Here is a 144,179-nt window from a genome sequence, read left to right as displayed (position 1 = left end):
CGTTCCTGACGCTGCGGCTCCCAGGCACTTTAGATTCTTATCACACAACATGTATTTTCCTGCAACTGGTATGTTTATCAATTTAGGAAACGAAGCTAAACAGATTTTGTATACAAAGTTGTTGTGGAACATAGTGTGGTGCAGCAGATTTTAGCTTGTTTACATCCTCTCGACTGTTACAGATGTGGCCGTTTTTGAAGAAGCGGCGAAAAATCTAAGGGGGGAAATTATTCTGGGGCTGTTTGAGCACAAGGAGGCAGAGAAATGGTATGGACTACAGTATAGTGTATATACACACTGAAGGCGAGGTGTGAGCGCTGAATATAAGATGTGAGAATGCTGAATGTGAGAGTGCTGAATATAAGATGTGAGAATGCTGAATGTGAGAGTGCTGAAGATGAGATGTGAAAGTGCTGAATGTGAGAGTGCTGAAGATGAGATGTGAAAGTGCTGAATGTGAGAGTGCTGAAGATGAGATGTGAGTGCTGCATGTGAGAGGGCTGAAGATGACATGTGAAAGTGCTGAAGATGAGCTGTGAGAATGCTGCATGTGAAAGTGCTGAAGATGAGATGTGAGGGTGCCAGATGTGCAAGAGTGATGTGTGTGAGAAGTGAGAGCGCTGGATGTTTGAGAGTGCTGAATGTGAAATGCGAGTGTTATTGTGGCTGTGTTGTGTTTTATTTTCCCAGGGCTCAGGAGCAGTCTGTGATGCTGCCTGCTCTCCTGGTGTCTCATGGCCCCGGAGTTCAGAGAAGAGCTAGTCCCATTCTTTTCTCCACATTACAGGAGATGATCTCGCACGTCAGGAGAGCGGCACTCGCTACATTTGTAAGAACCAGTTTATGTGAGAGTCCCATCATTGTTCTGAACCATTTTGACCTTTTGAATAAGAAGCTGCTTTGCTGATGTATGAGCGTTTGCTGCTCTTTAATCTGTTCAACATTTTATCATTTATTAGGAAAGCCAGTAGGCTTGAACTGCTTTTTTCGGATTTCTTCGTAAATCCTTATTTTATTGTGGCGTTTAATGAAAAGAGTCTGCTTTGAAGAATGCAATCTCCGCTCAACCGTTAGAAATGGGGGGAAAAGACGTAAATGGAAAAGACATGCTACTGATGACGTAAATGGAAGCAAAGATTGACATTATTACTGTCATTTGGATCTAATCTGTATTTTCCTTCTGATTAGTTTATACAGTGGATATAAAAAGTCAACACACCCCCGTTACAATTACGGGCTTTTAAACTCGAGATAAGTCACGTCCGATCTTTTTCCACCTTCAACGTGAAATCGCAACCAACAAATAGAAACGTTTTCGGGAAGAGGACAAGAAGAAGCTTCCAACAGCCCGGTTGCACAAGCATGCACACCTCTTGACAAACTTCCGTAAAAGCACGTTACGCTCGTAATACAGCACTCGGGTCTTTTTGGGGAACAGACTAAGAAACTTCACACATCTCGATTTGGCGGGTTTATTCCACTCTTCCTTGCAAAAAAAAAAACAAAAACGCTCCAGATCTATCAAATTACAAAGGGATCTCCTGTGCACATCCTGTGCAAAGTCATTCCACAGGTCTTCGATAGGATTTACATCTGGGCTCTGATTGGGTCTTTCCAAACCTTTTGATCTTCTTCTGAAACCATTCATTTGTTGACTTTGTTGTGGAGGGGATTTTTTTTTTCTTTAACTTCAGCTGTGTAAAAGAGGCCTGCAGTTTTTATGCCATAATAGATTGGTTTTTGGAAGTATGCATGATTCCCTCTATCTTGACTACCTCTATCCCCAGTCCCGGCTGAAGAGCAGAAGCAGACCCATAGCACGATGCTGCCACCACCGTGCTTCGCTGTGGGTCTGGGGTTCTCTGGTTTTGTTTTTGCACCAAACATATTTTAGAATTATGCCCAAAAGGTCTCATTAAACCATCACACATTTTTCCACATGTTTAGGGTGACGGGCAAACTCAGATTTGGGGCGCGGTTCCCCATGAGAAATGCCCACCCTACACCATAGCCCATAGATCTTTATTTAAGACTAATCCGAATCACTTCATCGATGACAGGTGTAGTATCATTACTTTTAAACATGAGCTTGAATGTGATTGGTTCATTCTGAACACAGTCCCATGTTCTGTTATAAAAGGGTGCGCAGACTTTTGAAGCCACGTTATTATAAGTTTTTTTGTTTTTTTTATTTGATTTAATTTGAAATGTGTTGGGTGACATAATAAAGGTGGAAGAAGATCTGTCATGATTTAACTTGATTTCGTTTTTGTATATCAGTAAACAGCCTGTTTATCTCCTGTTTGGTGCAAAACCCACATGCATAAGTGATTTCCTTTCTCTATTCCTCTACTCTCTCACCTCAATCAGCCTGAACTGACAGTAGAGAACCTGCCATGGTACTTGGAGCTCAGAAAGCCTTTGCTGATCCTGTTTGTTGGGGGAGAGGAAAGTGCGGAGACTTTGCAATGTCTTGAGGAGATGAGGAAAGCCGAGAGGACGGGACGGCCGGAGTCATCACTGCCATGCTGGATCCATCTGTGAGGGCTTTATCTTTCTGAGGGTCGAAAATAACAAATGTGATATGGAAAAAAATTATGTAAAGTAAAACAAAAATCATGAGCCACATGTAATATTTCTCACCATGTCCTGTCCTTTTATGGAGGGTTTTGTTGTTCTTTTCATACCATAAAATTGCAGTTAATCGAGTTCCTTGGTTTGTGTTTTGTCGCAGGGGTCGCACGCCTGCTGGAAGGGCCGTCTTAGAGACCTATCTTAGCTATGTTCCTCCGCTCCCTGCTTTGGTGCTGTCACAGCTGAGCTCGGGTGGGAAGGTGTATCACTTCCCTACAGAGCGCCCTCTGCTGTCGGAAAACATTGTTCAGTGGCTACAGCGGATAGAGAACAACCAGGAGCAGGCTGCAGGTGAGCAGCATCTCTGTTGCCAGGCTGATGTTGGTGATAAACAAACAAACGAATTTCCAAGGAGTATATAAAAATAAGACTAAACTGTATTGTGTATTTTGAGGTTTTGGTCACGGTTCAGTAAATCACTACGAATACGATGATACAAATCGGAAGAGATGCTGAAATCCCATTCTTTTTGACCTGTGACAAATGCAGGCTAGATTACTAGCAATTAACTAGCCTATTAGCTAAGGTTTTTCATGTTCAAATAGGATATTCGTGCTTAGAGTCTGGTATTTGCGTCAAATATATTACATGGTGGGGGGCACGGGGATTAGTGCTTGGCCTCGCACCTCTGGGGTTGGGGGTTCCCCTGCCCCGTAGTGTGTGAATGTATGTGTGATCGTACCGTGCGATGGGATGGCACTCTGTCCAGGGTGTCCCCTGCCGTGTGCCCTGAGTTCCCTGGGATAGGCTCCAGACTCCCCGTGACACTGAGCAGGATAAGCGCTATGGAAAATGGATGGATGGATGGATACGATGCGGTTTGTCATTTTTACGGTTTGAAAGTACATCTGCAGGTGGTCTCTTGGTTCTCGAAAAGCGATGCAATGAAAACGTTTCTGTGTGCGCTGCCCCACAGGTATTCTGCTCATGAGAAAGTGTGTGAACCACACTCGGGCATTCGCACATCTCTTAGTCCCTCTATTCATTCCGATCCCTTGTGCATTCGCTAATACAATAGCCATTGTGCCAAAAGCCATGCTAACATTCTGCTGATCCAAACAGCAGTTTTCTTCTGTCATCCCCGAAGAAATGGCTGTTAAATGCCAAGTTGACCTCCTGTACCATCCCATCTGTTTCCTATGAGGTTGGAGTAGCTACATCCCTTAATTGTGTCTGATCATTTCCAGCCATTTTCCTGAAATCCTCCAGCTCCTGTGGGCCGTCTCCTTTTTGGTTTTGCCGTGCCAACTCTGTAATTTAAGAGCATACTTTCATTCATCGGTCATTTTAAATGGGGGTTTTACCACCCGACTCGAGTCAGTCTGTCTACAGTCTCTGCTCTTACCTGCTGCTGAAATACAAACAGCTGTCGACACCGCGTGCTGTACTTTGTCCCAGATGTTTTCCGCTAATGGCAGCTGACATTTTCTTGAGCGCCGTTTCAAAAACACAAACAGCTCGCCACCCGGTCATGACTCTTAAGTGAGAGTGTGCATCCTGGCACAGTGGGACGAGGCGAATCGTACACCCTGGCGTCACTTACTTGCCTGAGCAGTGTCATATTAGGATGTTTAAGAGTACAAGGAAGCTCACAGTGATCAGTAAGCTTTTACCAACCGACCCAGAACAAGTGCGAGATATTTGTAGAAAGAACCGAGAGGGTTTGAGTAAGTCATGCTTAAGGTTTAAGGAGGCATATGGGTCAGATGAACCGATAAGCTTTGCACATTTAGATCCTGATATCTTTGCCCATTATTGTTGCCAGAATATCTCGAGCTCTGTCGGATTGAACGGAGACGTATCAGTTGAACAGTACTCATCAAGTCCTGGTACAAATTCTCGAACACGTTCAGGTTCTCGGTTTTGAAGCACTCTACTGTAGCTTTGACATTACGCTTAGTGTCATGTTGGAAGAAGAACCTCCTACCCAGTATCGAGTCTCTTGCAGGCTGGGACGGGCCTTCTAGAATTATCCGATATTTCGCTACCTTGCCCTCAACGTTACCATTTTTGACATGTTTTAATGTGAATCTACCGCCACCGTGCTTCACTGTGGAGAAGGTGTCGAGCAATGTTGTGTTTGCAATTGAGCCGTATTCTTTGGTCTGGACGTGTTCTAGCTCTGAGGACTCGGTGTGTTCTATCCCCGTAACAGGTGTATTTATATTGAGATCACATGACACTTTAATTGCACACTAATTACGTGACTTCTGATGGCAACCGGCTTCATACCGACGGTTTGAATACTTACGCAGTCGAATTTGATATGTCCTACAATATATGACGTGACATATAATCCAAATAAAGTCCGTTTCAGTTCCAGGTTGTAATAATATAAATTCTGGAAAGGTTACGTATGCAAGGCACTGTGTTTATTCATTTTGTCAGACTCTTCTATTCTCAGAGCCAGAATCCAATATAAGCACAGAGCTCTTAAAGGAACTGGCAATGACGCTATTGCTGCAAGACCACTGAGTGACCAGAAATGAGCGCAAGATAAGCCACAACACACACACACACACACACACACACACGCACACAGAGTTGGGTTTATAGCACAGATCCATGACATTTCAAAATGACCTTAATGCCAGGTAAACCCAACCCTGACCAGACCTGCTGTCTTTCATTGACCTTCTCTCCTTTTGTTGAACGTAATTCACTCAGTCCTGGTGCCATCTGTCACACATATTCCAGAAGATTAACCCACAGTCCCTCTTGCTCCTGCTTGAACATATCAGAAGCAGCATTGACACTCATGGAAACGTTTTAATTTCCTATCTCCTTAAATCTCGTGACACTTTTATTGCAGTAGCCCTTTCTGGTCCACTGGCTTTTATGCATTCCTTGCTTATTTACGTGTTTGATGGGCCATTTGAATGCAGATATTAGATCTGCATCTCTCTGAACATTTTCCAGCAGTCCGCCGGAGCACGTTGACCTTACTGGCATATTCTTACTCCTGCCGCTTGCAGTTACTTCCCAGCAATGAGGCGTCTGGCATCATGCGCTTGACCGGAATTGAGATCACTATACTTTTAGGTGATTTCTTTACCAGGATGACTGGAACTTTTGCTCAAGACGTGTTTTCCGAACAATGCAGTAGGAAAGACGATATTAACCTTGCACTTGGTGTGTATTAAAGGAGCAGAATTGGACCCAAATCAAATGTACACCATTTCCTCTGCTCTTTTGGCAGTGGTGGCTTAGCGGTTAAGGCTCTGGGTTAGTGATCAGAAGGGCGGGGGTTCAGGCCCCAGCGCTGCCAAGCTGCCACTGTTGGGCCCTTGAGCAAGGCCCTTAACCCTCTCTGCTCCAGGGGGCGCTGTATCATGGCTGACCCTGCACTCTGACCCCAGCTTCCTAACATGCTGGGGTATGCGAAGAAAAGAATTTCACTCTGCTCTACTGTACATGTGACCAATAAAGACTCGTTATCATTATCATTTTCTTCAAATGTAGGCAGTCGGTCTGGACTTTGTTTGGTGTGCAAAGTTTGCTTATTTAGTTTTGCTGAATCAGCGAGACTCAGATAAGACACATGGCCCAAAGTTGTTGATGATGATGATGATGATATAGTTTCAATTTTATTTCTATTTTAAATTAATAGATGCCAATCAGCTGTAAATGACTAAGCATGTTCAGGTCCAGCTGATTGACGTTTCGTTCCATAAAAAAGGCCAAATGACGGCAACTAACCGGTGAAAGAGTGCCTCCTCATTGTGCAGCATACTCGAAATGTTCCAGTAATGCAGCTCAGCCACCGCAGCTCCACACATCAGCTACACACACTAACTCCTTTTACTTTCGTCTTAATTGAACGGCTCGTCTTAATTCGTGAAGAGAATTGGATTCAGACGATCGATCGAGATTCATGTTAACGAGTCTCCTTGTACTAAAATTCACTAGGTTTTTTCCACAGAGTTAGTCTGTACAGTATTGTTTCCCAGTCTGTCTTGTGTGTATCGTGTTGTGCTGTACTTGTGTAACAGTACGTGTCCTTCACCGGACGAGGTCTAGTTGCATGTACAGTAATTTTGTGGATGTGTTGCACCATGAGTCAATATTTCATCAGGCTCCGTTCTAGACTAGTGCTTGTTCTGTATCTCTAGGGTTGTTTAGTTGTTGTTTTTTTTTGCAAGAGTTAGTGTTTTCTGACTCCCCCCCCCCCCCCCCCCCCACCTCTATTTTCTTTAGGTGTGGTTCCCGATAAAGCGTGGCGTCCCCCTGTGCCTTTTTATGACTTTCTGGCCATTATGGATGAAGAGGCGCCAGGTTACGCGGCTCAGCAGCGCCCCAAAGCAAAGCGTGTGGGCAGAAAGGAGGAGGACGATGAGGAGACACGAAGCGCTGGAAGAGAAACAGCTTTCAAACCTCAAACATCATCTCATCATACCGAACTGTAGACGTGTACACTTCTATACACGTACCTCGTCATAGAGGACAAAAAGAGTCCTGTTAATATTTATATTAATATGAATGACCGTCTACTTCATTCTGCTCACATGATTTCTCTCGCTTAGGTTTCATTATCGCTGCTCTTTTCAGATTAACCATACAGCAGTATATTGCGCTCAGACCGCAGCTATTCCTATTATGCGTTTGTATTATTTATATATTTATCTCTTTTCTTTTTTTTACTAATCTGGCAGCGTTTACCAGGAGAACATATTATACTTGTTATTTCTCATTCCTTTCTTGTCTGGTTTATAGCAGAATCTCGGTATAAAGCAGTGGATACCAGGTACGCAGATACAGTACCGATGAATTCTTGTAATTAGGGATGTTTATGATTGATGAGAAGCTGCGGTTTCACCGATTGAGTCACGACTGTTTTCCCATCATCCTTTCTCCGTGCTGTTCTGCTTCTGCCATCGAAAGTAACATAACAAACCTGTGTTTCATTTCCTACGTTGTAAATGAGAGACGGGGGGAAAAAATGGCAGCAGCAGAGAAAAAGGAAAAGCTTTTATACACGTCTTACAAATGGGAAGCCGTTAGATCTTCTAGAACGTTCACATGCTTTTTCCGTTACTGATCCAAGTGTGTGACGATGTTCGAAAAGAAAAGGGTGGGTTTTTTTAATTTTTTCTTATTTTGGGTTAAATCGTTTACTTTGTACTCTCTAATGCTTGAGAATACTAAAGCGTGGACACTGTAAAGCATAAAGCATAGTTTTGGCCGGCTAGTCTTACTCGAGGTGTAATCTAGTGAGATAATACGTATTCGAGACAGTACACGACAACAAAGGAATTTTTACAGATATGTTTATAGATGAAGTCGTGTCGAGTATAAGTGTAGAAAGCCTCATGTAGGTGATCTAACTGTGAGAAAATCTGTATTTTGATTAAGGTTCATTTGAAGAAGTAAAGATTTTCCAGAGCTCTCATATGAAAAAAAAAAAAAAAATTGCTCAACAGTTATTACAACAGTCTTGTATTTTAAATTAAATAAAATTTTGCTTGTGCAATTTTAATGTTGCCATCAAACTGAGATAGTCCTCCAGGGGGTGAAGCTGGACCTGAGCAGACTCCTCCTATAAGCCTAACCTTTTGTTACCTGGAGGATCCGCGAGTGTGTTTGTGTGTTGTGAGAGTCGATCATGAGTCACTTGTTTGTCCTGAGCAGTTAAACCACCCACTGTTCTTCAAAAAAATCCTCCAGGTCCTGCACATAGTTTACTTTTCCGGCATCTTCGAGGACGACTGAGGGACTCGTACACGACTGTTACAAAAGGTGCAAACGTTCACTGATGCTCAAGAAGGTGACACGATACGTGCGGGGGGGGTAAACTTTTGAACAGGACGATTGGTGTAAATTGCTGTTATTTTGTTTAAAGATCTTATTTATTTATTATTGATTTCTGGACAGAATAATGCAATATTCATGACGGACAAAATGGACACAGTTTAGGACCGTTGCATGATGCAACAGTGTAAAATAAAACCGTTTATAAAAGTGGTGTGTTTTTTTTTAAATGAGCAGAGAAGCATTTTTTAATTAATGTTTTCATTTTTTACATTTTTGTGTAGAAAGTTAGTAAAGACGCGCACGGTGGCTTAGCGGTTAGCACGTTCGTCTCACACCTCCAGGGTCGGGGGTTCGATTCCCACCACGGCCCTGTGTGTGTGGAGTTTGCATGTTCTCCCCGTGCTGCGGGGGTTTCCTCCGGGTACTCCGGTTTCCTCCCCCAGTCCAAACACATGCATGGTAGGCTGATTGGTGTGTCTAAAGTGTCCGTAGTGTATGAATGGGTGTGTGAGTGTGTATGTGATTGTGCCCTGCGATGGATTGGCACCCTGTCCAGGGTGTACCCCGCCTTGTGCCCGACGCTCCCTGGGATAGACTCCAAGTTCCCCGTGACCCTGAAAAGGATAAAGCGGTATAGAAGATGGATGGAAGTTAGTAAAGATATACTAGAGCCTTGCTGCACTAAGAATAATAAATATAGCCTAGCAAGCACCAGAAATTACTATAATGATATGTACGTTAAATCACATTAATGGTCTCAAGCGATTTGGAGGTGATTTACATCTTATATTTTCCTAAATTTTAAAAAAGGGGCGCTTTTATATTCTCTAAATTCGCTAGAAACACTTACAGTTAAATACGCTCTCGCAGGGAAGCTTGTTGCGGCAGAGGGATGTCTATCCGCAAAACCGAAATGCTCAGACCACCCTTGAGTTTATCGAAAAACAGCAGTTCTCTCCTCTGGGAGGTGGAGGGTGAGAAACACCAACATTGTGAACCAGATGGTGATAAAACCACAGAGGAGCAGCTGTAAAGGATAGAATTACTCTATGTCATCCAAATACCATCCAAACTGAGCTAAATACGGGCATGATTATTAGTCAACAGCAATAGGGGGGAAAAAAGAGTTTGAACTAAACAAACAGCATGCTGTAAATAATGTCCTGCCAGATAATATTACCAAACATTTGTATTTGTCTTTGCATGATGAGTCAGCATCTCCGTCCAGGTCCAGTCACGCTACACTCTGTCCACAAACAAACTACCCGGTGGTGGGAAACAGTATTTCCATACCTTCGCCATCAGTTATTATGGCAGCCCTGAAGGGCAAAGTAAAATGTAAGGGTGCTTTAGTTTTTCAGGGTTTTGTAGCATAACAGCTGAACAAAAATATCAACATTTTTACTCAACCAAAAGTTCCCTACGGTGCACAAGAAGTGAAATGTCATGTAGACACAAATTCACCATATAGGAGGGCTGGTGAAATTGTGTCTACATGACTCTGTTTAGCTTCCTTTATCTTAAGCATCTTTCAGTGGTGTAGTGCAATATATATATATCTAGGTTTTCTTATGTACACACGGCCTAAATATGGCATCGCACTACACCACTGAAAGATGCTTAAGATAAAGGAAGCAAAACAGAGCCGTATCTCCCTGCAGTCCTCGCCTGGTTTCCCACGGAAGCTTAGCAGGGTCGAGTTTGGTCAGGACCTGGATGGGAGACCTCCTGGGGAAAACTAAGGTTGCTGCTGGAAGGGGTATTAGTGAGGCCAGCAGGGGGCGCTCACCCTGTGGTCTGTGTGGGATCTAATACTGCAGTATAGTGACGGGGACACTATACTCTAAAAACAGCCTTTCAGATGAGACGTTAAACCGAGGTCCTGACTCTCTCTGGTCGTTAAAAATCCCAGGACACTTCTCGGAAAGATTAGGGGTATAACCCCGGTGTCCTGCCCAAATTCCCCCATTGGCCCTTCTCTATCATGGTCCCCTAATTATCCCTATCCCTTCAACCTCTCCTCTTCACTAATAGCTGGTGTTTGGTGGTGCACAATGGCTGCCGTCGCATCATCCAGGTGGATATTGATGGTTGAGGCGATCCCCCATACTATGTAAAGTGCTTTGAGTATCTAGAAAAGTGCTATATAAATAAAACTTTAACTACAAACTACTGGAAGCACCAGCCTGACCTCTTTCTGCATATTTTCTAAGAAAACAGTATGTGTTACAATACGAGGAGCACCAGAACGGCGTTATTGTTGTGTTTTTGTCACAATTTGTCCGTAAAAAAAGAGATGGTTAATTTGCATACAGTGAGGGAGTTCATTAATTTGCATACAGTCGATTTAAAAGAATAATTGCATAATGATGTGCAAATTCCAGAGTGGCAATAACATTAGCTTTAGGTCTTTGTGTGTGTACTAATTGCTGTTGATAGCTGCAGTGAGCGTACTGTAAGAGCTAAAACTTGCGACACAAATGAGTAATTACGTGTGAAGGATAAGGCTAATTAAATGCAGTGGAAAATAAAAGACGTCAGTGTGCGCTCGGTTCATAAAGTATATGTAAAAAGTGTTTCTCACTGACGGTCCATTGCTGATGTTGGAGTTAGACTGTGAAAAGACACGGGGCTCACAAAAAAAAAAATTTCTGTTCGGACTTTTGGCCTTTCTGAAAAATTCTTAATTGAAATGCTTCATTCATTAAATAATAAAGACGAGTTTTAGATACAGCAGTAAGCACAATGTTTCTTGCATTCTGTCACCACTCCAGTATAAACATTTAGTGGATTAGTCCACTGAGGATCTGGAAAAATAGCCATTAGAAAGAACTCCTGCATTAACCCTGAAGAACCTGGTGAAGATACATGGGTCAGTACATACAGGAGTGGTCAGTCTCTACGTAATGCCTTTGCAGAATGGCATATTGTGTTAGATGCGAGATAGTTGATCTGATGGTTACATTTCCATCATTTGGTCTAGTACCATGAGATGCATACCCAGGAACGCTTAGCAAGTTCCCCAACGTGGTGTTTCTGACTTTGTGCAGAAACACAGGGTCCAAGCACAACATCACTGCAGAGCCATTGGGCCACCAACACATGTGCAAGGCAAGCTTATTGCCAAGGCAAGGTTTCTGGTGATGTGATCACGTGCAAAAGGGCAGTCTTTTATAGTCCCTCTAAGAGATGCCTTAAGGGAATCCAATAAAAGGGTTAGATTCCACTCTGGGCTCTTGGCAGGTGTGTAACAGACAAAAGTGCCTTGCTTCCTTCAGAAAGGCTGTGGACAGGTTTACGAGCCCAAAGTGAGATATGACCACTGATCACCACATGCGTCGTTAGCACGGACAGGGGTTTGCTGCTGTCTAGCTGTCCCTGTAGGAAGGCTAGTTCTTTAGGAATATAGCAGTGCACTGGATCTAAATGATGGAGTTCTCACCATTCACAGCTGAGAGCATGCAAAGACTTTATACTAGAATTCTTGCATTCAGGACTGTCTTTTTTGGACTGTTGGGTTGCAGTCCTCCACCTCATCTTCACTCCAAGGGGCCAAATCCAGTAAACACTGGTAACCTCACAAAAGGAGCCAAATCATTCCTTCCATCTGGGAAAACATATCTCGTCAGCAATCCATCTACTACTGAGAGCAGAAGTGGAAACCAGGGCCTTGCAGGGGCCACAAGCAGGACTCTGTAGTCTGATTGACGAATTCTGTGCAATATGGGTACATTTAGCACTAGATCCATACAGTAGACAGTGAGTGAGTGAGTGCATTCTTACCTAGTGGACTGTTCAGCCGTGGCAGGAAGAGCCCCATATGACAGCATCGATTAGCACCGCCAAACCTTCCCCAGTTCTGGGACACCTCCCCATGTGGATGCAGATGCCACTCTCCAAGGCTTGTGTGCTTTCTTGAACGAGCATCTGCTGCACCGGTGTGCCATCCCAGCAAGTACGTTTCAAGGCTAACCATGTGTGGGCACACCTGAGGAGTTATTATGCAAGTTGGCGAGTGCTGCTCTTGTGGTCGATGTGTCTCACCATCACAATATTGTCCAAACAGACCAGTGGAACTCAAGGGCAGCCTTTCTTTCCAGCTGGCTGATGTGTTCTACTCATAACTGGGGCTTCACACACCTCCTGTGCCTCTGTGATACCACACTGACCCCCTTGTCAGTGCAGGAGGTGCACATGGTGACTCTCTCTCCAACGCGGCACAGCTCCCAAGCAGAGCTCTTTCATGAGAAAAGCCTTGTTCCTCCCTGTGTTCCATAAAAATGAGCAAGTCAAGCAACAGCTTCAAAGAGAAATCCAAGGTCATATCAAATTGCACAGCAATCCATGCCCCAGGTCTCTGATGTTCCTGTGGCAATTTGGCAAATGGGGAATGAGGTGTGTGTTTGGAGGGGGTTAGCACCTCAGGTGTCGGTACTGGTGGGGTTTCATTTCACTTTTGTCTCTTTCCTGTTTTCCCAGTGCTGAGTTGAATCCTGGCATTCTGTCGTTCAGTTACTAAGTCCATTTTTATGAAGATCTTATTGTACAATAATGTTAATGCCCAAACTTTTTAATTTTCTTTATAAGCAGCTTTTGTTGGAGCACTGCCACTACAACAATGCTAATTCCCAATAACGTGCCTATGGGGTTTTTAATATTATGTTAGCCCCAAGCTAATGGCAGTGTGCCTTCCCTGTTTATTACAATCATGCGAATGTGAAAGCCGATCAGTTGCTGTTTACGTGAGAGCACCTGCTAAAGGCCGAATAAAACACTAATGTAATCTGAAAAATATGCTCAATTTAAATAGCGTAAAAAAATGGATTTTAAGCCTTGAGGGTAACAAAGGCTCTCTCTCTCTCTCTCTCTCTCTCTCTCTCTCTCTCTCTCTCTCTCTGTGAGCGAACACACAACAGCCCCTAATGGATGGAGGTTAAGCAGTAAAAGCGTAAATGGAAAAGTAGAAAGCATGACACTGTGCAAGCGCTGTGGTTATATCTTGCACTTTGCAGTAACTCTCTTTTCATGTGGCTTCATCAGCTGGTCTGTTATGCTATGTGCAGAAGTCACAAGAAATATTTTCGTGAACGCAGACGTTTCTCTTTGGTGCGGAGCGTGTATGAGGTGATCCTGAAAGCACATGGGTGAGGGATTGTAGGATATAAAAGCTTATCTGTTATGCATGACTTACTGTATTTCAAACCCACGCTCATTTTCCCACACTATTGGAACCTTGATGACGTGCGTTACTGGAAACGGGGTGATTAAATATTATTTTTAGTATCGGGGCTCCTTTCATATCATATACAGTTATGAGGAAAGGAAACTACATTAAAGATTCTAAAATAAAGTCTATAGTTCAATGCTGTAACATCTCAAGAGACCGCCTGGCTCGAAAGGATTCGTTACTCCAGTCACAGAGGTGTGTGCCGAGGCAGTGTACCGCTTATATAAAGCCTGCTTCTCATTTCTATTTTCCCGGTTGCTAAGCGAGTTGAGTGTGTTAATGGCCGAAATCCTAAAAGTGTAGCTACCGTATTGACATGATTGTGATTGCCACTTAGCTGAATCCACAACCCTGCTTAATGATCAAGTAAGAAGCCTTCGATATGAAGTAGGTTATAACGGGTACTTGCAGGTAAATTATATCGGTCTTTGGAGATATCCACGATTCCCTCTACCTTGACTAGAGCCCCAGTCCCAGCTAAAGAGTGGAAGCAGTCCCATAGCACGATGCTGCCACCACCACGTTTCACCATGGGTATGGTGTTCTTTGCATGATAAGCTGTCTTCTTCTTCTTCTTCTTCTTCTTCTTCTTCTTTTTGTCCCAAGTGTAACTTTTGGAATTATGCCAAAAAAAAAGTTCTACCATTTTTTTGCTTTTTTCATGAGAAATTGCTTCCATCTAGCCCCCCTACCGCACAGCCCAGACACCTGAAGAACACAAGAGATTCTTGTCAGACGGGAGTGACCAGTACTTGCTGGATATTCCTGAACCTCCTTTAATGTTGCTGTAGGTCTCTCGGCTGATGTGTGATATGTTTATCCAGTTCTTTTCTCCGTTTTGGAGGGGCGTCCTGTTCTTTGTAATGTCGCCGAGGCGCCACGTTTTCTATACTCGTTGACGATGGACTTCACAGTGTTCCGTCTAGCGTCATTTGTACGCCTCTCCTGATCGATACCTTTCAACGATGACATCCCGTACATGCTGCGTAAGATCTCAGCAAGTCAGCTGTCCTTCAGAGCTGGCAATCGACTCCTGTAGTTTATTTCTCGGAGCTTGAATTGGGTTCCCTTGATTGCTACCTCGCTAGTCCTGCTGTCCACAGGTTAGCTATAAACTGTTGTTATTCAGTATTTCACTCTCCAATCAGTCCCTCATTGGGTACATCTTTCTTCAGAGGTCTGAATTTTTTCACCCCGCTTACTGTGTGCAGACCTGCCGGCCTGTGAACTAGCGTAGTTAAGTGGTGCTGTCCTGTCACACTATTCTCTCTCCACCACTGAGCTTGCAAAATCGGCTGGATTCTGCTAACACACATACAGCAGCTGGAGTGGGGCCTCCCTCTGTGCTGCTCATGAAAGACTTGAAAGATGTATAATAGTGGATCGTATGGTATTTATTTAAAGTGTAGCCTCCAAAGGCGACAAGGAGGAACGCGTAAGAGGTCTCGGAGGATTTACAGCATTTGATCGGTTCAAGGCTGTGTTTCCACCGTGTCCTGTGTATCCATTTCAGAGTACACCGACGCTAGCTACGTATTTCATGTGGTACCATCAGATAACATCAGACACTGCCAGGGTTCCGTGTTATTTATAACCAGCATTTAACTGTAACAGCAAGTTAGTCGGGAGTATATAAAATACTACATCATACAGTCATTTTATGACTTTCTCGAAAGCCTGGGCACATGGCATCCACGTACAAGAGAGCATCCACGTGGCTCTCACCGGCCGTGGTGATTATTGCATAAAAAGGAAAAAATTGTCAGTCAACATCACATACGTTCATGGTATGGATCGGATATCAAAATGCATGACATCAGATGAAAATACATCCAGTCTGATCTCACGATTGTATCAGGTGTCCGGAGTTTTTTATTAGTCGTTATGATTGTCCCTTTTTTCACGATATCCATTAAATGGTGCTATCGACTGTACTGTATTGCTGTATTTAATATACACTGACGTTCAGCTGAAAAAAGTTCATTCACCCTTCGATAGAAGAGGTACTGTACAGTTAGATTTTTATTTCCCAGGATAAATGTAAACGTGCCCTTCGATTACGAACCTAAGCTGAGATTTAAAGGTAAACTGAATTCACAGTTCAAAGTAAAAGACTAAAGAAGACTCGATGTAGAAAAGGCCGTGAGGTACGACTCGAGTTACTAGGTCTTTTTTTTCTTCTTCTTCTTCTTCTTCTAAACATTATAACATTTAATGCAAAATGAATGGATTGTTTGTTCTGCTGTAGCTGTTGATGTGTGTTAGGACATGTTTCGGTTCAGTTTAGTGATTTAACTCGACTGTGATGGCCAGCAATCGGTGGCCAAGATGGGTGGTAGTCTTATTATAGTAGTTATTTATTTACGACAAATTTCCTGTCTACTCCACATGACTAAATTCCACTCATTTATCACTGTGTGACCAGACAACCAGCTAAACACAGAAGGTGTAGACAAACAACAAGCAGATCGCGAGTACTAAGTGTGGAAAGATGATTTCCTTCGTTTTCCCCCAAGGGATTATGGTATTCCACTAATGGATGTGGGCTGTATATGTCCTCCTATTCGATAAAGCCTTTTGACTAGCAGTGATGAAGCAGAATTCTTTGGATTTTATATTTTAGAAGATCTGTTATGGCTTTAGTACTCCCGTAGTACTCCTTTATTATTATTATCATTATAGTATTCTAGTAAAACTAAAAGTTTTAAATATACTGTACAATTCCATGTTTATAGAGGTCTGAATAATCAACTAACCCGGCTGAATGGTGACGACAGTTTTTTAGATTTAACCCTAACCACTTTTGACTTGCGCCACTGACTGAACAGATGAGACCCATCGGGTTGGACGTACAGAGAATTAACACACATTTCTCTGTCTGTCTTTAAACAAGCCACGTTGTCAGTTCGTTCATCAGACCAGAGAATGTAAATACAATGAGAAGTCGGTGAAAACTCTCCTCTTTCTGATCTGTCTCTAGCCGTGTAGCATTTCATGGCTCAGCTTTATCAGATGTGCTCCAGTATTTTTCATGTACCAGACCAGACCTTGGGCCACCACCAGAGAACCCTTTATCTAATACCTAGTTCAGTAGGCCTAGTTACCTAGTGTCACTATTAATATACTGTCTGTTAATAAATGAAGGTCTTATTAAATAAAGACTCGTGTCAAAAGGAAGGAATAACCAGCATGATGGGCATCAATACTGTTGATAAACCACCTGATAAGGAATTGGTTTGAATGAAAAGATGGCTGTGTACTGAATAAGCCTTTTCATGTGTGGGCAATTAAGCTGTAAATGAAAATGTAACACTTCGATAACATCTGGGGAATCCCGTTTCTTTGACCGGATATGAAGAGAACTGATGTTTTCCTGACACATGTGCCACGACCAGGACTCGAAAATGATCTTGTCTTATTACACATTTCGTCATAAATAATAATAATATCTAGGATAATACGTACAACAAGAATACTGGCAGTTTTAGAGTAGGCCGATCGTGTGAAACCACACACCAGGCAATAAAGCTGTGAGTAACATGGCACTCATTTACACTTGGTCTTGAGAGGCGGATAAAATAACACGTAAAACCTCCCACTGCTTGTGAAGTGGACGAAGTACAGAGAAATTGTGCTTAGGTAAAAATATGAGGACTGTGTCAAAACGGTACTCAATTAAAAGCCAAATACCTACTTGAGTGAAGATCTACATTTACGATTAATTACTCAAGTATTCAAAATGTAAATATTTTTAAAAGAGCAGACCATATGTTCACTTCGTGCACTCCTGTATGACTAGCTACAAGGTGTCCCGAAAGTCTCCATACGTACGGGACTATGTTTTCCAACACCACGTCGGTGGTGCCTTCGTCCGCTGATGTTCGTGGACGTCTATTTTTCGGTTTTGTCCGTAACACCTCCAGTCTTTTTGAATTTGTGAATAAATTTGGCAACAGCGTCGGGTGTGATGTGTTCGCCATGTTTCCTGTTAAAGTCCATCGCAACCTTCTGACAGCTTCTGATCCAGCCATGAGAACGAGTTCAATACGTTCTTCTTTTGTCAAAGGCGTTCTTACAAGCTAACTGAAAAAATCTATATCATATGAACTAAGTAGGAAACATTTTGGAGGACATTTTGCTAAAGACCTTGTGAAAATCATCAATTATTTATGAATAAAAAGCTGGTGTATGACGTCACAGGCTTATAGAGCATGAGTGTTCGTGCATGTAAATGTCAGCGGACATTATTCGGTGTTTATTTGCTAATTAGTGTTATCGTGCGTAACATGCAGCATGTGACGAAATACCAAACAGGAGTGAGTCCTCAGATAATGAAACATATCTGGAGCTCTGCTCTGCCTCACTCTAAAATGACAGAGCTAAACAGGAGACATGTTCCCTCAATGAGGAGACTGGAATCGATGCTATAATTCCACTGAGACCTTTTACAGAGATTACTCGTTCCTCCATATCGGCTTAGGAGGTTACATTTTCCAGCTGTTCTAAAGCTTCTGTGTGCCCTGTGTGAGAATTTGGCTGGAAATATGTTTGCAAGACTGTAAGTGCAGGACGTTTTGTTTGGGACTCTGATACTGTAGGCTAGGCACACACACAAAAAAGGCATCTGTAAATAATTATTTTAAAATAAGTTCTTAAGTACAGTCTCTAAAAATGTACTTTAAATCAAAAAAAGTTTTTAAAGGGTCAATTAACCCTAACCCTAACCCTAAGTCAACTCTAAAAAAAAAAAAAAAAAGAAAAGAAAGAAAGAAAGAAAAAAAAGTCAATTTTAAATATAAACAATCAACATTAAACAAGAGTCAACTGTTAAAAAAAAAAAAAAAGTCAACTAGAAATAAAATGTCAACTTAAAAGTCAACTTTAAATAAAGTTAGACAACTTAAAAAAAAAAGTCACCTTTAAGTAGTCAGCTTTTAAAAAGTCCACTTTAAATAAAGTGAGAACTTAAAAAAAAAACTTTTAAAAAAAGAAGTCAACTTCATATGAAAAGAGTCAACATTAAATAAAAAACAGTCAACTATAGAAGTCTATTTTAAATATAAACAATCAACTTTAAATAAAAAGTCAATTTTTTAAAAAAGAATTATGTACTGTAAAAGAGGTCAACTTTTTTTTAAAAAATAGAATCTACTTTATAAAGTCAACTTTTAAAAAAAGTGTCAACTTTAAAAAATCAACTTTAAATTGTCACGTGTCAGAGAAGGAACACTGAACTACAGTTCCCAGCAGCCACTGCACCGCGCTCTATCACAGTCACATGACCACCTGCACCTGAATCACTTCTTGTTGAGCACTCCCCTGTATATAACCACCGTTTGCACTGCAGGCTTTGTCTTATGTTTGTTGTGCGTTCTTTGTGTTTGGTGCTGTGTTTAGGGCTTTGGTTCATGGTTAGTCGTGTTTAAAATGAAGTCAGCTTTAAGTATAGTCATCAAAAAAAACAGTCGACTTTAAATAAAATAAGATAACTTAAAAGAAGTCAAATTAAATAAAACAAAGTCAACTTTTTAAAAAAAATCAACTTTATTAAAAAAGTCAACTTTAAAAAAATTTCAACTTTAAGTAGTAAACTTTAAAAAATAATAATAATAATAAAAAAGTGAACTTTAAATAAAAACAGTCAACTTCTAAAAGGTAACTTTTAGAAAAAGCCAACTTAAAAAAAAGATGTCAGAGTTCAATGATTTCTTTTTTCTTTTTCTTTTCTTTTTATTCCCCCGGAACCTTCAGGGCCACCAGGACTCTGAGCTCACTAGACCTAACTTTTTTAATATATTACAGTTTATAAAGCTGTAATCGAGGAGGATATGGCATGAGTCAAACGACATTAAGCAATATCCATGAAATCAGGTTTAAATGAGGAAAAACAAGCCTGCGGTTCTTGAAATACCAAACTATTCCAAATATAATACTTTAGTTGAATTCTCCACTGATATCACTGACTGCTTTTCACATTACGACATTAGGAGAAATTTGCTATGCATCATGTTGCATCTCTTAACCTTTCTGATATTCTTAAGGCTTTAAAAACCACCATATTTATCCTGATTCATCGATTCGAGAGTAATGATGGCACCAAATCAAATGACTGGAGGACATGAATATGGACAAGTTACAAAACTAAGTAGGAAAATGTCATTTTAATTCCTAAAATTGTTTGCATTTGCCACTGAAATGGCATACAGAAGACACTGAAACTATGATATATAGACAGATCCTGTACTTAAATATTGTACACTGTCAATGTTATTATAGCTATGTCCGATGGGGTTTGTGTCTCTCCTGATTATTATGTTCAAAAATTGCACGAGTGATCCACAGTAGCTGCGGTATATTCACGTCAGGGAAAAAATGAGAGACACAGGAAACCGGTTTTAATCCACTTAGAGCCGCAGTACGTTCTGACAAACAAGACGGTCAAACAGGAAGCCTGAGAAGTGGCTGTGGTTTTCTATCTGATCATGAGACAGTACAATGAGACCATTTTAAGTGTATTCTAAACATGGTTTTCCTATTCATTCTCATTGCATCTGTGTGCTCAAGCTAAAATGTTGTGTTTCTAAACTGGTAAATTAATTGAGGTATCATAGTCGAGAGCTCAGATCTTGGTTCAGACTGATTGCATCTCCAGCCACCCTAACAGAAAAAGGTCACCTCCCACTGACGGGGGGGGGGTTTCTACAGTGGGGACTCCCCTTACGCGGTGGACATCTGTTGAGATGGCAGGGATTTATGATGTAAAAATGCAACCAAGATAAATCATGTTAGATTGTTTTTGTTACCTTTAATGTGACCATTCAAGAGAAAAACAAATTGACATTTTAGGGGAAAGAAAGAAAGAAAAAAAAAACGTTCAATAACCTGGTTGCATAAGTATGTACACCCCTTAACTAATACTTTGTTAAAACAACTTTTTAGGTAAGAGTCTACCAATTTCCCAACATCTTGATCAGGCAGTTTTATTCCACTCTTCCTATGCTGACTTGGAATTGTGCTTTGGAATTGGAATTGTGTTCCTACATCTTCATCTGTCTAACAGATGCCTGCAGGTTTTGTGCCAGAAATTACTGGTATTTGGAGAAGCAGCTCCGATGCATGATGCTGGGACACCAGGGAGTGACCAGTAGGCTACTTGCCAGATATTCCTGCAGCTCCTTTAATGTTGCTGTACAGAGCACTTCTGCAGGTCTTGCATGGTCTAACCTTGCCTACTTATCTGTCTTCCTTCTTGTATACTCTTTGATCTTCATTACACTCATTTATATTTCTATCTCATAATAGATGTCGCTATTATTCAGAATCTTCCTCTCTCTCTCCATTGCTTACACGTTACTTTCCAATTTTACAATCCCTATTTATAATGTAAAACCTTTTGCACCAGACCAATGACTCAGTCAGCATGTGCATCGTGTTTTCTTCTATTTTTCATTTTCGCAGATTGATGTTCAACAGACCTTGCAAAACAAAACCTTCCCGTTTTAAATTGTATGACATGTTTTCAGTGCCAAGGAATTTTTCTCTGCCTTTAAAAGAAGGCGAATTCGTATCATTTCACACGCCGAGTCACGTAGCTTACAGCCCAGTTCAGTCACGGAATGAATTTTCTTTCAAAAGACATTTTAACCACACAAATATGTGCTTTTGATCACTCAGATACACCAAAATGTTAAATACTATTTAATCTTTAGGTGTGTATATAAGTATGTATACCATGAACACCCTCAGCTCACTCTCCCTGATCTGGACCAGGTACTCTGAGTCCATGTTGTTACCTTGATCAGTGTCCATGTTCCCTGGTGTTCCATGTCCCCCCCCCCCCCCCCCCCAAACCATGTTCAGTTGTCTCTCTCAGTTCTTCCATCAGATATCTTACATCTATTTCTGGTGAGTTGGCGGAATTATACTGTATTTCTGAGACTCAATTTCAGCTCAGTTGTGAGTTGCTTTTGATTGACATACATTGTTTACTGTTTTCAGACACTAAAGATGAGACTGGTGATGAGTTTCAGAAACAAACACGTCTGTGGGTTTACTGGCTTGTCGTGCTGAATGTACGTGTCAAACGGCATGTACTGTAATTTCGCCTTGTACAAAATAGCAACAGGAAATAACAACTACCGTCTACAGTTTCGTTTTTTGGGGTTTAATGTATATCTGTGAAGGATGGGCAGAGAACGTCTTCTGATTCAGTGTGGGAATGAGATATCTTCTATTCCAGAGAAGAAAAAAAAGACACTTTAATGCCAAGAACGCATGTGAGCTTAACTCTCACTTGTCGTTTTATTATGTCAGTCTTCTTGGAAGTTCCAGCATGACACATCATTTCCTGCTTTCCCTCATCAACGTCTTTAAGCCTGTGAATGTGGTCTTATGAGTGTAGAAAGTGACGACAGCATGGCACACATATAGGCCTTCCTATTTCTCGTGAGGGGAAAGTTCTGAACAGAAGCTGTGGTTTGTTAGGCAAACAAGTCTTGTGGTTCACCTCTTGTTTTGAAATTGTATTCTGGCCAGGTCTGGCTTGTTCTATGTTGCACAACACGCTGATAAATCATTGCTCATTTTCTTGTTTTTTTCCCTATTCGTACGAGTGAATGACAGCTCCGAAACGGACCGACAGTTTCTCTGGTTGTCTCCCCGTGACAGCGAGGATGTTGGGAGGAAATCTGAGAACTCTGGTGTAACCCTTGCAGAAACCACACAGTCAGCTCAAGCATGTCTCGGATAGGATTCTTAACGTCCTAAAAAGAGGTTAAGAAACGCCCAGTATTTATTTATTTATTTATTTTTAAAGGTGTACCTCCGCAGGCTAAATAGCTGTTTTTCCAAACTACACGGTGTGTTTTGAGGGACTGTCTAAGTAGCTCACCTAACATAACAGTAGCTAGCTATTATATTAACAAATAAACAGTTTTGCTTAATTTTTTTTTTAAAACTTGATCGAAGAACCAGACTATGCTTCTCCAGTGACTGGTGAAAAGGAGGTTGTTTCAGAAATTTTGATGGGCGAACATGTCTGAACGGATTCTCTCTCTAAAAAAGCAGAGCAACAGTTTTCAAGATAAAACATGCCTTTAAAATGAAGAAACACAAGAACATCCAGATGAGCTACTACTGCAACATGCAACCGAATTTATGTCTAATTGTTGTAACTGTGTGTGTGTGTGTGTGTGTGTATATATATATATATATATATATATATATATATATATATATATATATATATATATATATATATGTATGTGTGTGTGTGTGTGTGTGTATATATATATATATATATATATATATATATACACATATATATGTGCACATATATATACATACACATATATATACACACATATATACACATATATATATATATACATATACACACACACACACACACACACACACACACACATATATATATATATATATATATATGTATCTACTGAAAGACTACAAAAAGAATGTCATCTTTCATTCTGACATGACCAAATACAGGAAGTAAGAATGAAACTCCTTTAACACTGATACTTCTGTGGAATTATTGCAGTGTGTTACCAGTCAAACATGCTGATGTGTGGGAAACAGCCCTCTTATCAGCTAATGCAGTTTCCTTGTAATCATTTAATAAGACTGTTTTGACCTAAAAGTAAATGTGTACATGGTTTTTAGTGCCGTGCGCACAACTTCATTTTTGTTCACTACTACAGCTGAAATGTATAATTAGGCACAGATAGAAGCGTCTTTATTCCGAGTTACAGTAAAACTATGTCAATAAACCCAATAAACCTCAATACATTTTAGTAGAAGGCTGTGTATGTGTGTGTGTGTGTGTGTGTGTGTGTGTGTGTGTGTGGATTTATGTGATTGCGAGTAATTGCAGCATGAACACACGTACAGCAGCATGGAGATTAAGATTATAGATCGAGTCAACACAGAGTTAAGTGGCAGGTATATGACACAATAATATAATAGACACTGGTGCACTATTGTCTTGTTCTGCGTTATAGATACCAAATTTAGAGAGTGTCGGTAAACGGCTATGAAAGTATAAAAGTGGACTATCAATCAGTAAGGTCCTTGGCGTTCTCCACGTATAAAAGCGGTATGTTTTCCTCCACATTCCTTGCATTACAGAATTGACCGGAGGCACGTTTACTGATGTGCTCCTTGTAGGAACGTGTTTATACATGGCATAATTGTTTTTATTTTATTTTTTTAAAATGATCCATCTGCATGTCAATTGACTTGAATTTGTATCTGTCTGTGTACTACAAAACTATACTCACTATTGCGTCATACCTCGTGACCTTATGTGTTTATGTCCTTGCAGCTAGAAAAGTGGACCAGCAGACAAATATTTCATTCATTCATCCATTCATCTTCAGTACGTGCTTTATAGTTTAGAGTGGATCCGGAGTCTATAACAGGAATACTGGACGTAAGGCAGGAAAATAAACCCTAGATTGGTGTACCGGTCCATCGCAGAGTGCCAAATTTGGGAGGTGGGAGGAAAATTAGCACATTCCATTCAAACCCTGGCTTCCAGTGTCGTTCATCATTTTTAGTTGTTTTATAAATAAGATTAAAAATCCATCCTCACGTTGTGTTGCTTGGAAGGTTTTTAAAGGCATTCTATCGGGAGGGTGTTGGTTGTCAAGTGTGGCTTGAAGATTTGTTTACGCTTGCACTTTATAATGCAGCTATAAAATGCATCTTAGATAAACACACTGAAGTGAGTCATCGATTGATGAACTCCATCTTTTACACTTACATTTTTATGGGCATTGTCCCTGTCTGGATAGAATCCTGGTTTTCAAGGCACAAGAAGTGTCAGTGGTGCTCTAGTTTGTCTCAGTAGTCTTGTATCTGGATTGTGTCATGATGAGATTTAATTCGTATGCAGTTGCAGTCCGGTGCATCATCTGTTAGCTGGAATGAAATTGCTATAATGCAAATAATACACAAATCAGCACATAAAACTAGGAACCAATTCCCTGTAGCCTGACCAGTGTTTGTCCTCATGTTCTGCTTTGTTCAGCATTACTACCACCCAGAAAATGATGACAGGAAATGATTATGAAAGTTTACTATGACCTTGGCCTCAGTGTGAGAAATCAGTGTATTTTATCTTGAGAAAAAAGGAAAAAAACACCACATTTATACTGCATCTGGCGTCTTTTTTTTTTTTTTTCAATCTACATGTAAATTGACATGAATTTGTAAAAAACTCTGACCTACACGCATTAACGGTACAAAAGTGACACGCATTATGGTATCTCACCTCTATATGACCTTCCGCAGCTATGTTTACAAGGCAGACAGCTTAATTTTACAAGTTTTAATGGCATTGTCTGAAAGTTTATTCAGAAGGTGTTGATTTCATCTTCATCTTCAGCAATTTAGCATAGCCAGTCCAGTTTTTTTTTAAAGGTTGGTGGAAACGTGAGAACCCACTGAAGGAAATGTGTGCATGATGGGTAGAACGTGGGTAGAGACATTAACCCAAACTCCGAATCAAACCCGGGACCCTGGATTTATTTGACCCTGCTAACCCATTTAATCAGTGCTGGTACCAACATCGGTAACGTTCAACACAACTACAGCGATCCGATTTGATCCGTTCGTATGTTGTGTCTGACCAGGAATTTTAAACAAGCCCTTTTTTTAAAAAAAAAAATGTTAGTGTGAGCTTTGATGATGGATCCAAGTAAAAACACTTCCCGTTTAATGTTCGAAACAGATGTACATCTGGGTTCATTACCGCTGAGTCAATTATAAAACTTGCTCAACAATGATACAAGGTTCTGTTTTTAATAAGGATTAAACAAAGGATGTACACAAGCCAGCATATTGATTTAGCAGGATGGTGTGATCATTACATATTGAATCAACATGGAGATGCGTAATGGATAAAAACCGGAATGCCCGACTCAAGTCATGGAGAGTCCAGCACAGTTTAATGATTTCCTCGCTCAAAGACACTGGATTCAAATGAACATATTTATTAGGTGTCTTTAGCAAAGGAAATCATTAAACTATACTGGACTCTTGCCTTCCAGGCATCTCTGCATTCAACAATAAATAGGATAAGGATAATGAACACAAACTGCATTTAGGCTCAACTTGTTTTTTAATTGAATTGAATCGGATTATCTGTTCTTTATCCGCTTAATCGCATTAAGATATACGGTAAATCTTTTTTCTTTCTTCTGCCAGTAGAAACCTGGCAGCAATACGCCACCAATACAACACAACAGAACATAATGCAGATGCAATGTAAAAAAAATCATCAAAAACACTTGAAAGGAAATTATTTACAAAAATGTACAATTAACTATAATTGAAAAGTGAACAAAAAGTGAACCAGAGCAACATAAGGCACAGGTCCAACACTGAGGAATCAACCGATAACGGAACACGATAAGGCTCTACAGTTGGATTACGGATGAAAACCAAAAGCAAATGGGGCTATGGGAACCACATGGCATTCTCAGAGAGGGTGAGATTGTGACAAAACATAAACATGAAATCAGTCTTGCTAATCTTAGTCTGAACTCTGAGCTCTGAGAGAGGAGGCCATACAGTAAGTGCAGTGTTTATGACGTATAAAAAGAGATTTATCAAAGAGTACAATGATATTTTAAATGAAAACATACTAAACATCTAAGCTGACAGAGTGGATCGATTCAGCCTGGCGTCTGAAACACAACGATGAGGAATAAATCCACCGTTTGTCCTGTTGGAACGTTCTTCCATGATGCACAGTATCCAACATAGCAACACTGAAGCATTCACTTTCAGCGAGTTGGCAGCCCATTTTTGCGACTCACTGGACGTTTTATTGGATAAATCTACTATATATTGTACGCCACAGATGCATACTTTATTTCATCCATCTTCAGTAAGCACTTTATCCTGGTCAGGGTCATAGAGGATCTGGAGCCTGTCTCAGGAACGCTGGACATGAGACAGGAATACACCCTGGATAGTGGATGACGGGGCATCATGCAAAGACGTTCGCAGATTAATTTGCACCTAGCGTCATGGTACGGGGCAGCTTCTCAGGGTCAGGGAGGAGGAGACTGGTTAGAATGGAGGAAAAACAGAATACAGTCAAATGCAGAGATGTTCTTGAAGAAAACTCCAGGTTGAACATGAGCTCAAATTGTGATTTTGTTCTTAACGGTGCATTCTTTTTAAACACATTCATTCTTTCATCGTCAGTCAAGCGCTTTATCCTAGTCAGAATCCAGGAGCATGACTTGAGGTAGGGCGGGGTGCCAGTCCAGTGCATGGCACACACACGTTTACACACTCATTCACACCTTGCGGGGAAATTTCTGCATAGCCAATTCAACTACCAGCATGTTTTTGGACAGTGGAAGGAAACCAGAGAACCTGATTCAGGTCCAGAAACATGCTGGTAGTTGGATCCAAGCGTTCGTCATCAGAGATAACATCTAGACGCAGTCTTATAGTGGATTTATTTATTGATATAACAAATGTTACACTAAGTGGATTGGCTCTGCGGACATAGAACGAGTGTGTGAATGAAGGAAACCCGCATGGATACAGTGAAAAGGTGAATTTCCACAAACATGACACTTCTGAAAAGTCTGAACCTGAATGAATTATACCCAGTGGTTTGTATAATACAGTACAACGTCACGCATAGACGTATCTCAGATGCGTAATTAGGAATAATAACATATGCTGATGCAAACGTGGGATGATTTGTTCCGAGATAAATAACACCCACATGTTTACCCTTAGAAGGACTTCTTTGATGTTTCTGATAAATTTGTTATATCAATAAATAAATCCACCATAGACTGTGCCTAGATGTTATCTCTGATGATGTACGCTAGGATTTTAGTGAAGACAAGCCTGGGTTCCCACATTTGCCGGGTCACATGGTCAGAGAATGCGCATTAATCTCTAGGCAGGCCATGGAGGGTCTGACTACTTGAAATTTCCAGAGCTAGACAGTGTACTCCTTTGTGCCTGGACTTATAAATACACTAGAACTGTTTTACCTTTCTGTATTATATTTGCAGTAATAATGCATATTCAGTGAAAACCAACATATTTATCGCTCTCATGTTTCATATTTCAACTCTCATGTTGGCCCTAAATCTCTTAAGTCATTAATCACAACTCTCTGGTTAGGAGAAATTATATTATATTAACTACATTATAGATACAGATCAATCAATTATCTATAAACAGAAATATTTAACCGTTTACATTATTCGACTTGTTTTTATTTTCATTACAGACTTGCTGTTAAAAGCATGCTTGAACCGGGACAGACTTCAATTATCTCATCTATTAATACTGAGATCTGTGTACAGTGTGGGGGTTCTGGAGAAGAGGACATAAAAAAAAAAATTTTTAAATCCCAAGAGCACTCTGTAAAGAGTGGTGCTTCACTTCTACGACACTGTCCTCGTTTCTTACTTTTAATAACCCTTCAGTATGTGAATTGCAGGATGCCCTTTGTGTTCACGGTCATTGTCCAGTGCTAATTGCTGCACTGACACACACGGTCATTAACCACCACCCCCCACCCCCCCGTGTAGTGTATCTGGTCGAACAAAAAGTGTGTTAAATGTGTTGTTTCAGTTTGTACAGTGTTGTGTGTTAGGTTAGGGGTTAGGGTTAGGCTTATAGGCGGAGTTGGATCAGCTCCACTCCCTGGACTTTTGGTTCTGCAGTAAGGACTATCTAAAAAAAATAGATTAGAATTGGGTGTGTTGGAGAAAAAACACTGGAGAAGGGTCTCAAATTTGACTTAGCCTATAATGTTTCCCAACAGACTTTTCATAATGTATATAATCGTTATTAATCCCGCGTAAGACACGATATTAAGCGTTAAGAAGATTTTAATATTTAACTATTAGCACTGCTAATTGCTTTTAATAATGTATGTGACTCATATATGACTCATACATCATTATTTCCTGATGTGTTAAGGATTAGTATATGTATTACATCATTGTTATGAAAGCGTTAGCTAAGAATTAAAATATTGCTTATATGTGGCCTTATATGTAAAGTGTTATCAAATTTACAATCTTTCAAATTTCACATACATACAAATGTGCACAGACCATGTATAGATGGAGTGAATGGCAACCTTTGTCTTTGTCACTTAGAACAAAACAAAAAAAACCCCACAATGTGTGCCGCAGGTTTTAGGTGAAAGATCATCAGTCTGACAAACACATATCCAGCCCAAACACCAACGTGAGAAAAACTGGGTGAAGAGTGAGGTTTTTTTTCTTCCTCTTTTGAAAAGGGAGCTCAGGAACTATTCTGAAAACAGGATCGATTCCTTTGAATTCACAGATACGACCTCGACTGCAGCCATTTTCTCTGTGAGCAGCACACTCATTTGTTTGCTTCTCGTTGGGCACAGAATAAAGTCCCTTGAGGTTCATGTACTCTGAAAAAGAATTTAAAGAGCCGTGACCTAATGAATATCATTTTCTGAGTTAACTAGCACTGTCTATTAAACATGCAAGCAGGATACTTATTTACAAATGTTATTAATATAGTTGTCGACTTTTGGTTACTTTTTAAGTCCCCTTTGTCATCATTGATTGAAAATTGAAAACTTCTTTCCCTTCTGCTGTTAGAGAATTCAACTCTTCTCATTGTAGAGGTTGCTGAAAAGTCCCTGCTTCTCTCAGTGTGTACTGTACTGGCATAGGCTGCTTCCTCCCCAAGCAGATCTACTGTCCCAAATACATGGTGAGATTTGGTACCCTTAGACAATTCACCACTTTCTGTGGGTCTGTCAACTGATGACTGACCTAGCAATCCAGAAATTACTCCTGAATCGTGGGCCCTTCTGGGCTCTCATAGGCTTTTAAGTGTGTTTCTTAAAGGGGCAGGGTGCCTCCATCCACTATGATTCTCTAGGAGCTAGCTACGGGGCCTTCCTCATGGACGGGAGGCTCCGCTTTACAAGCTTTTGTAGGATGCTGAATTGAAATGCGTGTAACTGAAAACTGATTTTTGCTAGCAATCACTTAAACTAGCCTTGCATGCATTGGAGGCAAGATGACCCTGGGTGACCTTGTGGATGAATTTGTGGATCAGTCTTCAGACTTTCAAGGAGGTTGAGTCTGTAGAATGTTCTTTGCTATTTATCTGGGATGAGAGCCATCAGATCCTCAGACCAGCTGTTTATATTCTTTGGGGATAAGACACAGGGGGTTCCCTTGTCTAAACAGTGGTAAGCCCACCATGGACCATAGGCAGGCAGGACGCTTAACTATCCTCCCAGTGGTGTAAGTGCAGCGATGAACTCTGAGCATCTTACAGGCTATTCTTAAGGTAAGTTCTGTTCTTAATGACATTGTCCGCAAGCATTATCCCGGGGATTCTCACTCTCAGTCCTTGGCGTTAAGGAGGAGTGAAAAAGCCGGATTTCTGTAAAGCTGCTTTGTGACAATGTCTATTGTTAAAATTGCTATACAAATAAAACTGAATTGGATTGAATTTAAATAGAATACTAGTTACATACAGAACTGTGTTTCGATAAACTCCAGAGAACTGCCATTGTTTCTTCTCATTCAGAACCGGAACTGGCTCGGCTTGAGCGTTCCAAGGAAAAATGGCTGTATGACCGTGGTATTTGTTGCAAAAAAAAAAAGTGTGTCATAGGCCACTGTGTGACTTTGGTGGAAGGACTTACGTGCCCAAGGGGGTATCCAAGTAATTCTCACCATCGCTGGCCGCTATCTGGGGCTCACAGACCCACAGTTACGTTCATAGCTACGAATTTCCCTGAGAAAGTGCTTAAATATTTGAATATTTTACATATTCCGAACAATTATTTTATCTAAACACCAACAAGCAGCAGTGTCCATCCTGATAAATTTAATAATAAAGTTAATGAATAAAGGAGAAGGTGTTTGACTTTAGTATCAAGAGAACAAGATCAAAGTTCTGCCTTGTCACATTTTAAATAATCATTCACCTAATTTTTTGTTGTTGTTATTATTGTTGTTGTTGTTTGTTCTCCCCCCCCCCCCCCCCCCCCCCCCCAAGATTCACATGCAGGCTGCTGGCCATGTGTGTGCAGAGATCAAGCTGCTGCAATGACTGTCAACTGTCTGGTATTCGAATCCACACTGGCTGCTGTTTCTGACCATCTTCGTGAGGCTATAACTGGATAAAAGGTAAATTAACAATGAAGAAGGCCTTTAGCCTTATTACGTACATCCTCACAAAGATGATCGTAAACAGCATCCAGGATATGAATTTCAGACGATTGCCTTTTGACAGTCATTCAGTAGGTACATTGCCATGACCTATAACAAAATTCATATCCTACATGAATGAGGTTATTATCAAAGTGTTGATAGGTGAGATTGAATCAGAGCCATAATTTAGCTTTATAATAGCGTGTTGCACAGACAGATGACCTCGGTTGACCATCAAAGGGCACAAATAGCCCTGTCAGGTCACTTTATTACTGTCTTCAGTATAAATCCTGTCAAAACAAGAAGTCTGGTTGTTCCACTAAAAACAAAGATGATGAACAGCCCAAATACCAGGATTGATACCGTGGAGATTATCTAGAAATACAGTACATATTAAAATATTAAACTTTAAACTATATATTCATTCATTCATTTATTCATTCATTCGTTCATCCTCTCAACTTTTTCCGGAGCGTCAGCTCTCCTCCGAGGTTTTCCTGGATTACTATATATTTAGATCTGAACCACTTACTCTTTGTATCTCAGTGGGAATAAAGGCATGTACTTAAATTGTAGTCCAATCAAGAGATTTCTGTGACTCAAAAACTCCTTAACCAATCCGTGCACGTGCTTCTGAACCTTCCGGTAGTCGATCTGTTAACTGTATATCTAGAAAGCGCACCACCATCATACGGTAGGTTTATCTGATGAAATGATCAATGATAAATGAGCCTGTGGCTGTATCTTCATGTATTTTCAATTCCTGTGTAATCCAGTTTGGTTAAAGTGTCATGCGAGCGTAGAATAAAGTCAAAGCATGTTTTCTCCATTTTGATTATTTGCCGAAATGAAGTGCAGTTTTGGGGGATTTCTACTTAAAATTGCAAAATACTCTGTCTTGTCTATTAAGGGTGTGCCTCCTGACTTGTTTTTATATTCGAATATGCGTAAGAGTTATGAATGGATATTAGATTAGCCACTATAGGGGAAAAAGACTTTAATGTGGTGTAATCAAGTATCAATTTTCCACCGTTATTAAAATCATATATTATGTTATCCACATATTAAGCCAGTGAATGAAAACACAGAAATGGATGTTCCACGTGCGAGCAGCACCCAGTGTAAATTGAAAAGTGTCACTGACCGGTTGGGATGTGACATTTTAATGAATGTTACTTGAAATCAGCAAGATTTTGACCGCCTGCCCCCACCCATGAGAGTGTCCGCTCCTGAGACCTTTTCAGTCCCGATGGTCAAAATGACCATGATGCTCCGTGCACAAAAAAATATTCGTATTTTCTCACTGACTTCATATGGATGTAGAGCATAACAGATACCCGGATAGTGATTTCAGTATTTGAATACGTGTGCAGACCCATAGTGCCTATGCAAATACGTTACACCTGCGATGTGATTTACCTAAAGGTCTCGACTGTGAACAGAGATGTGCAAATTCATACGACTGAAGGGCAGGTATTAAATGCGTGCAAGCATTGAAAGCATCTCGAAATTAGGACTTAATATCACAGCAGTAAAGTTGGTTTCCTGTGAGATATTTGCTGTACATGGGCACCGTTTTTCTACTGCATTCAACTTGTGAACAGAACACACTCTCAATTTGTTATCAACCCCTCTTTAACCAGCATCACACTTCACACATATTTGAACATGTGAGTGGCGGGTTATATACCTACTCCTTCAGGAGTCTCGACTTCCTTCTACTTCGCACATTTACGCATATTATTCTGCTCCAATCACACACGACTCTCCCACTAACTGCTCACACAGTTTACGAGCTTGCACACTGCAGGTTAGCACTCTTTATTAGGGATGTTAGTAAATCAAAGCCTGAGTATGTTAACCCTACCTGTTAGTGCATTGAACTCCGTCCCTGGATTATGACCACATAATGTGGACCTCAGAATAGCTCCTGCAAACATATCAGCTAAAATGGATCCAGTCATTGTCTTGGCTCCAGTACTTTGCTAGCAATCCGTTTCAGATCCTTTTTCTGGTTGTGTTTCAACATCTGTCAAATCTCTGAAATCCCAGATTCCATATTTTTCTTGGGAAGAGAATTCCACTTTTCTTCCTTGGGAACACAACTGACAACTGATCAGTACTTCCCTTTTAAGACAGAAAAATCCCAAAACTAAATCCAAACATAGTTTCCTCTGTGACACATAGCTGGTCTTCTAATCCCTGTGGATTGAGGTTTTAGCTCAGTGATTCAAAGTTGGACATGTTACACAATATGATACCACATAGTATGCCAGCTATGCAAGAAAAAGTTCCAGGAACAATACAAGGAAAACACAAACAACAAGCCACTACAGAAGACCACTTCAAAACTGCAAATTGGCTCACTGAATATGTGTCTTATACATACCTATTATATTACCAGCAATAACTTGAGTGAAAAGTTTAGTCTTAAAAATATTTACATGAATTTCAGAACTTCTTAGCATTTACTACGCACCATTTTGCTTTAATGTCAGTGGAAGGGATAAGACGTGAGGAAAATCTGGCCTTTTGTACAAAGGAGGTACCATGGTCAAAATCACAAAATTTTATTTAAAATAATGACCTAGAAAGTGCATATTCAAGATATCGAACAATTCTTTTCTTTGTCCTAAATTGTGTGATTCATCCCTTTAAATTGTCAGCTTCTCGTGTAACTGGGAGTTCTCAAGGACGGGCCTGAGCTGTTCTCTCTTGAGGTTTGATCTCATTGGGCTTTCATTATTTACGCAAACATTTGAATTATTTTGGGGTTGGGACCTCCTTTCCTGTTTTTTTTGCTGTCGTGCTGCAAGATACAAAAGCCATTTGCTAATGTCAACAGTAGAACCTGTAATATTAGATCATAAATCATCTAAATGACTCAACTCAGGAATCCCTGAAGTACGACTGTGTCGTTTTCGTTCGAGACCCACGTTGTGTTATGTTTCTGATAATTGGAGACAGTGGTAGGTCCTGTCCTAGATTAGTCAAGTCCTGGTGGTCCTATGAGTCTGGTTTGTGTTTCCTTTAAAGGAGCAGTCATTATAAAGTGAAACCTGAGACCTTACTGGCGTGACTGCCACCTAAATGAGCTTTCCCAGATTTTCATTTTTATTTTTATTTTTCATTCTGCAGTTCATGGGTTTAATTTAAATAAAGACACTGATTTCCCAGTAGACCCCAGAGATAAATCAAAGACGTGCTCTTAGGACATTGTGTATTGATGACTAACTCAGCTATGTCTCACGACCCATCGATATCCATTCAACCAAAACGGTGCCATAAACTGATATTATGAAAAAAAAATTCCTGAAGTAAAACCGTGTCCAGCCTTACAAAGCCAACCATGGAATTCTAGACATGGCATCATCTAGGGATAGTGTTTTTTGGTTTGTTTGTTGTTGTTTTTTTTGGGATAATAATAAAAGTTGTTTTATTCAGTTTTACATAATTAAACTAACTTGGTCCAAAGAAATTTCGCTAGTTGTGAAAGCTAGACAGCTTGTGAATTCTTTACACTTTTAATAATGATCTATTGGGTCATTTTTAAATAACTATCTTCGTCATCCTTTTTTTCTTGCTATCTTTTTGAGGTCTTAAATATCAGTTAGCTGGGATTTCTGAAGCTCCTGAAATAGTTTCGGTCCATTTCTCAGACTGTGTATCCAAAGCGTCTACATATATATATTCCATTTGTGGATGGATGGATGGATAGATAGTAGATTATGCTGCTGCTACATGATTGGCTGATCGGACTGCACAAATGATTAAGCACATACATGTTCCTATTGACGTGATCGGTGAGATATACATATATCGTAACAGCGTTTGAAATATGGACATTGTTTGTATTTGTAGAAGAACCTGGGGATGGTGGTGTACAGTACAGAGACATGCAAGGCAGCCTGTGAACAGTTGTTATCTCGAGGAAACAACTTGTCTGGACTTCCACAGTTGCCCTTATGCAGAGTAGCTGAATTACTGCAAATATGTCTCTCTAGAGAGTGTGAAAAGACCGCCTGGAAAAGAAGGACAGACTTCTAGCCTTGGGCTTTCGAGCTAGTTCCGGGAAACTTATGCTCTGGAAATCTATCACTAAATCAGCTATGACTGCAGATCACTGTGTAAACATACATCACTTAATTACTGGACAGTGTGGGAATTAAGTAAAGAAGTAAGTGTGTGTGTGTGTGTGTGTGTGTGTGTGTGTGATTGGCTCTAATAAGCTACCACTCACCCTCGTGGCATCATCTCCTGAATGGTGACTGTTTCCTGTTCTGTTTGGCATGATGTTCACCGCCATAAACACCCATATCCTCCCTCTAGGTTAATTATACAGCAGTAAAACTGATGAACTGTTCAAACACGGGCAGTGCTGATGAACATGATTTGATTTCACCACTTTGTGGACGTCAACAGGGCTTTTTAATGCTCACAAACAAATCTGGGCTTCAGTGATAATTCTGGATTACTGGTGATTACTGTTATTTTTGATTTGTAATTAATTCTCACGATCAGTGTAGTATGTGTGGAAATGTACGAATGTCAAATTGTTTCATACGAATTCTTTAGTAACTTATATTAATTAAAGAAAGTGATCCAGAGAAAGTGTGTGCACACAGTATATTTAGACAAATAACATTAGCTATTTTAATTAGGACAAAATAAATGGCACCCTACAAAAGGAGGGAGAGTTCGTGTGTGTGTGTGTGTGTGTGTGGTAGCTGAACTGCTGCGCTGGCTGAGCTGTATTACTGGAAGATTTGTGGGCTTTACTGAACGTAAATCAGCTGTGCTGTATACAAGCTTGGTACTTTGCTCTTTTTTTTGGTATTTATAAACTCACAAATATGAGGAAAATTCAGTTCAATTTTATTTTATTTGTATAGCGCTTTTAACAATGGACGTTCTCTCAAAGCAGCTTAATCTGTGTTATCAGCACAAGTATTTTGTTTGGTTTGGCCTACGCAAACATTTAGAGACATCTCTAACAATAAATTCATGAATGATGTCAAATACAACCCCAGTTCCAAAAAAGTTGGGACGCTGAGTACAATGTAAATATAAACAGAATGCAATGATTTGTAAATCTCATAAACCCGTATGTTATTCACAGCAGAACACAGAAAACACATCACACGTTTAAACTGATGAAATCAATGCTGAAAGGTGTATACAGGTTTTAGAGCAATATACACTTCCATCCAGATTCCATCCCATCTTTACTTATGAGAGACTCTGCCTCTCTAAGATCTTCTTTTTATACCCAATCATCTTACTGACCGGTTCCCAATTAACCTAATTAGTTGCAAAATGTTCTTCCAGCTGTTTCTTTTTACTAACACTTACTTTTCCAGCCATTTGTTGCCCCCGTCCCAACTTTTGTTACCATATTTTTTTCTTAAATGGTACATTTCCTCGGTTTGAGATGTTTTGTCTGTTCCACTGTGAAGAACATACGGGTTTATGAGATTTGCAAATCATTACATTCTGTTTTTATTTACATTTTACACAGCGTCCCAACTTTTTTGGAACTGGGGTTGAACGTGCAAACGCTAAAGGATTTTCTGCCCTGACATTCAGTGCACACACAAGTACACACAAGCACATACACACACATAATGGAAAAATGAAAATACGTCAGACCTAATTATATACGTTCCACTAATGGGCCTTGTCATTAAATGCAGATGGTGTAACACACACATGATGGTAGTGGAATGCTACATCTCAGGGTCAACAATTCTCTCTGCGTCACATTAAAGCGCCAAACCCAAGGCTTGATGTAACTCGCCTTCGGGCTTGTCTTAAGACCGAGAAAATGAAAAGACTGATGATGATGAGAGAGAAAGAGAAGTAGGATGAACTGATGAAAGAGTGTTGGCTGTTCTCCTGCTCATGGTGGGGGAAAACAAAACAAAACAAAAAAAACACCGGATTTAGACAAGCCTGAAACCTGCATGCATTTGAAACACACATGATCAGTGGTGATAGCTATGACTTTAACTTTAATATAATCGACATATTTCAGAACCACAAACAATGCAGTGGAAAGTGAGCTTCGCAGAAGTTCTGGATTCTTCCTGCTTCAGCCTGTTTTTCAGGGGGGTTTTCCCCCAAAAACTCTCAATGAACTTTTAATGAAAATGGAAATCTGTATCAAGGTCAGAATCGCTATACAGTCCATTAACAAGTACGGTTTAAATGTCATACGTTATTAAAGGCTAGTTACTCATATCCTTCTTATTAACATCAGGGCCACAGGAAGCAGGATTGAAATTTTAGTGAGATTGTTAATACACCACAATGCTAAATGTTTACCAACTGCTAATTTCAAATCTTTCACTGTTCACTAAACTGCTCTGACTCAAGTTAAATATCATCCTCCTTTTCTCTCTCATTAATCACTGAAACGTACATAAAAAATACCACGTATGACACAGATAACGAGGGGATACATCAACTAACATTTGACGTTTTAGCAACTAGCTAGCCGGTTTTAGCTAGCAACCTTACAACTGGTTTGCATTTACATACAAACTGCCAATTGCTCTCATAAACACATCATACGTTTTAAAACCATTTCAAACATTCATATCATAGCTATCTTTAATATGCCTTGCGTACCTCTCAGGAAGAAGTTAGGGTCCACAAAAAAGGCTACGTTCCGCCATATTATAAGGATATCGCTATTTTCATACTGAATTTGACAACTGGAGATACAGGATTCAGAAATTACCGATGTTACTGAAGCTGACCTTTAAACTATTACCTTACCACTTTGGTGTTCACTGGGATATAAATAAAACCCCACTCTCAACCTTTCTGATCTACTCACATGCCATTTGTGATGGCCCTGTTCAATATTAGCAACTCAACATCTTGTAGTGTGGGGAACATTTAGACTTCATGCATGAAAGACCAAGAAGCAATAGACAGCAGACATAAACTGCGCCATGTTTGTTTACATCTGATGTTTGTCACGACTGAAATCCGCTGAGATCCCAGTGAAACCTGCCAGCGTGTGGTCTTTTATTATGGTCAGGGATGAAAAAAAGGACAAAATGTCTGTTAAGCATCTGTTAAATCTGCCGTTATATCTGGGATCTTTCACATTTTCAACATCAGTTAGGATTGTATAAATCTTGGTGAATAAATCTTGTGGTGTGGCCCAGATATAACCAATAATGCGCTGTTTTTGTTGTTTGTAAAATCTGTCAAATCAGGCCAGAGACAATTTTCCATTTTAGACATCTTTTCAGCAAGTAGGTTTATTTAATATGGCAGTGGATCCTTTTTCCCCAAACAGGGATAAGTTCACTGCTTGCACTCCATTGGTCCATCTTGTCCCATGCCTTGTGTCCCTGGGAAAGTCTTCAAGCTCGCCCCGACCCTGTGTAGGATAAGCGGTTTGGAAAATGGATGTATGGATGGAGGGATTTAGTCTAGGTCCAAATCCCTCCACTAGTTTACTCTGTCCTATAATACAATAGCTACCAATCCAGGACATGTGAAGCCAGCCATCCACATTTTTTTGAGCTGTTGCTCATGTTGCATCACGGGGTGACATAACACATCCATGAGCTCACAGACGCCCCCCCCCCCCCCCCCCCCCCAAGAGCATGGCCAGTTTTGGACTCCTCACCATGGATGGCTGTGGCATCGTAGTAACCAGACTTTAAAATGCCCTAACTTCACTTCTGGTGTGGATAAATGAGGAACATATTCCATGTCAGGAATGTCTGAAACTTTTACCATGTGAAAGGTTTTCCCAACACCAGCACACGCATTTAAATTCAAAGATTTTCAACAGCGGTAATATTTGCAAACTAAAACCAATATGGACACGATTATGAAACTTCTCTGTCCCTACAGCTCCTGTTCGAGAACACAACGTGTTAGTGATTAGCGATGGAATCTTCTCCGAGAATGACGAAACAATAAGTTCTTTGCGGCGGACTTGTCTGTACATGACACTTTCCTGTATGAATTCTTTCATCGCTCTGCTTCACGACTCTCTCACACACACGTCCCTAATTCCTACGTGCACTATCACGATGATCAGTGCCAACTCAACTGTTGCTTGAACGTATCCTTTTTCCAGGTATACAAATGACAAAAGCTCTAATCGCATCCATCTGCCTTTTTGAACAACGAGCACCCGTCATTTGTTTCTGTTTGTGAAACACGAGCTTAATCTCAGAATCGTGTGCTAACGATCTACGGAAAGTACGCGAACGAAACTTCACCTGAAACGCTGGATCTGAATTGGATTTCACACGTTTTTATCTACGCTAGGAATGCTTTTTGATTAATTCTTTTCCCAGATTTCGACCCGCTTTTACGGTAACCGAAAAGGATAATCAGTACTGGGCATCAGCCTATGTGTGTATTTTTATCTGACGTCACTCTGCGTACTGTTTAAATCATGTAAATCACTGCAATTTTGAAGACCGATTAGAAGGCTGATTGCATTACTGTCATCGAGCCCATGAAGCCTCATGAAGTTTCATCTACTGAAGGCCAAGAGCTTCAGTTACTGTTCACGTCAAACATCAGAATGGTGATCTCAGTGACTATGACTGTGTCATGGCTGTTGGTGCCAGGCAGGCTGGTTTGATTATATTAGAACAGGAATCTGAGGCTACACTGGGCACAGAAATCACCGAAAGAGTCTACAAGACTGTTCTGTGTGATTCTGGTGTGTAAAAATCCCATATCAGTTTCTGAAATATTCAAACTAACCCGTCTGGCTCCAACAACCATGCCGCGGTCCAGGTCACTGAGATTCTGACGTTTGACGTCAGAAGCTGAAGCTACTTGAAGCTCTTGAAGCTTCTTGAAGACCTGAAGCTCTTGCAGTAGATCCTCCGTCATGCTGCCTCGTGTGTGTATATATATATATATATATATATATATATATATATATATATATATATATATATATATATACACACACATATACATACACACACGAGGCAGCATGACAGAGGATCTACTGCACTACTGCAAGAGCTTATATATATATATATATATATATATATATATATATATATATAATATATATATATATCTATATATATATATAATGTTATATATATATATATATATATGTTAGCTAGCTAGCTACATTATAGATCAACTGGGAAGTTTATCTCGGTAGTAAGTATCGCTAACGTTAGCAAAAGTTAGTTAGTTAGCCGACTTACCCTGCTTACTGTATAATCTCCTCCTGAGGAAACAACCGGGGATCCGTTACCCACCTGGACATGTGCTCTTAAACGCTTTAAGCATTCTCCAGAATGGGTGATTTGGTGAGTTTTATGGTAATCTACATGGAATCAGCAGTTGGGATAAAGTACATACTTTAAAGAGATCACGGTCTCTTTAATCAGCTTTATCGAAGTACTGTTTATTTTCTTCTGTTGGAAAGTGATGCAATCTCTGGTTATATTCGTGCTTTGCAGGGAAGCCAGAAATTTGGTTCCAAAGACACTCATAAAAACAGTAAAATCACACGCCTGAAATCTGGGAACTGTCCTGATAACAATATTACACTTTCCTTCTGTGTTCTTTAGAAGCATGACTCATGGATGTGATTTTGCTGTTTCTGGTAAAAATCTCAAAACCCAGTCAACATCAAAAGATATTTGGTTTCTGTCCAGTTGACTTCTGGAGGTGGAACCAACTTGAAATGCCACCAAAAAACAAATCCTTTTGCAGTACAAAACAAACAACCCCAGAGTAATTCAGTATTACACAATATTACACCTCTGGTGATAAATCAAAGGGGTTTATTTTTCTGCCTTGGACTTATTAATGCTGCTGACAGAAGTCAAACGAACCTGACGCACAGTTTCACAACAATGCTTCATACATTGTATTCATCACACAGTCACAAACACAAGCTTGACATTTTTCACAGCTCAGTGCAAATGCAATCTCAGTACTCAGAAATGAGGTACATTTTGAACCCATAGATCGGCTTCCTGAATTACACATGGGTTTATACGACACATTCGACACACAACATTAAAACACGAACACGTCGACGCACAAACGGATTACGGAAATTACTAACTCCCGTTTAAATTAATAACAGATTCACGATTCGGCACGACAGCTTAAGGGTAGATGACCGTGTGACGTAGTGTCACTGCAATTAAATCTCCATAAACGCTTTATATCCTGACGACGTAAGAATGAGTCGTAGACTCGCATGACTTGCTTTCCACCGATTCCCCATTAAGCACCATAAAACAGCCAACACGGGGTGATGCGCATACACATGTTGCCTTTGTGGAACGAACTTTGTCCATTTGTCCATCGTAGATGTTTTTTTTTTATTTATTTTTTTAGCAGTAACAGAGCATCTCATATTCCACTCTTCCATATGCAACGTATGGCGCGTCTCCTGATGGTCATGTAGCATGACATGCCTTAAAGATGCATCTAGAACATACTTCATACTGTCAGTCATGTTGGTGTTTTGTTTTTTTAAGAGCTGAGCAAATTCAGTCTTTACTTTAAAAAAAAAAAAAACAACATTTCCTTTAGTGGTTTCAATGAACACAACAACATCAACAACAACAGCAACAACCTCTCCCAGCCTCCGTCACCATGGAGATCGTATCTCTCTGCCAATCAGAACGGCTGACCCTTGGGGACTCTAAATGAGCCTTGAAAAAACCCCAATCTCACCAAACCCCTCTGCATCGGAGAATCCCATGTGCTTTCTCAGGGTTTGGGAAGTACATTCTTCTTTTTAAATTTTTTTATGAGTTTCATGTAAAATCCTTCGTCATATCATCTGAGCGGATTTGCTCATGTGCGTGATCTCAGTGGTGATGTTTTGGCACAGATCGATCGGCCCTTCAGAGTTTTTGGCCAGCGAGGTTCTGTAGATCGAGTTCCTGTTTCCGGCCTTGCACAGCGCCCCCAGAAGGAAACGCAGTCTCGAGGGGCTGAGGATGATGAACACCCACGGGTCGATGATGGAGTTGACGGAGATGAATCGCAGCGCGATAAGGTCAGTCTTGCTGTCGTAGCGCTCCTGTATAGTTAATGAGTTAATGTACACTCGGATCTAAAGAGACAGGAAGACAAGATGGCGTTAATCATAAGGAACATACAACATGTACAAGGCAATATCAAGACTATCACAAGTTTAAGCACATCATCGCATCTGCTTACGACGTCCCATGTCCGAGAAACTTTAAACGCCATACAATAACGCAGCAGTGATGTGAGGGGTCAGAAAGTGTGTCACTGAGAACACTTGAAGGGGAAAATCATGCTTTAACAACAAGGAGAGTGCAGCTATACGTCACAGTTCATGGAGGTATTACTATGAACGTTTTCAAGCTGATCTGTCTGCGCGGAGTGTACGGATGAGGAGGTGAGAAAGCCGGACTGGTTAATGGACTAAAGTGCCGCTGCGTCGCTCGCTTCAGGCAGAAATAAGCAAGGGTTCAATCCCACTGGCACCACTACGAGGAGGTATTTGAACAGCATTGTGGGTAATGTAGGAAAGCGATAACTAAAGTGATGCTAGACCAACGTGTCGATGAAAGACGTTTAATCTAAAACTCAGAATTTCATTATAACTAAATCTGGGATTCCACTGAAAAATCACATGGTAATTATAAAGACTGGACATGAGATGAAACGCGGCGCATCAAAGCATAGCTCAACTCTCTCTATCGCTGAGCTCACGTCCTGTTTATTTCTTTCACAAGTGTTAATTGTCAGCATGCTCTACACAGGGTGCGTCAACAAACAAAAATGGCCAGAAGTCAGATCAACCTGAATTTTTGAAAAATATATATATATTTTTTATTTATTTATGAGCCTTTAAAAAAATAATAATAAATAAATAAATAAATAAAAAGCCAAGTCTTGTCAGGTGCTTTTAATAACCTGTCGTCACAGAACATTTTAAGAGGATCTCCGTTAGCTTTCAGCAGTTCAGCAGAAACTATTTCAGTTCAGTTTCAGTAAGTCAGCGGTTGACTGATCACAAGGTGCACTTTCCAGTTGGTGTTTTCTTCACCCAGTTATCTGCACTTTGCACCGTGTTGTTATTATTAGAAACCACGTGCATTTCACGTATCATAAATAAATATACACACACACACACATATATTTGTACAGTAAAAGTTTATTGCAGTGTACATAGTTGTAATTTGTGATTTATTGCTGTAGAGTATTGTTTAATTTCATTTATTTTTCAGTTTTGTTAACTAAGACAAGTAACCATAATGGGTTCTGGGTTGTTGTTTTTTTTGCCGGGAACTACACAGTGGAGCAGTTACAAATGGAGGGTCTGAAACCACTGTGTGGTTAATCGAACCACTCGAGCTTGTTCCTTTTGCAGGTTTTGTTTGAGACAGCCAAGCGAATCTACTTCATGGTTAGAATTGACTTTTCTGTTAAATCCAATGACTTATAACTTTATGTTCAATTGCATTATGTTGTGGTCAAGTGGTGTTTGAAAAGGCCTGGTATTTTGAAAATGCACACTGTATGCGTTAAGACTGTTGTTAAAGCTTGCTTCTGTTAGGTGATATTAACGCAGGACGCTCATGGCTGCTGTTCCAGTATTTTCACGAAAGCTTTTCACTAATGCATCGATGTCTTAATAGCGCAGTGGGTGTAAATACCGTTTGTGTCGACGTGCAGGATTATTGCTGCATACGCTCGCATGCTTCTTTTCTGCTTTGTTATGACAGAGTTGGATGTTGATGTTAAGCGTGCTCCAGGAATTGACTTAAGAGCTGTTGGGATTTAATGTTATTTAATGTTTCCCAGCTTCATGGTTCAATGCTGCTCTGCTCCAACAGGGTTATAATAGGGAAATAATAATAATTTTTAAAAGAAAGAATTATGAGGGGGGGGAAAAAAAAGACCCCACATGGGACAGGACTCGGACTCTCTCAGACCGTGGATTGGAATCTGATGTATACCATCGTACCGCGCCAAAGGCAAACATCCTGCTACCCTTCCTGGTTGTCTCAATCAAACAATAAGGAGATGTGTAGAGTTAGTACAGATTAACAGAGACAGGTGAATATTAAGACAGCTCCTATGTCAACTCCTGAAGCACGCTTGCTTTGCACGTCTGAGTGTTTTCTTTGCTCTAACACTCCCATGTCTGGTGTCAAGGAGTTTTTTTTTAGCTGATTAGTTGAATCAATATCATGCAGAATTTTTTTTTTTTTTTAAAGCTGACATGGGATTCAGAAATGAAGCTTTTCCTGAGCCCTGGAGAATTTTAGCATTTCTATTTCAATACGTTTGCTATCAAACAACCAGCAAAACAGTCTTGCTTTTTTTTTTTTTTTTGAAATGATCAAAAGTTGCATTTAATAATCTTTTATTTAATGTCCTGCATAAATTATTAACACTGTTTTTTTTTAAACACACTACATTATTAAAGATTAAAAATTTTAATATCTAATCAGCTGCTTCTTATCAGAGTTGGTAAATGTTATAAAATTACAGATACTACTTTAGAAAAATGGTAGGATATAATATAATATAATATAATATAATATATCACCATATTGGTATAGTATTGTCATATTGCCAATATGAAAAGCTCTTTTCTGTATTTCGTATAAGCAGAGCTGCTTTAATTAGCGTCTACTCGGTCATGTGGATGCATTACGGAGACATTTAAGCTTTACCGTCATCAGTAAGCTGATTAGGATCAATTCATTTAATTTACTGCAAGTCACGAGGCAACAGATGATCGCACGACCACGATCACAACAAGCCGAGGGTTTACAGGAAGTTTTGCACACTCGGAAAGATCGTCACGCTCATTCTAAGCCATGAAGCAAGGATGTAGTCTATATTGAGATACCACTTCTATCAAGAGCCAAGTTCATGACCTTGACTTAGGATCTTGTAGCCATGTTGTAGCCGTCTCTTAACTTATAGAGGCTGATAAAAGTGCTAAGAGGTGGATTAATTTTTTTTTTTGTACTTTCTCTAGAAACAAACCAAAAAAAAGAAAAGAAAAAGGTATCCTTTAACGGGATGCGAGTCCTCTGCGGCCTCGGACGTCTCCGTATCTCTGTGATCTCTGGCAGTTCGCCACTAAAGCAAACATCACCCGAGTCAGATATAGTAGTAGTTCTGCCCGAGTTATTCAAGGCCACCAAGACGATTCGATTCAATTAATCCAGCCGTGAGTTACGTGCTGTTTGTATGTCCCCCCACAGGACTCTGGGGTCAGGGACATTACGTCATCTTCGGAGTGACTATTCATTACTCAGTTCCACAAGCATAAGCGGTGTGGTTACCAGTTATGACCTTATTTTACTGTAAAAAATAAAAGTCATCAGGAGTCATTTCAAGCAATATCATGATTCATTCAGAGTTCATTTGGCCTTTAAAATGTGTAAATACCAGGAGTAACTACACTCACAGAACTACACAATGTTAATATGTGTTTCTTAATAATTCTTCAAAAACAACAACAACAACAACAACAAAAAGGGATCAAAATTTTTATACAGTAAAAATGAGGATAAATTATCCTCCAAATCTCGGTAGCTCCTCTACGTGTACCGTATCTGATTATATTTATAAATAAATTATTACATATATAAATATATACCGCAACTGTATTAAAATAATTTGACATAATACTACATCTTGAATGTTGGAAGTGCAAAAGCATACAACAAAATAACTAAATACAGTAAACAATTTTCCCAACAGAGGTGTTCGCAGGTTTAAAGACAAAAAAAAAAAAAAAAAAAGCAGAATACTTGAAGACATTTATGATTGATGGATCATGATAGATAGATTTGCTAATAAACTGCCCAAAGCGTTGCATTTTAAAAATAACAATAATAATACATAATAATAAAAACTGTCTACAATGTTAACAGGAATTAATAATTTTAAACTACAAAGCATAAAAAAGAGAAAGTCTAACAATACATAAAATGACAATACATTTGATCGTTTTAAAGGTTTAGTACAAACTTTTAATTTAAAATCAACGAAACATTTGTAATATAAAATATAAATTAAATTATTTTTAAAAAGCTGGAAAAATCTCTCAATACCTGTGATATCGTAAAAGAGCGAATTGTGATATGATTTATCATGATATGGATATTAATTTGTCGTTTTGCCCAGCCTTACTATAAACACAAGCGAGTAATGAAATGCTGAGCTCTGAAATATTTTAAAACTGAATTTTAGCAGCACCACTGATCGTTAACAACAAAAATGTTTGGCTATCTCCACACGATTAAACATAATCAGCGGTGATGCTGGTGAGCTGAAGGTAAATGAAATGTATTGAGTAACGATATTAGTTTTTACGCCACAGCAACTCTCGAATCTGATTGGTGTTGGACATTAAGCGCGTTTATGCTAATGACTTCATTTGAATACGTTATCGTTTCTTTAGCAAGTGATTTCGACAATCTAAGTCTAATAACACACAGACTGAAAAGTTCTGTAAGGAGACGTTTATTGAACAAGCCATGGAAGGAGTCTCCAGTGCAACTGCGATTAAACTTTGCAGTTAAAAGTGTTAAAGTGACTTAAAAGCTGAACATTTATGAGAAAGAAAATGATTTTTTTTTTGTTTTTTTTTCAAAATAATCAAATGATAAATGTGCAATAAAACTAAGCTGCATTATTGATTTTAATTCTGAGCAGAATCATTTCCTCCTCCTCTCAGAAAATTCCAGCCTTCTTTATTTACCGTTTTCCTCCAAATGATGGTAAAATCCTTGCAGATAAACATCTCTGATTTAGATTTTTTATTCCCCCCTCCACCCCCTTTTTTAGTGCACTGGAAAACAATATTTTTTTCACTGCTATTTACGCCTAGTCCTTCTTGCCTGAAAACTAAAAAAATATTCTCAGTAATCCTGTAATGATGGATGCATTGACCATCCTTATAAAAACACACGAATGAGTACTGTTTTCACTCGGAGCTCATTAGAAGATGAAATGAAATAAAAAGGTGCAATCCTGCAGCCTGATGAAATCGGCCATCGTAATGAGAGCTGCTACATCAGATATAAATGCCTCGCAATGTTTTCTTGGATGTAACTGTATTATTACAAAGATGTGCAGATATTTTTATTACTGATGTAATTCTTTAAAAAATATATAATAATAATAATAATAATAATAATAATCCTGAACGGCGATTAAGCCCACTTCAGAATTCCCAGAAGTCCGTATTAAACAGTTTAAATCACATAGTGTTTTTATTGCTCTTTTTCAACAAAATTTCTCTACGTGATGTGATTTAAACGTACTGAGATGAACGCTTAATGGAAAAATCCTGACTCCTTTTAATTCCCCTGGTTCAACTAATTTGGACATCCTTCTTATTACAAAGTTAAACCGTGCGAGCGCAGCTCGAAGGAGGCAAACTAATCGTTTTTCCAAAACCTCCAGAGTAAACACGAGATACCTGATTTAACAGGGTACGAGAAAACCAGATGGTATTGTCCTAAAGGATTATTAGTGCCATTAACACTGACGTTAATCTTAACAGCAAGCTAAAGCAGTGGTAGCATTTCCACGATCGTTTGGTCCGCGTCAGTAATTCACATTCACTGGTTTATTTAACAAGCTGCAAAGTTTAAACCTAATGAGACAAAGCTTTACTCGTTCAGCGGTGTGTTGGAAACGTAGGAGCGTTGTTAAGAAAACAATGTGTGTGAGTGAGCAACGATTTTCCTCCAACTCGGCAGCTGGGACTTCGGTCAGGGAGAAGTTTGCTCCATTTAGAAATGTTTCCCGGATGACCGAGCAGACAGATTGTTATTTGTTATTTCCTCCCATGACAGGTTCATTAGCTACTTTGCTCCATGATCGTTTATTATTATTATTATTTAGGAGTATTATTAGGTTATAAGAGTAATAGTGATCAGAAATTAAATTTAAAGGTTTCCCAGATGTAGATAATCAGTCAGGACTTGCTTGCTGCCTAAAAAAATAGTTTCTTTAGTTTCGCACTAGCGTCAAAAAACACCACTGTTGGGTTTGTTTGTTTCTTTGGTCACAGTTTAAAGTCATGACCAATCTGGCCACAGGCCGTTTCTGCAAATTGTGTAAATGACATTTTGGTTAAACTTAACCACGACTATTTTCTTCTCAAACCCACTGTATTGTGTTTTCCTTGTTGTCCTAACCTCCTCCAACGAGGTCGTAGCTCGACGGTGTCCCTGACCGACCGATGAACTAGCGCAAGTTTTTCCTCGACACCTTGAAGCACTTTTCTGGAACTTTGACGTCTTCTAAATGATGTTAAAAAAATGTATGAAGTGTGTTTTTTGTCTTTTAGAGTGCATTTCTATTTTATAGTCTGCTCCATGCGTGGAACTGTTCTGCAATCCCACAGCCCACGTTCTCCTGAGATTATTCCCGTTTCCACCCACCATCATTTCTAAAAAAAAAAAAATCTCTGCTGGTCCGAGTCCCTCAAAATAAACGCAAATACATTATTTCGGTACTATTATGAAAAACAAGAAAGAGATGAACAGCAACAGCACACCAGCGTGTGAGGTGACGGCACTACCAGCCGCACCACCCGAACATTTAAATATGTTAATAACAATATTCAGTATTAAGAAATCTTCAACCAGCTATTTATGGTCAAACGAGTTGAGCAGTGGGGGCAGTGCGGGCTTGGCGGTTAAGGCTCAGGATCGGAAGGTCATGGGTTCTGCCACTGTTGGGCCCTTGAGCAAGGCCCTTAACCCTCTCTGCTCCAGGGGGCGCTGTATCATGTCTGACCCTGCACGCTGACCCCAGCTTCCTGACATGCGAAGAGAAGAATTTCACTCTGCTGTAACGTATACGTGATTAATAAAGACTCATTATCATTGTTTTCAGAATTTTTGCAACACTTAGGAATTCATATTAACATTAAGGTCTAAGATATTGATTCACATCGTGACGCATAATATGCGACGCAATTAAACAAGTAACGAGTCGATTCACTTCAACTCCCTTCTGATCCGATATGATCCGTTTCAGAAACGTTAAGAATCACTGATTTTGGATCTTGGCTTGTAAATCGATGTGGTCATATTGTTAGACTGATTCTGTTTTACAGCCCTATCGCACCCCACTGTGTACAATTTGTGGTGTAGTTTATGATGATCTGAGCAATTGAAGTGCAATTACATGCTGAAATGCCTTTCTTGCTGCTGGTATGAGTCAGCTAATGAATGTGTGTGTGTGTGTGTGTGTGTGTGTGTGTGTGTGTGTGTGTGTGTGTGTGTCAGATAGGAAGCTTGGTCAAAGCCCAGACTTCCGCAATTACTCGTTATTATTAAAAAAAAATCACCAATAATTGTACAGCGCCGTGCAAAAGTATTCACCCCTCTTGACATTTATCCCATTCTGTGCCGTACAATCTGGAATTAAAATGGATTTTAGGGGGGGTTTTGCATCATTTGATTTACACAACATGCCTACCACTTTGAAGATGCTAAATATTATTTATTGTGAAACAAACAACAAATAATATGGGGAAAATAACAGAAAACTTGAGCGTTAATAACTATTCACCCCCCAAAGTCAATACTTTGTAGAGCCACCTTTTACAGCAATTACAGCTGCAAGTCTCTCGGTGCAAGTGCCATCCATCATTCCTTCAATTCTGACCAGTTTCCCAGTCCCTGCGGATGAAAAACATCCCCAATGGGTGTCACTGCCATGCGTCACTGTGTGGTGTGATGGCGTTCTCGGGGTGATGAAAGGTGTTGCGTTTTCTGTGATTGCCAGAAAGCTCAATTTTAATCTCGTCTGCCCAGAGTAACTTCTTCCATATGTTTGGAGAGTCTCCCACATGCCTTTTGGCAAACATCACATGTTTTTGCTTCTTTTTTTCTTTAAGCAATGGCTTTTTTCTGGCTATTCTTCTGCAAAGCCCAGCTCTGTGGAGTGTACAGCTTAAAGTGGGCCTATGAACAGATTCTCCAATCTCCACTGTGGGGCTTTGCAGCTTTGCAGCTATAGACTGAAGACGTAAGACTCGTGCGCATGACGTCATCGATTTCACAAATTCTCGTTTTTGTACGTTTACACAGAGACGATAACGGCATCGTTTTCAAAAATTTGCACTTTGAAACCCGTTTTCAAAAGTTTGCATATTCATGCCCCGAAACGCCGTCGTCGTGGAAACGAACACCAAAACCACATAAAAAGTTTTCCGTTTTTAGTTTGAATACTTTGATGTGTAAACGGTCCCTAAATCATGAAGTAGGCCAGGTGTGCTGGGAGCGTGAAAACATGAAACTGCAAAATCCCCCTCCCACACACACGAGGATTACTCACTGTGTGCCCCAGGCTGTGTCAGTGTGTGTGTGTGTGTGTGTGTGTGTGTGTGTGCGTGCGCCACAGGTGATCCCAATGGAAACTGCCACTCACTTTTGATACTGTGATAAAGTTCCCGTAGAGTTTAGTTCAAAGGTCATAACTGTCAAGGCGTGCACTTTTTATGGCACTTGGTGGTCTGTACTAGAGCTGCAACAACTAATCGATAAAATCGATAATAATCGATTATGGAAATCGTTGTCAACGAATCTCATCATCGATTAGGCGGTCTGTGAGCGGCACGGGGCACGTTTACTCGTTGCGTTACTTCTGTTCCGAAAACACGCATCGGAAAGTAAATACTAAAGCTGTGCCCCAAATGACGTACTATACACTTACACTATGCACTATATACTCTACCGTCTAGTGTGTGAATTTTAGAAGGACGATATCGTCTCACACTAGCATTTTTTTTAACTAACCAGAAGTATAAGCCGTTTCCCAGTCGATGGCGCGTGACGTCAAACAGAGACGGAGGAGTAATCATCAAGTGGCAGTGGAAAAAAAGTGTGAGTCCTCTAAGTCGGGGGAGCATTTTATATTAAATGCCGCGAAGAAGATTGTAACGTGCAAACTTTACCAAGCCGAGCTTGTGTAGCGCAGAAGCACGACAGTGCTGCACGAGCACAAACTTATGTCTATATCCAAAATGCTCCACAGTTCAAGGGGCAGGGGAAACTGGTGCGAGGTGCTTAAAAAGGTTTCGTTTCATTTCAGTTTATTGTCATTATATGGTGTATTTGCGCGCTTGCAGTGTAACTTCTGTCGCTCATTATAACGGAAGTGATGTGTTAGTAACGAGGCCGCGTTGCTCCTCACGCGCGGTGTAGACGCGCTGATACACAGCGTAGCATGAGTAAGATCACACTATGATCAAAGTAAACACAATTAAAACACTATGATCAAAGTAAACACATGTAAAACGATATGCCTAGAGGCAGTGAGGAACAGATACCACAAGGTGTAGTGAAATGAGATGTTGTTATTAATTTAGGACTGTAGTTTAATTATCAGTGGTTTTTTTGTGCATCCATAAAAATAATGCGTAAATACTTACACACACACACACACACGCAATCAAAATTATTCACCCCCATTGCAAATCAGGTTCATTGTCAAAATTTCAGATTTTCAGCTGTTTGCAATGAACAACTCAAACCAAAGCGGCTGCAATAGTTCGACAACGAACGCTTCAAGTGTTCTCCCCAGATTCAACTGAAAATGCAACTTAGAATGATTTCTCCGTGCACAAAATTATTCACCCCCTTCATGGCAAGAATCTTTAGTACTTTAGTATTTAGCATAAAAATTCAACAAAAAGTTGTGTTAATGTAAAGGTTTTTTTTTATTTGTACGTTTTTCCGACTAATCGAAAAAATAATCAGCCGATAAATCGATTATGAAAATAGCCTGTACCTTTGAAGTGGAGCGGGATACGACGTGATACTATCTGATGTAAGCCTAGTGTGTGAGGTTGTGCTAAAGTACAGACAAAACTGGTTTGGAAGCATTTCACGATTAACAACTGCAATCCCATACATCGAGCACAAATATCAAGCACCTTCCTAAAATAATAAATCTGATGAAAGATCTTAAACATAAAACAGCACAAGGACTTCATCGCTAGCGGGAACCCACACCGCAGCGAATGCTAACTAGGTGAGAAACACATCTGCGGTGAACGAAAAGAACAGCTCTGACCCAGTATACTGTTCTTGACGTATTTCCCTTGCAGCTAGCTGTAAGTAACGTAGCTAGCTAACGCACTTCGTTTTAAAATCAACTAGCTAGCATCACAAAGATCGAGCCTAGTAGCACAAATGCATGAATATGAATACGTGCACTGTTCATGGCCAGTGTTTAAACGTAAACAGCGCTGAGTAAATGTCCCATCGTGCCATTCTCGCGTCTGGTTTGCTCATTTGGGATCCGGATTTCTGTAAAACTTCTTCGTGACAACGTCTGTTGTTAAACGTCCTGGATCACAGAGCTGATCGGTCGAGCTGAAAGTAGTCCGTCCTTCTAAAATGAGACTAGTTTTAATCCGTATTTTCCCGTAATATTGCCATACAGATTCCTGTTCCCCTCAAAGTCATTCCAAAGGTTATCTAAAGGTTATCAGTGTCATGAGAATGGTGCGTTTGTGTGTTTGTGTTTGTAAGGAGGCCAGGAACCATTCCATTACATACTCTACTGGGAGGTAGCATTTTGCACGACATTTCAGCATGACCCAGTAACGAGCTGAACATTTATGCACTCACGTGTACAGGTCTGACGAACGTTTTACCCCATCACACGTACTATACATACAGACGATCAACTCATTAATGAGTCATCCTTAATCATATTACAGTGCACCAGGTTTCTCTGGCGAGGAAACATTTCCTTCAGAGCTACCTTCTGGAAATCAGACTCAACAAGTCTTCTTGTCTGGTCTAGTCATGGATGGCTCTCATTCTGCACATTCCCTGCGTGACATAATCAGAAAAAGATCTGCAGTGCTTCACTCTAGCCCTCGGCAATGAAGAAGAATGGGGAAAAGCTGGGGGGAAGAGCAGTACGTGCTGTTCGGCATTCGCAGCAAACCTAAGTTTATGCAACAGACTCGCAGCTGTTTGTTGTGGAATCGAATTAAGTTTAGAATCTGGTGACGTGAATTCAGATTTATCCGTCAACCTTCTAAACCGAGGGGATTCGACTCAAATTAGTGAACGTACCCCTACGTGAAATCTGAAGGTTCAGAGAAGCAACTATCGTGACTGAAAGGTGACAGCGGCGACCTTTTCGTGCGTAACCATCGATTAGTTTATGCTAAATATGACATGGCGCTTCACATCAACACTTTTGATTAGTGTCACGGATTCGGCGTCCGTGGGGTGGATCCGGAGAGAGGTACGAGCTTGCAGAATGTATGTGAATCATAAGCGGCTAAATAATTTACATATATACATCCCCCGCTCTAGACGTTAAAATAAAGTATATTAAAGCATAACACCTACACGACAACATGGGTGTGAAAGAAGAATTCATGCAAAAAAAAAAAAAACATCCCAGAGTTCAGCCATGATACGGCACCCCTGGAGCAGAGAGGGTTAAAGACCTTCCTCAAGGGCCCAACAGTGCCGGGGCTTGAACCCCTGACCTTCTGATAATCATTCAGCCACCACGGCACTGAAGCTGACCTAATCAATGCAGCACAGCTAACAAGGAAGGAAAGATTACGGCTACCAGAGTTTAAGAATTTTTCAAATCACAGATGTTTCTGGTCATCACTCCTTTACGGTAAAGCTGTTCGATGCTTTCAACTCTAAAAGTAGACAAGTGCCTTCGTACGAGCGAGTACGATTGCACCATTTGCCCCGATATTGCTTTAAATCAGATTTTGATAGGCTGCAATATTCGAAATCACTTCCCACACACATAATGCAACGTAATCGGAGCTGCGATTTTCCCCATCATTAGTGTCACGGATCGTTTTGGGTCGTGTGCGTGCAGCTTTTAAGTGCCAATTAGAAATATTTCAAAAATCAATAAGCTGCATCAAACTGTGCTGAAGGCCGAGAAGGCAAGGAGGGATAGGTCTGGGCGATGTGATGATATAATATTCGTAATCTGATATATTTTATATATATATATATATTTCCATTAAATAAAAATATAATCTAACTGTTGCTGTTACTACTGTTTAGCTGGCAGTTTGTTAGCAAACCTGTACGTGCAACATATTGTGTATCATAATCCAGAATCTAATCTCTGTCTGCGGCGTCTGTGTATGAGCGCTTATCCTATGACACACTTTAACAACTTTCCCTGTGCTGAGATAAGAAACGAGACATAAAACACCACACGTTCTTAAACCTCACTGATGATGAACGTATGAGAACGGTTCTGCGTGCAAAATAAGTAACCACATTATATATTTTTTTGGTCTAATGACAAATATCTTAGGGTTAACGCATCTCACACAGGAATCTCATTTCCTTCCTGAAACGACATTTTGGTCGAGAATTCTGAAAGATTCCTATAATCCTAGGCCAAAATCTGTAATCTTTGATGGCTAGTTTGACGTGTTCCCCTACAGCCGATTAACGGCCATTTTTCCTCTGATGAAATTCGGGCAGCGTCAGGCGATTCGAGGCACAGTCCTGCAGTGTGGCTTCTCCTCCTACTCCGTACGAGTCTTCTTGTGTGCGTCGGTTTTTCACGTCCTGAATGTCTGACATTAAAGACAACTGAGATCCTACAGTGTGACACGGCTTACAGCGGGGACGATGTGCGTACAGTCTGACGAGCAACAGTCGCAAAAGACTATTAAAAAAACGCACAGTGTGCTTCACTTGCTTCGACGCTATTTAAGGACATTGCAATGATGTCATTACATTTAAATGTTTTAATTAATAATTTACCTTTGATCCACGCATTTGGTGACAATTTGCTTGTACTTTCAAAGCGTCCTCATCAGCCAAGATCACTGAAAAGCTGTACCTATAATTTACAACCTGGGTTAGTGATCAGAAGATCGGGGGTTCAAGCTGCCACGGTTGGGCCCTTGAGCAACACCCGTAACCCTCTCTGCTCCAGGTGCGCTGTGTCAGAGAAGTAGGATCAGGGTGTCCCTGCATATAGGGGCCGAGTGACCCTGCACTCTGACCCCAACTTCCTCACAAGCTGGGATATGTGAAAAAAGGAGTTTCACTGTGCTGTAATATATTCGTTACCAGTGAAAGCTTCTTCTTCTATTAATTATTCATGCTCACTGGCTGCAATGAAGGTAAAATGTGGAATCACCCATATACAGTATATATATGTGTGTGTGTGTGTGTATATATTTATATATTATAACTTACTACAGTTATATATTATATAATACTTACTATAGACAGTAAGTTTGGGTTAATTATCCCTTTTCCTTAAGCATTAATTCTTTAATTCTTCCCTCAAAACGCACTATTTACATCAGCATTACTTTTAGATTCCCCCCCCCTATCTGCTCTGCACAACAAATGGGCCGGGTTAAGGTTAACTAAACATCTGTGCGTGACTGAGTGTGTGTGTGTGTGTGTGTGTGTGTGTGTGTGTGTGTGTGTGTGTGAGTGTGTTCATGGATGCTCTAGGCACACACAAAGTGTGTGTTTTGCCAAACTGTCTGAAAGAAAGCTTTATGCAGTTCTGCTTACTTCTCATTATATGTCCCCTGAGGTCAGGGTGCAGCATAGGATAAATACCACTGGGGCAGATGAGTTTTAAGGGGCTTTTCTCAAAGGAACTGCAGAGCATCACTAGCAGTTTTTTGGATTTGGACTCCTAACCGTCGAGTCATTACGATACATCGTTGTGATCAGTGATGATAATATCTGGAGCGCGCTATTCACAATAAAGTGTATTATTTACATACGTTTCATGCATCGTTTCTAAAAAAACATAGATTGTGTCCCTTCAAACGTGGGGTCCGTTAATATATATAAAAATTTTTTTTAAATAAAAACAAAAACAACGGTCAAGGGACCTGCGATTTTAATTTTCGTACAGTGCTGGAAATCACAAACCTCCCTTATATTTATCATGACGTTATTTATTGTATATATATATATTTTTTTTAATTAAATTGTAGTATATTATCCGATTTGAGCAGTCACGGACGGTTTTAACCCAAACCTCAAACACAAGTCGGCCTATAAATAACGTCGACTTGGACCTACTGTGTTCTGTTCAGGAAGTAAAACGCTCCCCAGCTCCAATAAACAGGCAAAAGGCTTCCAGTCACGATTATCAAAACGGCCGTGCACAACGTAGTAAAGAGGGAGCGGTGTAAAATATCAGGTGCACTAATGAAATCCCATAATGCACTGCGATAGGTGCGTGTCCACGGAAAACAGACACAGAACACCGGTAATGCATTTGTTTTTGTTTTTATTGTTTTTTACAGAATAGTGTGTTGAGCACCATTTCAGACCCAAATGTAGCTTAAAATATCTACTCCTGAAATCCCACAATGCACTTCAGTAAATCCAAAATGATGCAGCCTGGGGGATGCAGAACACACAAAATTCAGTTTGTGGGAAACAGGGAACGAGATTTAATCTTAGACTGAGACTTTTCCCCACGCTACGGCAGATATTCTCAAACTTTTTTTTGTTGCAGCCAGAGACGTTTGGCCGAAAGCTAAACTCCACAGATCTGCTCAGTACAAATTTATTTCATCAAAGTCTAACGATTTACATAGAAGCCTCATTAGTTAAGTGGCTATTCCTGAAATTCCTGAAGAGATCGGGCCCAGGTTTACTTTTTATAGACCTACTTGTTATTGAGATTTGGATTAAACCCATTAAATTGAAAAGACCAGACAAATGTTTGTTTGTTTTTTTTGTTTTTTGTTTTTTTAAAAAAACCCTTCATAATAAATATAACAGCACTGATAAAGGGGGGTTGGTGGGTTGTTTGTTTGGCTATGCTTCAGGAACCCCACTTTGGAGAAGCACAGATCTACAGCATGCAAAGTCCACATAATGCACTTGTAGGAAACAGGGAACAGGAAGAACTTTTTGGGGGGGTTCATTTAGTATATGATTGATACTTACCATTAAGGGCAGGCTGCATATGACAAATATAACCGTCATGATGACTAATAGGATAAGATACTCCACTTCCTGTGAGAGAGAAAAGGGTCTGCGCGTGACCGAGCTTCCTCGGTTCACCGTGCGCCTTCGGTACATCAGCACCAGGTGATAAGCCACGAAGCAGTTGCACGCGGCTATCGCGAGCACCATGAGCAGCATGACGGTGGCGTAGACGTTGGCGAACACCCGGTCCGCGCTGTGTTGCGGGTTCATGTCGATGAAGCACCAGGTGCCGGGGCAGTACTGCACATATCTGCCGAACCCCGCGAAGGGCATGCTGCAGAAGAGCGCGCACAGCGCGTACATGCACGGGATGGCGACGTAGCCGCAGCGCGTGCTCACGCGCCGCCCGTACAGGTACGGGAAGCCGATGGAAAGGTAGCGCTCGAGCGCCATGGCGAGCAGCAGCGAGAGCGTGGCCAGGCTGAAGAAGGTCATGGCGAAGCCGAAGTAGTGGCACGCGCCCTTGTTGTCGCTCATGGCAATCAGCGTGGTGTTGAGCGCGTGCGCGGCTTGCACGAGAGGGCTGACCAGGCACGTGCCCGCCAAGTCGGTTACCACAAGCGCGGTCACAAGCACGTGGAACAAGGTGCGCCTCTGATGCTCGAGCTGCTTGCGGCTGCGCTCTTTCCGTCTGCGCACTTCGATCAGCAGGAGCGCCGCCGCGTTTCCCAGCACACCCGCCGCGAACATGAGCGCGCTGATCACCGGGCTCGCGTTATTCTCCACGTTCTGCGTCGTATAACAGCTCTCGTTCCCCGCGACCATAACGTCCATTCACAACCGGGAAATCTTCTGGATTTCAGTTTTTATCGGGTTTTTTTGTTTGTTTTTTTACACGCTATTCAAAGCGTGAAACTCCAACAGGTCGCCTACATGGAACCGGTAGAACTTTGGGCTCCTAAAGACACCGTGGCGCGGAGATTCGGATCAAATGAGAAGTTATTCAACCAGAAACTTCATAAAACATGAACGTTAATAACACATCAGCAGTAAAAACGCTCGGAATCCGTACAGGTGATCAAAAAACATCAATTCACGCGTTGTTTTATCCATGATCGCGTCAAAAACGTGTCATTCCAGCGGTGCTGATGTTCCCGGGTGCGCGCGCGCTCCTGGTGAGTGAGCTCCGTGCCGACTTTCACTGACAGAAATGATTGACCGGGTTGCCGGATTGTAGCGAGTTTTAGGTTTGCGTTGTTTTCCCCCTCCCAATCACATTGTAACTCCTCCCCTTTCTCTCTAACTCCGCCCCGATGTCGGATATTCAGGCAATACACTGCAGGTGAAATTAAAACAACAACAGTAAATAACAATCTACAAACTAGTCAGATTTCCCAACAAGTAAAGTTAAATAAATAGTAAATTTAAATAGTAAATTAAACATGACTACACTGTACCATCTTCAGTGTGTTAGTTTTTTTTTGTTTTTTAGTGTTGAATTAAATTTGAATTCATTTTAAACCAAAATTAAAAGTGAAATTGAAACGTTTTGTGCAGAAATGGTTTCAAAACATATCCGGATTCTTTAGGTTTGTTTAGGTTTGGCTCGGTAACACTATTTGTCAAAGGAAGTTCATATTTTAAATGTGCGCTCCAGGAAAAAGGGGTTCTTCATGGGTTAAAGGCAACCGTGAAAAGTCAGACGAGTCATTTGAGAGCTTCAGTTTGTCTTTTCAGTTCAGAAATCGGATCTGCCTGCACTCTGGATGATGGACGCATGACTCCTTATTGACGTCATTCCAAAGTCATAATCACCCACCCATCTATTGACCGTGCAACATTCCAAGACCCGCTGAGAGTACATCCTCCATGGTACTATTTGGACCACATGGTGGCGATTCGATCATCAGACCAACTGTTCACCTTCCCTGTCTAAACAGAGACTGTCTCACAGGGTGGTGGACGTCATTATCTTGGTCTTGATGGGCTGGAAGCCCCACCCATACTGTGATATGCCATTCTATGAGTCTTGGTGTCACCGTGTACCTTCTCGATGTTTTGCAAGGTTAATAACCACCACTCTCAGTGGCGTCAGTGCAGCGGTCATCCTTCAACACCTTTAAGATGATCTGGTCTGTTCTTCATGACATTGTGGCATAGGTTATTCAGGTGAATCTCCTTACCACCACCCCTGGTAGATAGAACGGCATAACTAGGATTTTCCTGTCATTCAGGATCCCAGTGGTAGAAGGTTGGCTGGATGACAACAGTATCAAAGTAGAACGTCATACTGTCCGTACGTGACTTGAAGATTTCTAGTTATCCAGTGTTACACACATAACTATAAATCGTTGTGGAATCATTAAAGGGTATGTATGGAACCTGTTGTACTGTATATTGTTATTTACAGAATCATTTAAAGAGTCGTTTCAAACGATTCTGTTTGGTTCGGCACTTGTTACAAGACAACGAATTTCCCTCCATCCCACGGTATCAAAACCTTTTTTGCTAAACGTGTACAAACCAATTTGGAGCTCTGTTACCATTCACGTGACTTCCAACATACACATCTGCTTTCGATCCGTGAAAATCCAAAACATCCCGTGATACCAAACTATGGGCTGTAAACTCGGAGGAGTTAAGCTCAAGGAAGCACTTTGATCCTCGTTTCCTATCAAACTAAGCCATCTTTTATTGTCCCATCCATCTCAAGGTACACAGTGGGATGAAATCTTGTGTCTCTAGAGAGCTGTGTGTGTACTTTTCATGCAGGAAAAAAAAAATCCAGGTACATCTAGGTACGAGTTAATAAAGTACGTGATTTGAGATTTGCAACGTGAGAACTGTGGAGAAAACGACAAACACGTCACACGTGAGATGTGCAGCCTGCGTAACCATGCACAGCAATATACACTTTAATAGGATCTGAAATTTCAGCGATTTAACGCTCCTGAACGTCACCTTGCAAGATGGTTGGCAAGATGTGTTTGGTCAGAACCATTTGCTTTCCTGCGACGCCACCTGGAGCTGGATCACAGCAACTGCAGTCTGTGATCGCGGACCTCGAAAGCCGAGTTATAATTATGAAGCCTTGAACATTAAAGGAGTTTATTGTGAGATGGATGGGTTTACGGGGCGTGTTAGAGCAGGGACGTTGTGCTGGAGCTGATTTTGCCTGATGTAAAATGCCATGACCTTTAAAAAAGAGAGAAAAATTGAAACCCTGACGCTCCAGGCAAATCAGTTGCAAATTGATCGATGGAAATCTCTGTAATAAAATCCTGGAATGCTGCGATGGATTGGCACCCTGTCCAGGGTGTACCCCGCCTTGTGCCCGATGCTCCCTGGGATAGACTCCAGGTTTCCCCGTGACCCTGAAGGAAGGATAAGCGGTATAGAAGATGGATGGATGAATGGATGGAAAATCCTGGAATGTTCTTTTTTAACCGTTGGGACGTTGTACGCCTAGTTTATTGTCTGTAATGTAAGTTTAACATTTTTTAATTTATACAGTGTTTTCATGTGCCAAGTTATTTTCAAGAATGTGCTTTTGTTTGTTTGTTTTTAATCCACTGGGACTGACTTTGGCCAAAAGTTTGTGGACACCTGACCCAAACACCTATATGTGCTTGTTGAGCATCCCATTCCAGATTTATTCTGTCTTTGCTGTTATAATAAGCTCCACTCTTCTGGGAAGGATTTCCACCAGGTTTTGGAGCGTGACTGTGGGGATTTGTGATCATTCAGCTACAAGAGCGTTAGTGAGGTCAGGCGCTGATGTTGGGTGAGGAGGTCTGGGGTGCAGTCAGCGTTCCAGTTCATCCCAAAGGTGTTCAATGGGGTTGAGGTCAGGGTTCTGTGCAGGACACTCGAGTTCTTCTACTCCAACATTGTCAAACCGGGCCTTCACAGAGCTCGCTTTGTGCACAGGAGCGTTGCCATGCTGGAACAGGTTTGAGCCTCTTAGTTCCACTGAAGGGAAATTGTAATAATACAGCATACAAAGATTTCTATACAATTGTGTGGCAACAGTTTGGAGAAGAACCGCGTATGGGTGTAATAGGCAGGTGTCCACAAACTTCTGACCATTTTTAGCATTTATAATTCCCCTGATTTATGTATCTTTGTTGTTTTGATTTTTGTCCGTGTATAATCTGTATTTGTTTGCACCGTTGAAATAAAAAGAAGTCCTACATTATCTGTAACTAGTATAAATGTCACACCGAATAAGCCACATGATGGCAGCACAAGCTAATTGTTTAACGCCAAAGTGGCGCTTCCTCACTGATTTACAATAATCCAATAATGAAAAATGATGTGTTTACGTACAAATGGCATCATTTTAAAGTCCTTTTTTCACATTTCACATAATAATCATTTCACATTAATTAATCGGTGAAAATGTAACATATCTTCATCCGACAGTGACTGACCTTTTCCAAATTATATTGGATTACACTAACACCGTTATTAGGATCAGTAATATTAGTACTACGCTAAATATATTCATATTTATAATGGTTACTTAGTAATGATTGATAATATGTATTCGTATTAGAAATTAACTCATAGTTGGCTCATATGTGAGATTTCGTAACGGGAAAGTAAGAATAATGTAGGAAATCCTTTCCAAAACGAGGTTTTCCAAGAAGCAAATGAAAAACTCTGCTGAAGTTTGAAAACTTTTTTAATCCAAATGCTAATAACATCCAGATGGAGTCAGCATTATCCCTGGGGCTTGTGGTTATTCTGTTTTTTTTTAGGTTTTTTTCAATAATTAATTTTATGTATTTATTAATAATTTATTATAATTTCATATGTACTTTTTTTAATGCTGCTAATCATAGCTACTCATAGAACAGTGATTATAATCAATACAGGAAAGTCTATTTAACATTAAATTCCCTTGTTCAGTCCGAGTGTGGGCGGGCTCTCTTATCTCAGGCCACGCCCCCGAGAGGAACGTCATTTGCGAGCCGTTAACGCCGACGGAAGTTACATGCCATTAAGTTTTTATTCATTTTAAAAGCCATTAAAGCACGTTTTCTGTTTACTGATATTTTTGTGTGTAATAATACAGTAAAACGTCAAGTTTTTGAAAGTTTTAGAAACTTCTGAGAGCTCGAAGTTGCTAAGTATAGGAAGTTAAAGGAAGCACGACCAATCGCCGCGTGGGATGTTTGGGTAACTCCGCCCAGGTCCCTCGGGGTTGCCAGATTGGATAAAGTTCTAACAAGTACACCAAAAATCTGTGATTGATATTTTAAATAATAATATTTAGAAAGATCACTTTAACACAGCTACATTCCATAAAGCGCTTAACACTTGATATGCACTTACTGACATTTTAAATTATTTTTTAGCTTCAATTGTGTAGGATGCATTTTATTAACTGATACTGTATTTTCTGCTATTTTTACAAGCAACCGCGCTAGCAACAAGCTAGTCAGCTAGCGTTAGTTAACCATTCTGAAAAGAACAAACAGACAATAGAAAATAAAGAATAGAAATTCCACTACAAATGCCACTACAAACTCTCAGCTAACCATTAAAACCATTATCATTATTCATTCTTAATGGTATCCACTAGGCATGCCACCAATAGTAGGCAACAAGTCACCAGTAGAGGCCCACAGGGACCAGTAGACTTTCCATTAAAACCAATACAATTCCCATTATAACCATTAAAACACTGTGTAAGAAATTCTATTAGTGGTTCTATTGTTTTTTTTCTGCAGTGATGGTAACCTTCTCAATGCAATGTTATCGATATAACCAAGTACTGGGTCTGTATATTTATTAATCGAAAGCCAATATTGCTATAAACTACTTTAAAAGTAGAGAAAGGGGAACTTTACACTGTTCACAGTCTGGGCGGCCATGTTGCTGTGACGTCACTCTGTGGCCGGCTAGGGAACTGGTGGTGCGTGAGTAATTAATGTGTGTAAACCCCGCCCTGTTTTATAATTCCCCAAATCCAATATGAGGGTTTCTACCGATCTGGCAACTCTGCGGAGCTTCATCCCAGCTCGAATTCCTCTGCGGTGCGAGAGCAGGAGCATCTCAGAGCTGAGTGGACAGGCTGGGAGAGGAGCTCCATGTATAGCTGATACAGCTGAGAACGTTGTGACCATGTGGAAGAAAGCAGTAGTGTTTGTGCTCCATCTGTCCTGCATCCTGCATCAGGTGAGCGCTGTTCAGAGAGAGGAGCTTTTCCCCTACGGGACTCTGAACGGGGATTGGACTCTGCAGGAAGGAGATGATGAAACTTCAGAGGTGATGTCTCTGAGCAGACCCATGCACTTCTACGACACCTCGTTCAGCAAGTTATATGTGAGTTTAAACACGATTTCTCATTTCATTTGGAAAAAAAGAGAGACATTGCAGGCTTAAGCAACTGGGCTGGGTTTTATTCTAAAGCCCTTCCTGTGTGAAATTCACAGGAACTGTTAGTGTATTCATGTATTATCATTGTACTGTTATTATTATTATTATTATTATTATTATTATTATATGAATTAAAGTTTTCAAACAGAATATTTCCTTTCTTATGTGATTTATTATTGTTGTTGTTTGTTTGTTTGTTTGTTTGTTTGTTTGTTGCGTAATCACACATCTGGTGCAAAAGCCTTGCTGAACATCTGACTCATGGGCTTGGTGTTTTTTTTTCACTCATTTATTTGGGAGGATCCCTGACTCCATGTTGAGGTTGAGCTTTTATATATATATATATATATATATAATGTTGGGGTTTTTTTTAAAAGGCATTTGCCTTAGTGAGTGTTTTTACCCCATAATTCTTCTTCTCCCTGTTCTGTAGTTTATGTTCCCAAAAGGAAACCAGAAACATTTTGAGTGAACCATGTATTATTTTGCAGAATTTGTCACAAATATGATTTATGTTTTCCATTTTCCAGGTTTTCCACATTTTGTTACATTTACAGTTGGTGGGGTTTTTATTTTGACTGCAGTGAAGTGGTTACTAAGGACACAATGAATAAATTGTGTGACTTTAGTGTTTTAGTACGTTCGCCTCACACCTCCAGGGTCGGGGGTTCGATTCCCACCGTGGCCCCCTGTGTGTGCGGAGTTTGCGTGTTCTCCCCGTGCTGTGGGGGTTTCCTCCGGGTACTCCGGTTTCCTCCCCCAGTACAAAGACATGCATGGTAGGCTGATTGGCGTGTCCAAAGTGTCCGTAGTGTATGAATGTGTGTGTGAGTGTGTATGTGATTGTGCCCTGCGATGGATTGGCACCCTGTCCAGGGTGTACCCCGCCTTGCCTTGTGCCCCATGCTCCCCGAGATAGGCTCCAGGTTCTCCCATGACCCTGAAAAGGATAAAGCGGTATAGAAAATGGATGGATGGATTTTTATTTTATTTTTCCTACTCAAACATCTGGTGGAAAAGAAGTCCTGCTGACGGTTTGGTCAGTGTGTGTCAGTGTGTGTCAGTGTGTGTCAGTGTGTTAGTCATTTATTGCACACCAAAATGTGACCGTGACTATATATTCCACGTGGAGGTCAAACAATTTCCGAAAGCTTTAATTAGATCATAAACTGAGGTTAGACAATTGGTTTTTGAGTCAGATCATCTTTTTTTTTTTTGCTTTAAAAGAAAAAACCGCCTGGATAGTTTTTCCATAAATCATCACCCTCGGTTTAGCTGTAAATGGACCAGAAAGGAAACCAGAAGCCTTTTTTGCAGAAACCACATATTATGGTGGAGAATTTGGTTTTCCAGGTTCTCCAGATGTGAGATTTACATTTATTCATTCGATCGCCCTGACTAGGAGGACACGGATACTCAAGATGAAATGAATAAAAGAAAAAGGTCAAGTTGAGAGATTTTTCTTTAGAGGAAATGAACGTAGTAGGACGAGTGTAATGAATGAATGATTTTCACTGAAATATTCTGTCACTCCAGGTGGCCACCAACGGCATCATCTCACCTCATGACCTTCCTATGGAGAAGCAGTACGTCGATGACGGTTTCCCCACCGAATTCCCAGTAATCGCACCCTTCCTCGCTGACATAGACACCAGTAACGGAAAAGGAGCAATCTACTATCGGCAGACCGAATCCCCTGGCGTCCTGAATCGAATAGCTGCTGAGGTCCGGAAAGGGTTTCCAGACACTCAATTTACACCAACTCACGCCATCATCGCCACGTGGGAAAACGTAGCTGCTTACACAGCGGTCACACGCACCTCCGAGTCATCCAGAGAGGTGAGGAAGGATCTGAAGTACTTATTGCATGCCAATTTTTTTAAAAAAAAAGGAAAAAAAAAAACCTCTCTGAACGTTCTAATCAGTGCCTGTTGGTAAGGAGGGTTGCCAGATTGGGTGTGACTGGATTATTCGAATAATAATCCAGTAGTAGATCTGTAGTGGAGTTAAGACTGCAGGTTTCATGATGTAATAGGAATCATACTCATTTCTGGTTCTTCGACCAATGTAGTTTGGTTTTACCAATTTATGTACTGCAATAATAGTCAAAAATCCCTGCTATTTAATATCGAACTTTAATCACATTAAGGTAAAAGGAGTACGGTATGTTCTTTTAATAGCACTATTAATGGCTGGTTAATTACTCATGGCAACGTTTCTGTTCTTCCGCTGGTACGATAATAAGATGATAAACGTGCTCTACGTGTAAACCATCACACACTCCATTCATTTATTCCAGACGTTCCGTCAGCGTTCGATTGGTAGTTGGGAATTTAATATTCAGTACATAATAATAAAGACGTGTTTAGCACAAACGTGTTCCTTTTCACTACATGCGTTTGTTCATTTGAAGCTTTCCGACGTTGTTTCTCCCCTTTTCCTCCTCTCCGTGTGTGAGGTCGTGCGATACGGCGTCTTAATTCATCTTAAATCGTCACAGCACGTCAAAATAAATCGTTCAAATGATGACTTGATCACAAAGAGAGCTACCGTGTGCACCACTGTGCGTGTGTTGTACGTAACTGTAGACGCCGCAAAACGTTCAGTCAAAGCTAAAGTTTAACAAAGCTTATATACCTGACGAATAATAAACAAGAGCTGCTCAGATGACATCTTGGGAATCTTATCGGGCGGGGTGAACTATGCGACCCTGAAGCTCTGAGCTTTGCGCTAACCTTTTAAAAGGTGTAGGTTATCAGCGTTAGCCGTCAGTCGTCTCCCCCGGCTTAATTCCTCTCCTTTGCTGTAATTGCAGGCCCACGGGGCACCTGTGCTGCTCCGTACTAACTACTAATCTGTCCCGAAATCCCTGCAGCCTCTAATTTCCTTGTGCAGCTCTCAGGAAAAAGTGGTGGGAAAGAAGAGGACATGACGGCTTGCGTGTACTCTTTCTCCGTCTCTAACAGCTAGGGATTATCAACTCTTTACTTGCGATGAGAAGCTCTGTAGCGCCAGTGGTCTGATTTTTGAAAGCCACATGCTGTTTATTAATGTGTTTTTCTTTATTGCGCAAGAGTCAATGCATCCAGCAACAGTTTGGCATCCATATGCTGAGGTCTTTGGTTGTGGCCAAGAGTGTATAAATATTGATTTCAGCTCTGGATAGTATTCTAAGAAACCCTAAGAAACATGGAAGTCTTTCCAGCATGATGGATTGAATGGGCTATCCTGTTATTCGTGCTGTTTGGCTCACACCTCCAGGCCAACAGGAAGAAACAGCTGTGCCGCAGATTAAACATTTTCTTTGGTTATTTACTGGTTCAGATAACAGCCCGGCTGTTCCTCTGATATGTATATATCCACATAAGTGCAGTGGAGACTTTAGACGGTACGTAAACAGAGCGTGAGTGATTACTCGGTCGATCCGGACAGCTTGTTGACTTGAGAACGTCCTCGATACCAGACATATAATCCATCACATCTGCAGACGGCTTTGTGTCTGTAAAGAAATCATTTTAACGTACACCAAGCGCGGTCGTCTCTTGAGGCACGAACAGGTGAGAATGCCGACGTTGGAGGTTGCGATCGAGCCGGGCGTCCTCCCGTGGAGGCTCGGTCGGATCTGTTTACCATTGCTGACACTGTTTGCTTGCTGCTCGACAACGGATTACGATATAAGATCTCCGAGCCATGGGGGATGTTTGCAGGAAGCACATCCTCCAGTTAATTCACCGGGTGTCAGCGTTCGCTCAGGCTTTTCGGATGCTCTTTATGGGGGTGTGGGGGTGGCCAATCTAGACGGTCCCGTGTGTTTTCTTTTGGGACTCTATCCTCTTTATTGTAGCTGCAGTTTCCGGCCCCCGAACGTCCGTCTCGTGTCTGTCGCAGAGGAGATGGAAGTGGGAAGCCATATGGAGGTGTTATTCCTTGAACAAATAAGCAATGGAAGTTCAGATCAAGCCGTGCCGAGCTTTCTGTCTTTCAATTACGGCGCTGTTCCCTGTGGTATCATCCTGGGCATGTCTCAGTCTTGCCACAAGTGGGTGCCTAATTATTTACAATAACATCTTTAAACAATCTTGTTTATGGGTGTGTTCCTGCAGAGCTTGGAGGCAGTGTGGTCTTGTAATTAAGGATTCGGGGACGAGGGTTGGGGTTTTTTTTCTTCCCCTCGGGGGATGGAAAGGTGTATGCTGTGGAATTAGGTGGCCTGGGGCTCTTTCGACGCCATATGCAGCAGTTGTGGGGGGTCCTTGCAGGTTCTTTTGTGATGGTGATAATGGTGGTAAAATACCTAAGAAGGGCACGAGGTGTTTCAGACAGAACCCGAAGAAGGCAGGGGGTGCAAGTCAAAAAGCGTGGATTTTGAATCCGTGCTAAAACAATACTCTTGTTTTGTTAGCAAGACTACTTGATAATTAGCGTAGCCACCACTCTGGAAGTAGTGGGTGGTCACTCAAAGCCGTCTGTGGCCACGGATCAGGACGGAGTCATGTCTCTGATCTCGGCTTTCAGAGAATTTAATGACATGATCTTGAACAGGACGCGCAGAACCGGGCTGGCCAGGACGAGACAGCACTTCAAACAGAGGTCTAAAGTGGTCGCTTAAGAGGGTGTGAAAAAAGCAGAGCGGAGGGAAAAGACGAGGACACGAACCCAGAGGGGACACATTTGAGTTACCAGACCAAATAAAATCAACGGTATAAAATGTGAACTTGGAGAAAAGGCCAAAATATGGGCTTACGAAGTCTTAGTGGGACTGCTTTGAAGCTATCGTAAACAAGTAATAAAAGACACGAAAGTTTACAGTCTGGATAAACTCATTGAAATGTGTTGTTGTGTGAACTATTCATTAGCCCTTGGATAAACACAAGCCGTGACGGAGCTTTTGTTCCTCGAGCAAACTCGGTTCACCCTGAGGATAAGATAAGGCACTAACATTTACATTTGAATTATAGACTGATGCCGATCTTCTTCCTCTCATTTGGCAGGTTAACACATTCCAGGCGGTGGTTGCTTACGACGAGGAGAACACCTACGCGCTTTTCCTTTACCCGGAGGATGGACTGCAGTTCTTTGGAACGCGTCCTAAAGAGATGTTCAACGTGGAGATCGAGCTGCCTGCGCGGGTCGGCTTCACCAGGGGAGAAATCCCGTATCTTTTCTTCACACGCACCGAGGGACCTTACTTCAGCCTCACCAACAAAGAGCAGTCTGTCAAGAACCTGTACCAGTAAGCAATTCAATTCAGCGTTGGATTTTTGGTTTATTTTAATTCTTTGTTTCTCGCAAGTCAGATTGACCTGAACATCTGTGCCCATCGTGCATACGTAATACTGTCTAATAATCTCCCTTCAGGACGGGTAACACCGGCGTGCCTGGCGTTTGGCTCTTCCACATCGGAAACGCGAACACGTTCGATAATGTAATTCCAGCAGAAGCTCCGGGTCATTTACCCACCACGGTCCCAAAGAACCAAGCGCTCGAGTTCCAGACCACCCCCGAGTACCCTACAGAAGAGTACGACAACGCCAACGAGTCTTTCGACGAAGAGACAGAATACAACATTGATCCAGATTTCCAGAATCCAGATGCTACAGAATTCCCTCAGGCGGGCCGCGATGCGTCTCTGCTGAGCGGTCTGCACCAGGAAGCTGACTCAAATCTGTCCCCACTTGACCCCGACGATGGGGATGGAACTCTCAGCCCTGACCACACTGCTCAGACAAATGTTTCTCCGGATGAAATCGTGGAGTCCGTGCATCCGTTCCCAAAGCACACTCTTCTGGGAGCGTATCCCATCCGCCCTGAAGGTGAAGTGGTTACCGTGGAAGAAAACATAAACGTGAACTCTGAAGGTGAGGCTGAAACTGTGAAAACGCAGTTATGCTCTTCTTACGCTTCTTTCAGCTTTTTTAAATTTATTTCATTTTTTTGAAACTTATTACTGGCTTTGGATTCCATGTGCTCTTAAAATCAAACAGCTGTTCATCCTCCCCCTCAGTCAATCCTTCTCTCCTTCATTCTTTTAAATAGACATCAGAATGTCAGAAAAAAAGAACGCTCTGAAACACTAATTCAAGGCCAGTGCGCAACCTGCACTTAATATGTCGGTCTTACAGCTTTAAAACGTTCTCCTGAGGCTTCAGCACGGTAGGTGTCCTTCAAACAAGTGAATGTGAGCTGTGACCCTGAACAACTGCTGCGAGACGCACATCCAGATGTCCACTATGACATGAGCCTCATATTTGGCCAGGGGCCAGCAGCTCCGCTCTAAATCACTGTTTGCAGCAGGAGCAGATGACAGGAGTGTTTCTCATCTCTCTTCTGGATGACAGATGTCTTTTCCTTAACACCGCTCGGCCAACATCTGTCTTCATCGGCAGGTTACAGGACGTCGGATTGGTGCTCAAGTAAATTTGGTTGCCCCAAATGTGTGATTATAACGCTACGTAGGCTCATGTGTGAAGGCTTATTTTATCTTTTGTGTTTGTGTTTTGATATTCTCTTTCTGTCTGTCTCCACTCTGTTTTTCGATCTGTTCCTCTTCTCTGTCTTCAGTGATTCATTATTCCACTGAAAACAAGGAGACTTGTGATCGTTTCCAGCAGACCTGCAGCCAGAACGCTTACTGCACCAATTTCCCATCAGGCTACTGCTGCCACTGCCATCCCGGTTTCTACGGAAATGGACGCTATTGTCTTCCTGATGGTGAGTTGTTGGTTTATTTTTTTAAATACCAGTTGGGATTTGGTAAATAAATAAATAAATAAATAAATAAATAAATGAATGAATGAATGAAGACTTCGGTTTGGGTAAAAAGAACGATTCGGGTTTTGGGAATAGATGTGTAATTTGGGTTTTGGTTTTTAAAAACAAGCTGACTCGGTTTGGGTAAAGAACAAAGAAAAGAAATTACGTTTGGAATAAAACGTGACTTTGGGTTTGGGTGAATAACAGATTGGATTAGGCTGATTTGGATGTTTGTTTGAGAGAGAGTATTTTCCTTTGCATTTTGGGTAATATAAAGACGTTTACTGCTCACGTGAGAACGGACCAAACTCGTTCGGAAACCGTTTACACCGTGTACGTTTTCTATCTTTTCTTAACGTCTGTTCTGAGTTTGGTCTCACCTTAGAGGGGTCGTTTTGAATCCTCACAGAAACTCAAGGCCATGTTATAACTATAACAGTAACATCAACAGTCAGTTTCAGTTATACAGTATCAACACCTCTTGGCACAAAGGCCTTATTTAATACGATTTACAGCCATCGGTTATACGAAGGCACTGAGTAAAAGCACTTCTTTCTTTTTTGTTGTATTTGAGATATTTGTCTTGGGATTGGGGCGGGGCGAGCCGGGGCGGGGCAAGGTGGAGGGGGAGTCGACTTGAGTTTGGATAACAAAAGGCTGTTTGAATTTGCATATTAAAGGAAAGGATAACGTTAACATTAGCATGAAAACGTCTCAGCTTTGGTTTACGAGGTCAATTCGAGTTTGCGTCTGTAAAAGAATGAGTTGGGTTTGGATTAAAAATACGACAGGTTTGTTTGTGTACAAAAGCCAACTGGAAAAGACTTTGTTTAAATAAAAAGTCCGCTTGGGTTTGGGAGAAAAGGCCAATTTGAATTTGGGTAAAACGTTTATTTGAGTTTGGGTTAAAGTTGGGGCTGCCACATGTTCTTCCGATATTTATCACTAATATTACTAATATTATTATTCCTCATGTGAAAATGTATGTTTCTGTATTTTCGAATGTTTATTCAGTCAAATTTCGTTCCACCATAGACCGATCCTTTTTAACGACCCCTGACGGATCCAGCCAGGTCTCGGCCAAACACAGCCCCGTCACACAATGTCACCTTGTTTCCAGTTGGTACTCGGAGCCGCGAGTTTTAATGTCGAATGAATCTATTAGATTTTCAGGACGTAACTAAAACTTCCTTGTGACTCATTCAGCGGTTCTCATCTTTAGAAACGTCCTGGTTTCAGACCTGCGAGGAGGTTCTCTACCTGTAATGATCATCTACCCAGAGCAAACGTTTCAAAACAAGCTACAGTCAAAAAGTGTTGGGCGTTGCTGAATGACATCTGTGCCGGGTAAAATCTTACTCGGCGGTGGGATATGTGTGTGTACAGAAGGAGCTTTGTGTGCTCTTGGACTCCCCGTGGGCGTGGGCTGACTGCGCAGAGGAAACGCGCACACAGCGCAGTTTTGTCACCAAACACAAACCTGCCACTCTTTCTGGACGGAAACAGTTGTTCAGCGCTCGTTAAAATTTTTTGTTTCTTTTATAGAAATCCCTCTCTCATACCAAAGTTGGAGAGAAAATTGAAATAATACAAACAGACAAATTACTCAGGAAAAAGAGCAACATTTAGACAAAACGTTCAGACAATAACGCACGCATTCACTTTTTCTAAAAGATATGAATAATGAACTTATTAAAACATTGAACAGCTGCGTCTAGACAATTCGAAACGACCAGAGCACCTTCAGGAGCAATAACACTTATATTAATTTTTTTACAGGTGCTCCTCAACGTGTGAATGGAAAGGTCAATGGGATGGTTTCTGTGGGTTCGACGCCAGTGAGACTGGACAGCAACGACCTCCATGCTTACATCGTAGTGGGTGATGGTCGAGCATACACGGCCATCAGTGAAGTCCCAGAACCTTTGGGGTGGGCCCTAATGCCGGTCACGCCCATCGGTGGACTTTTTGGGTGGCTCTTTGCCCTCAAGCTTCCCAACAGCCATAATGGCTTCAGCATCACTGGTAAGGATGTGACAAAATACACTATATGGCCAAAAGGTTTGTGGACACCTGATCTTCACACCCATATGTAGGCCTTCCCCAATCACCGGAACCAAGAGGCCCAAACCTGTTCCAGCGTGACAATGCCTGGAATGCAAGACGTGGACTGCCAAGGTTGGAGTGGAAGAACTCGAGTGTCCTTCCCGGAAGACTGGAGGTTATTATAACGGCAGAGGTGGATCTGAATCTGGAATGGGATGTTCATCAAGCACATATAGATGTTCTGATCAGGTGTCTACAAACGTTTGGCCATATAGTTTATCAGTATGACATGATGAAATGAGAGAGAAATCTCAGATTAACAGCGTTAGTGTTGAGGTTAGCATGGGACTGCTCCCACTTCCAAAGAACTTTTGACCATTTGCATCCCTCCTACGTTAATGAACGTGGAATTTCTTCCCACTTCGTCTAACCATCTGCACGAGAGTAGAATTCGCCCACTCTAGACTCAAGACTTTGAATTTTTTGTGTTAAGTCCTACAGGATCCCAGTCCCTGATATACACGAAGAAGTTATGACTAAGAGTTAAGTTGTATGTGCTACTGGATTTTATTTTAAAAACAGGATATTGGAGAACAAATGGACGTCAGTGTTGTTTGGATAAACTTCTGGAGGCTGGAGAAAACCCTCTTAACAAGTCCGCTTTAAAGAGTTCTATGAGTTTTCCTAAACGAATCATGGAGCACAGTGTTGTTTTTTTAAAACATGGCACTTCATGTTTTCAACCATGTAAAGTGATGAGCCAGGATTGTGAGCTGTGCTGCTGCCTTATACAGTTATCGTACTGTTCCACCCCTAAACGCCAGAGAGGAAACCCCGCTGCTCATTGCCAGTTTTATTGTGCTGTGTGTTTGTTTAACATTTGCTCTCCCGCTGGGACTCGCTTAAGGTCCCGAGCATTTTCTCTCTGGCTAATATAAACTGAGTGCCTCACAGCTGGGGTTTCTCCAGAGACCGCCCTCCCGAGGGCCGATAGTCAAGGTTTGATTAAGACACACTCTACCTCTCGGCTTAATTCAAGTCAGGTGGTTAGACGGCTGTGTGTTTTTACTTTGTGGGGAAAAATGCGAAAATGAAAAGCTGGCTCTGAAATCACTCGTTCTTTTATTCATTTTTATCCACAACTGTTACAAGGGTTGTGACCCTCACCCGGGTCTGATTACGCAAAGTAAAAATGAAATTGTAGTAAAATCGAGCATGTTTTGGGGTTTAGTGATAAACACGACTGCCTAGGGAAGTCCAAAGTGCAAAAACACCATCATGTTGAATTAAAACTGTTCTGGTTGTGTTTTTTTTTTGTCCCTCAGGTGCTGAGTTTATTCGCCATGCCGATGTGACCTTTTACCCCGGCAACCAACGACTCACGATCGTTCAGAGCGCCAGGGGGTTGGACAGCCAGAACTACCTGAATGTGGAAACTCATCTGGAGGGCAGTGTGCCGTTCGTGCCCCCTGGTGCCAGCATTCAGATGGAGCCTTTTTCAGAGACCTACCAGTATTACCCCTCATGTAAGATCTCCCAACAACGCGCCGGTGTGATGCGGCCCCGCATGAAATAGACTTACTCTTACCACCCTGAAGCTGATTATTTTCCTAGAACAACACATCCACAAGTGATCTATTGCTCTTATACCTCAGCGGTTCTGCAACGATTACAATTTTCTATTCATTCAAGAATGAAGTGTCATACTTTTTCTGTTTATAGTTACCTTTAATGTTGCGGAACACCCGAAAACAACCGCTTAAATAGTAGCAGCTTTAAACTGTATAAAAACGAATATAAAAATTCGTCTTGTTACCGTGTAATCGCCAAACGTATCATTTTCCCCCTGACTTTCCCGTGGTGCAAAGCTTAAGGAGTTACAAAGTGCCGACACTGGAGACTCCTTCCAGAAATCTCTTTACAGAAACCTTCACTATATCAATGCTTGTACAATTTTCTTTATTACATATGCGGGATGTCTTGCTGTATGATGTAGCTTCCTACTACCCAGTCCTTGGTTTTCGGAGACAGGGATCAAGAGATCAGAGAATGGTCCATCTATAAAAAACATGGCCCTCCCAACTTCCTTTCAGAGGAAGCTGTGTTTCATTGTGATGAGCCCCAAAGCATAAACTGTTGTTTTTTTTTTTTCATGCTGACATACAGTTTGAGGATGCAATTAAAGTTCAAACCCGGCTCTTTTTGCGTCGGCCTCCTTCCAAGTCAGGTCGTCATAGGTCACGTAGAGGAAGTGCTCTTCTGGGTTAACCGTTCACGGATTTTGAGTATATGGAGTAATCCCCTGTCTCTGCTGTCTGCCTGTAGTGATCACGTCCAACTCGGTACGGGAGTTTACAATCGTGTCCACGCAGAGTGGAGCAGAAAAATTCACCTTCCGGCTGAGACAGAACATCACGTACAGGGACTGCAGTCACACACCGCACGCTGGAGCTGAGACGCTGCAGCTCAACGTCGAGCGCATGTTTGCCATGTACGTCAAAGAAGAGCGCGTTCTCAGATACGCCATCACCAACAAGATCGGCCATCTTGGAGGTAAGCTTGTGATGACTACTCTTATTTGTGCCTGGGAGTGATGTATATTTTGTTCAGTTATGAGGAATAACGAGGTATTTATGTGTGTATTAAAAGATGAAAAGTCTAGGAAATGGCTTATTCACTTTAATTACTTGAAAATATTAAAAAGAAGATGGTTTCAAATGAAGAACCAAGAAGAGTGCGAGTGAGACAAACAGTGGGGATCAGTGATTTTTTTTTCTTTCTCTTATTGTAAAGCATGTTTGTTTTAAAAGTCTTACCTTGCCAGCCCATAATACACTTGGACCTCTAGTATCCTATTCAACATTTACAAATTAGACGTGGGAGAGGCACAAGTGGTGCAGCGGGTAGCGTTTCCGCCTCGCTCCAGGTTTCCCGGTTCGATCCCGAGCTCGGGTTACTGTCTGTGTGGAGTTTCTGTTCACGTTCTACCTGTGTGTGCGTCAGTTTCCTCTGAGTTGTGTACCTCCCAAAAACTACGCTAAATTGCCCCTAGTGTTTGGCTTGTGTGTGTGTGTGTGTGTGTGTGTGTGTGTGTGTGCGCCCATGGCATTCCATACAATGTGTGTTCCTGCCTCACTCCCAGTGTTCCCTGACTGTGGAACCAGTATGGTGAATGACCGAGCTATCCAAGTCTTTATTTTATGGTTTATATATATATATATGTGTATGTGTATGTGTATACATGTATATATGGTTAAAACCTTTCATTTGACCACTTTTAACTTTTGAATTCTGTTGGTTTCTTACTTTTCTCAAGATTTTTTGCTCATCGCTTCAATAAAATTTTGAGCAGAACTGAGCACGAAGCTCGTCTAAATAGTCCATTGTAATATTCGAGCCGGACTCCTTTCCTCTGTCCTTTAGCATGCCCTCATATCTGAACTGGTTCCTTTATTAACTCGCTGACAGACGCAGAAGGGAGGAATCCGCCCCTCTCGCATGCACGGGGGAGCTGGCGTGAGTTTCTCACGGCCAGGGTTCACTGCACCGATCCACCTGATGTAGCCGGAGAACTCCCGACACAGTGCCGGGAGTCGGGGTTCTGTATGCAGGGTTTTAATAGCTCTAAGCATGTGGTGTGAGCTCGCTATCTCTGCAATCCGCCTCTCGTGATAAATCAACCCTAGCGTGAAATCTCATGTCCTTATAAGGCTGTAACATTGTTCAGTGGAATGGTCTTATAAGACATCTCAGACTCTGTTTACGGCAAATCGTGGTTGTTTTTTATTTGTGCCGTGTGTGAAGACCCCGAGGGTCAGATGTCAGGAGGTGTGACATCATGCGTTCCCATTTGAAGAAAGTCCTGTTTAGGGTGATTCTTATTGGTCAGAAGTAGTTGATTATTTCTCTCTCTCTCTCTCTCTCTCTCTATATGTCTGCATGTATGCATACAGTATATAACAGGCACTAACTTGTTTGCAGATGTTACACAACATTAAATATATATTAGGACTTTAATGGCCATGTAGTGTGTGTGTAAGGATTAAGGTCAAGTGAAGACAGATGTTGAACCTCTTGTGTAACTTCTTACATACTTAATCAGATGATTAGAGCGATGGATTCTAGCAGGTGGCGATGTTGCATTGCAGTTATTTGGCACAAATAGATGTCCAAAAGGATTTTCCTTGCACATTCTTTAGATAACATGATGAGGCCAGCACTGTGTTGCACCGGGTTGCTCGCAGAAAGCATTGGTGGGATTTTGTTGGAGAGGAAGAGCCCCTCCAGCTGCTGAGAGATGCTCACACTTGATTGCCAGAGATTTGAGAGTGTTGTTATTATGCTGCCAGCTCGGAAACCGTATCCCTCATTGACAGATTTAGAGACTTGGAGGAATAATTGTGCAGTGATATCATGGGAGTGGAGAAATACCCAGAGTCAGAGCCTCGCGTCCTTCATCGGCCTCGTTGTGGATCTGAAAATGCAGCTGACTCTGTCGGTCTTAATGAGGCCAGGCCGACACAATAATTACAGCAACAGCATGATGTATGACAGATATGAGTCATACACGAGTGTACAGTGGACACATGTTCGGTGTGCCTCATGCAGTACTCTTCAGACCCACATATCCGATCTCAGAGTCTTGCAGTGTGCGAACGCAGGGATTTTTGAGAAGAAGTGGCCACTATTGTTGGAGACATGTTGTGTAATTTCTTCCAAGAAGCTAGGACACCCAATGCTGCCAACTCTTTTCAGCAGAAAGTAGCTAATGCTTTCCCAAAATGTCTCTGGAAGTTGTGATTGATCATTTGGAACAACAGTGATTAGTGATTGGTCATGCTATTTAGTGATTGGTGTTTGGGAACAATGGTGATCAGTGATTGGTTGTTGGGAACAATGGTGATCAGTGATTGGTTGTTGGGAACAATGGTGATCAGTGATTGGTTGTTGTCAACAATGGTGATCAGTGATTGGTTGTTGGGAACAATGGTGATCAGTGATTGGTTGTTGTCAACAATGGTGATCAGTGATTGGTTGTTGTCAACAATGGTGATCAGTGATTGGTTGTTGGGAACAATGGTGATCAGTGATTGGTTTTTGGGAACAATGGTGATCAGTGATTGGTTGTTGGGAACAATGGTGATCAGTGATTGGTTGTTGGGAACAATGGTGATCAGTGATTGGTTGTTGGGAACAATGGTGATCAGTGATTGGTCATGCTATTTAGTGATTGGTGTTTGGGAACAATGGTGATCAGTGATTGGTTTTTGGAAACAATGGTGATCAGTGATTGGTTGTTGGGAACAATGGTGATCAGTGATTGGTTGTTGGGAACAGTGGTGATCAGTGATTGGTTGTTGGGAACAATGGTGATCAGTGATTGGTTTTTGGAAACAATTGTGATCAGTGATTGGTTGTTGGGAACAATGGTGATCAGTGATTGGTTGTTGGGAACAATGGTGATCAGTGATTGGTTGTTGGGAACAATGGTGATCAGTGATTGGTCATGCTATTTAGTGATTGGTGTTTGGGAACAATGGTGATCAGTGATTGGTTTTTGGAAACAATGGTGATCAGTGATTGGTTGTTGGGAACAATGGTGATCAGTGATTGGTTGTTGGGAACAATGGTGATCAGTGATTGGTTTTTGGAAACAATGGTGATCAGTGATTGGTTTTTGGAAACAATGGTGATCAGTGATTGGTTGTTGGGAACAATGGTGATCAGTGATTGGTTGTTGGGAACAATGGTGATCAGTGATTGGTTGTTGGAAACAATGGTGATCAGTGATTGGTTGTTGGGAACAATGGTGATTAGTGATTGGTTGTTGGGAACAGTGGTGATCAGTGATTGGTTGTTGGGAACAATGGTGATCAGTGATTGGTTGTTGGAAACAATGGTGATCAGTGATTGGTTGTTGGGAACAATGTGATCAGTGATTGGTTGTTGGGAACATGTTCTCATGTCAGGCTTTTTACACTGGTGGTAAATTGAAATAAAGCTAAACTGAAATAAAGTCACTAAAGGGCTCTAAACGGTTGTTTAATGGCTTCCTACATTACCCACAATGCTGTCTGATTATCTGCATGAATGGTGCCAGTGGGATTTAACCTTCATATCATCCACCTAAAGACAGTGATGCAGCAGCACTTCAATTCTTTAGTCTGTCCAGCTGTCTCACTTCTTCATCTGTACTGTCTGCTAAATCAGATCAACTTCCAAAGCTCCAGCATTTACACTAACACCGCCATCGTGTTCATCACCTCGTAGATCGCTAACTAGACGATCCGGGTCTCCGCACACAGCCGCTAACCTCTCGCAGGAATAATGAAAATACAGCACCAACCGACAAATGAGTACCAGAATCGCTAAACACGTCACACACATTGCAATTTAAACATGTGTCATTTGTTTCCTTGGAGTTTAATCCACTGGTCAGTATGTCGGTCGGTGGATAGTACTGTAGTGTATAGTCATTTGGAAGCTGGTAGTAACACGCAGTCCTAATGAATGTATCCTCATCAAACATGGGAACAGACTCCTCAGAGTAAAGCAATGTGTGTGAAAGGGTTTTTCCACCTGGTGTATTAGCGTCATTTATCCACCCGCAAAGCCCTAAGCTCTGTTTCGTCCCTTTAATGAAGAGAGTTTAAAAGACCAGAGGATACCCCTCCTCATTAGCAAATGCTCGTCCTCTAGTTTTTTTCTCTCTGCTTTTCTCCGTCCCCTGTGGAGTCGCTTTGAAAAGAGACTGTCTCAGTCTCGTACTTCAAACAAAAGTGTTCCTGTCTGGCTTTGATAATTGGCCAAATTGGTCCCTGGCCTCGGGTGAGGAAATCAAGCTGGTTTTAATGTCTGCCAGGGTTTCAGCCCACGACCCTGCGTCATTTCAGTCTCATCAGACAACTGCAACACAAGAGTCCTGTGGTCTTTAAGAAAGGTCCTCAGTTAGAGTATAGTCTTGCTTAGTGTTTATCTGTTAGCATCCTGCAGTAGATGCTGTTTGTGTGTGTGTGTGTGTGTGTGTGTGTGTGTGTTTTATAGATCGTTTTCAAGAGTTTCTGGGTCAAGTACTTTGACCCTCAGTGTTATTTACGGACGGGCCACCGCGAGAGTGTGAAGGAGCGACAAGTTCACACCATATACTACAACCGTTTACACACCATCTCTACACTAACGTCCTGCTCATGACTCCCAGCTTTTTGTGGCACGCATGTATGAATTTGTTAAAGATGCGTGCTGGGATTAGGTAAACAGGATATTCTATTCAATGATCCAGTGTAGCGATGGATCAGTGATGGACCCTTGCCATTTTAAAAGCAGGAAAAGCTATATTTAGTTGAGTCATTTCCTTTTTAAACACAATTTCCTTAGGCCAAAAAGGGGTTACTAATGAAAGCTGGATTAGAATTTTATTTCCGTCCCTTCCTGTCTGTGCAGCTTACATCCCGGACCCTGTGCAGGTGAACCCCTGCTACTCGGGAAGCCATGACTGTGACACCACAGCACAGTGTGTGCCAGGAGAAGGACAGCACTATGCCTGTGTGTGTGCTACCGGATACACCGGAGACGGACGCAACTGCTATGGTAAGAGAGGAGAAGGTTCTTCCATTCAACACAGCTCAGTTCAGTGCAGTATAGATTTATTGGTATTAATAGTCTGTCTGTCTATCCATCCATCCATCCATCTATCTGCGAGCTTCAAAGTGGGACAAAATGGACGCCTCCTTAAAAGCTTGTCTTTTCTTTGCTCTGTTTGAGCAAGAAAATGAGCTCTCATGAGCTAGCAACAAGTCAGCCAGCTAGCATTGATGATATGAATGATTAATGTTAACGTCCACGTACAACATTATAGATTTAACCATCTTATGCGCTGTACCCGTACCTGATTGATTGAAAAGAAATACTAATAATAAACTAGTAGGGAAATGTAAAGAAGTGGTAGATTATTTACTCTTAATGGCGTAAGCAGCCATTGTTTTGATGTGATGTCATGTACTAAACTTGGGATTGAGGACAAGTTTCAGAATAGGGATTCCAATTTGCATGGCACCTTCTTTGTTTTTTTTTCCTAGTCGGAGTTTGGGAGTTACAAGCGACGAGCTTCAGGGTTTCGTAATGGAGCGCAGCATAAATCCACGCCTGTGAGAACGCGCCAGAGTTTTGACATTCTGTTTACGCTGTGGAGTGCCTTTGGGACGCTTCCTTTCTCTATCCAGGCTCATCTTAAATCCTCTCTGGAGGACCAGATATGTCTTATATTAACATTGCAGACCATTTAGCAGATAGTTCATTACCAGTGCTGGGAAGGAGCAGCTCCAGAGTGTGTGTACTTTATTCACTAAGAGTCAGAGTTTTTTCAGTTCTATCAATGACAAGTAATCCGACGTTCAGCTAAAGTTCAACAATGAGTCTAAATAATTGCAAAACGGTGTACAGTATGGACTCCCGCTTTTGGTGACCATCAACTGCCGCGAGTTAACACACAAACGTTCGAAATGCACAAAGCGTTTTGGTATCCATGTTACTGGTATTTTTTAAAACGATGATCAAGCCATGAGAAACATTAGGTGGGAGAACTGATAGCGGGCACGTCGCACAATCTGTGGAAACGGTGGACGTGGAGGATAAGGATCGGGCGGATTACAGAAAGCCGTAGTAGCACGCAACAGCGCGTCACCTCTGTCTACCACACGAGAGGAGGACGGCGGTGTTATCTCCACAGCTGTCAGTAGGGGGTGAGTCGTGGGGGTCGTAACGAGCTTGTTTGAAGAGGAACGAAAACCGGGGCTTCACACGTCCCCTCTGAAAACACGTGTCATTATGTCCTAACACCGCTGTCTCATTTATCCGTCTCTCACCTTATGTCATCTGGTCCCTCTTTCACCGGGGATGTACAGCTGATATCCCCTAAAGCTGGATTTACACCGTGTGGTTACAGCGGCTTTTTAAGATTATTATCTGTCACGCTGTATGAGAGGATCCTCATAAAGCCTTGTCTGAATTCTACAACAGGCTGAGACATAACATACTGTATGTTCTTCACGTCAGATATGATGAAGCTCCTCTTACGATGGACTCGGGATTAAAGAAACGTACCATGTTTTGCTTACGTCATCCGCACAGTATGGAAAACGGGGTCGCATAAACAAACAAGAACTTAGTAAATAATAGTGCTAATGTTACGTCTAGAGAAAACGTGTTTTAAAAGAAGATGAGCTTGTCGTTCGTGGATCTCGACTCACAGTGCTAATGATAACGTTTCACAAAGATTGTAAAACAGATGTTTGTGTGTGTTTTTGTTGGTGGAAGCGTGTAATTTCACCACCTGCTACAACTTCAGGCTGGATTGAGTAGGTATCAGTCAGTGAGAGAGAGCGAGAAGATATATAACCGGGGGAAAAAAGAGTGTGAGAGCAGGAGGGGGTCTTCCACACGGGGTTATTAACAGTGATTAAAACCAGGCCTGCATGGTGAGCTCCAGCGTGTTCCCACACATTCCCACAGGGATGTGGTCCTCCTCTGGCCTCCTTCAGTTATCACACATGGCATGACTGCAGAACATGCTTTCTCTCCACTAGCAGATTGACAAGGCAGACCTACTTTTAACACATGCAGGACAGGATTCATTAAAGGTGTGCATGTGTAGAACACCTGCAGGAAAAATAAACAGTGGGGGTCTACACAGGATCGTGTCTTCCTCATGAGCAAAATTTTAGCTTGAGCTTCAGCTTAACGTGAACATGCAATTTAGTGCAGTTCCACCCTAAGGTGCAAAATACGCGGCGTCGACGTTAACTGTTTCATTTTGCGGCCATCGTGCGGTTTACTAAGCTTGAGCGTCCTTTTGTGTGCACAAATTTATACACCTTGAGAGCAGGTACTAAATTTGCGGAAAGCCACTTCCACCATTTCAAGACCAAACTAAACCGTTTAATTTCATTTGTTTATATTGTGTCTCAATGAATAAAGGTTTGATCGTATGTTTACATGATTATATGTTTTATTAGTTCAGAGAATGAATATCCAGTTCTCTCTATCTCTCTCTGTTAGATGTGGACGAGTGTGCTGAAGGTCTGAGCTCCTGTGGGAGTCACGCTCAGTGTGTGAATTTGCCTGGAAGTCACAGCTGCCGGTGCCAGAGCGGCTTTGAGTACGGCCATGACAGTCACACCTGTATAGGTAACCGTCCCCGCGTGCTGAGTTTCTCACACATGCGCGCACACTTCAATACAAACTGACCCCATAGACTTTTGATACCAGAAAATGTCAAGTGTGCTGTTTCCACTGGTCCTTTCTCTAGTACCAGATGTTCCAGTTGTATGGCTTTTCTATGGCTACTGGCTCCAGATTGGAGCCAATGGGAATTAATGGCTGGGTGCAGAATCTAGAAGTCATTTAAGGATAAATTGGCACCATTAAGGATAAATTAGCACCCTGCCAAATGAGTGCCAAGTGAATAAAAGTCTAAGGAGTTTGATCTTAGCCAGTATACACTAGCTGAAAAAACTAGGCGAAGCTAATGTACGCACGTTTGATGTTGGTGTGTGTTTTTGGTTTGTTAATGTGTTTTTTTGCCACCGTACTTCTCCAATGTTCGACATTACAATGAGCTAAACACACAACCTACTAATTATATTGCTTTTGCTGTCACTACGACTTCTTCCACTAGTGAAAAATCACCTAGAACTCGAACCCTGAGTTTCTTTGGTTCCAATTTCAGCCAGTTTTGGATTTTTTTTTTCTTCCTCTCTCTGAAAAGGCACAACCGACATACATTACATGTACAGTCCCGGTCCCAGCGTGCTCCAGGTGACTGGAAATAATCAGGCCTTGTCGTATGTAATCAAGGCCTTGTTTGCTTTCAAGGTTTCGAAACTCGTTCCAACATAATGTTTAGAAAGCAATGTTTTATGTTCCGTGTACGATCTGATTCTCAGCTATAAAGTAAAACCAGCTGCTTTTTCCTCTTCATCCATCTGGGTTATGACTGTATGGGTAATCAGTGCTGTGATATTACGAGTTGTCGGACTAACAGATATGTCAGAATTACACATGTGAAAGTCGGTGTGAGGTGTGTGTCCTCAGAAAGGCTTGGTGTGTTACAGATGTTCGGTGTTGATTCAGACACTGGACAAAAGCCCAAAGCAGAACAGCAGAGAAGGAAGGTCTGTAGGTGAAAGGGGCCGAGGTGTAGCTTGAGGCAAGGGGACCAGAAGGAGGGGGATGGGTACTTTTTGAAACAATGGTCTAATGTGCTGGGCAGGGGAACGCGTGTAGGAGATGAAAATATGTTAACTCTCGACAGGAAACGTTCCACAGGCAAAGACAACTCCTTTTGTGATTCTAACTTTCTTTCCTCCACTTCCTACATTACCCAGAATGCATTTCTATCGGCTGATAGTGGTGATAAGTGGGATTTAGCCCTCGTGTCATCTCTAACTAAAGCCGCCAATGCAGCAGTGCTTTAGTCCTGCTGTCCAGCTCTCTCGCTTCATCTGTACACTCTGATCAAACTCCGAAAGCTCCATCTTCCATGCTGATACCGCCATCGATTCCACTGCACTCGCCGTCTCGTAGATCATGAACTGGCTGTACCGGGTGTCTCCCGTAACTCAGCGCAGCTGTGTTGTATTGCATGCGTCTTCTATCTGCTGGCAAATACTGGTTATTCTCTCACGAATAATGCATTCCATACCGGGATATTCATCAAGAAATTCATTCTCGGCACAAGCGGTCAAAGACTCCTTTTTTTTTTAACCATTCCAAATTCCAGACATTTCTCCTGTCCTTTTTCTTCATTGTTGATTTTAGCCTTTCCTCACACTGGAGGTCTCATGGGGCTAATATTTAATCGGCGACATCTGAAGGTAGCGGCGTATTGTAGCAGAGAAATAGCAGAAAGTCTTACTCTCGGTATTTGTGGTAATGTTCACGCATGAGCTCTCCTGATACAGTAAATAATATTAGGACACATCCTAATCAATCACTTTGGTTTAAACTCTTGCTAGCATTTCCTGATTAATTCCCACTGTATTCCTATATAAAAGTGCGTGTGTGAAAGGAGCTATAGTCAGGTAAGTGAACGGTGTTATGGCTTGCGTACAAGGTGTGTTTTGTTCTCTGAATGCAGATGTTGATGAGTGCCGGAGGCATCCGTGCCACCCCCATGCTTCCTGCGCCAACACCGTGGGCTCCTTCCGCTGCCGATGCCAGCCTGGATTCCATGGCGATGGCTTCCAATGTCACCGACAGCACAGTCTGTGTTTAAACATCCATTACTTTTGAATTGTTATGGTTTTTAAACATGCCGACTATGATATCTATTCAGCACGCTCTTCCAGAATAATTACAGAAGCCATAACGGGCATTGTAAAGCTAGCTAGTCACTGGGAGTGTTCATAATGTTTCGTGGACATCTAGATCTGTCTCAGATCCGTGTCTTTCTTCTCCCTGTACTCAGTCGATGACGTGCGTCCTAAGACTCCGTGTGAGCAGCACAGAGACAGCGCACTGAGTGGAGTGGACCAGAGTGGCGTGGGAGCATTCGTGCCTCAGTGTGACGAGGAGGGTCGCTACAGGTCTCAGCAGTGCCATGGCTCTACAGGACACTGCTGGTGCGTGGACAGTAGGGGGCGGGAGAGAGCGGGAACCCGCACCCTACCTGGCACCCCACCTGTCGACTGTGACGCTCCAGGTAAGCATGCCAGATGCATGAAAGTTACTGCTGTATCCTTGGAACATGGTTTACCGCTGTCTTTGGGACATTAGAAATATATGAGCCATACTGGAATCTCTTTTATGCTAATATTTGCCTTATCCATTAAGGAAGTACATTTTTCTTTGTGAGAACCTTGGTCTGAAGAGCCAAGGAGTCAACCTTGAGGTACGCCACTGTATGTCATGGCACAAAAGGAACTAGTAGGAACAAGCTTCTTTTTTTAATGGAGACTGCAGAGCACTTCTGTAGGTCGCTCTGGATGTAAAAGCAAATGTAAATATATTATCTTTTTATATATATATATATATATATATATATATATATATAAATGTATCCTCAGATCAGTAGTATTCAGATATTCCTGGTTATATGACTCTCTAAACAAACCCACAAGTTGTTGCCTCTTTGATGAATCACCAGTGAGATAAGATTATCTGCCTCAGAGGGGAGGTAATTGCTCCATTTACTGTAACGTACTACAGCTACAACTTCCAGATGTTTAAACTCTGTAGGTCCTTTTTAAATGACGACGGGGGGGTTCGAAACAGTCGCTGACCTAATCTCCGCTCACGTAGCTGTCAGGATGTGACGAGATCCACCTCACTCGCTGAGCAGACAGAAATCGAGCCTCTCCCAACTGCGCGTCAACTTTTGGCGTTTGGTCTTCGGGACAGAAACGAGAGAATAAAATAGAATAAAGTTGTTTTATTCCAGCCCATTAGGATGTTCTCTGTCTGTCATCGTACTTTGGGGATGTCCATTGGGGACGTTTCTAATCTAATATCATTTCCTCTGTGTGTGCGGAGTCTGCATGCTCTCCTCGTGCTTCGGGGGATTTCCCCGGGTACTCCGGTTTCCTCCCCCAGTCCAAAGACATGCATGGTAGGCTGATCGCGTTTCCAAATTGTCCGTAGTGTGTGAATGAGTACGTGCGCACAGTCGTGCCCTGCAGTTGGTTGGCACCCCGTTCAGGGTGTGCCCCGAGTCCTCTGGGATAGTGGTACAGAAAATGGATGGATGGATCATTTACTCTTTACTCTTTCTCTTCATTCAGACCGTCCTAAGACTCAGTGTGAGCATCATAGAGACAGTGTGCGGGATGGAGCAGTGGTGGGAGCGTTCATCCCTCAGTGCGACGAAGAGGGTCACTACAGGCCTCTACAGTGCCACGGTTCTACAGGACACTGCTGGTGTGTGGACAGTAGGGGGCAGGAGAGAGTGGGCACCCGTACCCCGACTGGTACCCCACCTACCAACTGTGATGCTCCAGGTAAACACATCATTTTTTGTATTTGTCTCTTCTCTGGTTTGAGTAATTACATTTATTACATGGCATTTGGCAGACGCTCCTCTCCAGAGTGACTTACGTTTATCTCATTTATACAACTGAGCATTTTTTGAGGGTTAAGGGCCTCGCTCAAGGGCCCAGCAGTGGAAGCTTTGCAGTGCTGGTATTTGAACTGCTGATACGACCTTCTGATCAGTAGTCCGATGTCTTAACCACTGAGCTACCACAGCCCAAATGCCGCTAGGTGGTGGAGGCATTATGTTTCCGGGTTGTGCACTCCATCCATCCATCCATCCATCCATCCATCCATCCATCCATCTGCCAGTCAGTCCATGATAACATATTAGCACAAGCATGTTAATGTAAACTGTCTTAGCCATGCTGTGACCAGTCCGAATCAAGAATTTGACAGTGCTATGGTTCAAAAAGTGCCATCCAAGTCACTATTATGTTTCACTTCCTGTCGAACTGGTAGCACCCGAGATCATCCCCGTCTTAAAGTCGGTCTTTAGCTCTTGTTCAACGCTCAGCAGTATTCCGTGGGGCAGTCTTGACAGCCTGTCCTACGCTCCTTTCCTAATTAGCTTCTTGAGTAATTGCTTTCATACAACATGGATCTGATGAAGAAGCTTCAGCCCCATGCTCTATTTGAGGAGATTATACGGTAGCAAGCGAAGACACTTAGTAACGTGGTCAGACTTGGCGTGTCACTGTGTACTTTTCTCACCGCATTCCGAAATCCCTTCTTATTTTAGCCGTCCACGTTCACGACCGCACACAAAAAAAAGAAGGATCCCAAATATTTTATGCAAACGATGTCCATGCTTTTGGAGCTGCAACTAACTACGATCATCTGTAACTTTGATTAATAGTTAAAACAGAGCACAAATCTGTCTTCAGCATCGATTTACGTTCATGTTTTTTAGCGTGTCCTTCACAACAAGAACAGTATCTGTGCTATAAATCCTGAACGCCTGCGTAGCTTTCCAACAGAAGATGTCTTCGGACTTTCACAAATGCCCCCATTATTTTAACTGTTCTGCCATTCTTTCTAATCCATTTGCATTATAATTGAACAATAAAAAAAGGCTTTAAAAAATAATCATTGGTGCAAGCTTCTAAATAAAAAAAAATTATCTGTTAATTTTCAATGAAATGAGAAGCTGTAAAGCTGGAAGTTTCTCAAACGGAGGAATTAGCTGTCTTGTGTAGTTTTCCAAATGGGACCGTGGTGCATGGTGCTGTTTAAAATAACAAAATGTCATACAGCACAGCGAAACAGTACCTGTACTCTTTAGTACCTGTACTATTTAGTCATTCCAATAGAAGTGAAATACTAAGAAGGAGCCCTACCAGGAACCTTCGGAGCCCCACTAGGAACCCTACAGCGTATAACAACAATGTGCAAAACATTCAGTCAGACCTTGAGTTGCTATCTTCACCATGGAGACGCAGCTCTAAGCGTAGTAGCGTAAACGCTGTGATAGAAGTTAATTCCTGAAGTGCACGAGACTCCTATCAGGTGTCTTACAACGTCTCGCCACTGTTCGCTTACATACCACGTACAAAGGACGTTAAAACTTTAGGGCATCAGAACAGAACTCAAATCTACGCCAGAGATATTCTTTGCTTGAACGATGTGTGAACAAAACTTACTTTGAGTTTGAAGGATACATCTCTTATAGAGAGAACCCATGGGTCAACCATTTCGATTGGAAGACGTGGAAAAGAAAACCCCTCACCTTTGAGTGAACGTATAGAGCCAGTGGATAAGATTTACAGGTTTAAAGTCCTTTCATAGAACTGTTCCAAGGGAAGCTACGTGAAGTTCACTCTGGAAGATGTATAGGACAACGATATGGTGTTTTCTTCAATAAAATGTTCAATAAACTCTTTAGAAAAGGCTTCACCATGTCGACAATTCTATGTTTTGTTCGTTAAATGACACTCCTTTTTAAACTCCCGATTATTATAAGCCTTGAATAATAAATAGCCACATGAATGCGTTGTTACTATAGAAACGATAATGAGAATTCTCTAAACGCTTTGTCATAGAAAGTGTCCCAATAGGAGGCATGCGAGCTTCTTAGATAAACTTTGTCAAAATAGCACCAAAGTCAAGCAAGAGCACCAGGAAAAGAATTTAAAAAAAAAAAAAAGATCAGTGTTGTCCCCTATGTGTCTTAGAAACCCTGGGGGATTCTCAATAAACATCACATTCCTGTGTGTTTTCAGACCCAGTAGCACGCTATGGAAAAAGATGCTATATCCAGAAGACCATGCACCAAAAGACAAATGAAACACCATCATATACGCAGTCCATACACATGACAACTCATGAGAGTGTGATCGCCGTATTGATTAGTGAGACCAGTTGCTTCATGGGCTGAATAGAAAGTTGGATTCCGTATATCACGTCTCTGCAGTCTGTCTCCTTCTAAAGGATTACAGAGAGACAAGGGCAAGACATACATTCTATATTATGCTAGCTCCTCACATCTGCAGGACCTCCATATGTCTCTTCTTTGTAGGTCTTTTTCCAGCCTTTGAAAGGCTGAACGTGGAGGGAGAACAGGCCAGATGTTACAGAGGGTGGAATTAATCCATATGTTAGACTCGCATTACTGTCACACTGTGATGACACACACTCATCCCACTCAGAGAAGCACAGATCTTCCCACAACATGGAAGGTTTGGAGACGAATCAGAATGCTTGTCTACTTTTTCTGCTTTCTGGGTTTTAGTTGTTTCAGAGGCACACATGCCCGGGCTGGTGAGCATCATTAGAGTAAACTGCATTCTGGAGCAAAGGCTGGATTTTAGTGAGGTATTAGTGAGGTGCTGTAGAGCCTATCTCTCAATATGGTGCTTGAATTTTGGGAAGTCCGTCACTGATCCTTGCACTCCCGATAGAGCATCGCCGTCTCTGCGATAGTTTTCCTGACCAGTTTTAGACTTAATGTTATTATTTCCTTTTCCAAAAGCTGCAGCCAAACCTCATAACTAACCTACCAACTCTGTTTAAAGATGATAATGCAGGAATGTTTACTGTGTATTAGCTATATGGACACACTGGCCGGGCAGGTACTAAGGATGAGTGAATAAACATCCTTCATATGTGAGTACTTGTTTACACCTACATGGAAGTAAAAACCTCCCGCTCACAAGAATTTTTTAGTTGCATTCCATGGGATCCCAGTCCCGTGCACACTTCGAATCTTAAGCAAATGCCATATTCATTTTGTTAGCAAGCTTTTGAGCAAAAAAAACAAAACAACAACAAAAAAAAAACGTGAATAGTGCCCCAGCTATTCAAGACTGACCAAAAAAATATTTGTGAATTGTTTTGGAAGTGAACACTAAAATGTGGATTGATTACACTTCAAGGGCGCTAGCTACTGAATAGCACAGGGGAATCCTAAATGCTAAATCCTAAATCTGTTGACAAATGTCCAACCAGGGAAAAATTGGAGTATTGGCCAAAGACCGCAAATTATTTGCACTGTTTTTGTAAGATTCTAACCGTTAAAATGACACAACATCAAACCTCATCTTGTAGATTTGTATTGGGGATATGGGGCTCTGGCCATTCAAGTAGATCAGAGGCTAGTCCTAAAAATAACAGCCCGGGATTGTTGCCAAGAGTCACAGAGGAGACCAACTTTAGGTGAAATCATAAGGCCATATTTAATGTTCTAAATATATCAATCTGAATAATTCCACATGCTTGGCTCTCTCGACTGCAGGCTGTGATTAGATCCACCTCATATATAAACATGAACTACACCATGGTGGATTCTCCAGGATCCTGCGTTAATATACATCAAAAACAGCTTTCATGTCTTGGGTGTCTTTCCTTCAGTGGTGCTTTGTCAGATAAAGATGATGGGAAAACCTATATTAATATTGGCATTTTTAAATTAATATGAACATCTTTCGTTCATGCCGCTGTTCACGCAGAGCGTCCTAAGACTGAATGTGAGCAGCAAAGACACAACGCTCAGCATGGAGCAGATGGTGTGCCTGTGCTGGGAGCCTTCATCCCTGAGTGTGACGAGGAGGGTCGCTACAGGTCTCAACAGTGCCATGGTTCGACAGGACATTGCTGGTGCGTGGACAGTAGGGGGCAGGAAAGAGCAGGCACCCGCACCGCACCTGGTACCCCACCTGCCGACTGTGACGCTCCAGGTAAACACCGATAAACCAGTTCATCCATTATTTCATACCACTTATCCTACACAGGGTCTCGGGGAGCCTGGAGCCCATCACAGGGGACTCTGGGTACAAGGCAGGGGACGCCCTGGACGGGGGGCCAACCCGTCGCAGGGCGCAATCACATGCACATGCACACACCCATTCATACACTTTGGACATGCCAATTAGCCTACCATGCATGCTCCCTGGGATAGGCTCCAGGTTCCCCGCGACCCTGAAGGATAAGCGGTCTAGAAAATGGACGGATGGATATTTAAATGATCATCCTGAGATCTTCACACTTCTGCTGTCTTGGTCCACGATTCATTTAGAACGCCCTAAGACTCAGTGTGAGCGGCACAGAGACAACATTCAGAACAGACCTGGTGGTTTACAGCCGGTGGGAGGGTTCACCCCTGAGTGTGACGAGAAGGGTCGCTACAGGTCTCTACAGTGCCATGGCTCGACAGGATACTGCTGGTGTGTGGACAGTAGGGGGCAGGAAAGAGCAGGCACCCGCACCGCACCTGGTACCCCACATGCCAACTGTGATGCTCTAGGTAAAGGCTAGTACTTGCAGGTGATTCTTCTCAGGGACCACTAATCTATAAATCTTTTTCAGGTTTTTATCCGAATTAATCTGACTTCCATCTACCAGATCGTAGTTCACTGTAAATCTTGGAGCTTGAGAGCCAGTGGGTGATGTATAGACAGGGGGTATATTAAAAGGAAAACCTGAATACATGTGTGGAACATAACATAACGACTGCAGATGTTTCATGACAGGTGTATTGCATTATACAGTTATAACAAATAACGTCCTAGCATGTGGCATGTATAAAATTGCTAAGCATGCCCAGTTGACCTCGATATTGGATCAAGATGACAAGAGGAAACGCTCTAAGTGACTTAGAAAGAGGGTTCATTATTGGACCCAGATGGTAGAGGGACTGGCTTTGTTTCAGTAGAAACAATGGATAAAGTGATATCTGCGTTCAGATCTATGGGAAGTACAGTAAACCGGGTTGAAAACTGTTGTCAGAAGGGCAATGACTGTGATGCTCGCGCATTAGTATGATCCGTAAAGAAAAACAGAAGAGCAGCTGTTCTTGAGGTGACTGAAAATGTCAATGCGAGACATGACCAGACTGTCAGGAAGTAACTACTGCAAATCAGTACAGAGTTCTGACTGATCACTTTTACACTTCCACATCCTGATGGGAGTGGTGTTTACCTTGCTGACAAACCTCCCTGCAGTTTGTTTCAGAAACTTGTAGTAGTTTTCCATTAGTCTTCATTTGGTGGTCCAACACCGTTCTAAGGAACTTTGTTGGTTTTCCCTTTAATGAGTCACCTGTATGTGTGTTCTTGGTGTACCAAGATTGAATTCTTCTATATCTTGCTGAAAGGTTCTATATCAGCAAAGGTCACCGGAGGGTGGAAAAGTTAGGGCCTCCAACACAAGGGGCAACTGCCAGTATCCTCTTTCAGGTTGTGTGTAGATATGTAGCAGAACCTTTCTAGTAGCGATATAATGTCCTTCAGCCAGGCGATGAAAAGTCATCTGGAAGTCATTGCAGAAGCAGACACTTCCATTGAGCTATGGCACGATTGTGTTAGGTCTTGACTTACAACCCCAATTCCAAAAACGTTGGGACGCTGTGTAAAACGTCAATGTCGATAAAAACAGAATGCAATGACGTGCAAATCTCACAAACCCACATGTTATTCCGTGGTACGTTTCCTCAGTTTAAACATTTGATATGTTTTCTGTGTTCTGTTGTGAATAACGTACGGGTTTATGAGATTTGCAAATCATTGCGTTCTGCTTTTATTTACGTTTTACACAGCGTCCCAGCTTTTTTGGAATTCGGGTTGTACCTTACTTTCACCTCGCCTTGGCCAAACTGCAGGGTCTCTGTTGGATAATCAGTCCGGACAGGATTTTTATATGATGTTGTATGACTGTTTTTTTTTTTTTTGCTTTAGCCAGCATGAAAACATCTGCGTAGTGATCATCTATGGAACCTCTTGTGGGTCAGCCTAGTCTGTTACAGAGCCCTGGTGAGCCGTGTTGTTCTGTGGAGAAGCACTAGTAGAATCAAGGTGGTTTACTCTCTGTCTTTCTCTCTCATTTTATAGCTTATCCTGAATGCCTGAAGACGGAGAATTCAAACTCAGAGCAGACAAATTCTCTTGTTCTTGCGATGTGTGTTTTACTTATCGCTGCCCTTAGGTCAAATCTAACGAATGGCCTCTGATGTAAACAGCAACCGCTTTTGGTCGGACATTGACCTCCGAGCAGTAAACCCCGTTAACAAATCAAAGTAATGACGCCTGAATTGAATGTCCTCACTTCTCTCCTCCCTCTCTGTCATGCCACGGTCCATGCAGAACGTCCCAAGACTCAGTGTGAGCAGCACAGGGACCGCTTACAGGAAAGAGCAGACGGATTGCCCTTGGTAGGAGTTTTCACCCCTGAGTGTGACGAGGAGGGTCGCTACAGGTCTCTACAGTGCCATGGCTCGACAGGATACTGCTGGTGTGTGGACAGTAGGGGGCAGGAAAGAGCAGGCACCCGCACCGCACCTGGTACCCCACATGCCAACTGTGATGCTCCAGGTAAACACTAGTACTTGTATAAAATTGCTAAGCATGCCCAGTTGACCTCGATATTGGATCAAGATGGCAAGAGGAAAAGCTCTAAGTGACTTAGAAAGAGGGTTCATTATTGGACCCAGATGGTAGAGGGACTGGCTTTGTTTCAGTAGAAACAATGGATAAAGTGATATCCGCATAAAAACATCTGTGTAGTGATCATGTATGGAACCTCTTGTGGGTCAGATTAGAATTAGGGCAGAGAAAGCAGGTACATTCTCCATCAGCTTTTTTAAGAAGCTTATTGTAAGAGCACGTCTGCAATGCTCTTTAGCGTGTGTGGCACTTTTGCTAGAAGTCCTGCACAATCTTGCCAGCTGTCTGTAGTTGGAGTTATTAGCCTCTCATCTTAGGATCAGTATCCTTCTTCAAATCTGCTATGAGTCTTGGACTGGTCGCTGGATGGTGAGCGTAGGCTGTACAAGCATTGTGGCAATGTTGGAATTCATAACAGGAATCTGTTCCAGCTGTTCCTCAAATCCTGGAAAGTTTCTGTCTACTAGCAGAGTGACTGAGAGACCTTTAATTAAATGAGTAAGGAAAGCTTCCAATTTGTTCTTCAATATTCAGAAATATGCCAGGTATGTGCCAGGTAAGATCATACAAACCACTAGGAGAGTTCCTGTTAACCAGGCTGGGATAGGTAGAGAGTCCGGGACTAGCAAGTCTACTCCAACTAGTGTTCTCGCAACCATTGTGGTGCACATTAGCCCAGATCAATTTTACTTCCATAATGATTGGAACCCACCAGCCAAAGCCACCCAACCCCCCCCCCCCCCCCACCCTAGTGCAGATTGGCGTACTAGAACAATTGGCATTGTTCTAATCCTGCAGTTTCATTGTTGAAGCCCACTTTATTATGTCAGTCTGAGAAGGGAATTCCTTTAGGCGGCCCATCCTCTCTCAAGTCTGGGAACAAGAAACTTATTCTTTTCTGGCTGGTGTCCAGGGAAAGGTTGGCCTCAGCTTGCTTCCAGCAGAGCTGGACTCAGATCCTAGACTCTGCTCTTTTGGGTTCTGTTCATGTACATCTGTCTGGGTTTTGTACTTGTACATGTGTTTTATTATGTACATCTGCACACATGTTCATGTCTCTTCCTCTTCAGCAGGGCCAAATGATTGACTTCTTGTCCTTACTGTTTTATTTTCTTTTTGCCAGTAGAACATACACGATGTCCACCCCGACAGTTCAGTATTATAGCATCGGACGGTTCGGCTTGACCCGAGTCCGCAAATTACCCATACTCTTCAGCATTACTGCTATTTTTAATCCCCCATACAGAATTTGGCTCCCCATCTTACCCAGGTACCATACAAGCAGAGCTGGTACATACAGGAGTAGAAGTAGTGCAGACCCTTGACTGATCAAGGGTTCATCAATCAAGATTCATTTTCAGTATTACTGCTTGAGTATGTTGGGTTTCTTAGCACTCTTTGTGACTTCTCTCCTCCCTCTCTGTCATGCCACGGTCCATGCAGAACGTCCCAAGACTCAGTGTGAGCAGCACAGGGACCGCTTACAGGAAAGAGCAGACGGATTGCCCTTGGTAGGAGTTTTCATCCCTCAGTGTGACGAGGAGGGTCGCTACAGGTCTCTACAGTGTCATGGCTCTTCTGGACATTGCTGGTGCGTGGACAGTAGGGGGCAGGAAAGAGCAGGCACCCGCACGCCGCCTGGTACCCCATCTGCCGACTGTGATGCTCCAGGTAAACACACCACTTCAATAGAATTTCCTACACAATTTTAGAATTGTATCAAATGTATCCCCACTTCCATTTACCTCATATGTGGTCAGTCATCTGGAAGTAGAAGTTCTGCAGCTCGAGGAACTAGTGTGTGATGTCGGGATTGGTGTATTTTACCTGCTGAACGGTGATATGCTTGATTACCGAGGTGAAGGACTATCCAGATTATATACAAAATGTGTACACAAACCACTTTCCAAATGCCGAGTACATCTCACTCCACTGCCTAACTCCGTTCCAGTGGTGAGGAATTCCCCGATCCTATTTCTCATGCGTTTCTTTTCAGGACTAATGATTCACTGACGTCTGGGATCATGAGAAGCAAGCTTCATTTTTAGGGTTTGAAAAGTTCATCTTTGGCAAGGTTTTCATCAAAAGGGGCATTTTTAGGGCATGTGTCGGGCGTCTGTGGGTATGTAGCACAAACATGCAAGTCACTGTATGATCTTGTCTAGTGGAGCGGGTGTCAAACTCTGAAAACTTGCACAGTTTTAGAAGTCATTGCAGAAGCGGATGCTCGCATTAGGTTTTGGCACCGCGACACGGTGACTCAACCACTGGCTCTTCAACTCTTTAGACTCAACCACTGGCTCTTCAACTCTTTACTCCTTATTTTTCGAGAGTCAAAATCCTGTGACTCACCAAACCTATGTTATTTCAACACATCTGTTTTTGTTAGAAGACAGTAGAAGAATGGACAGATCTTCTGTTATAAGTCTTATAAACATGTTTGGTTCTACATCTTTACTATCACACACACACACACACACACACACACACACACACACACAATAATGCACATAGTCATTATATTTTTTAGTCACAACAGTGAGATGTGATGAATAGAATCATTCTTCTAATGTGTGTTTGTCTTTCTCTTGGATGACACAGTTCATCTAGAACGTCCCAAGACTCAGTGTGAGCAGCACAGAGACCGCTTACATGACAGAGGGGATAGTTTACCTGTGCCGGGAGCCTTCGTCCCTCGGTGTGACGACGAGGGCCGTTACGAGTCGTTACAGTGCCATGGCTCTACAGGACACTGCTGGTGTGTGGACAGTAGGGGGCAGGAGAGAGAGGGTACCCGTACCCCACCTGGTACCCCACATGCCAACTGTGACGCTCCAGGTAAACGGATCAGCTCAGTGGAAGAACAGTTCGGTGTAAACACTAACGTTTTGAACCATGTGGTTTAATATTTTGTTCACTTGGCTACATGGAGTCTGTGTATTCATGTAAGATCTTAGTGAGAACTCACTTTTTCCATCTGAGTTGAGTTTCATCTCCGAGCTGAAGGACCTGGCTGGATATGTGTTTGTTTTGTGCAAGGGTTTGAACCTCTTCCTGAAATGTTTGCTATTATGTTCAACATGGCTCGGCTTAACACCCAGACGATGAGGCTTTTTTTTTTGTGTGTGTGTGTGTGTGTGTGTGTGTGGTTCTTGTGCAAGCAGGACATTTATTTGGCTTAAAGAGGAACAGATCTCTCCCTCAACATATCTGGTTAGACTGACTCAGTGAAACTTTGGCAAGAAATGAATCACAAGTCTTGTCAGGTTTTTGCTGCTTTCTGGGTTTCGCCTGTATCGTTTGCTAATTAAGGATGCACTGATGTAACCTGATAAAACATCTTAAACATAAAACTCAGCACAGAGTTCATTTCTAACAGCCACTAACGTTACAACAAATACTAGCCAGGCACGATAACAGCACTTACGCCCTATACCGTTGTGGCTACATAGCCAATGCACTTCATTTAAAATCAACTAACGGATGTTATAAAGAAGAAGATACGTAGACTCGTGCGTGAACATGAACGTGTGCGCTTTTCATGTTCACCGTGTATGTGTATATGTATCTGCTGGAACATTATATTTATATAAATTTGAATCGCTTGGATCCATGTGCTCATCCACCTCGGACCGCGCGTATGTTGCGTGTATGATTGGTTTCAGAATAATTTCTCTGGCCTTCTCTCTTGCATGCCACGCTTCATGTAGAACGTCCCAAGACTCCGTGTGAACAGCGCAGAGACGGAGCACAGAGATCAGCAGATGGGTTGCCTGTTGCGGGATCCTTCGTCCCTCAGTGTGACGAGGAGGGTCACTACAGGCCTCGGCAGTGCCATGGCTCTACAGGACACTGCTGGTGTGTGGACAGTAGGGGGCAGGAGAGAGCGGGCACTCGTACCCCACCTGGTACCCCTCCTGCCAACTGTGACGCTCCAGGTAAACACACCAGTGCAATGAAGATAAAATAGTTTGTTCATACTGTTATGATGTATCGATCTGCATTTGGTAAAATCGCCAGGACTTTATACACGCGTATTACACATGTGGGACGTCCTTGCAACTCGTCTTCTCTGAGTTTAGTACTGAATTTATTACATTATCATGACAACACGTCACTTTATCGGTCAGTTCACTATGCCGTTTATTATATGGAGGACTATACTGGGATTGACTTCCTCCCATCATGCAGTAGTGGCAGTCCCTACGCAGCGCCCGGAGACGGTGTGCGAGCGCTGGCGGGCCAGTCTGATGGAGCACTACGGAGGTCGTCCAGGCCCGGAGCATTTTCTTCCCCAGTGTGACGCATCAGGCGAGTTCACCCCGGTGCAGTGTTACGGCGAGAGCAGTTACTGCTGGTGTGTGGACAAAGATGGCCGAGAAGTTCCCGGGACGCGCTCGCACGACAAGGTCAAACCTGCCTGTAAGTGCCGCTCCCCAGAATAAACCCGTGACAGTCGTGCGTATTATTTTCGCCGCATTTTAGGACAGCTTCCAGATTTTCAGTGGATTTTAGAATGGTTTAGTTTATCAGAACATATGTAATCATCGTGTGTCGTTTAGGTATACCGACTGTGCCCCCGACCACCATGCGTCCGTTGCCCCGCCCAGATGTGACCCCTCCCCCATCAGGAACTACTTTGCTCTATGCGCAAGGCCAACAGATTGGAGCACTTCCGCTGAACGGCACGCGCATGGACAAGGACAGATCCTCGGTGCTTCTCGCCCTGCATGTGAGATTCATACATCCAGTTTGAATTATTAATGCTATTAATTAATGACTTATTTGACTATTCATTAATATTATCATCTTTTGTAAAGTCCACATGGTCCTCCTTTTTGCATTGCTTGTCTTGAGGACTGAATTGTTTATGGATAAAGTGATGAACAACACATAAAGTGAGTTAGAAGTGTAGCAGATGAGTGTTTGGTCAGCTTATCCTTCAAACTCTGGGCACACTTTCCCTGTGTAAATACTGACATGACTTTTGGATGTCACCATTTATTCGAGCACACACACACACCTGGTATCATTACACTCACACCTACATATGACACAAAATGCAATATTCTATGTCTTCAGTTTTGTTCCATACAGGAAGTGTTCCATGATATCTATCCGATTTCAGTTCCTAGCGGAATGTGTGTGCTCACAGGGGTCCATAGTGGTTGGTATTGACTACGACTGCAGAGAGCGGAAGGTTTATTGGACCGATCTCGCCGGAAGAATGATCAGCAGAGCCGCTCTGGAGCCTGGATCAGAACCTGAGATCCTTATTAACACCGGTAACGCCGAGCTTGAATTCTGCGTCTTAACATGCTGTGCTGTTAGCTGTATGAAAACCGAACGAAGTACTGTAGTCAACGGCTAAAATGTCCACGCTGAAATATCTATAAACAGCACAGATCTGATAGCATTTGATCGGTATCGGGTCAATACCAGTGAGAACAGTGGATCAGATTTCTGGGTTTGGAAAAGATTTTTTTGGAACTGTAAATGTTGCGTGTGGTTTTTTTTTTTTTAGCTGTGTATTTTTTCCTGTATTTTTTAAGCTTCAGGTAAAAACCATTTTAAAGCATAGTAGTTAAAGATCGGTATCAATACTGCCATCTCTAATAATATCCTTACAGGCCAGGTTCTGGTCAGTGTTAATAGTGAACTCTCTCATAGCCGTCAGGCTCTGATGGGCTCTCAATCTACACTTTTATAGATTGGTATTAGTAATAAATAAATAAATAAATAAATACGCTCATGAGTATAGTGTCTGAGTGAGTGATCTTGTTTTTAAGGCCTCATGAGCCCAGAGGGTTTAGCCGTGGACGTAGCACGTCGGAGGATGTTCTGGGTGGACAGCATGCCGGATAAAATCGAGTCAGCCAAACTGGACGGAAGCGACCGGCGTGTTCTGTTCAACACGGATTTGGTTAATCCGAGAGCCATCATAGTGGACTCTCTCTCAGGGTGAGCGCTTTAATACCCCTCTCAATACACTTTCTGCACACTTCCGCTGCCTTTTCATCCGTCAGCGTGCGTCACGACGCCTTTAATGCCATTTTAAATTCAAAAAGAATTCCATAGACACAATACAACACTATATTTAGTAATGACATGGCGATGCTTCGATGAAATGAACAGGAATACAGTTCCAGTGCGAAGGGATCGATGTGTGAGGAAGAAGATCAGAGGATGAGAACAGAGCCGCATCCACTGAGACCGTGTGCAGGATAAGCGGTGTGAAAAAGGGATGGAGGGATGAACAAATGTCTGTTTGCCCCGTTACAGAACTCTGTACTGGACCGACTGGAACCGGGAAGCCCCGAAAATTGAGAGCTCCACCGTGGAAGGACAGAACAGGAGGGTGCTAGTGCGGGACGGCATCGGGCTCCCGAATGCTCTGACGGTTGACCCCACAACACGTCGGATCTGCTGGGCTGACGCAGGTACTGTAAGAATATGGTTTATAATATCACACCACTGAAACACTGCCTAACCTGGCCTTTTATTGATTTTATGACTGCTCTCTGAGCTGTTTATTCAGGTTTTCCGACAGTGTTTTGAAGCGTGTTATTCAGCAACTACGCTAAATGATCCAGTAACTAACACACAAAACTATTACGAGTTTCCCGGTAAATTATTATTATTTTATTATTATTATTATTATTATTATTTTACAAATCCTAGAAGAATTAACAACAAAGTGTAATCAGTATAAACATTACTGATGGAAGTGCAGTCTGGAAAGCTCTTCCCATATTTGGGGATTCTCATAATGGAGTGATGATGTGAATGAGAGAGAGGGAAAAGAAGAGAGAGAGAGAGAGAGAGAGAGAGAGAGAGAAGTCCCTCGCTCAATTTTAATCAACCCCTCTGGTTTTGTGTTAAAAAAAAAAAAAGGGACGAAGCGTCTGGAGTGTATCGCGCCGGATGGGACGGACCGACGCGTGATTCACAGCAACCTGAACTACCCGTTCAGCATGGTGTTTTACGCCAATCACTTCTACTACACAGACTGGAGGAGGTAAGAGTAACAAACCAGCCTGGAATAGACATATCTGTATACTGTTGCTTTCTAACAGTAGCTGTATGATTTTGAGATCCATCTTTTCATACAAACGGTACAAACCCTCACTGGTGCTCGAGAAGGCAACACGATACATTAAGAGCCAGGGGCGTGTAAACTTTTGAACAGGATGATGGGTGTCAATTATTTTGTTTAAAGATCCGAATCGTTTCATTTCGTACCGCCCTGCAGAAGCTACATACAGTATTTACATGTTTCAAAGAAGACGAAATAATAACAATTTATACCGTTCATCCTGTTCAAAAGTTTACACCCCCCCCCCCCGACCTAAACTTATGACAACGTATGACCGCAACTAGTACACCGTGCTTCATAAAAGTATTATGAATGCTCATTTTAGATGTGAGCTCATTAAAATCATCCACTTAGCTGACATACGGCCTTCATAAATAAGCGACCTTGCTACAAAATGAATTAAAACCTAAAGTGTATTATTAATAAATGAATATGTACAGAAGCGTGAACCACAACAACCTCACCTCACAATCAAACTTAAAGATGCTAATTAATCAGGCTAATTAGGTATTTTTTTATCACTGTCTATAATACTAACATTACTGTAGGTATTTTTACACATTTATATTTATATATTGTAGATACTTTCACACGAGTAGTTCCTGATGTAGTTCTTTACGGATGTTCTTTCTCTCCCTCACTGTTTCAGGGATGGAGTCATCGGTTTAAGTCGAGACTCGAGCCATTTTACAGACGAGTATCTGCCTGATCAGCGTTCACATCTGTACGGCATCACTGTCGCCTCCTCCAGCTGTTTATAGGGTACGGTTTATGTGTTTATGAATTTTCCTCCTCTCTTAGCAGTCCAGCTCTGTCGACCTGTCTGTGTTCAAACGTTACAATAACACAACTAGAGTGTAATGTTTTAGTTAAATTGTGTGTGTGTGTGTGTGTGTGTGTGTGTGTGTGTGTGTATTGCATTTCACATTTTTCACCCAGCACGACTGCTTTTCTGTGAGGCACCGGATATATTTTTTTGCTTTATTTAACCGTACAGAAGATAAGGTATAGAGGATCGAACAGTCTTCTCATAACACGTTGTGCTGCTGCTAGTGGTGTAGTGTAGAATAGGAATTGACCTCCAACCACTGTAAAATGTGGGTTTGACCCAAAACTGGTGTGAATCCGTTCGCTGTACACAATGTATAACTCCGAGTTGCACGTTTTTAAACAGGTGACTGTACAGTCTTCAACACACGAAAGGCATATGTTAGAAATTTTAAAAATCACCATCTTCTTTGAAAATCTGCCAAAACAATCAAATCCAGACTGTTCTTATACTGTGTACTTCAAAGCCTAATTGCAAGACACTCATTTGATCCTGCGTGTGTGTGTGTGTGTGTGTGTGAGATGCTAATAAAGGCGAGTGAATGAAAATAACAGACCACAAGCACACACGGTAAAGAGTGCCTGGAGACAAATGACTGTACTTGGGATGAAGTGTTGAAAACAATGGGACACAAAGGCTTCAAAGCATTTCCCAGATGATGCGCGCGGGTGTTTCGTGCAGAACCCAAACGCCGGCTCCGAGTTGGAGTCGTGGTCCGATGACCTAACCCGGCTGTTTTGTGTGTTTCAGGGAGGACGTAATAACAGAGCCACTGTTACATGGTGCTATTTTTTCGGGGATGTTTTTTTTTTGGTGTAGCGTTCACACATTGGGAAAGAGCGCTTCTGTCAGCCGTCGCCAAAGCCACTGCGTCTTTATAAACCTCCCCCACACCCACCCCACCCAAAGAAAAAAGGTGACTCTTCTCCCTGTTTAGTTTTGTACATTTGTTTTATACCTCATTTCTTTCTACTGTATTTTGTATGTTTTTTTTAAAATAAATAAAAGAAAGCCAAAGAGGCCCACATTGTAGTCATTTTTGTGCAAAATGTTCACGTTCATACACGTGCACCGTATTGGAGCCCAAGACGCTACTAAGAATCCGACGTATGGAGCCACATTGAACACAGTCGATGTTTTTCTTTCACTACAGCTCGTGCTTGTAACCTTTTTAAAAAAAAAAAATAAATCTTTTGTAAGATGCGATATTTATGACAATAAAACGCGATTCACAATTAGGCTTTGTGTGTTTTTAATAATGCTATACATGACGTTAAGGAATAAAACACTGTAATCACCCTGACAGTTGATGTGGTTTATTCCTCTTCTACCACAGCCGATCATTTTTTCCCCTTCATTTATTAAAGATTGACACGTCGTCCTTTTTAAAGAAATTATTTATCGATTTTATAGTTGCATTTAAATGTCGGGACGTCCGAGAAACCGGGTAGTTCCTGCTGTCTTACATTTTTAGTGTAGGTGTGTGTGTGTGTAAGTGTGCTAATTATCTGTAAATTCCAACATGCATTCATTCACAGCTGGTTTGTATTTAACGACACCCCGGAACACCGTAAAAGGTGAAGCTCACGGCGAGCTGAAACGAGCACTAAACGGCGAAAGAGCGCCGTGTGCAGCGTGCGCTAAATCTTCCAGTGATGAGCTCGGCCACATCACCTCATCTCATCAGCTACAGACACACTTACCGACGTCCTGCTTTTAGAGGGTGCCATTTCTTTTGTCCTAATTGAACGGCTAGTCTTATTTGTTTTGTAAATTTATGGATTGCTTTCTTTATTCTGTCGTCAATATGAAATGACCGAGTTGAACAAAATTTCTCATTCGATTCACCTAATCCGTATATAAAACTGCAGCGAGTAGCCGATTACATCGTCCGTACCGTCAGGTCAAGGTTTACATTGCTAAGTTCTTCTTGTATGTAAATTTACACAAGCTCTCATGGGATAAAAACAAACCGGATTTGTGTAAATGCTCCTGCAAACAATCTACAAAAAAATTCCTTTGTATGGCGTTTGATCGATGAGACCGAGAATCTTCTAACATCAGTGCCATGAGTCGGACCTACAGTTCGCACTATACTAAACTCAGAGCTATACGATTCCCTTACGTGTTAGCTACGTTAGCCTCGTACGTCCAGACATCAGACACCGAGCACGTCTCGTCCAACAGACCGCGTATGTCGTGAGGAGGAAACGGGCTCCATTTCGCTTTTGGCTAAACTGCTGCTTTAATGAAATGCACCGGACTATTTGGCACAGCTGGATTCGGGAATTAGCTCGAGCTCGAGTTACTGCCAAAGCAAAACCACACATTTATGATGCATTAAAGTTTACTGGCCTCTGTGAGTTAAATAAATAAATCAGGAAACAACCAATCTTTTCATTCATGTAATTTATATGTATGCACACATGCCTTTGCAGTTTTATCTCGTTTTCCATTGAAAGAAAAAGTCACACACACACACACACACACACACACAAAAAAAAAACCTTGCTGTCCAAAAGCCACTCCTTCCATTCCAAGACCTGTTACAGGGAACCGACAGTGCTCTGAAAAAGTGAACAAACTGTTAATGTGATGGTGCAACTCAAATTTTCTCCACATGTCCAAAAACATTTGAGCTTTCAGGTCTAAAGCGCAACAGAAAAATCTTCACCCCAAAAAAAAAAAAAAAAAAAAAATGTAATTTATCCACAAAACCATGGCACGCTTAAACACCAATCGTCCCGTCGTGTTCCACGCCGTCCAGCACGGAGTGTGTGATCATCTGCCCACTTTGCCGAGACGGTGGTCGGTCTTTGGGTTGGCGATGATGGCCTGCACAGCCACGATGGCCTCGTTGATTCGTGTCTGGAGCTCGCGCAGCTCCTCGATGTGCAGGAGCCGGAGGATACGAGCCGCTTCGTTCAGAGTGGCGTCTGGGGCGGAAAGAAAACGGTCGGCGTTAACGATCAGGTTTAATACGGGGCTGTACACGTCGGGACCGGAATTCTGGTTCGTTTGCTATTTGCTCAGATACTAAACTGTGGCACTCTCAAGAATCCTTCGTACCGTTCACGTGTATCTAATACAAGGTGAATGTCAACGTTTAACCATTTAAAAATGACTTAAGGTACATAAATGGATCTTAAGGACTACTCTTGTACCTTTAATTACGCTTTTAGAGTAACACGATACAGAGCAAACTACAAATACATAGCAGCAAGTCGAACCCGCTAGAGTCGGCTTAGACGTGGAACCGAGTCCGCCTCGTTCCGGAAGCACTCGGACCGTTCCCGAGACGTTAAGCGTGTCCAGATGTGAATCGTAACACAACGAACAAACTATGTTCTACTACGTACCTCCGGTGTCAAACCCTAGGATGTGCTTGTCCAACGCAACTGGCAACCCCTAGACAAGCAACAAAGAAGCATATAATATCAAAAACAAAACATTTCCATCAGGTTATACATCAATGCACCATTAACAGTAACCGTTCATGTGACTGTACAGCGGCGTGCGGATATCCGATATCGGGATGTGATCTAGTGAAAGATTTCACGAATGCTTAGCTGTAACAGCATGTATGATTAACAAAAACCGCTGACGTCTTAATACTCCTGGCCTGGGTTTTATTCACGCACCTCTTTTGACTTGCTGGCTTTTGAAATGGCTTCAGGAGTCAAGCGTTCTTGGACAAGGATCCTAACGGCCTATTCGATGAAGAAAAAGGGATTCAATTAAAGCAGTTTCGGAATTCCGATCGGTTTGGGAATTTTTCATTCCTCACCTTCAGCATCACCAGGTAGTCGTCGTGTCTCTGAATCTTGAGAAGGTTTGCCAGGGCCATCACTCCGGCCTTAAAATCGGGATTGTTGACTGGTGGAGGAACAAACACGGTCATTTTAAATCGTTTCGACGTGATAGTAAAACCTCAGCAACAGCAAATCTGTCACAGATACCGGTTTAATAAAACTATCATTAATAGTAAGTATAAATCACAAATACTAGACTTCTAGAGCTTTAAAAGAATAAGAGCGCAACCACGAGACCGCACCTTCCACACACACACACACACACACACTAGTGCCCCCTAGTGCCGTACAGGAGTATCAGAAATTTCTACCTGTCAATCCCTATGATTCAGCATTTGCTAAAAAGAGAGAGAGAGAGAGAGAGAGAGAGAGAGAGAGAGAGATTTAAGACCATGATTAGAGAGGAGGTAAGAGGAGGAACACTCACTGTCCAGGTTAATGAGAGGGTCAGCTGGTTTTTGTGTTGCGTTCTTCACTTCCACTGCAGGTGTGCAGTTTCTGTATTTCTCCACTGTCAAAGGACACAAACTTCATATGAGCATTAATGTGAAGAACCCCCCACCCCACCCCACCCCACACACACACACAGAGCCCAGCGGGTCTCCAGTTACTGCAGTGTTTTCTTACAAACGAACTTCCCTCCTCAATCAGTGCCATGTGGTGAAACTAAAAACCCCAAATCCAACCTTAAACCCAGCGATTTAAACTCTATACAACGAACACGTTTCGTTTAAAAGAACCGTGAACGGAATGAAGTGTCAGAGTTCCTTTTCCAAAAAATATAAAACAAAAATAAGCACAAAAAAACCCCCAAAACAAAAGGAGGGTGGATTATAAGTGTAAGAAGGAGCGATTAAATATTTAAAGCCGGTTTCCACTTATTTTCATACATCAAACCTTTCAAACCTGCACTCTTCTACAGGAGTGAAGGACCAATGTGGAAAGAAGTGTACGCTGCTTCGGTGCAGATGATCCGGCATGAACAGAAAATCTAAGGCAACACTGCCATCTAGTGGTCTGTACATTTACTGCTAAAATATACAGGACTAGTGATATTGCAGATACTTTCTTAATGGAATAAAATAAGATTTTTAAAAAGTACCATTGTCGCCATATTCAAACCGAACTGCGAGACCCAGCAGCCAGTCGATGGCCTCGCACCTTTCCTGAACGCTGAACGGGCAGCTCACGTCTTGTAGATACTAAAGAACAGAAGAAGAAGAAAAAACATTTACGACAAACGCGTGATCTGAAAATCACCGTAAAGTCGGACCAAAGTTACACAAACAGACCATTCTAGATCATTCAACTAGAACATGATTGAATGGCGACATCAGTTGACACATAAGAACATCTTATGTAGCTTCTGAAGGGCGGTTTTAAACTAAAAGAACTTTCAAACTAACTGTTCCTCAGTGGTGGAATGAACTTCCAACCTCAATCCGGACCGCACAATCTCTCACCGTCTTCAAAAAACAGCTAAAGACCCGCCTCTTCCGTCAACACCTAACCAACCCATGAGGAAAAAAATAAAAATTTACTCTGGCACTTACACCTCCACTCTGCGCACTTTGCTTCTTCTGGAACTCAATTAACGGATCTTGTATGACCATACACTGCTTGTATTGTTCTCCGCTTGATCTATCGCTTTGCTTGTATTTCCTCATTTGTAAGTCGCTTTGGATGAAAGTGTCCGCTAAATGAATAAATGTAATGTAAAAAAAAAAAAAGACTTTTAAATCAAATAAACAATTTACGTCAATCATCCTGTTCAAAACTTTACACCCCCCTCCCCCCTGCTCTTAATGCATCATGTTGAGCATCAGTGAATGTTTGCACCTTTTGTAATAGCTGTGTACTTGTCCCTCAGTGTGAAAAGAAGGATCTCAACGTCATAAATGAGTCAAATGTGCAGAAGATCATGGAAAAGTAAAGAATGTGCAGGACCTGGAGGATTTTTCTGAAGAACAGTGGGCAGTTTAACTGCTCAGGACAAACAAGGGACTCGTGAAGAACTCTCACAACACATAAAAGCGTACGTAACCCGGTTCTAGATATTACCCAAAATAGCCAATTCAGTCCAAAATGTACCGATAAAAAGGTTTAAACAGCTAGGCCTATGATTAAGGACTTTAACTAGTTACATTTGTGTGGTGTTGTTTTTTTTGCAATTAAACTTTCATTTCGATAATAAATAGCTCACGTAACAGTATAAACACTAAAAGGTTAAAATCATTGGAGTGTTTCTGGAGTATTCCAGATTTTTCCAAATCTACAACTGTCCAATTCTGCTCGACCCGTTTCCCATTGTAGCCTCGGCCTGATGTGATGATCTGATGTGATGATCTGCCGTTGTAGCTCATCCACCTGAAGGTTTGACTTGTTGTGTGTTCTGAGATGCTTTTCTGCTCACCGCGATTGTAAAGAGTGCTTATTTGAGTTACCGCAGTGTTTCCGTCAGCCCATACCAGTCTGGCCATTCTCCTCTGATCTCCTGTCATCTCATGGCTTTTTGTTGTTGTTGTTGTTGTTGTAAGTAATCTCTTTTTTAAAAATAATTTTAAAAAATGTACCTTTTCAAAGGACTTTGGCCACTCAGAGCTCGAGATGTTCCTGAGGTTTCCACGATCCTCGATTTTATAATGTCTGATTTTCTGATCCTCCAGCCAAACGATGAAATTTCTGAACTCGGTTTCATCTGGGAATTAACAACAACCACATGGAAATCCTGTCAGGAAAAATTCCTTCTAATCTTAACGACGTAATCTTATCAGAGAGTAGAAATAAAACATGAAGTGCAAACAAACATACGAGTCATCTCACTCAGGGTGGTGTTTTTTTTGTCATTCATATTTTACTCATAGTCACCTGCTTTTAAAGTTATTTATTGAGTTATAGTATGGGATATAACAGGGGTGTCCAATCTCATCCACAAAGGGCCGGTGTGGTGTGGGTGCAGGTTTTCATTCCAACCAATCAGGAGCCACACCTGATTCCACCTGTTTAATCAGTCGCTCTTGGCTTCCAGTGGACTCAGGTGTGGCTTCTGCTCGGTTGGAATGAAAACCTGCACCACACCGGAAACCCATATAGAAAATATCATATATTACAGCCTGCGCATTGATAATAACCTGTGATTTATGTTACTGCCGGAACTACTTTCAGAGCTGCTGTTATATATAACTAAACAACACCTTCGAGAATTCAGCAACGCTGTTGTATAAATATACAATAAACACATATAAAAAATAATAATAGATATTTTAATAAGGCTGAATCCAATTAATTAAGGCTTGCTGTATGTTAACCCGCTAATGAATTGTCTAATTTATTAAACTACTCGAGTTAATGGATTCAGATTCGCACTTTCGACATTTTAACCCGTCTTAGAAACCCGTTCAATGGAGCACGGACTCGTAGAGCAGCCCGTCGTGTGCACTGGTTATTATTTCTCATTGTTATTTTGTTCAAATTCTTACCTGTGCAGTCAAAACCCGAAGGATTATGATAATCTAAAGCTGTGAGCTTCCGACGGAACATTTTATTTTCCACCAAGCAATGTCATAAAAGATTTATAACACTCCAGATAAAGCTGTAATACGTGGCTACGTAGGAATTGCTCTGCTAGCGGTGTGAAGCGAGCCACATTAAGGAGAGGAACTTCCTTTCTTCTATAGTTCACTTCCGGTTTAATTTATTTTTCACGTTGGATAATTTTAAAAATAAAGGTGTTAAAAATAAACGTTACAAAAATAAATATGTAAATTATGATTGTTATTTTTTTATTATTGTTGGTGGTGGTGGTGGTGGTGGTGCATTGTCTGCAATTATAAACCCCATCACTATGTGAACACGATTTTCAAATAATCAAAAAGAATAATCAAAAATGAAATGTAAATATTTATCTGAAATTCTCATGTGGTTACAGGTTATTTATGAAAAGGGAATAGAGTCCAGCTGTGATTCTTTGTGCCAGGATGGTAAGTCGTGTCCATAGAAGGATATTTCAACATATTTCTATCTATCGATCTATCTATCTATTGTCCTATCTATCTATTGTTCTATCTACCTGTCTATGCAGTTTTGTCTATGAATTCAGATTCATATTAAAAGGAAACTACCACAGACTAGTTTCATTTCAGATCAGAACAATATTACACCTTCTCCTTCACTGTACTGAATTTGCTGTTGTTTCATTTATACACATCACCTGTTTAAGCATATATACACAAAATGATAGATATACGGTTGAAGATGTAATCACATGTTACTTGTGTATAGTTTCAAATGCATATTATTGTTCCCTATTTGAGTCTGTAAATTGATATTGTTAACTAAAATAAATACATACATACATACATAAAAATTCTGGACTGTGATGTTAAATTACAAAATAAGAGCCCTCCAAAACTCATATATGTGTTGTATTGTCTATGCATTTAGAAACCCATAAAAGGAAAACTCCTTGATTCCACAGACCAATTTCACCTCAGGATGAAAGTACACCTTCTCATAGTGTCACTTACACCATTTCAGAACTGTCTCATGTTGAATTACAAAATAAGAGCCTTCCAAAACTCAAATGTACACTGTTTTGTCTATACATTTAGAAGCCCATGAAAGGAAAACTCCTTGTGTTCCTGATGCTGTCCGTGGTGCTTAAGTAGCTGACAGATTTATCGCACTAGCTTCTGTGTTAGGTAATTATCTTAAAACTATATACAGTAATATAATTCCCAAGCTTAATACACGTAAGAAATTCACTGTTACATCTTTGTATAAATATATGCAAAATTGGCCAGTTGGTAGCTGTTGTCCACCAGAGAGAGCCACAGGATAACAAATCGATTTTGGTTTTAAAGTTTAACATCTGTGAAAATGGTTGAGTAGATTGACTTGTAGTGTAAAAAAAAAAAATCTGTATAGTTTAAACACAGATAGCATCCAGATGTGGGCTGGCCTTCTGTTGGCCTTCTTTTGGCCCGGACAAAATGGAAATGAGCCTGAAGTGGCCCACATGTAAAATAGCAATAATGGCCCAAATATCCCAAATCAACAAGTGGGCCTTTTTAGGCAAAGATGCGGTGCTGACAGCAACGGCAAATCTGGATGTGACCCTAAAGTGGCCCATGTGGTAAATAGTGAATATGGCCCAAATATCACAAAACAAATGTGGGCCACCTTAGGCAAAAATGTGGCATATGCGGCATTGCTATGGCTTGCTTGTGGCCCAAATCTGGCAAACAGGAGCGGACCACCCAAGTGCCATCATTCCACGCGGTATGTGGGCCGGAAGTGTCAGGTGTGGGCTGCATCTGGGCCACAGCAATTTTGCTATCTGGGACAGAGTTTCATAAAATTAGCTTGCAAAAAAAAGTGAGCTCCAAAATAATAATAAAAACTAATAATTAGGGGCGCACGGCGGCTTACTGGTTGCTCCGCCTCTGCCCTGTGTGTGCGGAGTTTGCACGTTCTCCCCGTGCTGTGAGGGTTTCCTCCTGGTACTCCGGTTTCCTCCCCCAGTCCAAAGACATGCATGGTTTGGACCTGATTGGCATATCCAAAGTGTCTGTAGTGTATGAATGGGTGTGTGAGTGTGTATGTGATTGTGCCCTGCAATGGATTGGACCCCGTCCAGGGTGTACCCCGCCTTGTGCCCCATACACCCTGCGATAGGCTCCAGGATCCCCGACCCTGTAGGATAAGCGTTATAGAAAATGGATGGATGGATGGATGAATAAATAAATGCTAAATTTTACAACGTGGTACAATAGGGTAATTGTCATTAACCCTCCTAAGCGTTAGAGGGCGCATATATCAAAAACCCATCCCGAAACTGCAAGCGTAGAACTGCTGTAAAACCTCAACCGCGCGTTATTTTCAGAGAACTCCCGCCTACCACTATTGGATTGGCCAATACCCCAATTCTACGCCATTCTGATTGGCGAGTTGTTTGTGTGCACGAACAAGTAACCAATCAGCGCACAGGAAGGTGGGCCGCGGTGTTGGAATACGATAGAAAAAGGGCGGCACTGCGGATTCATGCTTTGTGCATGATTCGGTGTCGCTAACTATATTTATATATATACATACATATATAAATATATTGCAATTATTAGTTTTTATTTTTTGGGGGACGCAATTATATTCAGTTCACAAAAGCATTTGCATGCAAGTAGATATTATGTTGCTGGCTAAATTGTGGAAATATCCCTTTTGTTTTTATCGCCTGAGTTTTGTCTGGTAGCATGCTAGCTCATAGCCGATACTACGTGAAATTATAAAAAAAAAATAAACATTTGGGTAAATAACTAGTTTAATTAGGTGTATTAGATGTAAATGGTGACGTCTGTTTGGATAATCACGGCCTTTCCGCTGTTCTCAGTTTAAGGGAGTGTTTACTTCCAGCTTTAACATGGCGGAAAACAATGCAGAGGTAAGAAACACGCTCGCGCACCAAACAAACAAACAAACCAAACCTCGGCTCTCCAACACCAGTTTATTTTTATTCATTTTGCATGTTACACTCGTTTTCAGAGCCAGAGTGTTCGCTTGTATTCAGTTCATCCGTTATTAATGACTCGAGAGATCATGTCAATGCATGTTATAGCAAAATTATGCTCAGTTACAGTAATAGGCTAGTTTACCATACACTAGTGAAACCAATAAAGATATAACAAGGCAGGTTTATTCGTTTGGAAAATAGTAAGGTGTGTGTGTATATATATATATATATATATATATATATATATATATATATATATATATATATATATATATATATATTAGTATGTGAAGTGTATATATACCATGTATAAACCTTTCTGAACGAGAGTTCAATGAAATATACGCGTTGAAATATTTAAAATCTTTCCTGCTTGGTGCCATTTGGAAAATGGACGATTCTGGAGAGCCGAGTGGTTTTGTGGTGTTAAAGGAAAAGTCCACCCTGAAACACATTCAATACGTTTATGTTGTTTTATTTCTGCTGTGTCGAGTGATTCTGGTGCTAGTGTTTTAGCTGGTGCTGTATTTCTGTTATTCCTGTGAGAAGTAAGTGTGTGTGTGTGTGTCGCTCTGACGTCATAGTGTGCCACTGCTGGTGTAGCTAAACTGGTGAACAATAATTTTTCAGAAAAATTGAACAATCTCAAACACAATGCTTGTGATATTGTGTGGAATGTGTCATCATTTTAATTATCGCAGATTGATGATAGACCTTGGGTGGGGGGGGGGCGTGGCCAGACATAACATCCTGTTAAGTCATTAACTTGTTCTGGAAAAAAAATATCCCGGAAGCTGTTTATGATTCGGAGTTAGTTAACTGCGATTGCTAGCATTTTGTTCGTTTGTTTTGCTCGGATACGGGTTTAATAAGGTCTGGAACTCTCTTGCAAAACTAAAATTGGGTCTGGAATTACAACCCCAATTCCAAAAAAAGTTGGGACGCTGTGTAAAATGTAAATAAAAACAGAATGTAATGATTTGCAAATCTCATAAACCTGTATGTTATTCACAGTAGAACATAGAAAACATATCAAATGTTTAAAACTGAGGAAAGAAATAAGGTTATTCTGAATTTGATGGCCGCAACACGTCCTGCAACAAAAGGCAGGAAAAGTAAGTGCTAGTAAAAAGAAACAGCTGGAGGAACATTTAGCAAGTAATTGGCTTAATTGGCAACAGTTCAATAAGATGATTGTGTATCTTGTAGAGGATCTTGTATAATAAATGTCATTTTATGTGTATTATAATAAATGTTGTGTTTATATATTTTAAAAAACAACTACCGTTTCACAACTAAATTCTGCCTTATGGTGAATTACTCTTGTCCCATCATCTCACTGTTTTAATTTTCAGCACAGCTACAGTGGATATAAAAACTCTACACACCCCTGTTCCAATTGCAAGTTTTTGTGATGTAAAAAAATGAGAACCAAAACGAACCAATCACGTCAGATCTTCTTATTTTTCCTTTAATTTGAAATAGCAGCTGATGACAAAATTCAACTGAAATCCAATAGAAATGTTTTAGAAAGGAAGAAAAAAAAAATCCGTCGCCTGGTTGCATAAGTATGCGCACCCCTTTTTAACTGGGGCATGTGACTGTGCTCAGAATTAACAGATCACTTTCAAATTATTATCACCACACACAAGTCATCCGTGAAGTGATTCTGATTAACCCCAAATAAAGACCAGCTGTTTCTTTAGGATTTCCTTGACTTCTTCATGGTTCCAAAGGACTGCTGAAGCCATGGTCCGCAAAGAGCTTACAAAGCATGTACGGGATCTCATTGTCGAAAGGTACCAATCAGGAGAGGGTTACAAAAGAATTTCCAAAACATTAGCTGTTCCATTGAGCACCGTGAGGGCCATAATCAACAAGTGGAGAAAATGGGGCACCACAGTGACGTTACCAAGGACAGGACGTCCCTCCAAATTTGCCGAAAGGACAACACGAAAACTTATCTCGTGGGCTGCCGAGAGACCTCCGGCAACATTAAAGGCGCTTCAGGAATATCTGGCAAGTACTGGTCACTCCCTGCATATGACATCAGTCTCTTGCATTCATCACATGTCTGGGCTGTGGGGTAGTGTGGCTAGACAGAAGCCCTTTCTCATAATTCTTGGGTATTATGAATCTCATAATTCTAAAAGGTATGTTTATTGCAAAAACAAGATGGCTGAACACCCAAAGAACACAATACCCATGGTGAAGCATGGTGGTGGCAGCGTAATGCTTTGAGGCTGCATCTCTTCAGCTGAGACTGGAGCTCTAGTCAAGATGGCTCCAAAAACCAATTTAAACAGCTGAAGACGAGGAAAGGTTTCCCAAATAACGACCCAAAGCACAAATCCAAGTCAAGTGGCTAGACTCCTGCCCAGAAAAACCTGAGTGCTGTAACAAAGTATTAGTTAAGGGGTGTGCACACTTACGCGACCAGGTTATTGTAATTATATAAAAACACCTTAAAATATTTACTTGAGTTTTGTTGATTGCTGTTTCACGTTAAAAGTGGAAAACAGATCTGGCCTGATTTATCTTGGTTTCATCACAAAAACCTACAGTTTTAATAGGTGTTTAGACTTTTTATATAAAACAACTGTGAATGTTGATCTGCATGCAGAATCTTGAGATGGAAAATTGTCCTTTCAGTTTATTTTGCTTATTTTGTACTTAATCTGCCGCTCTGTATTTTAACCAGAATCCAGCCTTTATCTTTTCATGTGACATTTACTTCAGTTTTCTCTCTCTAGCATAACAGTAGTGCATATACATATATTTTTCACTGTTTCCTTAATTCCAGACTATAATCTCTGTGGAGGAAGAAAGGCAGAAGGAGACGGAGCCGTCTTCAGGTAAAACACTACACGCTACGCCTTTATGTAGCGCATCGGTGTTGTAGATTTCCTGTGTAGAAGTTTGGAAGGCACGTTGATTTTAGATCCGGGTTTTAGTGGTTACCAGGTGAACTACAGAAAAATACTAGATCGCCTCAGTAAGTGGAATTATTACGATGACTGCAGGTGCAAGAGAGATAGAGGAATGTTAACTCAGTTGTAGGTTGCATACTAGTTGTACCAAGATACTGCTTCATTTTTTGTTGGGAACATCATGTACAGTGGCGCTTGAAAGTTTGTGATCACACCTGATGTCATCTCATTGACTGAAAACACCTGACTCTAATTTCACCTTCAAATTAACTGCTTATCCTAGAGGTCCACGTGCTTCTGCCGCTCACAGATACGTAATACTGGATCATTTTCCTCAATAAATAAATGACCAAGTATAATATTATTTTTGTCTCTTGTTTAATTGCGTTCTCTTTATCTACTTTGAGGACTTGTGTGAAAATCTGCTGATGTTTTAGGTCATATTTATGCAGAAATAAAGACAATTCTAAATTTTTCACAAACTTTCAAGCTTCGCTTGGTCTCAGTGGCCGCTGCGCAGTATTACTTCCTGTTTACCAAATTAAAGACTGCTTAAGAGACCAGCCAAAATGGCCCTAATAATGAGACTGCCCATTACAGAGACTGCTCTTATTACACCGAGATTGCAAGTGTGTGCAGTTTTGTGTCCGTGTGTAAACCTAAGAGGATTGCATCGAAGAATAAGTAGTTCCCTACATCCGTGCATTAACTGTATTAGACCTCAGACCTATGAATTAAGCATTTTATTACCATATTTTTGCTCCCTTCTTGCAAGTGCAGTGTTGTATTAAATCGTATATTTAATCATTTTAATGGACATGTTATGTAATGGTTTTTGTGTTCGCCAAACGATGATTGCTTTCGGCATATTCAGCTACGAAAGTTGGATATTGAACATTTTAAGGACGAAATACTGGCTGTCATGTTTAATAAGTATGTAAAATGTCTGGAGTAGTGCATTGTTTATGTTCATGATGCATTCATTATTTTGATTTTTTTTTTTGGTGTTAAAATATAATGTATATAGCGTAATGTTATACATATTGATTTTTTTGACAGTAAAATGTTATTTACTAATACAATTTCATAAGTCTTACAGGGGTTTTGTATTAAAAAATGTGTTTGGAGCTAGACAAAGAGCGAAAGAGTGACATTGTGAGATTATGATTTGCACAAAAGCAAAAGAAATGCAAGCTCGATTTATTCCAGATCTTATTGTAGTACTGATACCTTGTTAAAATATGAGGAAACCTGTTTTTGTAAGCCAAATCCCAGTCGCACCACATGACCCATTACAGCCATGCCAGTTCGTTTGCCCCCCCACACACACCTTTCTGGACGTCTGTCACTGATCGAAGAAACTTGTCGATCGTTATTAGGTGCTGAGAATCCGAGGTCCGATTCGTCCAAGCAAGGCATGGAGGAAGATGAGCTGGACGGGCTTCCTGTTTTTGGAGCAGATGAGGATGAGGGTGACGTGGAGAGCTGCTTCACTCAGAAAGACAAGCAGGCTGATGATCGAGACGAGAATGAAAACAGGAAGAGTGTCTCACCTGGAGCTAACCAAGCAGGCAAGTTGCTGTTTCAAATGCAGGTGTAGATGGTGCAGATAAACTGATGTTTCTTTTATGTTCAGCCAGTAATTGGAATAAATTGCAGTAATTTAATAATATAATAGTAAATATTACGTAACAAGCACAAAGTATCATGTACATTAATTAATAGTGTTTTTTCCCCCAGCTAAAAGCTCTATTCAGATAACTGAAAAATGGCAGATGTTAAATTTTGTGATGGTTCCCCCAACAGCTCATCATTTACAACCCCTGGCAAAATCACCTCGGTTCTTCACTTCGTAGCAAATAAACAAATCACAGATATGACACAAGTTTTGCTTAATAGCTGAACATTCTGGCTTCGTAAAACATACCTCAAACAAATGACGTGAAATTATTATAATTAATAGCATATGTTTTTACAAATCAAGCAGAGGGAAAAAACTATGGAATCACTCAGTGTTGAGGGGGAGAAATTATGAAATCGCCTTGTAATGTGTATTTCGAAAACAAATACCAGCTCAAATCTAAAAATGCAAATTATTCTGCAGACTAATAGACCTTAACCTCTGGACTTTTTGAAAAGAAACATGGCCCCCACAAGAGTCGTCAATTGAAACAATGGAAAGGTTTATAAAAATAAAAAAAGTCAGCGGTGTCTAAAATGTGGTGCATGTATAAACAAAATGAATATTATAAAAGGAAAACATACGGATAGACCAAGGAAGACGTTAAAGCATCAGGATAGGAAAAAACATTGCCTTGAAAATAGGAAATGCACAACAAAACCAATGTGCGGAAACGGGAGTCAGTGTTTGTGATAGAAGTAAGATATCGGCTGAGTGAAATGGGATTCGCGTATAGAAAAGGCAAACGAAAACCAGCACTACCACCTAAACAGAGGAAAACAGGGTTACAGTGGGCTAAAGAGAAGCAGTGATGGAAGGTTGGTGATTGGACGAAAGTGATATTCAGCGATGTATCACGAATCTACGCTGGCCAAGGAGATGATGCTGGAACTTTTGTCTGGTGCCGTTCTAACAAAAATATAAAGACGACTGCCTGAAGAAAACGATCACATTTCCCAACTGATTTATGATATGGGGTTGCATGTCGGGTAAAGGACCAGGGGAGACCTCAACAGTCAATGCCCGGGAGTACGCCGACATTTTGGACACTTTTCTCACCCCATCAATAGAAAATAGGTTTGGTGGTGGTGAAGTTTTTCAGGATGATGATGCAAACCACAGAGTAAAAAGTGTTCAAGCTTTTCTTCAGGAAAGCAGAAAACAATCCAGATCTCAATTCCTTTGAACATTTATGGTTTTTATGGAAAAGAAGAATTGGTCTATGAGGAGGCTCCATCCTGCAAAGCTGATCTGTCAACCGCTATCCGAGGAAGTTGGTACCAGCTCGATGGAGAGTATTGTATTTCTTTAGTGAAGTCCACGCCTCAAAGAATTCAGGCTGTCATGAAAACCAGAGGAGGAGCAACAAAGTACTAATTGTGGGGGGTGGGTGGGTGGGTGTGTGTGTGTGTGTGTGTGGGTGTGTGTGGGTGTGTGTGTGTGTGTGTGTGTGTGTGTGTGTGTGTGTGTGTGTGTGTGTGTGTTTTTTCTTTTTTTTGATTCCATAATTTCTCAAAGTTCCATATTTTTTTCCTCTACTTGATCTGAACTTGATGTTTTTTTACGAAGCCAGAATGTTTCACTATTAATCAAAACTTTTGTGTCATATCAGTGATTTGTTTTATCACTGTCAAATTTTGTTGTGTTATTTGAAGTGTTTTTTATTCATTTTGGATGTCTGTATTTTTCTTTATTTGGAGTCTATATATTTATTTAAAAAAAAAAGTACAGTACATTTATCACGGTACAGTCAGTACAGTTTATTTTTTTAATAAAGCAAAATGTAAGTGTTGATCTCATCGGTTATCGTCAGGTATCGCTCAACTTGGTTATCTGTATGGGTAAAATCCGCTATCAGTCGACCTCTATATTGATCGTTTTCTCTGGTTTATTGCAGATGAAAGTGTGCGGTGTTCTCAGACGGAGACTGGAACCTCCCACAATGAAGGCAGTGTAAGTTGCACTGTATATAACATGCCTGTTGGGCTGGCTGCATTTACTGCTTTATACCAGTTATATCTTTTTGTTTTTCAGTGTTTTTTTAAAAAAAAGGAAGAAAAAAGTTAAATCACAGTTTAGTCACAAGGTTGTATGGATGGTGGGTATTGACAGTGTTTATGTAGGTTCCACCCTCGTCGTTTTTATGTTCGTTTTTAATTTCCGAAGACATTAGCGTGAAGAGTGTGTATGTACGTGAAACACGCGTATACATTTTCTGAAGCGTTGTGTGTGTGCACGCGTTCTGCCTCGAACAGGCGTCATCACAGGAACCAGGTGAAGGAAGCCAAGAGGAAATCGTGTATTCTCCTTTAAAGAAAATAAAGGATGAGCCCATAGATGAGGACTATGATAAAGCGCTCCTCGGTTCTGCGAACTCGGACATCAGTCGTGTTAAAGAGGAGCTTGAGAATGGAGATCATGAGGTAAGGTTTAAAATAATAATAATAATAATAATAATAATAATTTTCTCCACTCTGTCATGTAGTAATTTCCTGCTGTAAACGTAATTGTACGGTAGTAAGTCTGTTTGTTAATCTCTTAGTGCAAGAGTCTTGCTCAGAAGTTTGAGCAGGTTTGCAGTCAGTTCGGATGCTTTTAGAACTATATTATAAACAAAAACCTCATTGAAATTTGTAGGCTTTTTAACTGTGCATTCTGTAAATCATTGTCTTGGGTGCTCTTACTGTATTTCAGTCGTTGGTTCCCCTGGATGAACTGAGGATCAGCTCTGTGTTTTCTGTCCGAGGAAACAGTGATGCTATTTCTGGTGAGTGAGTAGAGCTGCAAAATGATGATGATGATGATGATGATGATTTAACTGAAAATATACTTCTGTGGTTTTGAAACCACCAACACAAGCCTTCCTCGGGTAATTACTAGAGGATTCTTGTTTATACTGACTGAATTTTCAAATGGACTATAGATAAACCAAAAGTCTTTAATATTTTTAACTGTGACCGACTGCGCCAATCGGTTCACTAAATTTCCATCTCTGCCTTACCTTCTACAGCTCCTGTCGCGGCCCCACAACCGTCCCCGTTCTCTGCTATGACTCAGTCAGTCTCAGCAATCAGACCACCTCCTATAGTCTTGCAGGCTCAAATGCAGCCTCATTTTCAAGCACACCTTCAGCTTCAACCCAAGACCTTGGCCCAGCTTCAGCCCCATCTGCAAACTCATCTTCAGACACAGCTTCAAACTCATCTCCAACCTCAACTTCAACTCCAAGCGCAGCTTCAAGCACAGCTTCAAACACAGCTTCAGCCGCAGCTGCCACACCAGCTACAACCGCAGCTCCCACACCAGCTTCAGCCTCAACTTTCACACCAGTTACAACCGCAACTCGCACACCAGCTCCCACACCAGCTCCAGCCGCAGCTCCCACACCAGCTCCAGCCGCAGACCCCTCCTCAGCTCCAGACACAACCCCCACCCCTTCCGCAGGCTCAGCCCCCACCCCAGCAGCAGCCCCCCCCTGCTCCTGTGCGAATCTGCTGCTCAGGCTGCTCTAAGGTCCTTCAGAAAGGTCAAACTGCATTTCAAAAGAAGGGTTCCAATCAGCTGTTCTGCTCCACTGTATGTCTGACTGGATTCACCTTGCCTCCAGCCCCCAATATTGCCCCAAAGAAAACCTGCCACCTCTGTCTCAAGTGAGTCACATATTTATATACATGTGTGAATCATACTATTCAGATAACCTCTCTATAAGATCTCTCCCTGCTTACACAGTCTTTCTCTAACTTATCCAGGTTAACTAAAGGGACTTAAAAGAAGACTTATGCAACTGACTTTTTAAAATATCTTTATTTATGTTCTTTATTCTTTTACCTTTTTCCTCATTTATCTTAAGGGTGATCGGGAATCCAAAAGACTTGATCACAGTTCCAGTTGACTCGGCAAACACCTTGAAGGAGTTCTGTAGCCTGTCCTGTCTGAGCATTTACAAGTCCAGGGTCGAAGGCTTGGTGGAAGAGGATACTGTCATTAGATGTGCTGTGTGCAGAAATCCCAACGAGGTACGCTTCAGGGGGCGTAGTGTTAATAAGTTAACGTGATCTTAAATTCTAGCATTATACAAAACATTATACAAAACAATGCTTGAATGAAAAAAACGAGGCATAATAAAATAAGACAAGGTGAAGATCATAAGCGTAGCAGTGATCAGGTAAGCCATGCAATTTTATTACAAAACAAGGGTGCAAAAGGAATTGACCCTGAGGGTCTCTGTAAAAGCAGGAAAAGTATGAATCACTGCATTAAACTCTCCATAACCAGGATGGTGGAGCTGGGTTCTCCCAGCCCAGACACCATACTTCTGTGAGTCCGACGGTGATGAGTCTGGTAATCGGAGCAAGCTTCTATAGGCCAGAAGCCTACAGGTACCAAGAATAGGACGATACATAGTCATTTGTACCTCACCATGGCAGACCTCAGTTGCTACACTACTGATTTTGTTCCCCTGAGTAAAACTAGACTCTATCCCTCAATGAGGCATCTCTTAGGGTTAGCAGAGAGGGATACTTATTCTTCTGGAAAGGCTGTCCCTCTGATAAACTAGAATACATGAAATTTCCATTTTTGTAAAATTAAATTATGGTGGTCCTGGAGTACCACGTGTCCTACACCGTTTAGTGTTTTTCCCTGCTCTACCACACCTACATTCATCTCCAGGATCTTAATCTGTTGAATGAGGTGTGCTGGGACCAGAGAGGATGTTTAAATATGCAGGACACCAGGACAGGGTTGGGAACCAGTGCTCTTCATGACACAACACATACAGTGCAGTCACCTGGTGCCCTCATCTGGCTTTAACTCCTAGATGCAGGTGCTGTTTTACCCACTAGAGGTGTGTGCTTTTGGTGTCTTGTCCCAGTTGCTTCTAAATGCTGAATGCTCCAGGAGAAATCCACTGCAAATTTCTCTTGGGAAATTAAACCGTAAAAACCCATTCCCTTAATGTGCCCCCAGCAATTGTCTGTCCCTGAAAAGTTGTGTTTTTCTTTTCTTTTAAAAAATTTGAATACACATTCAAAGGGCTGCTTTTTTTATGCATTGAGTTCCTCTGTACAACGAGAAGAGCTTTTCCACATCTACTCAAGTTTAAATCCCTGACTAATGGATGTGTGGGTAGGGAATCTCAATATATTTTCATAGTGGTACGTCTAACAGTATATTTTATAGCCATTTCTGAACGTATAGGTTTGGTTTGTGTGTGACTACACGACCTGTCGCACACAGCATCACATACATTTCCAATCTCTGCAGAACCGGAGAACGCTGCGTGGCCTGCGTTCCTATTAGCTCACGTTCTCTCTCTCTCTCTTTCTCAGATTCAACATGAAGTGAATCACCAGGGCATTCTGCACCGTCTCTGCAGTGACGAATGCTTCTCGCGTTTCCGCTCCTCCAAAAGGTTGTCCATGAGCTGCTGCGAGAGCTGCGGCAACTGCACCGTCACAGGAAACTATCACCTCGTACAGGTCGAGGATACCGTTAAGAAATTCTGCAGCCCAGCCTGCATCAGCACTTTTAAACAGGTTGGCACCTACCGCATGATTTATTGGCCCCTTTTATTTTATTATTTTGTATTTTAAATTTGTTTTGCATGTCTCGACTTAACCCTGCGTACAATTTATTTATTATTTTTTTAATTCATACATAAGGGGTGATGAACAGAAGGGGTGTGGTGTATTGCAGCCTCTCGAGAAATGGAGTTACGGTCACCACCCTGTAGTTGATTTGTTTTCTAATAACAGCGTGTCCTAAATTGTGTTTATTCCTCTTACACCACAGGGACTTGCCAACCATTACGACATTTGTTTATTTATTAAAGACGCCATGTCGTACTTTTATCCAATTCAAGTTACTTTTAATGTTGTGGAACATCTGTGAAACGAGTTAGCTCCTCTTGTCACCTTATTAACATTTGTTTCCTCGTGTCCTCTCTCTCTCTCTCTCTCTCTCTCTCTCTCTCTCTCTCTCTCTCTCTCTCTCTCTCTCTCTCTGTGAGTTGTTCTACGTAAAATAAAAGTTTTAATGTTGCTTACAGAAAAGTGGTAAGAGGGTCCATTGCCCCTGCTGTCAAGATTTTAAAGCTATGGATCAGATGCTGGAAGGCACGAATGCGCAGGGAGTCATAGAGTTCTTCTGCTCCTCCAGATGTGTGGCTAATAGCCAGGCGTCCTGCACTTTATCAGGTAGATTTGATTTTGCATCCTCTTACTTCTGTCAGTCACAACTCTGCGAGGCCCCGACTCAAGAAATCTGATGATGAATTTTAAGGTACGTTAAATTGCTAAAATTGTGATGTCATGATTTCATTTCAAATCCAGTTTGTATTCCAAACAAAAAAAAAACGTGAATTCTGCATCATTATGTGCAAGGTGCAGGAGTGGTTTTAACGCATTATACGTTGAACGCAGGTGCTTCGTTCCCGTGTACAAATTGCCAGAAGTTAGCTGTTCCTCAGTATCACTTGGCTATGCCTGACGGATCCATCCGGAACTTCTGCTCTTACGAGTGTGTTGGCAGATTCCAGGTAACTCGCATCCAGCAGAATATCCAGTCAGAAGGAATCATGACTAATGATTAATTCTGTTTGCTGATTCTATTGGTAGCTAATCTCAAATTAATTCCTCCAAATTGCGTCTGGTCTCGGAATTGTTGTCCCTGCTATCGCACACCCGGATGGAGGTTATTTTTTGGCATTTATTTATTGAGGGATTTTTTTTGTTTGTTTGTTTAATATTTTTTGTTTCCAGTAGACAAGGATTTTTAATTATACGTTACTCATTCGCAACGCAGATAATCAAACGATGGGAACAAGACACATACTGTCACACCAAAGTATGTATTGACATGGTGGATTATTTAGGGCGTTTGTTAACTAGTTAACATTACATGCTTAAGAAACAACACACACCCTGACCATATGAAAAAATGACCAGCTGGTTTAGCTTTATTAATCATAACAGAGGTCAGATCTAAGCGAGCTGCATCTCATCTGTGTACAAATAGGGGATTCTGTTGCTTTTTAAATATAAATATTTAAAGCAGGTCAATGATTCAACCCCCCCCCCCCCCTTTCCCTCAGGAGAGGCTGCACAGGTCCATTCAGATGAACGGAGGATCCTATCACAGTCCAAACACCGGCCTCCATCCTCCTGTACCTCATCATTCATCTGACCAAGGATTTAATCCTCCTAACATAGCGCCTGGTTCGAATCAAAACGCCATGCCGCCACACGTGCCTGTTTCTCGACCGACAAACCCGCAAGACGCCCAGCAGCATCCGGAAGCTCTCAGCCCTGCCAAACCGACCTGTAAGCAGTGCCAGAAGCAGATCAGCTCTAAACCCGAGGTCCTACAGTTTAAGGTACAGACCGGTCAATACGCGATGTTTTTTTTATTTATTTTTTTACGCTAAACGTGTAATCGAAATAGACCTGGTTTCCCGTTTTTTGTGTCTTTCAGAATCACGTGGGCCTCTTCTGCTCACGCCTTTGTTGCGACATGTATAAGAGGGAAAGAGATGTCAAAGCAGTGTGCGAGTACTGCAAGGAAGAGAAGGTGGCCAAGGACGTCGTCATCTACGAGAAGCAGCCGCACGCTTTCTGTTGTGAAGGTCAGCTCCAGCATTTATTCTCAGTTCAGCCCAGTTTTTGTGATGAATTCAGTCCAATATTATTGGATTTCGGTACATCACCTCACTTGTTTATGACTTCACGTTTATTTTAACAAGGCAACACTGGGCATCAGTGCATGGTTTAATTATTTGGCTTCATTTGGCTATTTAAAAAAAAAAATAATTAAAAAGTTACTCTTCAGCTCCTCAGATGGCCGAGGTTGCCAATGTGGAAAAAAATGATATGAACAATAAAATCATTGAAACGTGAAATCGTTGTTTTAATAGATAATTATTTGGTTGAAATAAAAGCATAAATAGATATATAGATGCTACTGTTTATTTAAGCTTTGTTATTGAATTATTAATTGCTCTGTTTTTATTTTTTATTTTATTTGAAAGGACTACAATAAACCGTGCACTCGAACCTTATTATGCTCGGCTGTAACGAAACACTGAGTTATGTTCAGGGATGTCTGAAGTTTGTATGAATAGTGAAATAAATACTGTAATAATATAACAACAATTATTATTATTGTTGTAAATACTTAATATATTGGAATAACTAAACTAAGATTTTGTAAATATTAAAAAAAAAAAAAATTAAGAGTCTCATTGTGTTCATTTTTGTTAATTATCCATAAAAATAATTCTGAAATATAATTAAAATAAATATACTTAAACCTTGTTCATTTGTAAATCCCATAGTATAAAAGTTGTTTTGATCATTTCTAGTGACGTTGCAGTAGCAACCATAAAAATAAAAGGCCACCATGTCAGGATTAAGATATCGATCGGAAAGTTTACAGATTATTTATATACGGTTTGAGATTTTGTTAACTGCATTCACAGTTTCCTGTTTCAAAAGGATATGTTCGCTCTCCTGGTTGCGATTATACTCGGTTGTTTCTCTCGAACAGGCTGCAAACTGCTCTACAAGCACGACTACGCCAAGCAGCACAGGGGTCAGTGCAGAGCTTGTGCTTACTGCTGCAACGTGACCCACAAAACCATCCAGAATCATTTTGGGGGAAAACTGGAGGAGTTCTGCTCGGAAGAGTGCATGTCTCTCTACACCGTTCTCTTCTACGAGGTCCGAGCCCAATACGGAAACGTTGTACTGGTTATAAAAAATTGTTTTTCCTGCTATTGGGAATATTGTGACGTGTGTGTGTGTGTGTGTGTGTGTGTGTAAGCTCTTTTGCTCCCTAAAAACATTGTTTTAGTGATATGACATTCTCCACACACAAGCTGTGAAAAATCTGTGATTGATACACACCTCAGATAAAGTGGAATTTATGTGAGGAAAAAGGTACAAAAATGTTGTTCAGTATACAATTAAAAAAAAAAAAAAAGTGTGGAAAAAAAGCATGAAGACTCAAACTAGTGTTTGATGATCCAGCAAGCACAAATAATTTTGGATTAAATAATGCAGGCTGCGCTTTAATCGTTGGGTTTGTGATATATTGCGAGGCATTTCACATGTACGATGTGGAGTATTATAATGTGTTGTGTTTCTGAAATTTGAAAGTACAGACAGGAGTGATTACCACAATTCACAATCTCTTAGCGCTCTTGACATAGATCAGACACTGTTACTTCTTAAAATTTTATTGTACATACCACTCATTACAGGTTTGTTTATTTATTTATTTTATGGCTTATGTACACTGTACATGAACATTTTTTGTACCTTTTTATATTACTCTGGTTTACACAGCCATCTAGGGCTGGGCGATACATCGATTTAATATCGATATCGTGATAAATGATGACGCAATACATATCTTTTCTGAGTTATCATCTGTATGGTGTATTATTTTATGCTTTTTATTTATTTTACTACTGTTTTGCAGACAGTGTGTTAGCTAAATGATGTATAAAACGTCCTCGTGGTCATGATCCCGATCTGTTTTTGTCATATCGCCCGGCCCTACTGTCATCTCCACCAAGAGAGGTTCCTTGTATGCTTTGCATGTACTTGGCGAATGAAAAGAACCTCATTCTCTAACGCTTTTCGTTTCGTCAGTGTTGCACCCGAGTGTGTGAGCGGTTTGACGGTCATATGTTCCGCTTGTTTCTGTCAATAGATGGCGAAGTGTCACGCTTGTAAGAATCAGGGACCACTCAAAGAGAGCGTCAGATGGGACGAAACGGTCCGACACTTCTGCAACCTGCACTGTTTGTTGCATTTTTGCTCCAAGAATATCATCCCCGATCAACCGAACAGCAACGGTACGGCCCTGGTACCAAGAAACATTTTTTATTCGTTTTATCTAAAATGGGAACGATATTTAAACCTTTTGGTTTCAGCGTCAAAATAGTGTTTCGGTCCATTTAAAAAAAAAACAAAAAAAAACATACGATCTATCGATATATAAAATTAATTGCCAAGATCTCTGAATGTACTTGAAATGCTCCAGTGTTTATTTGAGCTTATTGCCAGGTGACTGGTTAAGTAAGGAATAAAATATTTGGAGGGGTGCTGTTTTAGGAAAACAATCCGCAACATGGTGGTGTGATAAGCCGAACATGCAGCAGTTTTGCTGTTAACATGAACATGATTATTTTCCAATAACGAGCACATCCCAAAATGTTTTCTTCCTCTTATACAGCATACATCAGCAATTTACCAGCGGTTCCTATTTCGTACTAGCTTGCATGGCCACAGGAAATAACGGAAACGATTCCTTTTGCTCTCGTTACACCAGGTATTAACACTGCTGCCACCACAGCCCAAGCCCCATTATCTCTCTCGAAAGACATGCCTGTAATCGGCGGTGTCGTGTCATTGGCCTCTGCACTGACTGGCAACACCGCACTCACAGGTAACGTTGGCTCTCATTAACGTGTTTGTGTTAATTAGGACGGTTTTCAGGAGCGCTGTACGCGAGCGTAACCTTGCACTTGTAAATGTTATTCACAGGAGCACTGCCTACCTCGAACGCCAGCTCCAAGATCATTGGCGACGTGAGTACATGCAACTACCGGATGTTTGACTGGATGAGGATTCTTTCGCTGTAATTCTGCGCTTTAATTCTGCTAACCTTTTTATCACGTATGCCTCTCAGGCGAGCACCCAGACGGATGCCTCGGTGAACGGCGATCCTCAGCAGCGACGGATGCTGAAGAATAAAGCCGTCATGTGTAAACCCATCAACGATGAGCAGAGCATCCAGTGTGAACTTGAGCCTCTGAAACTACCATCTGGGACCGGTACGTTTATATTTTACTTACGCCGTCGATTCACATGACGTGATCTGTCAGTGTATATATTATTTTTTTTTAATCAACCAACAAATGATTAAATGCACCAGGCAAATACACCCCCACCCCCCCCTTTTCTTCACAGTTATTGATGAAAATGGAGAGAAAGTGAGACTGGTGCCTGTGCCTATTCCAGTTCCAACACCCATATACATTCCTGTGCCCATGCACCTGTACACTCAGTACACGCCAGTACCGCTGGGATTCCCTCTTCCTGTATGTATTTGAATTTACCCTCATTCATACTTAAACCATACTTTGTTTTTTTTTTGGGGGGTTTTTTTTTTTCTCTTCCTGTCTACAATATACTACAGTACTGACTGTGGTTTTTGTTTTGTTTTTAAATTATTATTTTTAGATACCGGTGCCACTGGTTGTGCCAGCTTCTCAGGAATCCGCACAGCCGAGTTCCGCTAAAGGCAGCGTCCCTTCACAGAGCTCAGTGGAGGATGAAGATGTGGAAAAAGGCAAGAGCAGGCCCCTGTCCCACGGAGGTACTGTATATGTGATGATATAAGAGCGATCGGTACGTGTTTTTTGTGCATGGATTCATTGAACTTTTCGTCATGTTCAGACCAGGGCAGTACCTACAGTGGGGATTTGGAATCCGAGGCCAGGTCTACCCCCTTCAGTTGTGCAGATCCTGAGGATGCTTCACACAATCTTAAGCCATCAGTCCCTGTACCTGAGTTAGAAGCACGTAAAGCTCCTCCTGCTACCTCCACAGCGTCCAACTTGCTAGATTTGGAAAAGGACATTCCTCTTGGTAATTGAATACTGTTTGTAACAGTCATGGTCCTTTTTATTATTGACCAGATGCATTAATATCTTGAATCTTTTTATTTATTTGTTTATTTATTTATTTATTTATTTCGAAATTTGTTATAATTTTAGCACCAATTTAGACCAAACCGTGAGAAATGAATTCCTTTTAAGCTGCTTTTTCCCCCCATTTTTGTTTCGTTAGCATCAAATGATCACGAAGCAGCAAAGGAGCAGAAGACGTCGACAAAACGACGCAAGAGAGGAAAGAAGGTGCGTTTTCCAGTACACAGAAACGGAATCTAGCATTTACTCGGGTTTATTGCAGTATACGAACTTTCCCCTGTTAAAGGGAGGTCTTTTGAAAGAGAAAGCGTGACTCATATACACCCCCATCTGGCATCTTTGTTTGGACAGTCCGGATGTGGGTGTGCATCTGTATTTTTGGATGTGTAAGGCGGGGAAAAGACACATGAGTACATGAATGGTAAAGTTTTAGACATTGGGTCCAAAATGATGTTTTCTAAAAATATATATATATATTTTTTTAAAGCGTTATAACCAGCACTTACTGATCATTTGAAGTTGTAGCTAGAGCTAAGGAATGAGAGATCTTATCATAGCTAGACGTGTTTATAATGAAACTGTGTACACATAATCTCCCTATTACACATAGTAGGGCATCTTATCCAGATTTAATCTTGCTCTTGTTACCAGTAGTTCTCTTTGTTATATAATTTTTATATTATTTTACTTTAAGATTTCCATGGAAATGCTATTTTCAAAGTGACATTAAAGCAGTGGAAGTTGCGAACAACGGTACAAACGTGACTCAAGCTTTAACGATCGGTTTTGTTACTGATTTTTAAGTCAAAACTTTTAAATCAAGAATCAAATTACCAAAAGCCTTCACGTATACCGCTGACGACGTTACCCTGTGCAAGTTTATTACCCCAAGGACTCATTATCAACCTAAGGTAAGATTGACCTGTTTCAAAACTTTCTATTTTCTGTATACATCAGGGTTTTTTTTTTTTTTTATATTTAATTTTTAAATTTAGAATATTTCTTAGTGCATGTTTAAAATGTACTGCATTTAATGATGGAGTTTATTGATCATAGTCGTCATGATTTGGTTTTTGAATAAATCTCAACGCAGATCAGTGTAAATATACACTCTCCTGCAAAAGTATTGGAACGGCAAGCCCTATTGTTTTGCTGTACGCTGAAGACATTTGGGTTTGAGATCAAAAGATGAATGAGATTCTTACTGCTGATGAGCAGTTTGCATGTTGTGATGTGGCTTCTATATTTACGCCCTCAAAAGTCTTCCTCAAACGACGGATTGTGATGCCTTCACCCCTGCCCTGCTGAGGTTGTTGGTGATGTCACTGACTGTATTTTTGGGCGGGTTTTCTTCACAGCTCTGACAACGTTTGTCATCAGCTGTTGTGGTTTTTCTTGGCTGACCCGTCCGATGGCTGGTTGGCAGTACACCTAGTGGTTTTTCTTTTTCAGGACGTTCCAAATTGTTGCTATGTCCAATGCTTATGCAATGGCTCTGATTGATTTTCAGCTTCAAAACGGCTTGTTTTTATCCCATAGACAGCTCTCTGGTCTTCTTGTTGGTTTATCCTTTTTAACACCAAATGCAGTCTTTTCAGGTGAAACCCAAGACTCAAACCAAGAGTAGACATTCAGAACTATTAATTGTTTAAACAATCGATTTAATATGGTACACCCGGGCAACAAGAAACACCTGTCAATCATGTTTCATAATTGGATCACTCTTAAAAATGTTTGGTTCTTTAACATATCCAGATGTAAATATCGGGAAATGAAAGCTGAAATTCTGATCTATTGTCTCTTTTGAGAAACCCCTTGCTGTTCCAATACTTTCAGAGGGAACTGTAGATATACATGTAATTATAGTCGGAATCTGAATGCTCCTATATACCGACATACATTTTATTACTCGCATTTAAATTTGGTATTATATTACACTGCATTAATTCTGTATTGTTGCCATTAAGCACTCTTCTGGCAGTTCTTACATCATTCATCTCTGCTTGGATTGGTTCCTAAACTTACCACGTTTTAAGCAATTTATTGTGAAAAGCGCTTTTGTCTACAGTGTTATTTTGTACTCATGTGAAGGGACTGAATTGTACTTTATTTCATTTATGTATTAAGTTCAACAAGTTGTACACAGAGCTATCAGATTATCTTAAAGTATTTATTTATTTATTTATTTATTTATTTATTTATTTATTTATATTATTTTTTTGGCCCTTGTTCGCAACTGGCTTCCAGAATCTGAGCTTGCAAAAAGCTAAACCACTTACGCATGTGTTGAGAAATGTTTGTTAGTTGTATTTGCTTCATTACTAAAATCTAATTTTATAACTTAAGTAAAACATATGATTTGAAAGCGAAGAGGACCTAGATTTGTTGAAGCCCGAGAGTATATTGGGCCAAACCAATTTTTGCACGGTAGGTCCGATGAGCTCTATAGCCTTCTCCAAACTTTCTCAATACATGCTTTATCAGTGCTTCCAAAATTATGTGTTTATCACTCTTATCCAAATATTTAAAAGATTATTCACATTATTTAAAATGTTTTGCTGTGCTATATAGCTCGTTTGTATTAAATGCTGGTGTTCTTCTCCCATCTTGACCAGGGATCTGATGTCGAAGAACTGAAGAGTTTCAAAGAAGAACTGGATGTAGCTGATTGTCCGAGATGGACTGTGCACACTAATTTAGATCGGTTGAATACAGAATCGTGCCAAGATGGTGGAACACTTGACAGAAGTATTTTCATTAGCCCAGAATGCGCTCCACTTGATGATGAGCTGGATGAGGCACAAGACGTATTTAAATATGTTGAGAAGCTCACCTCGTCCTCTGGGTCAATGATGCCTTCAAGGGCGAGTCTAAAAACAGGGAGTAAAACAGTTAGCGCTCATACGTCATGCACTAAAAGGCAGTTCTGTATTTACTGTCAAAAATCAAATACCAAAATAGCAAGGCACTTGGAGCGAATGCATTCAACTGAAACGGATGTAGCATATGCTCTCAGCTTTCCAAAACGATCTAAAAGAAGACATATGCTGCTTGAACAGCTTCGTAAAAAAGGCAATTATCAGCATAACATTGAAGTTATTCGGAGTGGAAATGGGGATATAGTCATGCAAAAACGAACAAAAAGAAAAAGGTCTGCTAAGGAATATTTGCCCTGCCAATATTGCCTAGCTTTCTTTCTCCGGGAAGGGCTGGAGAAGCATGAGTGCTTTTGCAGGACAAAAATGATTTCACGATCTTGTTTAGAGGCCTTGGAACAGCCGGGCACTAAACGTGAGTCCTGCTTCCAACCTGCTTCAGAAATAAATAAGCAATCACTTGTCAACCTAAACCTGGACCAAATGCAAAGTCCAAGGTCCAGCTCTGAAGACCTTGAATCAAGCCTCCAGTCTAGTGCCTCTGGCTGTTCTGAACTCATCTCCCAACATAATCTTGAAACCTGCTCTTTCTCAAGTATTCAGTCAAGTCCTGAATTTTCTGATCGTACGGATCTAAAAGCTGGCCTTGGACCAAGTCATTTGTTTAGTCAGCCTAGTCCTGAACCTTTCCTACCAACCAATTCTGATCTTAGTCAGTCTCCTCGAACAGATTGCTCTGATGAACACACCTTTACATCTAGTCCTAAACCTAGCCCTCGGTCTAGTTTTGAGTCCCAGCTGCAGGCCATTGAGTTATCAAGTCCTGCAACTTTTCATCTTGGCTCCAAACCTTGCTACCAGAGTAACCTCATAATCTCTGATGAAAGCAACCCAGAGACCAGTAGGGCAAGTTTTGCGTTGTGCCGACCATCCACTCCTGAACCTGGCCCACTGCCTTATCCTGGATCAAGTCCTAGTCATCTGAGCGTTGACTCGTGCTTTGAGGAAGTTTTGAGTTCCAGTCCTGAAACCAGTCTCCCTCATACTCCTGAATATTGCAGCATTGTTGAATCAAACATAAACACTACTGTTGAATCCAATATGATGTACACTGATGCGTCTAGCAGTGTAAATCTGAATGCTGAATCATGCCGCCAGCCCATTGTCAGTCCGATGTCCAGCCCATGTCCTACTCGACCAAGTTTCGAGTCCTGCTTTCTATCCAGTGTGGGATGTGATCTTAAGCCTCCACCTAGTCCAGACCTGTGTAATCAAAGCACTTTCATGTTGGGTCATGAGTCTACCCTCCAATCCAACTTTGAATCCTACACACAAGCTGAGAAATCTAGCCCAAATACTAGTCCTTGTTGTAGTCCCAAATCTTCCCACCAAACTAGCCTCATCGGTGGTGAACGCCGCCGAGATCCCACTCAGGCGAGTTTTGAATTGTGCCTCTCATCCAGCCCTGAAACTAGCCCTCTGCCTCATCCTGAATCAGATCCTGGTCCTCAGATTAGTTTTGAGTCCTGTGTTGAGCCAGTTTTTCAGTCCCGTTCTGAAACTAGTATCTTTGCTACTCCTGAATGTTTCTGCTACCAAAGTGTTGAGTCCGACGTGAAACCTGCTGTTGAACCCTGTCTCACATCCAGTATGGAGTGCAGCAGTCCTCCACCCAGCAGTTCTGAGGCTAATACAGAATTTCTTCCACAGATCCCCAGTGCCAGCTCCCACTGCTTGGGCTCAGATGCCTCAAGTGGGCTTGATTACAATCTGACTAATGGTGACGGTTCAGTCGGCCCTCCTGCAGAAAGCATGACGTATCAAAAGGAGTCTGTTGAGATTTTTGATGCAGACTCTACTTGTAGCTCATCCTCTTGCACGAAAACCATTTCAGAGTGTGTGACTGAGTCCACCCGAAAGCTCAAAAAGAGTCCTGGTTTACTCTCGAGCCTGAAGTCCAGTCCACCATCTATTTCAAATTCGAGTTTAATCAGTAGCACCTCTTCCGAACCGGTGCTGGCCCAACAGATAAGTTTGAACAAAACGCCGGGTAGTGAGAAGGTAGGGATGAAAAGGCAGTTCTGTCTTTACTGTAAAAAACCCTACGTCAAAATGGCACGGCATTTGAGCCAGAAACATGCAAGTGAAACGGATGTAGCGCGTGCTCTTAGTTTTCGAAAGGGATCTAAAAAACGGCTCCTTCTATTTGAACAGCTTCTTAAGAAAGGGAATTATCAGCATAATGTTGAAGTTCTTAAAAATGGCAGTGGAGAGGTTATCACCAGTAAACGATCAACTAAAGATTATTCTGTGGACGTGTACCTGCCTTGTCAGTATTGTCTGGCATTTTATGTCCGCCATGATCTGTGGAGGCATGAAAGATGTTGCAAAATGAGAACAAATGGCAACCCTGTTTGCCTTAAAAGGACTGCATCATCAAAGTTGCTTCCATTGCAAGGTAGTGTTTCTGAAGATTTGGAAGAAGCTATTCATAGTATGAAGCAAGACAATGTCTTGCATCATATAAGGGAGGATGCTCTGATTTGCAAGTATGGTGCAAGGCTTTTTGTACAACTTGGACATAGTAAAAAGCATCAAATATACGTAACACAGAAGATGAGGGAATTGGCAAGACTCATGCTAACCGTGAAAGAGCTAGATGGAAGTGTGCAGTACCTGCATCATGTTTGCACTCCATCCAGGTTTGATTTGGTCATTAAAGGTGCAAAGATGGTTTGTGGGTTTGATGAAACTTTGAGCAAATTTGAAAAGCCATCTCTGGTTTTAAAAATAGGAAGTTCCATAAGACAAGCAGCTGAAATAATTTGTGGTGAGAAGGTTATGGAGGGTGATGCAGAGACTGTTGCTGATGTTAAAGAGTTTATTGGGCTCCTCGAGAAAAATTGGATTTCTTGTGCTACAAACGCTGACGTCGTCGACCCTGATAGCACTGAGGTCGACAGGTGCCGAGAGAAGCCGACTGCAGCAGCATCTGCATGTCAGGAAATCTGTTCGGTGTCAAACAAACCCGGCCAAAATCCCGAGCCTGAGTTGTGTCCCCACAGAACTAGTCAAGAAGATGGCGAAAATAATGAATGCGGGCTGTGCACAGTCATCTCAAATGGATCCCAGTTTTACCCTGATAAGATTGAGAAGTTACGTAGCAGCACTAATGCTAAGAAGCCCTCGACCAACCCTGCAGCACAATCTTCTGTGTCTCAACAGTCCAAGGTCTCTTATTCAAAGTCAGGAGTGTTCCCTTTAAGAACAAGAACAGCAAGAGGTGGGAAAAAACAGTTCTGCGTCTATTGTCGGAAACCCGTCATCAAAATAGCAAGGCACTTGTCACAGAACCACGCAAAAGAAAAGGACATAGCCCACGCTCTCAGCTTTCCAAAGGGATCAAAAACTCGGCATTGCTTACTTAAACAGCTCCGTAATAGAGGTAATTACCAGCATAACGTCGAAGTTCAGCAAACTGGAAATGGGGAAATCATCCCACTGAGACGGCAAAAAAAGTGTAATTCATTGACTTCCTACCAAGCTTGCCCTCATTGTCTGGGTTTTTTCCTCCAGCGTGACTTGTGGAGGCATCAAAGATCATGCGATATGAAGAAGGATGATGAAAGTCCCCCTCTCAGAAGAAGGACTCGGTCAAGCTTATCTAAGAACTTTGCCTCGCATGGCTGTCTTTCTGAGGGCTGCCAAAACCTTGTTCGCAACATGAGAGACGATGACATCTCAAAATATCTAAGGAACGATGCCTTAATCTGCAAATTTGGAAATAGACTTTATGAAAAACACGGGCATGAAAAGTTAGGACACGAAAACATATCAACAAACCTGAGAGCGCTGGGTAGATTTATGCTGGCCGTGAGGGAGTTGGATCACAGCGTTGAGGATCTGTATCAAGTATGTACTGAATCCAGGTTTAGTTTGGCTTTGGAAGCTGCCAAGAAGGTTGGTGGTTTTGATCCGCAGTCTAACAAATTTACAAAATCGGTAGCATTGAAGATGGGCTATTCCTTGAAATTGGCCACTGAAGTTGCTTTGGGAGAGAACGACATGGAAGATGAAGCTAGAAATCGAGCCGAAAAATTCATGGAGCTGCTGGGAACGGATTGGTTTTCTTATGAACCCGCACATTTTCACACGACAAGTCATGGTAAGCAGACCGAAGGGGATGTTGTACATCTGATAAAAGATGTTGTCAAACTACAGAATTTCCTGAAAAATACTGAAGCCCAAGCCAAATCGGATCTCACGGAGCATCCTAATCGTAAATCGTGGAAAAGGCTCCGTGAAAGCCTTCTTGCAGAAATTACTCTCTTTAACAGAGCACGGAGGAGCATAGCCGAGAAAATGCTGATTGAGGATTACATACGGAGGCCCAGAGAGCCTGGCTGTGGAAAAATGCATGAACCCCTTACAAAGCTGGAACAGGCTCTTAACGGTGTGTTGATCAGAGTGGGAGTCACTTGTAAAGGTGGAAGTTGGATTCCTGTCTTGTTTACTCAAAGGATGGCGTCATCTCTGGACGTCCTCATCAAGCACCGTGAGGATGTAGGTGTTCCCACGGACAACCCGTACATGTTTCCTCAAATGATGGCCGACGCTCACATAAGAGCGCACGACTGCATAAGAACCTTCGCCCAAAATTGCGGCGCAAGCAAGCCTGAAGTTCATACGCACAAGGACGTGGCTACTATTTTCCAAATACTGAGCCTTAATGGCAGTGAAAAGCAGCAGATGGCAGCACTTTTGGGCGATGGCCGCTTTGACTACCAAACGCTGGATGAAAACTTCTCGCAGTTGGCGGAAATCCTCAACCGGTTGCAGACAATGGAGGAAGGAACTGGTGCATACCAAGACACAGGTACAGTATTTTCTTCTTATTTCATTTTCTTATACATGAAACATGTTGTGCAGAATTTATCGAAGCAGACCTGCCAACCTCTGTACGTTTTGCCATCGGGGCTCCATCACTCAAATGCACAAACAGTACAGTATTCCTGTCCCTCTGGTTAAAAATGCCAGATGAGCCAATTGACATCTGAATATGCAGTGATTTTTTGCTGTGTGTAATGTCTTTTCATAGAATAGGAGGAAAATAAGTAAACATTTTTTACTTTTCTGCAAATAGTTTCTAGTGTTTATATCGTAAATAAAACATACAAATGGCAGTCCAACTTCCACCTACCTCACCCACCCAAGTGCCTCAAGATTGCTGCAAAACTTATATATATATATATATATATATACACACACACACACACTCTGAGAAAGTATTGTCTAGTCAAGTCGGTTGTGTGAGAATTGTTTCCTAACTTGTACTAACTTCAATGTTAATGCAGCACAAATAATTCCCTCTAATGTTCTGCCCTTTGTTATATATTAGGTCTTGGCCATGCTGCTGCTCCAAGATGCAAGAGACAAAAATGGAACAAGGAGGAACAACAAGCTGTGAGGAGGCAACTGGGAAATTATATATCCACCAGTAAAGTGCCAGGCAAAAACGACTGTCTGGACTGTATTAGGACCGAGCCGGAGGCTCTCGGGTCACGCACCTGGAGGGACATCAAAAATTATGTCCATAACACCATAATGTCAAAGAAGAGAAAGAGAAGGGGTTCAAAGCAGATGGACGCTGAAAGCGACGGAGAAGATCCCGACGAAGTTGTCGCTCTGGAGGCTGCTGCAAAAAGACCTCGTCGTAAAAGAAGACTCCGACGCCGTCGTGTGTGAATATACCGCTTCTAGATGCACGTTGAAACACCACATTTGTTTTGGAGGAAAATTGAGTGGAAGATTCAATTCAATGGGCAAAGGTTTGAGCTTTAGTCTTGAGCTCGAAAGACAGGGTGGCTGCTCTCCATCTGACAGGTGATGATGTCAGACTACATATTCCTGGGTGCACTAGAAGGGATGAGATTAGCACTAGAAGACATCTTCGTTTCCCATTTTTTCATTTCTGTCCTGATTTTGTCAATACCTGGTGCTCGAGAGCAGCGTGAGTCGACCCCCCTGCCTTACAAGTATTGTATCATAAAATTTAAAAAAATGCATACGATTATGCTTAATTGTAATGTTGTTAAACACCTTAAATGACCAGACAGCTAGACAGTAATTTCTTGCTGCACTCTTGGTACTTTGGGTCCATTATCACCCCGGAGTCGATTATATTCCAATAAGAGCACGTCTAAGTGTTTAATTCCTCTTATACCCTGGCACTTTTAAGATTTTCCGTTTATTAAAGAACGAGAGACACTCTTCCGTTTAAAAACACTTTAGTTCTAACAGCTATATACACCCGTTCTCTCACTTGAAGCTAATAAGGTGAAGAAAATTTTCACTTTCCCCAAAATCTATAGGAACATCTTTACCTCAGCCTCTTCTTTCATAAATGTTAAATAAACCTCAAGCTTCACTAGAGCAACAGTTGTTTAGTTTGTGGGGTTTTTTGGGTTTTTTTTTTTTTGCTGCTGTTAAATGACGGCACCTTAAAAAAAATAATAATAATAATTATTGTTAAGGTCGTATTATGTCGAGTTGCACCATGCAAGTTCCTGTGAACGAGTTACATAAAACGTTCAAGTATTAAAAGGATACCATTGATTTAGAATTATACGCAGACGATTCGGCGACACCTCCTGATTAACGAGAATCTAGAGTTCTGCAGCGCTGTGGTGTGATTTGATTGAACGTAAGGAAGCGTGCTCCAAGGGCTTTATTCCGTTAATAAACTTCTGTTAAGTTTGGGATGACTCCCTGTTAAAGTTCACTTGAGGCATGTCTGACTATTAAGAAGACATTTGTGTTTTCTTTTTTTAAGAATGACTCTACAGATGTATATTTAGCTCTTTCATAACAATCTGTTCACATCCTGTTGTGAATTAATGACTTCCCTCCTTCTTGACACTAATTTCGTTGTGAACTCTTAAGGGTGTGTCCACATTTTGTTAAGGTTTGTTTTGTTTTGTTTTTACCCATAAATCTTATTGAATGTTGAATGTATGTCGCTGCAGTTGAAAGCAAATTGAGACTGTCTTCAAAATGTAGGTTGGAAATAACATGTATTTAGTTGATTATACGATGATCACATGGCACTTGTTTTCATCGCAGTGTGTTTTGGGTGTTTTTCTTCTTTTCATGCACATGATATTAAACCTGAAATGCACACTTTAAACATTTGTCCACCGTTTTCTTTGTTTACTTCTTTATGCTGATGTCGTCGTCATGAGAATGACGACCACTGAATGTCCAACCCTGAATGCTTTGACTCCCGGTTGTGATGAAGTGACTCAGTCTTGGTTAGAAATGAAACCGTCATGTTTTTCAGTCGTGTTTCTCGCAGATGGTTTGCACCCTTTTGTGTAAAAACTAACGCGCGTCTTTCTGCCTTTCTTTCAGGGACGGAGGCGTTCAGTAACAGATGTTGCGAGCGGCGTGGTTTCTACTCCACCCAGCTCCAAACTCCACCACATGTATGGAGTGAAAGCCTGGGCCAGCTGGGTGCAGCGGAGGACTCAACACGCCGACGGTGAGCTTCACCCACGTGCTGCTGCTTTACACTTAACATTCTTTTTTTTTTATGCTCTTGTTATGTGCAGCACCCGGTGTGCCGTCTCCAACAGTGATGTTGCTAAGCAACAGTCTCGGGACAAAGTGCTCAAGTGTGAAGAGACATGAATATTTTTTTTTTTCTCTTTTGTCTCCAAGTCAGCTGATTTTAGGAATTAAGTCATCGTTGTTCCACAGCAGGGAGAAATATACATGTGGGTTTTTTAAATCATCATTAGTTGAAACATGGGTTTGTGACGTTTGCAGGTCTTTTTTTAATAAATCTAAAATAAAAAATAAAAAAAAAAGCAGCAGATTTCTGATTCTGTGTGAGGAATAAAACCCATGGGCTGGGCTGCTGTAGGAAAATAATCAACAAAGGTATGGTGTCATGTGACCTGACTGTTACCACCTTTTATTTATTTATTTATTTATTTTGTTGTTCTTGTACAGAATTGTTTTTACTTTCTGCACAATTGCAATTGTACAATTTTATTTAATAATTAATGTTTTGCTTTTTAAACAGTCAGTCCCATACCAGTTTATCACGTTACTGAGAAACCGGGGAAATTACTGAATGTTACAATGCACTGACACTGGAGACTCCTTCCACAGCCAATAAACGTCTCGTTACAAGTTTCACCGTATCAACAAATGAGGTATTTTGTTGTTAAATAACGGCAAGTTTGTTTTTATTCGTCTGTCGTTAGGCTTCGGATATGTGGAGCGTTAGAACAAGCTCAATATTGAACTCACTGAATCACAACCCGAACTACTGCTGTAGTAGAGAATCCATCGACGTTTTCTGACCAATCATGATCGAGAATTCAACCGCGCTGTGGTACAAGTTGGAATAGCTTCGTGTTAAGTCCCGGCGAAGTGCCTTGAAACAAACGGCGTTATTCTATGTGTTGGTGTAATTTCCACTAAAACAGGAAGTCAGGTCCGGACATATTGCGTGGCTCCTCCCACTTTTTAAACAGCTAGTAGCGTTTAGCTTACCTCACAGCCCGGGCTAAACCGTACTTGACTGTTAGTACCAATCTTTTTTTTTTTTTTTTCATGTTGGGGGAGGGGCACTTCAGATTCTAGAGAGCATTTGATTGGACAGAAAATCAAAATGTGTGATGAGAAGCTGACGTGATGAATGATTCATCAGTATTGTTGATGCGTATCGACCGCAGCGAGAGCGGTTAAATTTAAGCGAATATCTTCTAAATGCGAATTTTGTCGTTGTTTTGGAGCGCACTAGCTTCTAGAAACCCTCAAGGCTGAGACCTTCATACTGAAAGCCACAAAACTTCCATTTTGATTTCATGGGGACTTAAAAACTGGGGACTAAAGCCAGTGGCTGTTTATTTTTACCTTCGTCTCATAAACTTGTATGCTTCTCCAGTTTTGTTGAGAGTTAATTCAAAACTTTGTAATTTCCTACTCAAGAATTTTTACATGCACGCAAGTATCGCACATTTCTCATAATTTTATTAAGTAATCTGTCTCTGTGAAGTCTCTGCTTTCTCTTTCCCCCAGGATAATGTGTCCGTACTAAATGTCGCTCTCGCAGTGACCCACTGTGTACGTTACCGACATTTACCGTCATCTCCATCTCTGTTTTTATTTTTGTTTGTTTATTTTAGCGAGCCCTCTCACTGTGAAGGAGGATGTGTTGGATTGCAGCTCTGAAGAGCTCAGCGATGCTTTGTGTCATTTCATCAGCGAAGTCCGCAGGCCAAACGGCCAGACTTACGCACCGGACAGTGTCTACTATCTGTGCTTGGGCATCCAGCAGGTCTGATTTCTCTCAATCGTTTTACTTTAATAATTCATCAAGATTCAGAGTGTGTGTGTGTGTGTGTGTGTGTGTACGCTACCGGTCAAAAGTTTAGACACACTCATTCTTTATTATTTCTTATTTTAGAATAATAGTCATCAAAACTCTGGAATAACACAAATGGAATGATGGGAATTATGTTGTGATTAACAAATCCAAAATAAATCAAAATAATTTAGTATTTTATCATCTTCAGAGCAGACACGCTTTTCCCCTAGAATTTCAGAAATGTATTCTTGACGTTTTCTCACCCGATTTCTTGAGGAATTTCCCCGAGATGATTTTTAAACAGTATTAAAGGAGTTCACACCGACGCTGCACACTCATCTCCTGCTTTTCTGAGTATTTCGCTCCGAGTCGTCCGTTTAAAATATATGTGTGTGTGTGTGTGTGTGTGTGTGTGTGTGTGTGTGTGTGTGTGTAGTAAATAAAATGTTAGTTTTCTAATGAAAGAAATGAATGTTATTGCACAATTTTATATTTTTGTCTACAGCACTGATTTCACACCTTTAATCACACACCTTCAGATCACAAGGTTTTTAAGATCATGAGAAACATTTCAGTCAAACGTCTCCAAAGTTTTGATTGTGTGTTTAGAATTCAGCGCTTAGGGTCCTCGTGATTTTGACTGTCCACTCACTCACGCACGTCTTGTTCTGCTCTACCGAACAAAGCTGATCTTTCAATGTTCTCGTCCCCAGACCGTGGAACTCCGTTTAACAGATCAAAGCAAATCGAGGCTCATTGTGTTTCTGCCATGGCTCTCGATCTGTACAATGGCTTAGATTTTTATTTTTTTTTTTAAATCCCCCCCAAGCTTTTTAAGTCTTTTGGCATGTTTCACTGCAGAATAGGACCGAAAGAAAACATTACATCTTTTATTTCATATTATATATATTTATTTATTCATACTGAGATAATTATTTACAAATGTTTCCTTATTATGGCCTTCATTTCAACCCGCTTGATGTTTTTCTGTCCCCCGACCCCCATTTTATATATGTAATATATTGTTTCCCCATCAAAAACCACCAGTTAATTTTTGAAGGAAAAAAACCGTGCATGAACGAAGACTCATGGATTTTTAAAATGTGTATATCTTATTACCTCTGCGTTTACGCTTTGCTCGTTTTGTCTCTTCACGGTCTCTTTCTCTCGAACAGTACCTTCTTGAAAACGGTCGTCTGGAGAATATCTTCACGGATCCTCTTTATAACCAGTTTACCGCAGACATGACCAAGATAATAAAAGACTGGGAGCGCAACTTAACACCAAATGGTAATACACTTCTCCGATGCTATATACACACACGCATGCATAAGTACGCGCACAGGAACCGGTGATCACGTTGGAAAGAGCGTGCTAACGAGAGGATTGGGACTCGATACAGCAGTCACTTTATTTACTTCGTTAAGTGCCCGTTTAGTATTCCTTGCGTTTATAAAACGGTGTAAGTGGCCTGGGCTCCGAGCCAAATGGTGCTGCGTGCGTGTGTTGTGTATCCGCAGGTTTCTTGCAGTCCCGCATCGAGGAGAGTTTCCTGTGGGAATGTAAACAGTTGGGCGCTTTATCTCCGTTTGTGCTGCTCAACACGCTGATCTTTTTCGGGGTCAAACATCTCAACCTAAAAACCGTGGAGCAGCACCAGCGTCTTTGCTTCTCCGCCGTCACCCGCTGCTCCAGGAGCGCCAAGCACGGCAAGTCGTCCTACCTCAGGTTTAGGTTTGCTGGAAAAGTCGACGGCGGGAAGGAGAAGCGAGGTGAGGAAGGAGTGTAGCTGATCTGATACACTGGGTATCTGTAGCACGGTGTTGCACCATCACGCCTGTTGTATTTATCGCCTCGCGATCGTTTCTACGTTATACGCTACGATTGATTTGTGTATTTTCCAGTTTTACTCGGTAAACGGAAGAGAGAAGAGGCAGAGGAGAATGCGGAGTATTTCGAGATGCCTGAGAATACCGAGGACCCTTTACACTGTCCTGTCAGACTATACGAGTTCTACCTCTCTAAATGGTGAGACACATTCATTTTCGCATGACGATTTTCCAGCCCCTCAGGATCGTTAGTGTCCATTAAGACTGCTCCGTTCTGATTGGACGGTTGCCTCACAAGTTGAAATGAGACGCCACGCCCCTCCCCTGTCTTTAACGTGCATGTCAAACCCTGTAGGAAACTAATGTATTTCCGTTGCTTTATTCGACCCACAGTCCGGACTCTGCGAAGGAGCGTCCAGACGTTTTCTACCTGCAGCCCGAGAGTTCCTGCCACCCCAGCAGCTCTGTGTGGTATTCTACCCAGCCTCTGGATGGCGCCGTTTTGGACTGCATGCTATCGCGCATCCTTGCCGTTCGGGACGTCCATCTGGAACCTAAGCCCCAGCAGCACCCGAGCTCGTCAGAAGAAGACACGTCGTAATTACGCTCTGGGGGAAAAAAAAAAACCCATGAGACGTCAGAGACGCTGCTGCCGTTCTTCTTAATCTCGAAGTGTTGTCAGAGCTTTTAGAAACAACGAACAGGGGTGAAATGTGACTAATCAAACGCCTACAACACTGCGTGGGTTCCGGAGGAGAGCGCAGAGCGACAGATCTCAACGTTTCATGGATCAGTTCAGTCGGTTTTTATTCTTTTTCTTAGTAGAAGTCATGAAGTTACAACGATGTTATAAATGCATGCTCTAGTAAAATATTAGATCACGATCGTGTATCATCTTCGCTTTGTCGGACTTCGATTCTGAAGCTGTTCAAAAAAAGTGTGTTGTGGAAAAATTTGTATTAAAAAAAAAAAAAAAAGGCAAAACATGATCACACACGGGAATATTTTGTAATGCAATCTGTAATTCATTCAAAATATCAGGATCATTTTAAACCCTCAGTGCTGTCAAATCTGATCTGAACGCCGATTATTCGTGGGATGTTTTCTCCATGATTTATATGAGCATTGGCTACCAATTCAGCACACGATAAACACATTTAAATAAGCGTCTACCTATTTAACATGATCCCATTTATGTGTGTGATTCATGGTGTGAGGGGAGAGAGAGACCCTGCAAAGAAATGCATCTCATCACTAAATAATTCTAGAAGAAATAATTCTTCTGAATAACCAAGCAGGTGTGTGTGTGTGTGTGTGTGTGGTTCTTTGACGCAGTCTGATCAGAGCATGAATATTGATATGCGTTTTTAAAGAACAAGACCGATCCTGGGCTCGTGTGAAGAATCGCAGGCTTGCTCTCGCGTACGAGAGTTTGAAACGAAAGGAAAGTCCATACGTGCAGCACCACGAGCGAGTCGCTTTTCATGTAAGCGAGCCAGACTTACTAGCATGCTCACAAACGGCTCCATCAGCTCACACTCCATCAGCCAACTGTGGAAAAAACACTAGTGAGAAAACACCAATCTGATTTCAGTATTTATTTTTTTCCAATTAAAATTTTTACATTTATCCATTCCGTATGTTTTAGTTTTAAAGAATTGCTTGGCACCGTTATGAGTGCGACAGAATACTCACACATAACATCATACGTCTCCAGATTGTTGTGGTGGTGTTTATTTTAAATAAATCTTTCTTAAATTAGGTGGACTCGTGGTTTTAGAGTCAGTCAGGCTGCCTTTTTTTTTTTTTTTTTTTTTGCATAACAGCCAAAAGATTAAATCTGTGCTGCGCGTACTTGTTATAGTTTTAAGCAGCGTGGTCCACACGGTCACCAGAGAGGCCAGATTAGTTCTGCGATGTTTATCCACAAGATTATGCAGATATTTGCACGGATACATCCAGCGCCTGCCTACGATGTAAGGCCAATTGTCATTTGCAACCATGGTAACCGAGTGGAAGGCTTTTTTGCTTGAGCGCTATGCTGGATTCTGCAGGTTTTGAGACATGAGCAACAAAAGTGGTAAGGCTGCCGACAGTCTTCGTCATTTCAGTATTCTGTGTGAAAACTTGCTGCTCTTAATAATGTGACATTTAAAAATACGTTTTATCGGACAGCGATATCCTGGAGAAGTCGTTTTGATCTGTGGACGTTCTAGAGCGTCTGCAAGGATGCTCGATTTATTTAGAGACGTATAAAAGCCGTCACGGTATACTGAAACACCATGGAATAACTCCGAACCCGATCACGTTTGTGTTCAGTAGAAGTGTGTGTGTGTGTGGGGGTGTGTGCCCTGCACACAAGAGTTGTCAATTGAGAGCTTTTGAGAGTGTGTGTGTGGGTGCGGAGTAGGAACGCAACAAAGGCCGTCTAACAAAACGAGGCTAGTTTAAACGGTTGACTTTAACGAGGAGAGGAACGCTGTTTAAAAAAAAAAAAATCTTAATAATTTTAACATTTTACGCTGTCAGTAAAGTAAAGGTTCTGATCAATAAAGCTGTAATTTTCTCCTGTACAATTGGAGTCATTGGATCTTTTTACAGATCAAACGAGCGTTGAGAGGAAAATGATTCAAATCAGGTGAAAGAAGTGAGAAGCCTAAATAAAT

General features: G+C 41.5%; 6 protein-coding genes across 8 annotated transcripts in view; 4 read left to right on the top strand and 2 right to left on the bottom strand.

The window, feature by feature from the left end:
• txndc16 (thioredoxin domain containing 16) overlaps positions 1–9,865 on the top strand; it is a 19,697-nt gene extending 9,832 nt beyond the window's left edge. For both annotated transcript variants that reach the window (XM_053632594.1, XM_053632593.1), the window contains exons 15-19: positions 183–267; positions 691–829; positions 2,371–2,540; positions 2,735–2,925; positions 6,832–9,865. In XM_053632594.1, coding sequence (XP_053488569.1) covers positions 183–267; positions 691–829; positions 2,371–2,540; positions 2,735–2,925; positions 6,832–7,040 — 794 coding nt within the window. In that variant the 3' untranslated portion in view covers positions 7,041–9,865. The remainder of the gene's footprint in view (positions 1–182; positions 268–690; positions 830–2,370; positions 2,541–2,734; positions 2,926–6,831) is intronic.
• A 30,300-nt stretch (positions 9,866–40,165) lies between these two features.
• On the bottom strand, positions 40,166–58,101 carry ptger2a (prostaglandin E receptor 2a (subtype EP2)). The gene is made up of 2 exons (XM_053633227.1): positions 56,793–58,101; positions 40,166–41,929 (listed from the first exon to the last, which is right to left on the bottom strand). Exons 1-2 carry the CDS (start codon positions 57,606–57,608, stop codon positions 41,645–41,647), a joined length of 1,101 nt encoding a protein of 366 aa, XP_053489202.1. The 5' UTR covers positions 57,609–58,101; the 3' UTR covers positions 40,166–41,644.
• Positions 58,102–62,562: 4,461 nt separating this feature from the next.
• On the top strand, positions 62,563–101,802 carry nid2a (nidogen 2a (osteonidogen)). Its single transcript, XM_053632821.1, has 27 exons — positions 62,563–63,107; positions 64,698–65,000; positions 68,153–68,394; positions 68,520–69,019; positions 69,723–69,872; positions 71,694–71,939; positions 73,286–73,486; positions 74,286–74,513; positions 79,401–79,547; positions 82,014–82,142; positions 84,094–84,219; positions 84,424–84,657; positions 85,736–85,951; positions 89,930–90,157; positions 90,496–90,723; positions 92,558–92,785; positions 94,301–94,528; positions 95,459–95,695; positions 96,568–96,795; positions 97,049–97,279; positions 97,420–97,589; positions 98,013–98,142; positions 98,647–98,818; positions 99,140–99,297; positions 99,752–99,875; positions 100,603–100,715; positions 101,533–101,802. Exons 1-26 carry the CDS (start codon positions 62,757–62,759, stop codon positions 100,712–100,714), a joined length of 5,547 nt encoding a protein of 1,848 aa, XP_053488796.1. The 5' UTR covers positions 62,563–62,756; the 3' UTR covers position 100,715; positions 101,533–101,802.
• A 1,372-nt stretch (positions 101,803–103,174) lies between these two features.
• On the bottom strand, positions 103,175–108,242 carry rtraf (RNA transcription, translation and transport factor). The gene is made up of 8 exons (XM_053632822.1): positions 108,074–108,242; positions 107,168–107,292; positions 105,697–105,796; positions 105,022–105,105; positions 104,570–104,658; positions 104,424–104,492; positions 104,142–104,190; positions 103,175–103,718 (listed from the first exon to the last, which is right to left on the bottom strand). Exons 1-8 carry the CDS (start codon positions 108,132–108,134, stop codon positions 103,564–103,566), a joined length of 732 nt encoding a protein of 243 aa, XP_053488797.1. The 5' UTR covers positions 108,135–108,242; the 3' UTR covers positions 103,175–103,563.
• A 2,363-nt stretch (positions 108,243–110,605) lies between these two features.
• Positions 110,606–142,397, top strand: si:ch211-266o15.1 (zinc finger MYM-type protein 4). The gene is made up of 29 exons (XM_053632115.1): positions 110,606–111,030; positions 112,806–113,118; positions 113,903–113,954; positions 115,409–115,600; positions 117,608–117,663; positions 117,966–118,133; positions 118,405–118,477; positions 118,721–119,360; positions 119,561–119,726; positions 121,041–121,247; positions 121,760–121,907; positions 122,133–122,248; positions 122,804–123,085; positions 123,184–123,334; positions 124,255–124,427; positions 125,425–125,569; positions 126,046–126,162; positions 126,261–126,304; positions 126,406–126,550; positions 126,687–126,817; positions 126,960–127,095; positions 127,176–127,367; positions 127,569–127,636; positions 137,716–137,845; positions 139,503–139,654; positions 140,860–140,974; positions 141,205–141,456; positions 141,589–141,712; positions 141,907–142,397. Exons 1-29 carry the CDS (start codon positions 111,023–111,025, stop codon positions 142,112–142,114), a joined length of 4,704 nt encoding a protein of 1,567 aa, XP_053488090.1. The 5' UTR covers positions 110,606–111,022; the 3' UTR covers positions 142,115–142,397.
• LOC128612199 (uncharacterized) lies at positions 131,906–137,681 on the top strand. 2 transcript variants are annotated; one of them, XR_008386700.1, is made up of 3 exons: positions 131,906–135,181; positions 135,704–136,340; positions 137,547–137,671. XR_008386700.1 is itself a non-coding variant. In XM_053632120.1 (2 exons), exons 1-2 carry the CDS (start codon positions 131,956–131,958, stop codon positions 136,048–136,050), a joined length of 3,573 nt encoding a protein of 1,190 aa, XP_053488095.1. In that variant the 5' UTR covers positions 131,906–131,955; the 3' UTR covers positions 136,051–137,681. The 2 variants fall into 2 exon arrangements, 1 of the variants encoding a protein (XP_053488095.1); XM_053632120.1 differs by having other exon boundaries at positions 135,704–137,681.
• Positions 142,398–144,179: the final 1,782 nt, after the last annotated feature.

The sequence above is a fragment of the Ictalurus furcatus genome, chromosome 9, assembly GCF_023375685.1.
Source record: "Ictalurus furcatus strain D&B chromosome 9, Billie_1.0, whole genome shotgun sequence".
Taxonomy (NCBI): Eukaryota; Metazoa; Chordata; class Actinopteri; order Siluriformes; family Ictaluridae; genus Ictalurus; species Ictalurus furcatus.
The sequence above is the reverse complement of the archived record's forward strand: the minus strand, read 5'-3'. Positions and strand labels throughout refer to the sequence as shown.

What these genes read in the sequence shown, in the direction of transcription:
- ptger2a (XM_053633227.1), bottom strand. Translation starts at nt 57,608, where the DNA reads ATGGACGTTATGGTCGCGGGGAACGAGAGCTGTTATACGACGCAGAAC. An exon ending in TATGCAGCCTGCCCTTAATG is followed by an intron (nt 41,930 to 56,792) that starts GTAAGTATCAAT and finishes CTGTCTCTTTAG; the next exon opens with ATCCGAGTGTACATTAACTC.
- nid2a (XM_053632821.1), top strand. Translation starts at nt 62,757, where the DNA reads ATGAGGGTTTCTACCGATCTGGCAACTCTGCGGAGCTTCATCCCAGCT. An exon ending in AGACGGACGCAACTGCTATG is followed by an intron (nt 79,548 to 82,013) that starts GTAAGAGAGGAG and finishes TCTCTCTGTTAG; the next exon opens with ATGTGGACGAGTGTGCTGAA. An exon ending in CGACAAGGTCAAACCTGCCT is followed by an intron (nt 97,280 to 97,419) that starts GTAAGTGCCGCT and finishes TGTGTCGTTTAG; the next exon opens with GTATACCGACTGTGCCCCCG.
- rtraf (XM_053632822.1), bottom strand. Translation starts at nt 108,134, where the DNA reads ATGTTCCGTCGGAAGCTCACAGCTTTAGATTATCATAATCCTTCGGGT. An exon ending in GTTTGAATATGGCGACAATG is followed by an intron (nt 105,106 to 105,696) that starts GTACTTTTTAAA and finishes GTCCTTTGACAG; the next exon opens with TGGAGAAATACAGAAACTGC. An exon ending in AAGCCAGCAAGTCAAAAGAG is followed by an intron (nt 104,191 to 104,423) that starts GTGCGTGAATAA and finishes TTGCTTGTCTAG; the next exon opens with GGGTTGCCAGTTGCGTTGGA.
- si:ch211-266o15.1 (XM_053632115.1), top strand. An exon ending in AGGCGCTTCAGGAATATCTG is followed by an intron (nt 113,119 to 113,902) that starts GCAAGTACTGGT and finishes CCTTAATTCCAG; the next exon opens with ACTATAATCTCTGTGGAGGA. An exon ending in CGATCAACCGAACAGCAACG is followed by an intron (nt 125,570 to 126,045) that starts GTACGGCCCTGG and finishes TCGTTACACCAG; the next exon opens with GTATTAACACTGCTGCCACC.
- LOC128612199 (XM_053632120.1), top strand. Translation starts at nt 131,956, where the DNA reads ATGGAGTGCAGCAGTCCTCCACCCAGCAGTTCTGAGGCTAATACAGAA. An exon ending in TGGTGCATACCAAGACACAG is followed by an intron (nt 135,182 to 135,703) that starts GTACAGTATTTT and finishes GTTATATATTAG; the next exon opens with GTCTTGGCCATGCTGCTGCT.